This window comes from Camelina sativa, chromosome 3 (genome assembly GCF_030686135.1).
Source record: "Camelina sativa cultivar CO46 ecotype springtype chromosome 3, ASM3068613v1".
Classification (NCBI taxonomy): domain Eukaryota; kingdom Viridiplantae; phylum Streptophyta; class Magnoliopsida; order Brassicales; family Brassicaceae; genus Camelina; species Camelina sativa.
In genome coordinates this window covers 28,697,184-28,811,507 of record NC_141882.1, presented here as the reverse complement: position 1 = coordinate 28,811,507, position 114,324 = coordinate 28,697,184, and the positions used below count along the sequence as shown (strand labels likewise).

The 114,324-nt window shown below is 35.6% G+C and overlaps 17 protein-coding genes, 2 long non-coding RNA genes and 3 pseudogenes across 45 annotated transcripts; 14 read left to right on the top strand and 8 right to left on the bottom strand.

The window, feature by feature from the left end:
* Positions 1–1,404: 1,404 nt before the first annotated feature.
* On the bottom strand, positions 1,405–4,103 carry LOC147947813 (uncharacterized). Its single transcript, XM_087507461.1, has 6 exons — positions 3,553–4,103; positions 3,143–3,441; positions 2,916–3,040; positions 2,311–2,643; positions 2,104–2,130; positions 1,405–2,013 (listed from the first exon to the last, which is right to left on the bottom strand). The coding sequence occupies exons 1-6, from the start codon at positions 4,101–4,103 to the stop codon at positions 1,405–1,407; spliced, it is 1,944 nt and encodes a 647-aa protein (XP_087363587.1).
* A 4,928-nt stretch (positions 4,104–9,031) lies between these two features.
* LOC104778128 (jacalin-related lectin 9-like) lies at positions 9,032–10,927 on the top strand. Its single transcript, XM_010502494.3, has 4 exons — positions 9,032–9,152; positions 9,427–9,641; positions 9,834–10,262; positions 10,467–10,927. Exons 1-4 carry the CDS (start codon positions 9,107–9,109, stop codon positions 10,719–10,721), a joined length of 945 nt encoding a protein of 314 aa, XP_010500796.2. The 5' UTR covers positions 9,032–9,106; the 3' UTR covers positions 10,722–10,927.
* Positions 10,928–15,302: 4,375 nt separating this feature from the next.
* LOC104778126 (jacalin-related lectin 8) lies at positions 15,303–17,310 on the top strand. Its single transcript, XM_010502493.2, has 4 exons — positions 15,303–15,377; positions 15,751–15,965; positions 16,185–16,610; positions 16,793–17,310. Exons 1-4 carry the CDS (start codon positions 15,332–15,334, stop codon positions 17,048–17,050), a joined length of 945 nt encoding a protein of 314 aa, XP_010500795.1. The 5' UTR covers positions 15,303–15,331; the 3' UTR covers positions 17,051–17,310.
* Positions 17,311–28,722: 11,412 nt separating this feature from the next.
* Positions 28,723–29,352, top strand: LOC147947812 (uncharacterized). Its single transcript, XM_087507460.1, has one exon. It carries the CDS (start codon positions 28,723–28,725, stop codon positions 29,350–29,352), a length of 630 nt encoding a protein of 209 aa, XP_087363586.1.
* A 1,928-nt stretch (positions 29,353–31,280) lies between these two features.
* LOC104778125 (thiohydroximate-O-sulfate sulfur/sulfate-lyase (nitrile-forming) NSP2-like) lies at positions 31,281–39,018 on the top strand. The gene is made up of 8 exons (XM_087506998.1): positions 31,281–31,625; positions 31,715–32,176; positions 32,280–32,636; positions 34,387–34,493; positions 34,587–35,468; positions 35,619–35,888; positions 37,679–38,506; positions 38,684–39,018. Exons 3-8 carry the CDS (start codon positions 32,621–32,623, stop codon positions 38,792–38,794), a joined length of 2,214 nt encoding a protein of 737 aa, XP_087363124.1. The 5' UTR covers positions 31,281–31,625; positions 31,715–32,176; positions 32,280–32,620; the 3' UTR covers positions 38,795–39,018.
* LOC147947811 (myrosinase-binding protein 2-like) lies at positions 31,436–32,185 on the top strand. The gene is made up of 3 exons (XM_087507459.1): positions 31,436–31,501; positions 31,557–31,625; positions 31,715–32,185. The coding sequence occupies exons 1-3, from the start codon at positions 31,436–31,438 to the stop codon at positions 32,183–32,185; spliced, it is 606 nt and encodes a 201-aa protein (XP_087363585.1).
* A 1,837-nt stretch (positions 39,019–40,855) lies between the features above and the next one.
* Positions 40,856–49,469, top strand: LOC104779314 (myrosinase-binding protein 2-like; annotated as a pseudogene).
* A 1,098-nt stretch (positions 49,470–50,567) lies between these two features.
* On the top strand, positions 50,568–53,929 carry LOC104779313 (myrosinase-binding protein 1-like). The gene is made up of 6 exons (XM_087506999.1): positions 50,568–50,646; positions 51,103–51,323; positions 51,444–51,893; positions 51,995–52,408; positions 52,496–53,419; positions 53,506–53,929. Exons 3-6 carry the CDS (start codon positions 51,576–51,578, stop codon positions 53,773–53,775), a joined length of 1,926 nt encoding a protein of 641 aa, XP_087363125.1. The 5' UTR covers positions 50,568–50,646; positions 51,103–51,323; positions 51,444–51,575; the 3' UTR covers positions 53,776–53,929.
* Positions 53,930–54,280: 351 nt separating this feature from the next.
* LOC109124578 (putative mitochondrial-processing peptidase subunit alpha-1, mitochondrial) lies at positions 54,281–57,860 on the top strand. Its single transcript, XM_010502492.3, has 13 exons — positions 54,281–54,507; positions 54,849–55,094; positions 55,180–55,476; positions 55,567–55,734; positions 55,856–56,023; positions 56,110–56,187; positions 56,271–56,337; positions 56,465–56,562; positions 56,799–56,868; positions 56,968–57,038; positions 57,171–57,220; positions 57,331–57,443; positions 57,536–57,860. Exons 1-13 carry the CDS (start codon positions 54,469–54,471, stop codon positions 57,580–57,582), a joined length of 1,512 nt encoding a protein of 503 aa, XP_010500794.1. The 5' UTR covers positions 54,281–54,468; the 3' UTR covers positions 57,583–57,860.
* Positions 57,861–58,340: 480 nt separating this feature from the next.
* LOC104778122 (putative B3 domain-containing protein At1g51970 pseudogene) lies at positions 58,341–58,780 on the top strand (annotated as a pseudogene).
* A 751-nt stretch (positions 58,781–59,531) lies between these two features.
* LOC104778121 (pentatricopeptide repeat-containing protein At1g51965, mitochondrial) lies at positions 59,532–62,155 on the top strand. The gene is made up of 2 exons (XM_010502489.3): positions 59,532–60,494; positions 60,605–62,155. Exons 1-2 carry the CDS (start codon positions 59,736–59,738, stop codon positions 61,805–61,807), a joined length of 1,962 nt encoding a protein of 653 aa, XP_010500791.2. The 5' UTR covers positions 59,532–59,735; the 3' UTR covers positions 61,808–62,155.
* A 121-nt stretch (positions 62,156–62,276) lies between these two features.
* Positions 62,277–64,629, bottom strand: LOC104778120 (protein IQ-DOMAIN 27-like). 2 transcript variants are annotated; one of them, XM_087506995.1, is made up of 4 exons: positions 64,573–64,629; positions 63,395–63,810; positions 62,998–63,204; positions 62,277–62,910 (listed from the first exon to the last, which is right to left on the bottom strand). In XM_087506995.1, exons 2-4 carry the CDS (start codon positions 63,746–63,748, stop codon positions 62,629–62,631), a joined length of 843 nt encoding a protein of 280 aa, XP_087363121.1. In that variant the 5' UTR covers positions 63,749–63,810; positions 64,573–64,629; the 3' UTR covers positions 62,277–62,628. The 2 variants fall into 2 exon arrangements, with proteins under 2 accessions (XP_087363121.1, XP_087363120.1); XM_087506994.1 differs by lacking the exon at positions 64,573–64,629 and adding an exon at positions 63,956–64,063.
* Positions 64,630–65,402: 773 nt separating this feature from the next.
* On the top strand, positions 65,403–76,467 carry LOC147947809 (uncharacterized). Of its 22 annotated transcripts, none has more exons than XR_015594561.1 (10): positions 65,403–65,579; positions 65,881–66,140; positions 72,097–72,195; positions 72,285–72,315; positions 72,455–72,517; positions 72,617–72,694; positions 72,846–72,919; positions 73,226–73,287; positions 75,666–75,903; positions 76,045–76,467. It is a non-coding gene; the product is annotated as an uncharacterized LOC147947809 (long non-coding RNA). The 22 variants fall into 22 exon arrangements; XR_015594562.1 differs by having other exon boundaries at positions 76,036–76,467; XR_015594565.1 differs by having other exon boundaries at positions 75,666–75,975; positions 76,036–76,467.
* On the bottom strand, positions 66,505–71,990 carry LOC147947810 (uncharacterized; annotated as a pseudogene). The gene is made up of 6 exons (XR_015587497.1): positions 70,780–71,990; positions 69,735–70,696; positions 69,060–69,648; positions 68,373–69,003; positions 67,183–68,252; positions 66,505–67,085 (listed from the first exon to the last, which is right to left on the bottom strand). The product of XR_015587497.1 is annotated as an uncharacterized LOC147947810 (transcript).
* On the bottom strand, positions 73,691–75,574 carry LOC109130882 (replication protein A 70 kDa DNA-binding subunit B; the record flags this gene model as incomplete). Its single annotated transcript, XM_087496681.1, has 8 exons — positions 73,691–73,981; positions 74,079–74,291; positions 74,377–74,500; positions 74,577–74,770; positions 74,852–74,981; positions 75,055–75,139; positions 75,260–75,384; positions 75,468–75,574. Coding segments are annotated over 8 exons (1,269 nt in total), but the record flags the coding sequence as incomplete, so codon positions are not given.
* A 1,579-nt stretch (positions 76,468–78,046) lies between the features above and the next one.
* On the bottom strand, positions 78,047–80,570 carry LOC104778118 (auxin-responsive protein IAA18). Of its 2 annotated transcripts, XM_010502487.3 has the most exons (6): positions 80,003–80,313; positions 79,584–79,910; positions 79,003–79,292; positions 78,756–78,888; positions 78,480–78,547; positions 78,047–78,394 (listed from the first exon to the last, which is right to left on the bottom strand). In XM_010502487.3, the coding sequence occupies exons 2-6, from the start codon at positions 79,838–79,840 to the stop codon at positions 78,360–78,362; spliced, it is 783 nt and encodes a 260-aa protein (XP_010500789.1). In that variant the 5' UTR covers positions 79,841–79,910; positions 80,003–80,313; the 3' UTR covers positions 78,047–78,359. The 2 variants fall into 2 exon arrangements, with proteins under 2 accessions (XP_010500789.1, XP_087363122.1); XM_087506996.1 differs by having other exon boundaries at positions 79,584–80,570.
* A 3,352-nt stretch (positions 80,571–83,922) lies between these two features.
* LOC104778117 (lysM domain receptor-like kinase 3) lies at positions 83,923–87,356 on the top strand. 3 transcript variants are annotated; one of them, XM_010502485.3, is made up of 11 exons: positions 83,923–84,866; positions 84,954–85,040; positions 85,154–85,447; positions 85,537–85,682; positions 85,773–85,862; positions 85,956–86,061; positions 86,137–86,288; positions 86,375–86,472; positions 86,564–86,711; positions 86,809–86,916; positions 87,004–87,356. In XM_010502485.3, the coding sequence occupies exons 1-11, from the start codon at positions 84,296–84,298 to the stop codon at positions 87,166–87,168; spliced, it is 1,965 nt and encodes a 654-aa protein (XP_010500787.2). In that variant the 5' UTR covers positions 83,923–84,295; the 3' UTR covers positions 87,169–87,356. The 3 variants fall into 3 exon arrangements, 2 of the variants coding, with proteins under 2 accessions (XP_010500787.2, XP_087363119.1); XR_015594550.1 differs by having other exon boundaries at positions 83,957–84,866; positions 85,960–86,061; XM_087506993.1 differs by having other exon boundaries at positions 83,957–84,866; positions 85,162–85,447.
* Positions 87,357–88,176: 820 nt separating this feature from the next.
* Positions 88,177–88,581, top strand: LOC104778115 (RING-H2 finger protein ATL1-like). Its single transcript, XM_010502484.3, has one exon. The coding sequence runs from the start codon at positions 88,177–88,179 to the stop codon at positions 88,579–88,581; it is 405 nt and encodes a 134-aa protein (XP_010500786.1).
* Positions 88,582–88,678: 97 nt separating this feature from the next.
* LOC109132299 (uncharacterized) lies at positions 88,679–89,220 on the bottom strand. Its single transcript, XM_019243941.2, has 2 exons — positions 89,056–89,220; positions 88,679–88,948 (listed from the first exon to the last, which is right to left on the bottom strand). Exons 1-2 carry the CDS (start codon positions 89,216–89,218, stop codon positions 88,818–88,820), a joined length of 294 nt encoding a protein of 97 aa, XP_019099486.2. The 5' UTR covers positions 89,219–89,220; the 3' UTR covers positions 88,679–88,817.
* Positions 89,221–89,396: 176 nt separating this feature from the next.
* On the bottom strand, positions 89,397–89,910 carry LOC147947808 (uncharacterized). Its single transcript, XR_015594549.1, has 2 exons — positions 89,712–89,910; positions 89,397–89,634 (listed from the first exon to the last, which is right to left on the bottom strand). It is a non-coding gene; the product is annotated as an uncharacterized LOC147947808 (long non-coding RNA).
* Positions 89,911–90,185: 275 nt separating this feature from the next.
* LOC104778114 (uncharacterized) lies at positions 90,186–90,817 on the bottom strand. Its single transcript, XM_087506992.1, has 2 exons — positions 90,643–90,817; positions 90,186–90,549 (listed from the first exon to the last, which is right to left on the bottom strand). Exons 1-2 carry the CDS (start codon positions 90,746–90,748, stop codon positions 90,410–90,412), a joined length of 246 nt encoding a protein of 81 aa, XP_087363118.1. The 5' UTR covers positions 90,749–90,817; the 3' UTR covers positions 90,186–90,409.
* A 10,478-nt stretch (positions 90,818–101,295) lies between these two features.
* Positions 101,296–105,526, top strand: LOC104778113 (putative LRR receptor-like serine/threonine-protein kinase At1g51860). Its single transcript, XM_087496355.1, has 13 exons — positions 101,296–101,594; positions 101,683–102,220; positions 102,482–102,963; positions 103,129–103,273; positions 103,382–103,453; positions 103,536–103,607; positions 103,686–103,769; positions 103,868–104,001; positions 104,113–104,321; positions 104,402–104,528; positions 104,604–104,669; positions 104,757–104,946; positions 105,022–105,526. The coding sequence occupies exons 1-13, from the start codon at positions 101,504–101,506 to the stop codon at positions 105,428–105,430; spliced, it is 2,619 nt and encodes an 872-aa protein (XP_087352481.1). The 5' UTR covers positions 101,296–101,503; the 3' UTR covers positions 105,431–105,526.
* Positions 105,527–114,324: the final 8,798 nt, after the last annotated feature.

Genomic DNA, 114,324 nt, shown 5'->3' with positions numbered 1-114,324 from the left:
CGTCTCGACGATTAGTTGCATCACCCAAATTCCTTTTTGTATTTTATTTTTTAACTTAATGTATGCATACTGAATACCTATTTCTATTTTCTAGTTGTCAACTCTACATGAATAATGAATACCTATTTCTATTTCTATTGTCAACTCTATATGTCCATTACTTACCAATATCCATTAGAAGTCTATAAGTTAACTTCAATAATATGTTTACTAGGTTTTCGTTGTACGCTATGGCTTAGGGAATACTACAAGTAATTAATATTTTAATAACTAAGTAATGAGGACAAGACAAGTGTAAAAATAAACAGAGGCGACCAAAAAAAAAAGAAAAAAATGAACCGTTTTCGGTTCTCGTTCTCTTTCTCTCTCTTTCTATATTATTTTATTAATTTTTAATAAAAATTGAAAATAACACATTCCCCGATAAAGTTAATAAATCTGTCACATTTTATATTATTTTTTGTTGCTTCTCGGGTTCCCATCACAGAGTAGAGGGAGTATCAGCGGGATGGCAGGTAAAAAAGCACTTAGGTGGCATTTATTGAAACTTTGTAGATGTCTCGGCATTAGGTCCGACAGCAAAAAGATGAACCACTGTTTTAGTAAAAGAGATAATTACGAGTACATTTTCATTAATCCGTTTACATCATAGTAATAAAAAGATCCCACAATATTGATAGCAACCAATAATCATAGTTTAACAAAATTTAACTACGTGAGAACAAAAGTTCTACATGTCTATTGAACAACAAAATTCATTCGAAGTCTTTATGTTAACTTCATAAAGATGTCTAGTAGACTTTCGCGGTAAGCTATTATTTAGAGGAGATTACAAATAATTAATAATTTAATAACTAACTAATGAGGAACAAACAAGTGTACAAATAAACATACAATCTGTATTATTTTATCAATTTTTAATAAAATTGATTTTTGTTAAATGTAACACATTCCCCGAGAAAGTTTCTAAATTTGACACTTTGTTGGCATTGTTGAAACTGTATAGATGCATTGGCATTAATTGTGGACAAAAGGATGAACCACTGTTTTAGTATTGAGATGTTAGGTGAAAGACAAAGTGAAAATAGATAATTATGGATACAATAACACTAATTCGTTTACATAGAGTTAATAAGGAGGATCCGACAAAAAATATATGGATACCGCCCATCATCCTAGTTAATAAATAATATATCCAACCCACAAAATAACAAGATCCCCCAACAGAAACAAAACATCATCCTAATAAGTCATACATAAGACATAAAAATTAAATAAAGAAACAAGTTCTTAGTTAGTTTCGAATTGGGGGAGGATCATATAGCCCAAAATCGTCGGTGTAATTTGACTCATTTGGTCCACGACACTCAATCTCGTGAAATAAGTCACAAGCCAGCTTCTCCCTTATCCATGGGATGTTTGCGTCGCATAATGTAGAAGGAAACGGTAGTCGAGTGCATGACATTCTATGTACTTTAATGTGAAAACACCACAGTCACTTGGCTTCTTATTCAGAGGCACTGCCGTTGTGACTCCCTCGTGGGTGAACTTCTCGTACGGGTACATCGGTTTGTGGTCATGACTGGCTAACTCCCGCAACACATACGGAACCATCACAACTATCGGGTGAACTGCAGTCGTAAGCTCATCATCAAAAGAACAATTGGGAATGTTGTCCCAGATAACGATGTGTCTCATTGGAATCGATATCCACATAGCAACCCAATGCTGAGATTTAAAGTTTAATGACGCATACAACTCGTCCACTTCCAGACCCCACTGTGTGTTATACTGGGCATACGGTGGATACTCACCTGTGTGGTAACTGAAGGCACCGGCCGGCAGAAGTTTTCCAGAACCATCAGGATTCGGCTCAGATTTTTCAAAGTCAAAATACTTCGTCGTCCACATATGAGTGAACATAGCGTCTAGGAAGGCAATTCTATCCGATCTAAACCTCTCAGGATGTAATGTGTATTGATGTCTCAGTAGATTCAAACTCGCATCCATGTGCTGGATAATCACATGGGTTTTAAAACACAGTTAAATAGTATTGAAGACTGTCAACATAAACAAATACAAGAAGTTTATTAGTAGACTTACCGAATCTCTAAGCCACACTGTTCTTGTCTGCAGTTCGTACCACCAAAGACAACATCGGGATTTGTCTGGAACCTTGTTCTTGTACGTCGTGTGGATGAAGAATGGTTTGGAAACATATATGACCCAAGATTTTTGAAACGTAGAATTTTGAAACATAACATAAATGTAGTAGACTTACAGATCTTCCTTTAAGAAGTCAAGAAAAACCTTCTTCTTCTCCTTGTTTGCTTTATCAAAAGGATTGTATGATGACGTATTTGACTTACCACCCATGATAGTCTTGGCTGTGTTATCACCAACGAATGGGGAACAATGACTTGACGCCAATCTCTTAGCCCTTTCAGTCCTGTCCTGTGCCGCAAGCATAACAGCTTCAACCCGTGGTTGTTGCTTCTTAGCCCTGGCAGTGTAGTCAGCTGCTGTTGGGATTTCTGTGTGAAGGAACACAGGTGGGTCTGAATCAGTGTCAGATGAATCAGAGCTGCCCTCCTTTGTTACCTTCTTATCCGTATGGGTAACAGATGGAGAAAAGTTCAGTTTCTGCAAATTTTGATTTAAAAGTTACATGATCATTGATGTAAACAAATAAAATTAAATCTGCCATATCTGAGATATGTTTAAGAGTCTCGAATTTGACAAAACAAAGACAACATAAAGTTGAAGTCGACTTCACATAATGAAGTCTAACAAATACACTTGATTAGAAGTCTGAGAAGTTGACAACCTCTATAAGTCAATTTTTTCTTCCCCTTGTACCTGGTATTGTGTTTGTGAGGAATCGTAGTAGGAATTTTCAAGTGTTCAGAACTAACCATATCCGTGGTTTTTTTAGTGTTAGGCTCTTCCTCTTCAGCAGTAGCTTCAGGAGCATTTTGTTCCTTTGGGTTGGTATCGACAACTGACGCACCAGTTACATTTCCCTTCATTTTGGAAAGATCTGAAACCAGGCTTTCCACCTTCTTATTCAGCATGTCAAACTTCAAATCGCAACTTCTGAATCCGTCCTTCAACTCTTGAAGCAGAGCTGCTCCTCACATGCCGAGCTCATCTTTAATGGAATCCAAGATATTGATATCCAAGGTCGTTGAAGTATCTGGACAGTGCCTCTTTCCACTTGGTTCATCAAATGTACCAGCTCTCTTCTTATCCTCCACCTTCATCTTCGCATTGTTGGACGCATGAGTACCGTCCGTCTCCCACAAGCCTCTCCCCCACTTCCATCGACCAAAATCTCCAGTCAATGCTTTCATAATGTTATCAATTTTGTCATCTGCTTCATCCTCTTCCCAAACAGGGCTACTCATGCCACCAATAGGTCTTGAAGTGGTTGAAACGAGTCTACAGTTAATATAAAACAGTATAACTATTCAAATCCAACAGCAACATTAAACAAATTTAATATTGTAAATATATTGTTGTGCGTACCTGTCTTAGAATGCCCTCTTTGACATATTTTCGACCGCGTGAACCGCGGTAAGCAAGCAACGGTGGAGTAGGTTTATTAGGCAACGAATCGCCATATATTCCTTACTAAAATCCGGCATAGATTCATATACCCAAATCTGCAGAGGTTTGACAAATCCGTCTAATTGGTAACTCTTATTAATGTCCACCTTCTTCACATAATGGATGAGGTTCTTGAAAGCAACTCTTCCCCATGGATAATCATTAAATGCATCTATGTCCATGACTAGCCTAGCCATATTTAGACGGGTGGGCATTGAGGATTTTTTAGCTTCTATAAACCTAGCATAGATGGTTAGATAACCCAACCTAATACGATCAACTCTATCCCACTCGACAGCGTTCTTACATGCTGCGACGAGTTGATCAATACTCGGACCGATGTCTAAACTGACTCCAAGGTTCTCCCAAAAATCTTCCATCTCGTCTGTAACATCAACATGTGGTTGCTCCAAGGACTCGACATCTTCACAGTTAAGTCCAGTGATGGCTTCAAACTCATTCAAAGAAAATCTTAATGGGTTAGACCCAACCATACTTCATATCTCGTAATTTTTGTTGCAGACTAGCTGAAAGTTGAGCATATAGTGAACCAGTCTGGAAGTCAATTCGAATTTGAGATGGTTGAACTGTAAGAAGAGACCCAGTCGAAACTCTCGAATCTCATCCCATTCATCTTTTGCGAGAGCTTCGTACAGTTCATCAAACAGCTTCGTATCGTTGCTGTAATATCCGATGCTTTTACACAGCAACGGCTCCTCTCCTTTCGTGAAAAACCTCCGAGGAAAATTTAGATTGTTTGCCCCCTCCATTCTACAAAATAAGGCAAAATAAGATTAGGTTTGGCGGAGGATTGAGATAGAAGAAGACAAATACGATTAGTCTACAATTGAATTGAAAAGGAAGTCTAAAATCAATTTGAAAGAAGTTAACCTTCAGTTTAATCGAATATGAAACGGCGGCGAAGACGTTAAGATGAAGCGGCGGGGTTCGATAATACAGAGTTCGGCGAGATCTGGTACAAAAACATTAAGCGAAGTCAGCAAAAAGACAATCTGAAAGTTAGAGATTCAAGTTTAACACAAAAGTAATGGGAAAATCAACTATTAGTGATAAGCAAAATAGATAAGCGGAAGAGGAAAGTTGACAAGAAAATGAAGACGGAATTAGAAATAACAATATTGTTATCAAAGTTTTATAGGTTATATAAAATTATCATAATTATAATAATCCTGGTTTTATAAAACCAAAACCGTTTTACTCGAAAAAATATCGGAAAATTATTAAGAACCCGTTTAAAACCGGATCCCGTTTATCGGTAAATCAATTCCCGCTTATCGGTTTCTTAAACAAATATAATATTACCGCCAACTAACGTCAGATTAATTTATACCTTGTAATGATTATGTTTACGACTTCTCTGGCAGACTTCTCCATGGGGAACTAAACCGTCTGCAAGCCCATCAAATCAAATTAAAACATGTACTATCTAGTAGACTTCTCAGGAAGACTTCTTCCTGTAAAACTGAAATATACTTTAAACTGCAAATCTATCTAATCATACCAAATTAATACATCGTAGACTTCTCAAGGAGACTTCTTCCTGGGAAACTGAAATATACTTTAAACTGCAAATCTATCTAATCAACCAAATTAATACATTGTAGACTTCGATGAACCCGTTTCTATGGTATATGTTCACTTAACTATGATGAACCTGTTTCTATGCAAATCTATCTAATTAACCGAATTAATACATCGTTAACTTCGATGAAGTTCAATAGAAATTTTCTAATAATTACCCAACCGTGAATGTTAGAATTCTACACTTATAAGTTAAATAAAAGGAAGTGATATAAAGAAAGTATCTATTATTACCCAATCCGTGAACAGTCTCCAATTCCTCGTGGCTGTGATGATTTATATTGACCGTTCCAATGAAACTTAAAGATCAATATCACTTCGTTGGAACGGTCCGTGAACAGTCACCAAATTCTCTGTCCTGAGGATGAAGTACTATTTTTTAAGAGAAAAGAGATGAGAGAGGATGAATACTTTTTTTGTTGCAGTTTTAAAATAATCGCAAGACCCAGTATTTGGGTTATATATACGAGACGAAGCGGTTGCAATGAACAAATACATATAATTAATTAGTAAGACAAACCGTCGCATCGAAGAAAACCAATGTGCAGACTTCAAAGCCTGACTTCTTTACACAGATTAAGGAGTACACTTCATAATCTTAATTTTCCGACAATATGTAAACAGTTATCAGTCTACTGTATACGTCAACTGAATTGAAATCAACGAAGTCATCCAACTATTATAGAAACTGAAGCAAGTTCACAGATTACAGACATAAATACGCCATTCAAACAAACAGACACGATGAAAAAAGGTTCACAGATTTTAGAACTTAATTGAAAGATCTACGAAACCAAAGAGATTAATACCACAATGAGTATTATACCGGCGATTAAGACATTCTCGACCACCCCCCTTACACGACGAATTGACATACGTAATTCTTTCATTTGGTCTTTCACCTTGTCTAGCTCCTGCTGAACCCATAGCATTTCCTCAATTTCCAGGATAGCTGTAATAGAATCCCTTTGGTCAGCAAGTCCACCTCTTATTGCCTGAAGTTCTTGCATAATAGCCTCATCCCACCATTTCATAATATGGTCCTCTCCATCCTATACCATAGAAATAAATAAACCATAAGAATAATATATATACTCAAATAATAACAACAAATAAACCACCAGACAATCTAACAACCTCATGGTTATTGCATCAAATGAAAATTCTTCCAAGATTGTCGGCTGTGGTGGAACATTTCATAACGGTTTTCCTTCCGCAGAAACATTTGTCAGGAATTCCAACTATCAGGCCAAGAAAGTTTACTACTGGTGGACCTTCACTCCATACTTGCAAAGAACTAGAATATGGCTGAGTGTAGGTGTGTAACCCCATATCTGTGTGCAAAATGAGCAAAAAACGATGAGAACATATATATTTACGAATAAAAATAGCTACAGCATTACAAAAGCAAATCGTCGACGATAAACCAAGTAATACTTATCTGAGATGTTCTTGAGATTCGAAGAAGAGAAATGATGAGAATCTTAATTTCCGAGAACACAATATCGTAAATTTTTGAGAGAGAAATTTTGGAGAGAGAAATTTTGGAGAGAGAGATCACGTAAAAACTAGGTTTGACCTACAGAAAGAAGTATATATATATTTAAATTATCCGGTTAGGTTAAAAACAAGGAATAGGTACAAATTCGGTTAGGTTCAGCTAACGGTTTGGTTAAATTATTGGTATTAATATAATATTAATAGTTGATGACATAACAAAGTTAACCACGAATATTCTACAGAGAAGTCTACTTAAGCAAAACTCTAAATTATATAATATTAACCTAATCAGCCTTTCCTCCCTTAATTTGAATTGTTTATAGGTAAATTTATTTTATTCCATTGCTGAAAGTCTATGTGGTTATTATTTGGTCAATAGGTTTATCAAATTATTTTTTATAAAATTTTTAATTAAAATTTAAACTATAATTAAGGAGTAGACCTACTGTTATGTCTTCGCATATACTCAATTTGTAATCTATCTTAAATAAATCTATTACAGACTTCCTCCGGGTTACATCTGTCATTTCAGCTTGTGCTTTTTGTTTGGTCGTAAGGGAGTCAACTGTAATTTCAGTACCCTTAGTAATTATGTTTCTCAAATATCGAATATGGGATCTACTATTGCATTCAAGGGGAAATAAAAGTATACAAAATGCAACTATCCCAAAATTAATCCCTCTTGCGTAATAATTGACTCCAACAATTGTTTCAAATATTTAATGTTCTTTTGTCATTTTTATTTTGCTATTTACATAATTTTTTTCAATCTTTACATTAACTGTTCATTCGATACAAAGAATCAAGATTCTAACTAATAATAATAATAATAATAATAATAATAATAATAATAATAATAAATAATAATAATAAGAATAATAGTAATAATGATAATAATAATAATAAAAATAATTTTCTTTATATATTTTTTTTTTTGCAGCCTATACTTAGATCAGTAACAACTATTTTTTCTATCCTTAAACAAACAAACAAGACCTTAATATCAATCTTGACCTAAGAAACTTAAATCTTACAATGGAATATTCAACACATGAAGAAAGCGAGAAAAGTGAGCAACTAATTATATATATATATATATATTGTCAATTTGTACAAAAACAATATATATCATTACCAAAACAAAGAATATATATATATATATATATATATATATATATATATATATATTGTCAATTTGCACAAAAACATATACACTACCAAAAAAAAAGAATATATATATGTCAAAAGTCAAAATTCATGTTTCATTATATTCATTCACTAGATCCGAGTGTCAATTAGCTTAATACAAGTAGGTATTATATATCTCTTTCGTAAAGAAAAAAAAGATTCAGATATACGTTTTGGGGTGTAGGTAGGCGTATCTCGTGTGGGCATGTCCACATCACATTGTAAAACCCAATTATCACTGACACATAGTTCAGGTGAAAAAATACCCAAAAAAAAAATGAAAAAAAATTAACATATCTTCAACAAATATATGACATATCTTGACAAATATAGGTGTTTCACGATCACAGAAATTTCAACACTCTTTTCTCTAATACTCCCTCTCTTTTATATTTATCATTCTACACAATTTCACACTTATTTAAAAAAAACAATTAAATTTCTGTTTTTTGTTAATACATTATTTCATTTAATATAACTAATTAATAAGTTAAAAGTTAGGGATAAAACTGAAACTTTGATCTATAAAATTACATCGTAAATACAAAACGACAAATAATAAAAATAAAAAATTAAGTCTAAAATAACAAGTAAAAATAAACGGAGAGAGTATTCAAGTTAAGAACAGAGGCAAGAAAACATTTTTTTGTCAAACAGACAGGGAATATTTATGTAATCAGATGGACGTCCATGCAGCACACATTAACCTTAATATTAGAGATAAGTTGTTTAGCTCAAGTGGATAATCTAAATTCTTTCTTTTCTTTTTTCTGTCAAAGGTTATTTTCAATGATTCATTTCTAAAAAATTTCTTAGATTGTAACTTGTGAGCAATATTCTTTTCATTTAAACCATATTCATCTTGTTTCAATAATAATAAAAAAGCATGTTATGGTTGCATCATGTACTTCTTGAAGACTTACTCTGATGTCCAAACATTATATAATCCACGTTCTTTAAGATTAAATCTAGGAGTCTATTGGTTAGTCAACTTTCTTTAAGAAATAGTATACTTGATAAAATACTGAAAATGGTGAAAACTTGAGTATTGAGAAACACTAATATATGTATATATATATATATATATTGACTTAGAGGCCACTAGTTAAATATACTATAGTAATATGCATCTGTGAAAGAGCCAAAACCTGTATAAATAAGCATTCCGATCTTCAGCTTCTTCATCAATCACCATAGCACGGCGATCATGGTTATCATTTATATATTTCTATTCCTCTCCTCAGCCTTTTTAGGTAACTAAGCTTCCTAATGCACAGTTTTAAATCACAGCATTTATGTTTTTGTGGTATTAAAGAGAACAGAGTGCATATACACACGCCACTTTCATGGGTTTTGCATATATTAATTCTTATCTAATTACGTACATAAATTGTATATAGCACCAATTGTTAAGTTAGATAATAGCTACAACTTTCACTTTTAATTCGTTTGACGCTTTGCTAGAAAATAATGTTTTCAATATAAGTTAGTGACAAGATTGAAGGTTATTCAACTTTATATATGAAGATTCAAATGGATTTGCAACGGCCCAAAAGTTGGATGCAATTGGTGGGAAGGGAGGGAAGCTGTGGGATGACGGAGGCGACCATGACAATGTAGCAAAGGTTTATATACGAGGTGGTCTTGAAGGCATACAATACATCAAATTTGATTATGTCAAAAATGGACAATCTGTAGATGGATCAATCCATGGTGTTTTGGGTAATGGTTTCACACATATGGTATGTTTTAAAAATAAATATAGATTTTTATATATAATCTTTAATCTCTCAAAAGTTTTAATCTATCATTATAATTGCAATGGCCAGTGAAATCAAAGGTGAATTTTGTTGATATTTTAGATCCCCCATGGCACATATTTAACTTGTTGTCCCGGAAATCCTTATCAAAGTATAAACCATTTTTCTTGGCAGTTCGAGATTGATTACCAAAACAGTGAACATATTGTATCCGTGGACGGTTACTACGACAAAAATGGTGGGATGCAAGCACTTGAAATCAAAACCAACAAGAAAACTTCTGAAGTGATTGGATATCCAAAGGGTAATATAAAGTTTTCACTTGGTGCGGTAAGCGGCAAGATGATCACTGGTTTCCATGGATCCGCAGGGAAAGCCCTAAATTCCATCGGAGCATATTTTGCAAAAGTTCCTCCTACTAAGTCAGAACTCGTAGGTGGTTGGGGAGGCGAATATTGGGATGATGGTCCTAATTATGACGGTGTAAAAAAGGTGTCTGTTACTTTTATTAGCACTGTTATAAGGAGTATCGACACCGACTATGAAAAAGACGGACAGGTTGTGACAAGTCACCATGGGAACAAGGAGGGAGAAACACAGGAGGTCCTAAAATCTTAATAACTCTTAAACTTAGTATTCTTTGTCCATACGCATACTTTGAATTGCTAATTTTAATATGCCAAAACTTATTAACAAAATTAGTAGCCAAATGAGTCAAGCAGTCTTTATATATACATTAATTATTAGATTTGGATTATTTCTATTATTTTTTTCAGCGTATACTAACATTAGTTTTCTTTACTGCAGTTTGTGATAGACTATCCAAATGAATATTTGACATCAGTGGAGGGTACGCACAACTATATCCTATTCCCGGATCATTACGTTTTGGTCATTACGTCGTTAAGTTTCAAAACATCGAAAGGGAGAGTCTCTCCCACATATGGGGTTGTGTCGGGTACCAAATTTGTGTTGGAGAGTCAAGGTAATGCTATTGTCGGATTCCATGGGAGAGATGGTGGTGCTTTCGATGCTATCGGTGTTTATTTCTCTCCGGTATGATTCCTTCGTAATTCGGAATTGCAAAAGGTTATCAGAAGAACGTATATGGTTCACTTAAAAACTGTAAAAGGCTTATCATCCATTGTATCTTTAAATGTTTTACTTTTACTGTACTTGTTTCCGACCTTATTTATAAATCACATAGTGTCTTTAAGTTTGCAAATCTAATGTAATAAAACCAGGGATAATTATGCCCTATTTCAGTATTTCACATTGTATTTTTACGTATATGTAAAACAAAATTGTGCATGACTCTCCTTCTTTTTCTTTATGGCTAAGGTTGTTGTCTGTTTTGTGCATTTGTATGTTTATTTCTCAAGTTCAAACTCAATAAGTGAAACAATTGATAACACTTCCAAATGTTAAAAACTGGCAGACTTATACTCCCTCCGTCCTATTTCTAGAAAAAACATATATTTATTTCAAAAAGATGTTATTTTTAAATTATCAGTGCTCTTTTTAATAGTTATTGGTGATGAATTGTAAATTTCAAAAAAAAACAAAATAGCTTACTATTGGTTTAGAGTTATAAAAAATTAAAATTACAAAAAACAAGAAATTTATAATCAAGTTTTAATATGTTTTGTTAGTATGTGTGAAAAGTCTAAAAAATATAATCAAATAAGAACATAAGGAGTATAATTTAACAAGACAAAGGTAAATTCAGATTCATTATTAAAAATATATATATATTCTTATTTTAGCAGATAGTAATAGCCTTAATTTTTTTGTCAACCAAATAAGGTTTTTTAATTATTTCCATTCTCCAGATGTAGACTTTACAAAAACTATATTATTACATCTATCTCGTCAACTTTAATTTACGAGAAAGCTAGAAAGAAACTAAATTTTACAACGACATAACATTTTAAATACAATATCTAGTGTGCGAGCAAACACATACAACTTATTTAAGAAAATAATTTAAAGACAATAGATCAAAGAAAAGAGATTTCTTAATTGATCAAGATGAGCTCAACGATTACAAGAGAGTTCCCCCTGGCTTGGATAGCAAGTTAAAGTTATTTTTCTAAAGTTAACTTAAGCATATATTGGTTATTGAGTAGAGAAATTGTGTCATTTACTTGTTGGCCGGCCGAGCTCCCTAAAAAGAATCTTTTACCAAACAAAACGAAAAGTTACAATCAATCTGGAGTTACAAACTTCCATCTTATAACTCAACACATGAAGAAGGCGGGAAAATTGAGTAATTAATTTATCTATAATCCAAAGTAAAATTCATAAACCTTCGTAGAGTTCATTCACCAGATATGTGAATGTGATGGGATTAGTTAAATACAAGTAGGTTCACAGTATATCTTTCGTAGTTATGAATCAATCTTGAGCTAAGAAACTTCAAATCTTACAAATAATACTGAACACATGAAGAAGACGGAAAAAGTGAGTAAGTAATTAATCGTCTATAGTGCAAAGTCAAAACTCATGATCCTTTCCTATTCACATTCACATGCGAAATCTGTGATGGGCGGTTTGGCGGTTTTGGGATGAGACTTGTTATAAAATTGTGTGTGATTAACTGAGTTGGGCAGAGTTCATGAACATGACCCAACATTTAGGCTTAAGACATCAACACTTACAAGGGCATCATTAATGGGGTAACTTTTTTTTGTGTTCTTAGATTATATATATAGTGAAAATAATGTAAGATCAGTAGTTAAGATCATATATGGAAAAAATGGGGAAACTAATTTTGGTGTTTTTAGAATAAAAATATAGTGAAAATCATCTCAAACCATCTTTACAATGTTCTCCATATAGATCAAACATCTAAAGACTCTTAGACTTTCTAGAGGAGAGCTACAATTAACGTTCCTAAGAGCTTCGTACTAGAAGAAAAAGAGTTGAGTTTGGTACATTTGGTAAGCGCTCTCTTACACTTCTATCTACAAACAAATTAGCATTAACTTAGCAGTCAAGCTCTCTTACACTTTTTCTTCTTCCATTTAGTAAACGCTCTTTGCCTCTAGCCTGTCTCACCACCGTCCCAGGAGCCACTTTCACCACAACACTATCTCCTTTAGCTACACTCTGCATCTTCCCTCTCCCATGTTCCCCACGTCCCCCTCTGAAATGCACACTCTTACGAAACGGCAACAACGAATTCATAAGACCCATCAACCTCTACATACACATTCCCTCCTCTCCCTCCATCTCCACCAGAAGGTCCACCAAAAGGAACAAACTTTTCTCTCCTAAACGCCACCACACCGTTCCCTCCATCACCAGCTTTAACAAATAGTGTGTTCTATAAAGCTTTATCTCATCATGGATTAGGTAAGACAACAAAACTTTCATCAGGGGATCAAGCGGACAAACAAGAGTTAAAGTAGTGATAAACCAGCAATGTAATTACTCATTGATTAGAGATCAAACGAACAATATAACTAATCACAATAAAATTACACAAGTTAAAGCTTTATTCAGGGGATCCAACAAACACACCAAGACTCAAGTAATGAGATAAACCAGCAATGTCATTAATCATTTATTAAGTCAGAGATCAGTGTAAATCCCAAACAAATTGCACAAACAAAAGCAATAACTTCAAACTTTGGGTAGATCAAACAGATATGGAAGAGTATGATGAGCTCAACCAGCGAATCAATTACAGGACAAGGCTGCAAAATAAACAAAAATGAACAAACAAAACCCTCAATTCGTAAAGTTTATGCCGTCACATTCTTCAATATACGAACCCAAACAAGTAAAAATCAAAACTTTTAGGTTTTTAGCAACAAATTATGCAATTTATTTCAATCAATACGATCGAACCGAAGAGAGAAGACAAGTTGATAGAACACAGATCAGGGACAAAATCGAACCTTCGACGATTGGAAGAAGATACAAAGACACTGGAGGAGATTACTTAAGAAGATTTCGACAACGGCTCAGCTTGAATTTGTGAGATTTTCAATTGCCGGAAAACTGACCTTCGACGGCGAAGGGAAGAAATGAAAATTTTTCTTTCTTTCCAAAACATCTCCACCAATGACGTGAAGCCACGACACATGAGAACTAGGCTTGGATCAGTTCTCATTTAATATCAGAAAATTTGATCTAAGCCCACTATTCACTTTTTTATTGATTTTTTTGAGCTTAGAACACACCATGTGTTCCCCCGTTAATGATGGCCTAAGCTAAGAGAAGTGAGCTTTTTCCTATTGACCAAATTACATCCATGGTCCTTCTTATTTATATACCAGATCTGATATTGAACTAGATTAAATACAAGTAGGTTTAGTTTTAATTATATCTTTCGTAGTTAGGAATCGATTCAGATATAAGCTTTATCAAAAATTAATCCGTCTTGCGTAATAATTGACTCTATTAATTGTTCCAAATATTTAATGTTCTTTTGTCATTTTTATATTGCTATTTAGTATTTACATAATTTTCTCCATGATTAATTAATTAATTACTTAATTTGGACTAATAATAAATAAGTCAACTCTGAAGAGGTATGGAATGAGACGTTAGGCCATCTGCATTGGGGGAATACCTAAGGTGTTCTAAGTTTTTTTAAAATCAAAAATATAGAGAACAGTGGTTGAAGAACATGTTGTTGGTTCTTGATGTAGAACTGATTTTGGGTCAGTTCTTGGGTGACGTGGCAACTCGTGAATGGATACAATTTTTTGCAAAGGAGAAAACATTTATTTGTTTGGAGGAATTTTAGTATAAGTTTTTTAAGTTTGCAATTTAAATGTTATTTTTTAAAGTTTTTAAAATTGTAATATGTTTGTTTGTTTTTTTTATATATCTTTAATGTTTTTTTGTTTCATAAAAATTTGGTATTGTATTTTGAATTTTAGTTTAAGTTTTTTAAGTTTGCAATTTAAATGTTATTTTTTAAAGTTTTTAAAATTGTAATATGTTTAAGATTATTATATTATTAAATCTAATGATCTTAAACATGTTCTCCCAATAACCAATTTTTTAACAAAAGATTTAAACTAACGATCTTACATTATTTTTATAATATTTTTACTCTAATAACACCAAAAAATGTTCTCCGAATGCAGATGCCCTTAGGCACCGACCAAATAGATCTTGATCCAGATATCAAGATTTGTGAGAGATAGTATAAATAACAATTCTCCAATTTGCAAACTCATGCTAGGTCATCTAACTAATCCAGCTCAGCAGCAACAAACTAGAGCAACACTCTAATACAATCAAACTTCATGTGATAACGGAATGATGATCTAACTTTCTAGATCTCGATATATATTTCACGAGTCAACATATTAAAATTCATTTAATACAATACTGGTCAATGATAAAGTTCAATAACTAAATCAAAGTAATACTTCAGAGTCACATAACGTTTTTGAGTTACGATGGTTTTAGGTTAGATTTCAGTTCACACTGATTAAAAAAATCAAAACCATTGACGGTATTGTAAATACCTTGAAAAAGATGAAAGCTTGATAATTTAGGAAAATTATTTCTATAATGCCTCATGGGCCACTTGTCAGAGTTTTATATTTACACGCTAATATACAAATTAATGTGAAAAAAATGTATATATAAGCCTCTTCATCCCCAACTTATGGATTCATCAATCACTAATAGCATACATTTCGATCATGGTCATCATCTATCTTTTTCTCTTTGTCTCATCTGCCATTATAGGTAATTAATAAGATCTCTCTGTCTTCTTCTATCCATCCGTACGTATGAATGTTACACTAGAACATTAATGTTTTTTAGGTGAAAAAAGATCAGCCTATAAAGCTCCAAATAAATTTCTGTGATCGACTTGAATTTTTTTTTTCTTTTCTCTTTTTTTTGGCAACCTCAAATTTGTGTTTGATTTCCAAAGAACTTTAAACGAGACCGCGACAAGTGCTTCCTTCCTTTCTGAACACAGTTGATGATTTGATTCTAAAAAACTACGTACTTTAATTTCAGTTATTCATATATAGTCGTCCCAGCATATATAAAATAATAATGACTAGGAGATGATAAAACATAATAGATAGACTAATTCAATTATGTGTTAAAGGTTCAAATGGGTTCGCAATGGCCCAAAAGGTAGAAGCAATAGGTGGGAAGGGAGGGAAGTTGTGGGATGATGGAGCCAACCATGATAATGTTGCAAAAGTCTATATACGAGGTGATCATGAAGGAATTCAGTACATCAAAGTCGACTATGTCAAGGATGGACAATCTATTAATGGATCAGTCCATGGTGGTTCAGCCGATGGTTTCACACAGACGGTATGTTTCAATTCATATTTTCATGTCGGTATATTAAAGCTACGGAAGGAAAAAATTATTGCAACTACACTTTCAAAAACCAACTATAATATCCAGCATAAAATTATATTTATTTTACGACCAAAACTGCATCGTTATTAAAGGTTATTCTAGAAACCCTAATAATTATGTCATATGCGTAACTTTTGTCAAGTTTTGCATTTTTTCTTTTGTTTCCAGTTGGAGATTGAGCATCTCAAGTATGAGCAAATTGTATCTGTTGAGGGTTACTACAATGAAAAGACCGGTGTGATGCAAGCACTACAATTCAAAACAAACCTCAAGACTTCAGAATTTATTGGATATCAAAAGGGTACTAAGTTTTCACTAGGAGTCGAAGGAAAAGTCATCATTGGCTTCCATGGATCTGCGTGGCACAACCTACGCTCTATTGGAGCATATTTAAAGACTCCTCCTACCAAATCGGAACTCCAAGGTGGCATAACAGGAGGCGAATCTTGGGATGATGGTCCTAATTACGACGGCGTAAGGAAGGTGTATGTTACTTTTACTGAAACTCATATAAGGAGTATGGACATCGAATATGACCAAGATGGCCAAGTAGTAACACGTTATCACGGGATGAAGAATGGAGAGACACAAGAGGTAAATATCTCTATATCCCTAGACATTATTCGTCTATATACAATAACATGTATAATGTTTATCTGTTTTAAAATCAATAAATCATGAGTACTGTTTTTTGTGAAATGGTATATGGATTGAATTATAAGAAGCTATGTCATTTTTTTTTAAATGATTCCTAACAGTTTGTATATTTATTGTAGTTTGCTGTGGACTTTCCGAATGAGTATATGACATCTGTGGAGGGTACATACGACCACATCCACGAGGGTAACTACTTAGTACTTACGTCATTGACTTTCAAAACATCAAAAGGGAGAGTCTCTCAGACATTTGGATTGGTCATTGGTACCAAATTTGTGTTGGAGAGTAAAGATAATGTTATCATCGGGTTCCATGGAAGGGATGGTGGTTCTTTTGATGCTATTGGAGTTTATTTTTCTCCAATGATATCTTCGTAGAGTTCCAGGAACAAAAAAGAGAGATAAACTACATAGTAGCTCAAGCTAATCGCAGGGATGAATAAACGAACTTGTTGGCAACGAGAAGTAATGACAGCTCATTTTGCATTTTACTTTTCTTATCAATAATTTAAAAGGATGATCATATATGTTATTATGTTTCACACAAAATATGCATCACGAATAATCATAAATTTAATAAAATATGTTAATAATTATTCTTCACGTATTTATAAATATAAGATGTATTATTTTGATGATTTTGTTTTTAATTATACTTTTTGTAAATAGGATTTCCGTAAAAAAAATCGATGTTCATAACAAAAATCTTAAATAATTAGAATACCAAAAAAAAAAAAAAATCTTAATTTATTAGATTTAAGTAACAAAAAAAATCATACAAGCTATGCCTCTTTTTTTTTCGTTCTTAGGGCGATCAGAATGATAATTCTCTATTTTCCTTCAATGGTATATAGTTTGAAACAAGAGTGGGATAGGCGTCTCATCACGAAAGCAGTCGTCGTCAACAGCTTTCTCTTAGCGACATTTGTTTCTGGAATATCAATTGTTATTCTTCTGGTCTTCCAACCAATGGTGAATCATAAAACCCATTGTGAAAAAGCAATTTGTGATCGGTTCAGTTCATATTGCTTCCGACAACGAATTGGGATAGCTACAAGAATAGTGAAAGTGGAAGTTGCATCGATTATATACACTACATTATTAGTTATCTCGGTCATTATTTATTTCGGATTTTCATATTTCTTCTACTAATGGAAGACAACCCTTCCGAGAAATTACATGAGGAGATGACGAAGACTTTTCTGTTCTGGCTACATGATATTTCTTCTACTAATAGAGCAATCATGGGTGTTAACTACAACCACGAAAGATTTTTTTTTTTTTGTGCGGTAGATGGAGATTTTTTGTATTGTTTGCGATTGACAGATGAATCGTAGCTATATATTATTTCCAAATAAATTATTGAAGTGTCCTCAAGAAAATAATAGCCAAACATGAAAAATTAAGTAATACGGAAGACGGACGATGTAAAACTTATAATAAGTTTTACCATTAAAAAAAAGACATAACCTCTAATTTTTACATTTTTGTTTTTGGTTATTTCATTTTACTCAAATATTCATTGTAAATATTGTTCATGTACTAAAACAAGCTTCAACTAATAATAATCTAGGAAAAAGGAAACTTAAAAAAACAAATACAAATTATTTCAATAAGGTCAGCATAAGAAAGTAAACATATAGGGTATATATGGTCGATAGCGTGTGAACGTGTCAAGATGAATGGTTAAATTTGAAATGGTACATAGGTCACTGTCCCAATATCATTAGCTTTTCTCAAACATAAAGATTCTTTTTTATCAAAATACTAAATTAAACCGAGTTACAAAAGAGGCGTAGAACCTTTTTTGCCAAACCATCAACTTGAGAGTTCTATGGATGGGGGATGAAACTAAAGTTACAGAAGGTGAAATTCGAAGCTAAGAAGAGGACATTGAGAGCTTGGACTAGCTGTTGCGAGTCGGAAGCGAAAGATATGTTTGAGATGTTTGATTCGATTGCAACTCTTACCGCGGCAAGAGTTGCCAACGCTTCGGCCATCAAGGGTGAATTGACATGGATGTTGGAGGCTGTACCTCGGATCTTAACTTGTGCGTGTGAGTCTTTGATAATCCAGCCAAATCCTGTCGATCCAATATCTGACCACGAAGCGTCAGTGAAGCATCGAAAAGTCTCAGAGGGTTCCTAGGATCGAGAGGTAGATCTGGAGATTTGGGCCGGTGTCGATCGGAGGGGTTGGGAACTTTGCCATTCTTTGGCTATTGTCATTTCTAGGAGCAGGGTATCCTCTGCTGTGTGGCGTTTCTTGTTGAAGAGGAGGAGTTTGTTTCGGGTGGTCCAGATCGACCAGGAAATCCAGGGAGTCAGTGGACCTGCCCCTATACCTGTTGGGGGTAAGTATACCAATTAATTTGTTTGTTCAATACCCATTTGGATATTACTGATGCTTTCCGGTTGGAGTGCTCCAACTACAGGTATTAGGGACCATAGACGTTAAGACTCTTTGTTTAATGCGGGAAAACAGGAAGCGGGAAAACCAACTAAGGGCTCTTTGTTTGATGTGATCTACAATAGAGGAAATCAAATCCTTATTTTTCCTGCCAAAATGTTCTGGTAGGCCGAGATACTTTCCCTGTCCTCCTTCCCTCTGTATTTTGAGAACATTTTTGCGTTTAGCTTGGTTTCATGAGGAGTTTTAGTAGAGAAAGTGATAGAGGACTTCACCTGGTTTATCTTTTGGCCCGAAGCTGACTCATATTTGTGCAGGATTCATTGGAGTGTCAGACAGCTGTGCTGTTCAGATCGGATGAAGAACATAGTGTCGTCAGTAAAGAGTAGATGGTATACTTTGGGGCTCCCTTTCGCCACACGTAATCCTATCAGGTTTCCATTCTACTGAGCCTTTAAACACAGACCCGAGAGGACTTCACTACAGATAATGAAGAGATATAGCGAGAGTGGATCTCCTTGTCAGATTCCTCTCTGAGGATGGACTATCCCTTTGGCTTGACCGTTTAGTAAGGAGTAGGAAACAGTAGTTACGCATTGCATGATCCAACCGATCCAGGTGCTGTGAAAACCCATTCTCTCTAGTGTTGCTCTGATAAAATCCCATTCTAGCCTGTCATATCTGTTTTAACTGCCATAAAACATCTCTTCTTTGCCCTTGATGTTTTCAGGTAATGCAGGGCCTCATGTGTGATCAATACATTATCAGAGATGGCTCTTTGGGGGACAAAGGCAGATTGATTTTCATAGATACACGCATGTAGAACAGGTTGGAGTCTCTTTGCTAAGAGTTTTGAGATTATCTTGTAGTATACCGAACAGAGGGCGAACAGAGGGCAATAGGTCTATAGTCGGCTGTTTTTTTTAGTTGTAGTAACCTTTGGTATGAGTCTGACATGAGTATGATTGATCTTGGCAGGCAGGATGCCCGAGATGAAGAATGCTTGAACCTCCGCAATGATAGCATCTCCCACTGAGGGCCAATTAGACTGGAAGAAGCTAGCGGAAAAGCCATCCGGGCATGGGACTTTGTTGGGATGAATAGCAAAGCAAGCCTGTTGAATCTCCAGAGGTGTTGGCATGGAGATTAAGGTATCATTCATAGCAGAGGTGACACACGGAGTTAGTGCCTCCTGTACCACTGATAGCCTTTCACCCTCCTACTATGTAAACAGATCCTGGTAGTAGACTGTAATCCTTGTACTATTTCTTTTTCCTCATAGACTTTCTCTCCCCTGTTAGTCTCCAATACAGAAATATTGTTGATTGCTCTCCTGTTCTTTGTAGCTACATGGAAGTAGCCTGAGTTTTTATCACCTAGAGCCAGCCTAAGCTGTCTGCTACGCTGTTTCCAAAACTCTTCCTCTTGTTTGTACACTATGATGAGTTTCTGGTTTATGGAGTCAATGGTGGTTTGACAAGAGTTGTTATCGCACATGGCTTCTTCCAGCTGATCTTGAAGTGAGGATATTTCTTTTTGACTATTGAGGTATTGTTCTGTACTCCATTTTATGATAGCTAATCTACAAAGATGCATGCGACTGTCTATTGGGGCAGTTGGTTCTAGGTTCCACGCCTCTTGCACAATGTTTCTTATTTTCGGGTTGTCCTTGAATCGTCTATCATACCTGAATAGGCTTTTATCTTGACGCTTGACAGGGTCGAAAGAGGAGACTAGGGGTCGATGGTCTGAACTTTTGAATCAGAGATATTCACTCCTACCAGACGGGTAGGCCAGGATCCAGTCGCTCTTTGTTATTGCTCTATGTAATCGGCATCTGACAAGATGTGAGTATCGCTTTCCACGCCATGACAGAAAGTTTCCAGAATGTTTCAGGTCATATAGGTCGCATGAAGACATGAAGGTTCGAAGATCAGTGAAGGAGCTTTCAGATCTCACCGGGCCTCCTGCTTTTTCATCGTTACATATGATGTCATTGAAGTCACCAATTAGGAACCAAGGACAAGTTCTTGACGATACATAACTTTAGAGATCATTCCATGCCTGATATCTTTTAGACCTCTCCGATTCACCATACATGAAGGTAGCAAAGAATTCTCGCCCTATTGCTTTTATTTTTGTATCTATAAAATGATGGCTTGAAGTGATTATTTCTAGCTCAATATTTGATTTCCAGAATAAAGCAAGTCCACCTGCAGCTAGGGAGGCTGGGGGAATCAGGTGTTGGTGAGGGTAATCTAGCCATTGCAGCGTTTTTTGAACAGCGTCAGGTGAGTTTTTTGTTTCCATAAGAGACAGGATATCCGGGAAAATCTTTTTCCTAATTTTCCGGAGTCTTTGGACTGTTATGGAGTTCTCCAACCCACAACAGTTCCAGCTCACAACTCTTAAGGAAGAGGAGTTGGCAGATTCTGAAAATCCGCCTTTTTCTTTTTACTCGCAGGTATTAGGGCGACTCTGGGAGGATTTGAAGAGTTAGCTGATTGTCTACTTATGTTGCCTGGTCGGTGGTCTCTACTCTGACTTGTAATTGTGGTCGCCTTGGAGCTCTTCTTTTGGTTTGTCTTTGCTGGACCCGAATTGGAGGTATTAGTGGGAGTGGGGGGGGGGGGGGGGGGGGCTTACGAGGTGAGCCTTGTGTGATGTTTCTTTTTTGTGTTTTTACTCCTCGTAGTGGGTTACTGACTTTTCCTCCCTGTTTTTTTGAGGGAGGACGACCTCTGCCACGTTTACTAGTTTCTCTCGTAGGACGGTGATGCTTAGCTAGATATGTTGACAGGGGGGAGGCTTGTGTGATTGTCACTTGGCTTTCAGAGAGAGGTACCTCCGGGAAGGCAGAAGCTATTCGGTTTGACGCTAATATAGAGTTAGCGGATTCCACCATGATATTTTCAGAATCACTTTGAATGACTCTCACTCTCCTAGCAGCTCTTTCAACTGGATCTGGACAGGAAATGTATTGTATTTTGACTTCTTGGAGATCGCTCATGATTTGCTCTCTGTACTGTTGTTCATCTAGCCGTTGTGAGGTTCCTATCTGCTGGTTACATACTACCATATGCTAATCCCCTTGAGGAGGGGGAGTGACAGGATCACGATTTTTGAGATTTCTTTCTAGTGGAGGTCTTCTTGCTCTGGAAGAGACTGACGGTTCTCCGTTTAGGTCAGGAGATGATCTTTTTTTCCCTCGCCATTAAAGACTACGCCTTGGTGGGTTTGAGGCTCTTGGGAGGTAAGAATCTCTTGGTCTGTAAATTCGGGTATTGTGGTCTCTCTGGCTATAGGATAATGGTATTTGTCCTAACACTGTTCTGTCTTTATGATTCAAACCTTCAATGGATCTCTTCTTTGGGTAGGAACTGGATCGATGGGGATTAGGTCTTTCAGAGAACCTGAGGCTTTGACTTGGCGGTAGAAATTTGTCTTGGGGAGTGTAGTAGTTCCTAGAAACAGAGTGATGTTTTGTTGTGTCTGTATCATGTTTGTCCAGGAGATGATTGACCTGTCTGGATTTTTCCAGTGGTGGGCAGAGATTTTTATCATGTGTAAGGCGTAAGCAATGAGAGCAGTGGTTTTTGAGGTTTTTGTATTCTAGAAAGATTAGAGCTTCGCTACCATCTGCAAACTCAATAATTGTTTCTTTCGTGATAGGTTCTAGGCCATTCAAGAGAAGTTTAAGGAGGACAGAGGAGGGTGTGATATCCCAATCAAGAATCTCGCCTAGAGCTTCACCTATGGAGTGAACCATCTCTTTTTCCAGTAGTCCTTGGATCTCTAGCCAGAATGGGATTTGAGAAGGGAAGGAAGGTGAAATGACCGGCTCCCATCGTTGGATAATGACCATCCAGTGATCAAAGTGGTAAGGTCTATTAGCTAGGACTTGGTTGATATCTTCCTCCTACACAAAGGTAAACTGAAAAATACCGTGACCTAGATCTAATCCGTTTGCTTTTCCTTGTAGATTCCAGCGGTTAAGGAGGAAGGGGAAGATAGCCCACATTCTTTGGATCTTGGGGTTAGTAAGTCGTCCGATGAGGGTTAAGGAGTTTTCTTTTATTAGATCTGAAGTATCCAGTTCAGGAGCTCTGATTCTCTTCCGTGGTGGAGGAGAGTAATCTCGACGAACTTCCTTACCTTTTAGGTGTTGCGGAATGTGATTTGCCATGGTGGGGGTTCGATGAATGTGATGTTTGAGAGGATGTGTAGTCGTGGTGAAATAGAAGGCGGGAAGTAACGGGGTTGAAACTTTAGGTTGTGGACTGGTTTAAAAAGGTTTCGGTTTCTTGCTGCAACTGAGTTAATGCGATGGAGTAGAAGCAGTAAATGCAGCTTAGATGATCAAAACAAGGGTTAGAAGTCGATTGAGAAGGCAATCAGATCTCCAAATCTCGTTTGAAATTTGAAAACTTCTGTTATGGACCATCGGTTACAAGCGGGGGTCAAGTTTCATTGGTGGAGACACTACAAGAATATTGACTTTTGATAACATCGGAATAACGCTATCTAACGATACCATAGCGTTTTCACAAATATTGTATATGCGCCCATCATCGTAGATCAGATACTTAAAATAACGGTTTTCTATTATGCTATCATATCGTTGTCTATAATAACGTTTATTTGTCTGTAATTAAACACTATATAATAGCAATTTTGATCTGCTATTGTATATTTAATTATTCATAGATATAGACATCTGAATTTAAAATTTAAATTTTAGATTATAAAATTTAAATTTTAGATTATAAAATTTGTAATTTAATTTATAAAGCTAAAAATAATCAATAATATTGATTATAGTAATTTACAAAGACAACCATTTTTATCTAAATATTATTTACTCAATGTCGAACAAAAAAAAATAAAACTTAAAATTGAAATAGAAAACCACTAAGTCGTCATCGCCTTCAATTTTCTTCTCCATCTTTATTTTTTTTCTTTGCATCCAACTATCTCACCCAGTCTTGTTGTTGGCATCTTCAACCCCACAACCCATCTCATACCTTGATTTTCATATCTGAAACAGTCCAGATCTCCAAGAAAAAAAAACAGAGGACAAAATGAGAATAAAGAAGAAGATCTAATAGATTAAAGCTTGAATTGAGATAAATTGGAATAAACTTTAAGATCTGAATCAATTTTAAATCAAAGATGTACTACTAAACTATAGCAAAAGTTCAAAGAATAGTTCCATTTAAGCTAAACAGAAATTTGAAGCTAAAACCTGAACAAACGGAAAAACATCAATGAAAAAAACAACTTAATTTCGTAGAGAATCCAAGGCCAAGCTAGTATAAAGAATTAAACCCTAAGCTCTTATATGAGCTCACCTCAACTAGATTTGTCACTTTCTTCCCGATACGTTGTCTCAATCCTCACCATATCGTTTCTTCCTTCATCAGTCGTTGTCAAAGATTCCTCCCTTTCCACCGTCGAGAAGTCTCAGATCCAATGCTCCAGCAAAAAAGCTCTTATTCTTCTTTCCCAATTATCAATCTATGAGAACATCAATTCCTTCAAAGATCAAACCACAAAGACATCTTTAGACATCGTGGCTCAATTAAATCAAACTACAAAAAAAACCCAACACTAAAAATTCTCAAAATCATAAGATTTTTGAATGAAAAGAATAAATTGATGAACCCTAAAACTTCATAGAATCAACGAAACATCTCGGAGACGGGATGGTGGCGACGCCGACGAGGACGAAGGAGATCCCTTGAAAACTTCATAGAATCAACGAAACATCTCTGGTCACATCTTATTTGAATACTCCAACGGTAGAGATTGAGCGGCGACGAGATCTAGAACAGATCTAGGGGTTCATAATTTTTGGTGGAGAAGAGGAAGATGACTCAGTTAGGTTCGATGGAGTAGAGAGGAAGATTATTCATCTAGTTATGAATCTGGGTTAAGGGTTTTGATGAGTATCCATAGATGGACAGAAGTAGTAGAAATTAAAAAAGCTTGATAAGTGAAACAACGGAGAGAGAGTAAACGAAAGTGAGAGGGAGAATGAAATTTGGGTTTTTCGCATCGATCAAAGATAGCGTCTCACTTTTGACAAACGCTATAAAAAACTGAGGAGTATGTCAACCATAGCAAAACACCATCAAACACTATATTATAGTGCTATCAATACCTCAATTTCTTGTAGTGAGACTTAGTGGTTTGAGATCTGGTAAAAGACTTCCTCAAGCTCCGGAATGTGCCTGGGGGAGAGAATTTTCTTAGTCTTATCCACACTGACAGGTCCTTCTCAAACATAAGATTCTAACTACACAATTATCACCTTTTCCCCATAGTATATTCACTTTATTTTTTACATTCTTTATTCACAGTATAGTAATTGTTCATGTGTAATTTCAAGTTCTTTACCTAAATATATTTTAAAAAAACTTATTTATCTAATTAGCCCTCACAATATGGTTAACTTCCTAATAATTTTTTTTTTGATACAAAACTTCCTGACAATTGACAGACATATACCGACTAACATAATATCCATATATACAGTTTATTGTCAAACAAGTATATTGTCATAAAGAAAGTTTGATGGGATATTACGGTATGATTGATTCATGTCACATTTTGTTTGTTGGTATAACAAATTCATAGTTGCTTGGCTTTTTATTTCTTTGTTGCACAACGTGGAAAACATTTCTCTTGGGTTTGCCTAGCCCTCCTTCTGTTTTTGGCAAACTCATTCTGTTCTATGCAAATCAATGCATCCCTCTTTTATTTTCAGATGTATCCCACCAAAATCTAGCTATAATCCTGTTTACTTCTTCACAGATTTCTTTTGGTAATCTAAAAAGGTTCATAGAGAAAATTGACATAGCAAGGGCAATTGATTTGAAGAGTACCTCTTTTCCAGCCGGTGATAAAAAACGTTTGTTCCATCTTTGTGTTCGTTCTTTGACCCTCTCCACAATGTATTTAAACATCTCTGATTTCTTCTTGTTGAACTGCTCTGGGAGACCCAAATATTTGCCCCCTCCAGCATTATGAATACCCATATTGTTGCGGATTCTTCTTTTAACATCGGGATGTACTCTGCTCCCGAAAGTGATCGATGACTTGTTCAAATTAATGGCTTGCCCCGAGGTTCGTTCATATTTGGTGAAGATGTTTTTCAGAGTACTACAAGATTTCCCATTTGCCAAAGTAAAGAATAGAGAATCATCGGCAAAAAGCAGGTGCGTTATTGCTGGTCCTCCGTTGCTTATCTTGATTCCTTGAAACTTTCTTGAATTCGCAGCTTGGTTTACCATTTGGGATAGTACCTCTGCACATAAGATAAACAGATAGGATGAAAGAGGGTCACCTTGTCTTATTCCTATACTCGGTTGGATCATTCCATGTGGAGTGCCATTTATCAGAACAGAGTATTTAACAGAGGAGACGCAGGCCATGATCCATCGGATCCATTTCTGATCAAAACCCATGTGTTGCATCGTTTTTTCGAGGAAGAGCCACTCAAGTCTGTCATATGCTTTGGTGATGTATGTTTTAACTGCCATATATGGCTTCGATTGTCGCTTGCGAACTTTTAAGGCATGATGGACTTCATGGGCCAGTATGATGTTGTCTGTAATCATTCTTCCAGGGATGAATGCTGCCTGATTCTCTGAAACCACCTGATCCAAATACGACTTCAGTCTGTTTACTAGGATTTTAGAGATGATCTTGTAGCTGACATTGCAGAGTGCGATAGGACGGAACTCGGCCATAGTACTTGGACACTCTGTCTTTGGTATCAAAAAGATGTTGGTATGGTTGTGTAAACAGTTCAAGTTTTCCCCCTGGAAGAAACTTTTGACTTCGTTGATAATATCCTGTTTAATGTCTTCCCAAAACTGCTGATAAAAAATTCCTGTGAAACCGTCTAGACCTGGGGCACGATGTGGTCTGATACTGAAGATTGCATCTCTGATTTCATGCTCAGTGACTTCTTTTGTTAAATCATTGTTCATAGTTGTGGAGACTGTTTGCTGGAAATTCTGAAAATACATTCATAATCTGCTTCTGTAGTTTCTTGAGAGGTGTATAAGTTGTTGAAATAATGTATCGCAGTTTCACCAATCTGAGTTTCAGTCCGTCTTGTTTCTCCCATATGGTCTTGGATTGCATTAATCATGTTTCATGTTCGTCGGGCCTTTGCTTGATTGTGGAAGTAGGAAGTGTTCCTATCTCCCACTTGCAACCATGTATTACGACTCTTATTTTTCCAGTGGATTTCCTCTTCTGTGTAAGCTTGATTGAGTTCTCTTCGTAGACGCGTTCTCTCTTATAGGGGTAATCCCGTAGCAACTGCTTTATCCAGGGCATGTCGTTGTAAAGCTATTCGTTCCTCTCCATGTTCTCTGTTGAGACGTTTCCATTTAGATATTTCTTGTCTACAGTGGGTGATGCGTTGTTGCAAATTTCCATGGTTTGTTCCTTGCATTCTTCTCCAGCCATTTAAAACTGACTCTCTGAAACCGTGTTTGTGGTAGAGTCGTGAATCATAATAGACATAACCTCTGCATAGTTATGTTGACTCGGCAATAGTTGTTACCAGCGGCCTATGATATGATTCCTCAAACTCCAAGAAAGCCGTTTCTGAAGCTGGAAACTGAGTGTGCCATGAAGAAGTTGCCATACTTCGATCTAAGCAACAGACCACATAGTGATATCCACGTTGACCAGCCCAAGAGAATCTGTCTCCTACGGATTTCAAATCTGAAAGATCACACTGTCTAACCATTCTCCGCATGTCTTGAAAAGAAGCCTCAGGTCGTATACGACCCCCTCTTTTCTCGTCATTACCTAATAGTTCATTAAAATCTCCCATTATTAGCCAAGGTTGGCCTTGTCTAGTAATGGCTAGTCTTTCTAGTCTTTCCCATAGATCATTCCGGTAGACCGGGTTTGGGTGACCATACACAAAGGAAAAAAGAAACTTGTTCCATTACTAGATATTGTACAATCTACAAGATTTGGAGACTTAAAATGAACTACTAGATTAACATAATTTTTCCAACAAATAGCAAGACCCCCACTTAAACCATCTGGAGGAACTGTAATTGTGTGATGGAAACCTAACTCGTTGGCTTTTTCCAGAACCACTTCATCTTGCTGCTTTGTATCTAATAGGCAAATGATGTCCAGGAGATGCTTGCGAGGAATCTCCTTTAGGCGTCGAACTGTAGGGGCATTGCCTAACCCCTGACAGTTCCAGCAGGCTGTCCTCATGGTGGATGTGGTGGATTAGGGGCCACCGCGCCTCTAGTCAAGTCAGTAGTGGCTGAAGAGCCACTTCCCCCACCCTGTTAGGCTTTTGATACTTAGAACATTTTAACACTGCTCTCTTAAGCAAACAGACTTGGAGAATCCTTCATAAGCCTAATAGCCTAGTATCAAGGGTCTTAAAAGCTAGATATTTTGGGGATACAAATATCTTGAATGCAACAGACAAAGCAAAATCGTCCTATATTTGGAAATCCATCTTACATGGCAGAGATCTCCTTAAGAAAGGTCTTCGGTTTGTGATAGGAGATGGCAACTTAATAAATACATGGGTAGATCCTTGGTTACCTTCAAACCCCCCTAGAGCACCACGCCCCAAAACCTTAAATATGGAACCTATGACACTCGATCATCTACTAAATGAAGACAAATCGGGTTGGAACGAGGATCTAGTCAGAGAACTTGTACATGAGGAAGATGCAGATACAGTTTTGAACCTCAAAATCAGCAGATATGCAGAAGGAAACTTATTAGGATGGCACTACACGAAGACTGGCACACATACGGTAAAATCAGCATATTGGCTCTCAACCCATCTAACGGACCAGCTACCTCAGCCCCCACTAGGTGATCCTGAATTGAAAACCGAAGTTTGGAAATGCAACTTATCTCCAAAAATCAAACACTTCCTTTGGAGATTATTATCTGGAGCTTTATCAACGGGTGCAACAATGAGATACAGACATATCTCCCACTACTCCCTCTGTCGCTGCTGCTGTATGGAAGAAGAAACTACAGAACATCTATTCTTTGGTTGTGCTTTTGCTAAATCTGTCTGGAGAGGATCAGGCATACCAAACACCAATATATTTGATCCAATTATTCCAGTAAGCGACAAGATCCAAGAATTGCTCACAATGACGAAGATACATGATATGGAGGAAATCACCAAACAAGTTCCTTTTTGGACTTTATGGAGGATCTGGAAATGCAGAAACATTTTACTTTATCAACAATGACATATACCATGGTATATATGTATGAAACAAGCACAGAGAGATGCGAAGGAATGGCTTGATGCCATGGCTATTGTGAAGGATTTCCACTCGACTTAGACAAATTCCAATCCACAACCACAAACAAGGACGAGATGGTCAAAACCTATTCAAGGCTGGATCAAATGCAACTATGATAGCTCATTTCTAAACACCACAATCAAGGCACAATCGGGTTGGCTCTTCCGAGACACAAATGGCTACTATGACGGTTCAGGTCAAGCAGAAGGACAATGCACCAATTCGTCATTAGAAAGTGAACTCCAAGCAGCACTATACGCATTACAACATGATGCGACCAAAGGCTCCACAAAGATTCACATGGAAGGAGATAATAAAGAAGCCACAAAAATCCTACAAGGGAAGAGTCCACATTTTGCGACACACAATTGGATTCAGGATATCAAATTCTGGGTACAAAAGTTTGAGGACGTCAAATTCACCTGGACCTCAAGGAACAACAACAAATGTGCGGACATACTAGCAAAGTCACCTCGACCACCAAATACTGCTACCATTTATTATGATTTTGTTCCGAGATTCCTAAACTCTATATTGTTCCATGATTACATTTAAATATCAATAAATATTTAAGTGTTAAAAGAAAAAAACATTTCTCTTGCGTTTACACGGATGTAACCGTTTCGAGAATCACAACTCCTATCATAATCACAATACAGTAAACTTATTTTAGAAAAAAATGTTAACGTCAGAAGAATTTTGTGAAAAAATAACACTAAGAATACAAAAGTAGACATCAATTTCAATATATCCCAAAAAAGCAAAAAAAAAAACATAAACACATATGTAATCCTTTATTTTTTTAGAAAACGAAAGCAAGCAATTAATTTTAGGTTTTGTACCCCATGTTATCACGTTTTCCAAAAAAATTCTGCAATAAATCTTTTTTCGAGAAGGGTTAGTTATCTATCTTGAAATTCTTATGTTATAAATATCTTGGAATTTTTATGTTATAGATATATCTTTATACCATTTAAATTTCATATAGTTGGACATCTAAAATTTGTTAGAATAAAATTTTTACTTATAATTAAGTTTCTCGTACGAGTATCCTAGAAAGTGTTTGATCGTCATGGTATGAAGTAATAATTGTATAGTATTTTTGGTATCCTCAAAAAACCATCTTCCTTATCCTCTTCTACTTGCTTATTTATCTTCTTTTAACTTTGTGAACTAATCTAGCAATTCTCATTCAAATAAATAAATTCATCATTTATGTCTTCTACAATGTAAAAGTTTATTGTTGAGAATTTATGATGTTTTTCAAATAGTAGGTCAGATAGAGAGAGTATCTGAGTTTTTAGATTTTTTAAAACTTTTTTTGTATTCAGCTTAGTTCTATGTTTCTCTCATCGATTTAAGTTGAATATATTCATCAGTATTATTTATATCCTTATATTTAGAGTACTTCAGATTGGTTTAAATTTTCATTTTGTTGGAAATGTAACAGGTTTGGTCAAGGGTTTAAATAGAGGTCGTGAAATTGTGTTCAAAATATGTATTAAACTGGTTGATAGTTTGTTATTAAGCTATTTCTATCTTTTTTTAGCTTGTCTGTAAAATCTATATGTCGCGAAATAGTATATGATATTTTATTTTGTTCATAAGCTATTTCAATATCAGCCATTATTGAATTTGTTTCATCACTGTTGGCTTCAATTCTGAAAAGTGTAGCTTGGTAGTTGTCACGCTAATCGAATCATAACTAATAGGGCCATCAAAAACTTTTTAAAAAAAACATTTTATTTCAAACCTTCATAAAAAGAATCAATAATGCAATTATTAGGAAGTACAATAAATAATAAATTTGTAAAAACAAAAATTAAAGAGAAATGCCAATAAATAGGGAATACAACTCATACGTTTTCCACACTTGTGATAAGTACCAAAAAACTAAAGACAGAACTGTTTCCTTTGTTTTTCACTACCAAAAAACCATTCGGTTTGTTGTTTCTTGTTTCTTAGTGTGTTTTCGAAAAACGTTTGAATCTTTCAGGTTTTCTCGAAGGTTTAAAAGCTAGAAACAATGTCTGAAAAGGTGGGAGCGATAGGTGGTAACAAGGGAGGAGCACTCGATGATGGTGTTTTTGATGTAGTTAAAAAAAGTAATTGTTGGAAAAGATTTTCACACGGTAACATATATCAAGATTGAATACGAAAATGATGGAAAATTCAAAATCCGTGAACACAGGACAAACCGTGGGCAACTAGAAGAGGTAATGGAAAAATTCTTAAATCGGTTCTTATCAAACCCGTGAAAGCTAATAATAAGTTTTTTTTATTTATTATGGAAAATGAAATCCAGTTTTCATTAGATTATCCAAGTGAATATATCATAGCCGTTGGTGGAAGCTACGACAATATTTTCGTTTATGGATCAACATTGATCAAATCTTTACTCTTCAAAACCTCTTATGGAAGAATATCTCCGATACTTGGTCATACGACGTTATTAGGAAATCCAGCAGGGAAAGAATTCATTCTCGAAGGTAAAAATGGAGGAAAACTTCTTGGATTCCATGGACGTTCTGGTCAAGCTCTTGATGCTATTGGAGCAAACTTCACTGTTGTGGATTCGTCTCTTAAGACATTTAAACTTCAAGGTGGGAATGGAGGTTTTGCTTGGGACGATGGCGCTTTTGATGGTGTTAGAAAAGTTCTCATTGGACGAAATGGTAAGAATGTGGGTTATGTCAGGTTTGAGTATTCGAAAGGCCAAATAACGGTACCGCATGCTCATGGGAACAAACAAGAAGGTCCACAAGAGGTACCTTGATATAAAAGCTTTATGTAGTCTCGTACGTGTGTACTAAGATATTAGTATTATTGTTTAGTTTTGATTGGAGAAAAAAAAAACTATATGGTTGCAGTTTCTGGTGGATTATCCTAATAACATATTACATCAGTGGAAGGAACAATTGATGGTTACCTTACTTCACTTACGTTCAAGACATCTAAAGGAAGAACCTCCCCTGCTTTTGGGACTGTGGTCGGTAGCAAATTTGTGTTTGAGGAAACAGGTTTTAAACTTGTTGGGTTTTATGGTAGGTCTGGTAATGTTATTGATGCTCTTGGGGCACATTTTGCCCCTCTTCCAACCGCTCCCTCTCCTGTTCCAGTTCCTGCTCCCACTCCCATTGGAAGCACTGGCGGGACAGGATCTCACACAGGAGGAAGCAGATTGGACACATGTTCAGGTGGAACCCAAAAGATGGAAGCACAAGGAGGTAAGGGAGGCAACCAATGGGACGATGGATCATGATATCTTGTGTTTTTGTGTAATTTTAGAGCTTAATTCTTCATTGTTTTGTGCATATTCATGAGCATTTAGGTTGTTTAGGTTGCATTTTGCATCAAGTTTGTTATCTCAGATGACGGAGTAGAGATGTACAAGGAAAGTGTGCTTTGGAGCCAAATAAGTCAATAATTAGCAATATAATGGAAGACACACATTTGGATGCACACAAGATGATTGATGATTCGGAACCAGTTTGCAGTTCCTCAAAGATCGACTCGTATGAAGACCTTTCTTTGAGATTTAGCTCCAGAGTTCTTCATCTAAGTTATTGGAAATTGAGTAATCTTTGCAATGGAGGAGATTTCAGGCCAATCAGATGTGCGTGTAAAGAGTTATACCTGTCTGAGTGAACGTATATACAGCCAGAGTGAATACAGGAGCCACACACGGCCAAGAGCAGCGGCCAAACGGTGGCCGAGTGAAGACCAGCGGCCATCCCAATCGGTCAAGAGCTGGCTGATGGAGTTCAGTAAGAGGAAGATCGTTTACAGCAGCGGCCAAGCTCAATCGGTCAAGCCATGACCGTTGGAGCCACGCGACCTCATCAATCGGCCAAGCCATGGCCGATGGAGCTCAAGAAGAGAAAACACCGTTTACACCAGCGTCCACCACCATCGGCCAAAGTGTGCCCGGCCATCTCAATTGGTCAAAGCATGGTCGTGTGAGACCATCACCACACTTGTTTTAGTTTTGATCCGGGTTTGATCCGGTTTGAACTGGGTTGACCCGGCTCCCTTTTATTTTGCTATAAATACTCTAACCCTATTAAGGGGAGACTTATCTCTTATCTCTTATCTTTGGTTGATCTTTTGTTTATCTCTTGTTTAGCAGCCACTTAGGATTCTTAAGCTTATTTACTCTTGGTTTGTTGAATGATTGAGTACTTCTAAGTTTTTTTAATAGCAATTTCTCTTTCAAATCTCTTAATCTATAATCTCTTATTATGATTTCACAAAGATCAAACTCTTTCCTTTGTGTGATCATGATGATGAGTGAGTAGAACATTAGAACTTTGGGCTAGGTAGATTAGGGAGATATATGATTGATCTTTTATGTCTAGAGCCTTATTTATGTGTTTCCTATCTTGTTTATTGTTAATAATGCTGTAAAGCCTTGATCAAGCTTGAATCTAGACATTAGGATTTCCATTGCCCATAAGGTGTTTGATGAAATTCCTGAACCAAACTATTCAAAGGCTTTGCACTCCTAGCCAATGGAAATTGATGATTAGGGTGCTTAGTGGTATTAAGACTTGTTCTTAATGCATGCTAGCTTTGTGATTGCCTTTGGAAAAAGTTGATTATCACTTGATTAGCATAGGAATCTCTACTATGGAAATGGATTGATTTGCATTAGTGTTCTTAGCCATAGGATTGTTCTTGATTGTTGCCTGGACATCTAGGATTGATTAGCTATCTCCCAAGTCAATTACCTTGCCCAAGGTTCACTTGTTTAATCTTGATTTAAAGTTTGTTGTTAGTTGTGTTCTATTTCTTTTCTTTAATTTGTTTGCTAGTTAAGATTGTTACAACAAAACCAATTCCTGTTAAGAATAGATTAAGCAACTTTGTGTATTCTTAGTGAGTTGATTAATGTAGATTGTGGATTGATAATTTAATTGACTGAAATATACTACATCAGATCATATCACGACGATGTAACAAAGATATATGTTGCAGCTGGTGGTTTAGGAATCGAGAACATTAAGTTCGATTATGTTAAGAGCGGAGAGAGAAAGGAAGGAATTTTCTATGGTGTGAAATCTAGTAGAGCTGTCGTTTCTACGGTGTGTGTTACGTTTTTTTTCTCTCTCTTCAATGCTAATTGTTCGATTTCTCTTATTCGAGAAAATAACATTTTGATCTCGGTTATTTTACAGATCGAGATAGGTTGGTATGACTCTTCTAATATCATTCAAGGAGTCAAGTTCAAAACCAACAACAATACTTCTGTTTTCATTGGATATGAATTTTTTGGAGATGGTACACAATTTTCACTTCAAGTGAAAGATAAGAAGATCATCGGTTTCCATGGTTTTGTGGGCCCTCATCTCAATTCTCTTGGAGCATATTTAGCTCCAACCTCATCCTCTTCTTCCTCCTTGACTCCTACTCCCAACAAACTTGAAGCGCAAGGAGGAAATGGTGGAGAAACATTTGACGATGGTGCTTTCGATAATGTAAGAAAGGTTTATGTTGGTCAAGGCAATTCCGGTGTTGCTTATATCAAGTTTGAATACGAAACAAATGGCAAAATAGAAACGCGTGAGCACGGAAAAATAACATTGCTAGGAACAGAAGAGTTTGAGGTTGATTCGGATGACTACATCACATCGGTTGACTTTTACTATGAGAAAGTCTTTGGCACACCAACTGATATGATAACATCTCTTATTTTCAAATCATTCAAAGGCATTACCTCTCAGCCTTTTGGAATGGTTTCCGGAAACAAATTTGTACTCGAAGGAGGCAAAATCGTTGGGTTTCATGGACGAGCAAGCAATGGCATCCATTCTTTAGGAGCATATATATCTCCCTCGATGACATCTTCTACTCCGGCAACTCCTAAGTCCTTTAAACTTCCAGCACAAGGCGGAAACGGAGGAGTTTCTTGGGACGATGGTGTTCATGATAATGTGAGGAAGGTTTACGTAGGACAAGACGATTCTGGCGTGGCCTTTGTCAAGTTTGAATACAATAAAGGATCGGAGTTTCTCGCTGGAGATGGTCACGGGAAAAAGTCATTGCTCGGAACAGAGGAGGTAATTAAATACATAGTTGTTTTGTTACTCCATGATATTATTTGGATTTATTGTTTTTATAATAATAAAGTTTCTCTACGCAAAATGCATAGGCCTAGATTGTGAGTTTCTTACGAATTGAGAGTTTTTATGGTTTGCTGTATTTGGCAGTTTGTGATCGATCGAGATGATTACATTACATCTGTGATAGTTTACTACGAGAAACTCTTTGGCTTGGAGATAGAAATTATAACGGCTCTTATATTCAAGACATTCAAGGGAATAACCTCTCAGTCGTTTGGAATGACGTCAGGTGATTTCTTCTTGCTCGAAGGCGGAAAAATTACCGGCTTCCATGGAAGTTCGAGCGACGTTCTTCATTCTATCGGAGCTTATATGTCTCTTTCGCCTACTCCGATGTTGCGTGGCAAGTGGATCCAGGTATGTATGTAGTAGGGCTGAATATTTGGTTCTACTTATCGATTTGGTCTGCAAATTTTTACTCATTTTGGTTTTGGTATGCATTTGAAAAAAACAAAAATGATTTAAGAAAATATATTTAAACTAGATTTTAACCCGCGGTATTTTTATAGCTAAAATTTTTAAAGTTTAAGTTACATTTATTTTTTGTTAATATTGTTTGTTTCGTTTAGTGTTTAAGTTTGTAAAATTTTATTTTGATTATCAATTCTAGAATTTCACCCATAGTACAATTTTTTTTACATAATCGTAATAAATCAACTTAATTAGATATGTCTAATATTCTAAAATTGATGGTGTTAACAAAACAATAAAATGAAAATTTAACCCGTATTCAAGCGTGGGACTAATGCTATTTTTAAAATTTATACTAATGTTAATGTAAACCGTCTAACCTTATAATGTGTTCTGCAGTATAACCCCGTTTTATAACATGTGTAACATTTATAAGTTCACATATACATAATATTTTAACTTTAGTAATTTAAATTATATCAATCATTCTTTGAAATTTTTTAAATGATGTTAAAATATATTAAAAATGATAAACAAAGTGAAATATAGAAAATATTATTTTAGAAAAGATAATGTTACTGTCAAAAAGATAAGTGTTAGTCTTTCCCTTGGCCACCTTAGTTATTTTGTTGTCTTTTGAAAGAAAAAAAAATGCATAAGAATCTCATATAACTTGATTAGTATATACATGTATGTATTATAGAGCTCAAATGTCTTTCTCTTTCCCCTTAGAGATAACATGTTTTAAACAGTAACATGCTAACATGTTTTAAACAGTAACATGCTGTAAAAATAGTTAATAATATAAAAATGATAATAAAAGCGAAATTAAAAAAGTCTATCAAAAGTTGTTTATAAGTGGGTGATATTGAATTATATGTATCTAATATATCAACAAAATAATTAGTATCTAAATAATTTAGAACTCCAAGGTTTTTCAATAAAATGCTGTGAAAATGTTAGTATAGATTCATTTTAAGTATATATAGTTTTACTCAAAAAATATGGAATTTTAATAAAGTAATGTTATTTAGTATGATTGTTGTACGTTGAATTAGGTGGTTTGATATTGGTCAGTTTGTTCGCTACAAAAAAAGCTCAGATCATTTCCATGTGAACATTATTAATAGAAAAATATTTAGGTGAACTTTTGTGTTCGCCTCCTCATTTTCAACCAATCAGAATCTTCTATATATTATCTTATTTAAAAAATAAATCAAAATTATTTGTCGGTTTGGGTTTACAAATAAGGTGATTAGAGTTTAGATTTTATAATTAAAACGAAATTATATGTCGGTTTGGATTTACAAATGAAGCGGTTAGGGTTTAGATTTTACAATTAAAATGAAATTATATTTCGGTTTAGGTTTGCAAATGAGGTGGTTAGGATTTAGATTTTACAATTAGAACGAAATTATATGTCGGTTTCGGTTTACAAATGAGATGGTTAAGGTTTAGATTTTATAATTAGAATGAAATTATATGTCGGTTTGGGTTTACAAATGAGATATATAGGGTTTATATTTTACAATTAGTATAAAATTATATATCGGTTTGGATTTATAAAAGAGCGATTTAAGTTTTTAATTTTATAATAATGTGTACAGATTTTATTTTATTATTTTATAAGAAGGTGAATAAAGAGGTTCCTTCACCCATAGGGGTGAAGCCAAGTATTGTTCTTATAAATATGCTACTGTAAATTGTGTTTTAGCTATATGCATTATCATTGTTAGGTGGAGCAAAAGTCAAATGAACCTGGACCAAGATGCTCGCACGCTATAGCAATGGTTGGAGACAAAATGTACTCTTTTGGAGGAGAGTTAACGCCAAATTTCCACATCGATCAACATTTATACGTCTTCGATTTAAAGACTCACACATGGTCACTTGCTCCTCCTAATGACGACTTTCCTGACCTCCCTTGCTTAGGCGTTTGCATGGTGGCCATCGGCACTAACCTCTACGTCTTTGGTGGTGGTGATGGCCACCGTAATTACAGCGGTTTCTACTCTTACGACACAGTTAAAAGCGAGTGGAAACTCATAACTCACGTTGATAAAGGACCAGCACCCCGTAGCTTCCACGGAATGGCTACTGATAACAAGAATGTCTATGTCTTTGGTGGAGTGAGTACTACAGCACGGGTCAATACACTTCATGCTTATAGCATTGTTGATCAAAAATGGATTCAGCTTCCGAATCCTGGAGAGTTTTGCAAAGTGAGAGGAGGACCAAGGCTCGCAGTTGTGCACGGAAAGATTTGGGTTGTGTATGGATTTAACGGGGATGAACTGGATGATGTTCATTGCTATGACTCTGTTGAAGGTAAGTGGACTAAAGTGGAAACAATTGGTGAAAAGCCATGGGGGAGGAGCGTATTTTCGATAGCAGTTTTGGGGAAATATATTGTTATATCTGGAGGTGAGGTTGATATGGACCCAAAGGCTCATTTGGGACCGGGGAAATTGACCAGTGGGACTTTCGTGTTGAACACGGAAAATTTGACGTGGGAGAAGCTGGAAGAAGGTCAAAAACAAAACTTTATAAGGCACATATATCTGGTAACTGCTTCATTGAGCTTATCGGCACATATATCTCTGCATCATATTAGCATGCTTTTGTCTTCACAAGGCAATTAGCAATGATTCTGCGTGAAGCGCTTAACACCAAAACAAAACTTTGTATATCTAGTTTTTATGACTTTTGATTGCTAATAATAATCCGTTTGGTTTCTCCAGTGTTATTGTGGGAGAGAACTCAACCGTCTTTGGGAAAACGCACCAAGCAGTGACGGGGAAGATGATGAAAATAGGATTGAAAAGGGTGCTGCAGCTTTCAATTCCTCCTAGTTACCGGGAAGTGACCCCATGTATGTCTTTCTTCCTCGAGTCTCAAACCAATGACCCAAACCTTTCTGATGTTCAAAGTTAGGTTCCTTCACTATCCCTCCTTCCCTCATGTTTATGAAAACTTTTGTAATATTTGGGACTTGTACTCTTGGATTTTTTCCTGAACTTATGTTGGATGTAAAATTAAACTTATGTCTTTGTTTAATTTCATGTTTGTTTAATTTCATGTTTGTTGTGTTTTAGTTGTAGTTTTCATAATCAGTTTTGGTATTATAAAATCAAATAATTCATTTTAAAAAAAATGATAATTAAACAGTCGTCAAACAGTTACCTAAACGTACACAAAACATTAACCAAAACAGTCGCAAATGAGTAACCAGATCAATCGCTAAAGCGTTGCAATTCAGTCGCTAAATTTAGCGACTATTTGGCGAGGGAAAAACGACCATTATTATCAGTCGCCAATTAGTAGCTCCATTTCGACTGTTTAGCGACTGATTATTTTAGCGACGCCACTGTTTACCGACTACGCATGTCAGTCGCCAATCAGTCGTTACTAAGTATTTTGCGACTGAATAGTGACTGTTTTTGTAGTCGGCGATTCCATGTTTTCTTGTAGTGCACTTTTGATGGTGAAGAGTTTATTGAGCTACCGTGCAGTCTATTTGACTTTAAATTGATGATGATTTCTTAGCCAGAAGAGCTAAGAAATGCCTTATCGGATTTGAGGCAGCTTGAACAATGGCTGTGAAGCTCCTTCCAAAGGGGAACTATTGGGCCTGACCATTTTATAGTTTTTTTCCGAGGGACCATAACATTTTTTTACTTGCTCTTAGACCAACTTCGTTGAGGCTGATCTACATGTTGTAACTTGTAACTAGCTTGATAGACAAAAGGATCACCCCAAGAATACTATACTTCTGTTAATACGTACTGAAGTAGTTTTCTTTCAAAAGTAACCATTAGATGCGTTGCGTATTATTTTTCTTTAGTGTAACAAATTCATGGTTTCTTGGACTTATATTAATTAGTTAGACACCGTAGGAAGCATTTCCCTCACATTGAAAAAGAATGTAAACGTTTTTGAGAATTAAATTACTATCGTTGTCAAAAGAACATAAAGCGTTTGTATAGCTGGTTGTAGGCATGACCAAAATCAAACCGTAACCGTATTTCGGACCATAACCAGACCGTATCCAAACCCTAACCAAACCGTAACAGTATAAAATGGTTAAAAACCGTAACTGTTAACCGAATATGTGGTCAAATTATATTAACCATAACCGTTAATTAACTGTAACCGTATCAAAACAGTTGGTTAACCGCATAGTTAAACCGTAATTTGTTAACCGTTTTAAAAATGTAATAAAATATACTAATAATTATTTATTTAATATGAATTATATGATATATAGAAATATGAGTACGCTAAAATAACATATTTATTGTAAATAAATAATATCAATTATATTATATCATCAAATAATTTAACCGTATCATATTATTAAATACCGTAACCGTATATAACCGTAACCGCTTCAACCGGAACCGTATTTAACTGTAACCGTTTAACTGTTTAATAAACGGTTATGGTTAAGGTTAAACAAAATTTTTAACCGTAATCAGTGGTTGATAAACCGTAACCGTGGTCATGTCTAGCTGGTGGGGTTGGTTCTACTGTCACATTATATAAGAAAAAGATCACTATCCACCAATCTAACAAAGTTACTCTCATCCTTCATCGTACTCTCTTTACTCAGGTTACTATTTCTCTCTTCTTTTTGGTTTTACTTTCTCTTTCTTCTTGGAAATTTCTTGACTCTTGATCCACAAAACAGCATAATTTGATTATTTTATTCTTAAAATGTTTTGTTTTTCCTCTCTAACTAGTGAGTACTCTTGAGTATTACAATATTTCAAAGAACTTATAAACAAAAGGAAAATTGGCAAAGCAAAGATAGCATAGTGTGATACATCCTTCGTTTCGGAACATAAAAGTGATTTTTTGATATAAGTGAAAAACATAGTTTTTGTTGTTTCATTAGGAAGCAGATAGAAACAATGTCTGAAAAGGTGGGACCGATGGGTGGTAACAACGGAGAAGCATTCGACGATGGGATTTTCGATGGTGTTAAGAAAATAATTGTTGGAAAAGATATTCGCAATGTAAATTATATCAAGATCGAATACGAAAGGGACGGAAAATTCAAAATCTGTGAACACGGAACAAATCGCAGTCGATTACAAGAGGTAATGATATATCATAGCTTTCTTATTCAAAAGTCCGGTTCTTATCAATCATGTAAAAGCTAATAATCAATTTGTTTTTGATGAAAAATAAAATCTAGTTTTCAGTGGATTATCCGAGTGAATATATCATAGCCGTTGGTGGAGGCTACGATGATATTTTCGGTTATGGAGCAGCATTGATCAAATCGTTACTCTTCAAAACCTCTTACGGAAGAACATCTCCCATACTAGGTCATATGACGTTATTAGGAAATCCAGTTGGGAAAGAATTCATGCTGAAGGGTAAAAATGGAGGAAAACTCATTGGTTTTCATAGACGTGCTGGTGAAGCTCTTGATGCCATTGGACCTCACTTCTCTGTTGTGGATTCGTCTCTTAAGCACTTTAAACTTAAAGGTGGGAATGGAGGGTTTGCTTGGGACGATGGCGCTTTCGATGGTGTTAGAAAAGTGCTTGTTGGACGAAATGGTAAGAATGTGGGTTATGTCAGGTTTGAGTATGCCAAAGGCCAAAGAACCATACCGCATGCGCATGGGCATAGACAAGAAGCCCCACAAAAGGTATCTTTATATAATAGCTTTGTGTTCTAAGATATTAGTATTATTATTTTCGCTTTTGATTGGAGAAGTTTTTATATTTTGTGGCAGTTTGCGGTGGATTATCCTAATGAACATTTTTTTTTTTTTTTGAAAATATGTTAAATTAGATTCAAAAAAGAAAATACATTTTTACATCAGTGTTCAACAGAAATTAAACCTTGTTTGTTAAAAACAGAAACATCTGATTTGGTAGAAAAAACAGAGGAATTAAAAACGTGATGCTAGCCAAAAGCCCAGTCCGTCTTCATACCGGGCATCACCTGTAAGCTGGATCGCAAGCAGCTGGTTACGAATTTGTCTATCAATCCGTTGAATAAGTTGAGCTTGTGGGGTGGGAGGAGCTTCATGGCGACGGTCATTCTGTTCCCAACAAAGGGAATATACGCAGATCTGCAAAACGTAGCGGGCAAGAAACCTGGTAGTTCGATGGGGCCAAGTCGAAGAAGCAGCCTGAACAACAGTGTGCCAATCCGTGGAGTACCGAGTGGAATAAATACGAGTGGCTAAGTTGTGCCAAAGCCCAGTAGCAAATTCGCAAGAGAAAAAGAGATGGTCTCTCGTTTCAAGAGCGTTGTGACAGAGAACACAAGTGGGAGCCGCTCCAATGTTCCATTGCATCATTTGATCGCCTGTGGACAGTCTATTTTGCACTGCTAGCCAAACACAGAATGAAAATTTCGGAGTGGCATGTGTGAACCATACCCCTCTACTCCAGTCGACTACAGCAGAGGCGTGACGGAGGTTATTCCAGGTATCTCGGGCAGAAAAAAAAGCTTTGTACTCATCATTCTTCCCTTTCCATAAAACTTTATCCATCTCTGAGTTGCGGTTAAGCCATTGCGTATGCAACACGTCCTCTATGGAGTTGAGTTGGGCTGTGTGATGACGTCTCCGACGACGGTCCCAAGCCTCAGCAACGGTGGCATGTTGACCGATACCCATATCAATGATTCCCCTCGTACCAACTAGAGGCATAAGACGACCCAGACTAGACCAGTTATCAAACCAAATGAAGTCCTCCGGCCATCATTGACCTTAGTCCTAGTGAGAGGTTGCGCAACATCCCGAAACTTCAAGATTTTTTTCCACATCCACGAGCCCAGCTGCGTTGCCTCAACTGACCAGAGAGATGAATTCTTGAGAAGAGTTTGTTTCACCCATATAACCCACAGTGAATCCTCACAAGAGACAATACGCCAAATTAGCTTCAAACAGCTGACATCATTAGCTTCTTGCAGAGACCGAAAACCTAAACCCCCTTCAGTCTTTGGTTTACATACGTCCTCCCAAGAGACCTTACCTTTGTTTGTGTTAAGCTTTGGTCCAGACCAAAGATACGCTGAACAAATCTTCTCCACAGTTCGAATGCACTCTCGGGGTAGGCGGTAAGCAGCTAACCAGAAGTTACAAATACTCCAAAGAACAGAACTGATTAAGTTGAATCGACCGGCATACGAGAGGAAACATGCTGACCAGGATCCAATTCTTTGTTTGATATGCTCAATAAGGGGAAAGTAATCCGCTGCAGAGAGACGCTTAGTGACTAGAGGGAAATCTAAGTATCGAACCGGCAGTGTACCGACTGCAAAAGAGAATCGATCCATTATTACTTGTTGAATCTCGGGGGAGACTCCCGCAAGGTAAACTGTTGTTTTTTCCATACTTATACGCAGACAAGATCTCTTTGCAAACTTCTCAAAAACCTGGACTATTCCCTCTATGGAGCGAACACTACCATCAGAGAACACGAGCAGATCATCAGCAAAACTGAGATGGGTTAAGCCAATGATCTTGCAGCGTGGGTGATAGGCAAACTGTTGTGAGACTGCCGCTTGATCCAACATTTTTGATAAAACGTCCATAACAACAACAAACAAGTAGGGAGAGAGAGAGCATCCCTGCCGTAATCCACGTTTACTATTGAAAAAACCCGCGAGTTCTCCGTTTACTTAGACAGAGAAGGAAGGAGTGGTTATACAGAGCATGATCCATTTGACAAAAACAGGAGGAAACTCCATCGCCATCAGTGTGTTTTGCAAAAATCCCCATTGAACAGAGTCGAAGGCTTTTGAGATATCAATCTTAATAGCAAATCAATTAGATATTGTATCCTTGTGATAATCCTTGACCAATTTCGTAGCAAGTAAAACATTCTCAATTAGGAGTCTGTTCTTGACAAAAGCAGACTGATTCCCGACTATGAACTTTAGCAACACTGATTTCAACCGGTTTGTTATTATTTTCGAAATAACCTTGTACAAAACATTGCAGCAGGATATTGGCCTGTAATCCTTCATCTCTCTAGCCTTAGACTTCTTTGGAATCAATGCTAAAATTGTTTAATTGACTCCCTTGGGCAGGAAACCTTTGACAAAAAACGACTGAACTGCCAAAACAAACTCATGACCCACATAGTCCCAAGCTGCTTTATAAAACTCTGAAGTATACCCGTCCGGACCAGGTGATTTATCATTTGGCATTGCAAATAAAACCTTCTGAATCTCTTCTGCTGATACAGGTCGAGTCAAAAGAGTTTTTTCCTGTTCAGAGCAGCGATACAACATCAAACCTTGTAAGACATCGATTGAAACCTCCTCATAATCATCCGGCACCAACTGCAGGAACTCCCTAAAAAACCTCTCTGCTTCTAATTTAATGTCTTCCGGATCCTTACAGATAGAGCCGTCGGGTCTCTGAATCTCCCTGATAGAGTTCTTCGCCGCACGTTTAAGCACAGCCCTGTGTAATGTTTTGTTGTTCTTATCCTCAACCTGTAACCAGTGCAGCTTCGATCTCTGCTTAAGGTATTTCTCCTCCAAACTAGCCACACGCTCCCACCGCTCATAGGCTTTGTTCTCCGCATACATCGCTTGAGGCGAAGGGCACAAAAGTGTCAGCTCCTGCTTCTTACATAAATCCTCATAAGCCTCCTTTGATTTCTTAATCAAGTCACCCATTCTATTCCTAGCTAATTGCCGCAGTATGGGTTTCAATGCTTTCAACTTCTTAGAAAACCTATGTAGCGTGGATGTGGACATGTGCAAAGGTTCAGTTGTTTGCCAAGCTTCACGGACAAACGGTTTGAAGTCAGAGAGACTCTTGATAGCATTTACAAACTTAAAAGGTTTTCGAGGAGGACGTGTATTTCCCCCACCCGCCGTTAGTTCTAGCCGACACCTCATATGATCTGAGCAACCCCCTGCCTCGAAAGCACTATAGGATGTCGGAAAAGAGTGCAACCAACGAGCATTCACCATTACTCTGTCCAATTTCTTGGAGATGAGATCGGTCTCCCTCTTGTTACTCCAAGTAAACAAAGGGCCATGAGCTGCTAAATCGGAGAAAGAGCAATAGTTCACAATACTTTGAAAGTCCCTCATACCAGCCGTGACCACAGGCTGACCATCAAGATGAGAATGCTCCGACAAATCCAAAGTTTCATTAAAATCCCCCATTATCATCCACGGCCTGTTACCAATAAGCGGGCTATCTGCATGATCACGAAGCTCCGACCACAGCTCCCTCCTCTCTGTTGCCGTGTTATAACCATAGATAAAAGAACAAAAAAAATCCTCATCCTGATCAGGCAATTTGATTGAACAAGTTATCATCTGTGCACTTTTGTAAAACGGAGTGAGAAGGACATCAGGTCCCCACACTAGCCAAATTCGACCCTGACGATTGTGCTCGTAATTTGTTAAAACCGACCATTCATTAAAAACTTTCGATGCCACCAATGAGACCTTCCTCTCTCGTACTCGTGTTTCTATCAAACACCAATCTTCATCTTATTTCCCTCCACCCATTTCTTTATAATGGAATGTTTTTTTGATCTGTTTAAGCCACGGACATTCCAAAAGAAACCAGACATAATTAATGATGTTTTGAGTTCTTCATACCCGCTCCACGAGTAGAAGAAACAGTGACCGTTTTATGAGCTGTTTTAGAATCTCGGGGGAGATATGGTCGCATAGGGGGTTCTTTCGTCGATGTATCAGCCAGTGAGATTGAAGTCTCCACCACTGAACATCCTTGAGGAGCAAACTCCTTTGTAATCTCTACTGGAGGCGTCACAACCTCGTCTGAGATCACCACGTCCCCATCGTCCATGTCCTCATTTCCACTCAAAACAGAGTAGGAATTCGATAGTGTCGAAGCCTTAGCCGGAGAAGAGTTGGTTCCCTTACTAGGGCTACGACTCTTCTTCTGAGGGGTGCTCCAACCATCCGCATTCCCCGGTGAAGTCGCTACCAAACCCACAACAGCCGAAACATTAGTTTCCCTAGGTGTACATTCCCCTGCTACAACAGTTTGTGCTACCTCTAAAACCCTGTCCTCCTTCTCCAGGGTGTCCGATATGTCTTTCTCCACCAGAGCCGACAAACTACTCGCCGTAAGACAAGAGTCTCGTAAATGTCCCCATTTGTTACATCCAGTGCATCTTGGTGGAAGCCAAGGGTACGAATAGCGTATTACCGCATCCAACTCTCCATCTTCTTCACCTCGAATGACAAATTCACGTGGTAAATCCTTAGTGAGATCAGCTTCAACAAGGATTCGAGCTTCATCAAAACAGTCACATGCTTCAGTTTTTGGGTGGAAACGAACTGGCTTCCCCACACCACTTGCTAAGAACTCCAAGTATTGAACTATGGGAATGCAAGTATTGAACTAATGCAAGGTAAGTAATGAACAGGATACTAAATGAATGCAACAGAAATGCAACTAGGGTGAAACAGGACAAACACAAATCATAAACACAAGTTCTGGGTTGGAACTCGAGCAAGCACTCGATCGAGTGCTGATCGAGTGCAGGGTCGAGCTGGACAAATACGCAAAACAGAGCAACACAAGAAAAACAGAGCAATACCAAAACGAATCAAACAACAGGATTTAAGCTAAGAAATCAATAAACAAGGAAGGCCTTGAGGAGGGATTCATGGGCTGGACTATGATTGAGGTCATCTAACTTGGTCAACAAATCTCAAACAACTTGAGCTAATCTCTAGACATATATTTCTAAGACATGTCTAATCCACTCTCATGGCAAGAAACAATCAAACTCATGCATCTCTAGACTTGTTCTCACAAAGTAAAGAATCTACACAAGCAGGCATTAAGCAATATGTCAAAAATCAAACAAGACTTCTAATCTCTTAGCAAGCCTAATGATAGTCTCTAGATCTAGCCTTATCTATGCTCCTTAGACATTGGTGTGATGCTAAGAGGCTTGAAATCAAACCCTACCCTCTCAGATATAGGATCAACATTAAGAACATCTAGCCTAGAAGAGATCTACAACAATCAAGCTTGACCAAATCAAACAAACCACAAACACAGCCCAGCCTAACCCATCCTCAAGATCCTAAGCAACTACTCACAAGAACACATGATGAACATCAAAATCATAAACCCAGAAAATGATGAAACTTGCATTATTAGATAGATAAAGCAAAGATCTACAATATTGAAGAAGGAATCAAACACGAATTCTTAATATCTTGAAAGTTATGGAACCAACAAAATCCAAGAATTCTTTGTTTTTCTCCTTCAAGGAGGTACAAGATCTAAAAATAAAAGTGCAAAAGGAATAATTCCCAAAAAGGTAAAAACTAGGTTTTTGACTCTCTAAAAAGCTGGGCTCTTTTGGTGGCTGCAGGTACAAGCCCTTATATAGAAAATGTAGTGGAAGCCCTAAAAACGCTAAAAGACAAAATAGCCAGGCGGCTCGACCAACTCGACCTGGTGCTCGGTCGAGTGACCGGTCGAGTTGGCTCCTCTTGTGCTCCTCCCACTCGGTCGAGTCCCTCTCAGCACACGGTCGAGTGTCTGGTCGAGTGGGCAGTCGAGTTGGATTCCGGACCTTGGTTCTTCAGCCTTAGCTCTCTTGCTTTCTCTTTATGATTGCTTCACTTCTCCTCAGCATTGCTTCAATGCTCCTTAAGCTCCAAAATCACCTGTTTATGCATGAAAAGATGCAAATGCAATGCAACTAAACTCTAATGCAAGAACAGTCCTAAAGCTATGCAATAATTGTCAAAATGGATAGCAAAAGATGTGAATATATTAAGGGAAAACAGGGTAAAATATATGAACATCAAGGAGCTTTCTCATTGAGAAATTTCCCAATTAAGAGATCTTCCCATAGAGGCTTCGACCCCGTTAAAACCTCCTTAGGCACAATAACCCTCTCCTGCCCATCTACCTTCTCTACCACGAACTTCTGTTTCGTAAACACATGTTTTTTAGCCACCGTAAGAAACGACTTCTTATCCGGAGCGTCACCCTTCTTCACCAACCCTTCTGACCCAGTGACCTGCTTAGATCCCGCTTGCGGAAGCGGAACCTCGCTTGGCCCCCTCACATTATCATCAAGCCCCACCTCTACACGAACATCAGACCCACTTTCCGATCCGAGAGCAACCCCAGTGTCCTCCATAGAAGACCCGGACGACGGCATCCGTGGCCGTCACGAAAAAACCCTAAATCGCCTTTTGAATCTCCCTTGCCACGTCAGCAGAGAGAAAAAAAAATTTGTGTCGTGGTCCTCAAAAGGAAGACGTCAAAAGGAAGAACATCCCCTGCTTTTGGGACTGTGGTTGGTAGTAAATTTGTGTTTCAAGAAACAGGTTTTAAACTTGTTGGGATTTATGGTCGTTCTGGTAATGTGGTTGGGATTCTCTCGGTGCATATTTTGCCCCTCTTCCCGCTGGAGCTCCATCTCAGGTTCCCAAAAAGAGTGTGACCAAGATCAACATTTCATCTGGTAACGGGGGAATTGAGCAAATCAAGTTTGATACTGTCGAAAACGGAGAGACAAAGGAAGGAATTTTGCATGGTGTGAAGGCTACAAATATCATTTCCACGGTACGTTAGCATTTTTTTTTGTTACACTCGAGAAAGTTTTAGACGTATATGTATTACTTACATTTTGATCTAACTTTTCTCTGAAACCTTCAGATTGCCGTAAGCAATTATCCTGATGACTATCTCGTTTATGTCGAGAGTTGGTACGATTCTTCCAATGTCTTCCAAGGAATTAAGTTCAAAACCGACAAGAACACTTCTGAGTTCTTTGGTTATAAACTTTCTGAGGATGATGGTACACCGTTCTCTCTTCATGTCAAGGATAAGAAGATCATTGGCTTTGCTAGATTCGCTAATACGAATCTCAATTTTCCTGGAACTTACTTTGTACTTAACCATTCGGCCTTGACTCCTTCTACTATTAAGAAGCTACAAGCAAAAGGTGGTAATGGAGGTGCTTCCTGGGATGATGGTGTTTTCGATGGTGTTAGAAAGATACTTGTAGGTCAAGGAAACGATGGTGTAGCTTTTGTCACGTTTGAGTATAACAAAGGCACTCAAGCCATAATCGGTGATGGTTATGGGAAGAAAACATTACTTGGAACTGAGACGGTTCTTTAATTCTTCTCTCTATTCTCTTTCTAGTTTCTCCCAATAATTGATTTCTTGACCTAATTTTCCTCTTCTTGTTTTTTTTTATGTAGTTTGAGGTTGACTATCCAAGTGAGTACCTCACTTCGGTGGAAGGTTACTATGATAAAATCTTCGGAGTTGAAGCTGAAGTGGTAACCAGTCTGACGTTCAAGACTAACAAGAGAACGTCTCAGCCGTTTGGATTGACTGCTGGGGAACATTTCGAGCTTAAGGAGGAAGGTCACAAGATCGTTGGGTTCCATGGGAAAGCTAGTGATGTGGTTCATCAGATCGGAGTCCATGTCGAGCCCATTTTCACCAATTATAGGATTACGCTTTAGTTCCTTCATTTTCTTTGATGATTTTGTAAAATAAGGTCAGGTGACTCAGGTCCATGGGCCATGCTTATGAATTTGTGTGTGTGTCTTAGTGTCACTGCTTTATGGTAGCGATCATGTGATGTTCTGCTTTGATGTGTTGTAGTTTCTATTTACATCTTTTGCTTATAACTGACACACACAAAAATAGATTAGGTCAAGCCCATAACAATATATCACGTACTTTTAAGATCTTGATTAGTTTTTGTGTTTGTTTTTTAAAAAATTTAATACTTTTTAGTTTTCAGAAAATATTTTCTTAAAGTGTTTTGTTTGGATTTGTACATATAAATAATAAATAGAAAAGACGTGAAAATTTTAAAAGTCGTTGCTAATTATTTTTTTATAAAAAGTGTAAATTTGTGGAGAGATGATACATGAGTCCGGGTTGACTTTTTGGGTTAGATTTTTTCGGACTAAAATCTCATACCCCATTTTCATCAAAACAATTTTTCAAAAACTCCTCAGTGGTAACAAGACAATATTACCCTTAATGAAAGTTGCTAAAGGTTAAATATAATTAAACCAGCAAGTGTTCAACGAAAAACACAAAGAGCTCAGTGGTTGAGAGCTCCATGCGCACGCGCGCGCGCCCAGGGTTCGAATCCCACTATGTGGGGTATAACTAGGGTACAACTAGGGTACAACTAGGGTACAACTAGGGTACAACTAGGGCTAGGATGTTTGATTTTTATTTCAAAATTGTTAGAGGGGTAGTTTTCTTCCTTCATTAAAGAAGATGGTATTTTAGAATTAAAGTGGATGTATAGAAAAGAATTTTTGGGATAGGGATACAAGAGACTTAAATCCGATTTTTTCTACATTCTACATGTCGTAACTAGATTGATAGAAAAAAAAATTCACCCCAAGAAAACTATATTTTTGTTAATAAAGATAAGACTGATTTAGTGTTCTTTTAAAAGTAACCATTAGGTGCCTTGCTTATTATTTTTGTTATTTTCTTTAGTGTAACAAATGCATGGTTTCTTGGATTTATCTTTGTTAGTTAGACAACGTGGGAAGCACATCCCTCACATTTCAAACGATTGTAGCCGTTTTCGAGAATTATAACTATAAAGAGTTTGTATAGGTGGGGTTTCTACTTTCACATTTTCCCCTATTACTACCCACCAAGGCACCAACCTGACAAGTTACTCTCGTTCTTCATCGTACTCTCTTTACTCAGGTTACTATTTATCTCTTCTTTTTGGTTTTACTTTTGGATCTCTCTTTCTTTTGGATTTTTCTTAATTGACTTTTGATCCACAAAATGGCGTAGTTTTACTTAATTATTTTATGTGCTAAGATTCTTTGTTTTTCCTCTCTAACGAGTGAGTAAAGGCTAGATGTCAAAGAACTTCTATATAAACATATACTCTAATTATTTTTTTTTCAATGTTGCATTCTCTTTTTTTAAGTAAAAAATATTCGCCAAGCAAAGAAATCACTGATACATCCTTGGTTTTGGAACATATAAATGATTTTTTTTTTGTCACTTGGACAATTTTGTTGATATAAGTGAAAACATAGTCTGTACTGCTCCCACTCTTACTTTACGAAGAAACCATTTGGTTAGTAATTTCCTGTTTCTTACTGTGTTTTTGATTTTTTTTTTTTTTTTAAAAACGTTTGAATCTTTCAGGTTTTCTCTCAAGTTGAAAGATCGAAACAATGTCTCAAAAGGTCGGACCGGTAGGTGGTATCAAGGGAGTAGCATTCGACGATGGTGTCTTCGATGGTTTTAAGAAAATAACTGTTGGAAAAGATGTTGCGCGCTTTGTAACTTATATCAAGATCGAATATGAAAAGGACGGAAAAATCCAAATCCGTGAACACGGGAAAAACTGCGGTCGATTATAAGAGGTAATGAAAACATCATGACTTTGCTATTCTTAGATCGGTTCTTGTCAAACCCGTAAGAAGTATTGGGAGATCGATGCTGATGATTAGTTTTGTTTTTTTTTTGTGGGATATGAAATCCAGTTTTCAGTGGATTATCCGAGTGAATATATCATAGCCGTTGGTGGAAGGTACGATGAAAGGTACGCTTTCATCAAAACGTTAGTCTTCAAAACCTCTTATGGAAGAACGTCTCCGGTACTCGGTCATACGCCGATGTTTTCGTGTCTTTCACCCGGGAAAGAATTTAAGCTCGAGGGTAAAAATGGAAGAAAACTTGTTGGGTTCCATGGACGATCTAGTGAAGTTCTTGATTCCATTGGAGCTCACTTCTCTGTTGTGGATTCGTCTCTTAAGGACTTTAAACTTCAAGGTGGGAAAGGAGATTTTGCTTGGGACGATGGCTCTTTCGATGGTGTTAGAAAAGTGCTCGTCGGACGAAATGGTAAGAATGTGGGTTATGTCAGGTTTGAGTATGCCAAAGGCCAAAGAACCATACCGCATGTTCATGGGAATAGAAAAGAAGCTCCACAGGTACCTTGATATATAAGCTTTGTGTATTATCGTGTGTACTAAGATATTAGTATTATTATTCTTCGCTATTGATTTGAGAAAAAATGTATATTTGGTTGCAGTTTGTGGTGGATTATCCCAATGAACATATTACATCAGTGGAGGGTACAATCGATATTCAATCAGTGGAGGGAATAATCGATGCATACCTTACGTCCCTTACGTTTAAGACATCAAAAGGAAGAACCTCCCCTGCTTTTGGGACTGTGGTCGGTAGCGAATTTGTGTTCGAGGAAACAGGTTTTAAACTTGTTGGGTTTTATGGTCGGTCTGGTGATGTTATTAATGCTCTTGGTGCATATTTTGCACCTCTTCCTGCTCCAGCTCCGGCTCGGGTTCCTAAAAACAGTGTGACCAAGATCTACATATCATCTGGTAACGGAGGAATTGAGCAAATCAAGTTTGATACTGTCGAAGACGGAGAGACAAAGGAAGGAATTTTACATGGTGTGAAGGATAAAAATAACATTTCCACGGTTCGTTAGCATTTTTTTGTTGTTGTTACACTTTCGAAAGTTGTAGACATATTATTTTGAACTAAGTTTACTCTTAAGCTTCTTCAGGTTTCCATCAGGAATTATCCTGATGACTATCTCGTTTATATCGAGAGTTGGTACGATTCTTCCAATGTCTTCCAAGGAATTAAGTTTAAAACCGAAAAGAACACTTCTGAGTTCTTTGGTTATAAACTTTCTGAGTATGATGGTACACCATTCTCTCTTCGTGTTAAAGATAAGAAGATCACTAGATTTACTAGATTCGCTGACTCGAATCTCAATTCTCCCGGAACTTACTTTGTACTTAACCATTCGGCATTGGCTCCTCCCAACAAAGTGGAAGCACAAGGAGGAAATGGTGGAGCAACATTCGACGATGGTTCTTTTGATCATATAAGAAAGGTTTATGTTGGTCAAGGCGATTCCGGTGTAGCTTATGTCAAATTCGAATACGAAAAAGACGGGAAAAGAGAGACACGAGAGCATGGAAAAATGACATTGTTAGGAACAGAGGAGTTTGAGGTTGATCCTGATGATTACATCACATCAGTTGAAGTTTCTGTCGACAACGTCTTTGGTTTTAAGAGTGAAATCGTCACTTCTCTTGTCTTCAAAACCTTTAAGGGCAAAACCTCACAGCCTTTTGGAATGGTGACTGAGAAGATATTCGAAATTAAAGACGGTGAGGGAGGGAAACTTGCTGGTTTCCATGGCAAAGCTAGTGATGTTCTCTATGCTCTTGGCGGTTATTTCGTTCCAACAACAACTTCGACTACTCCATTGACTCCTTCTACTACTGCTAAGAAGCTACAAGCAAGAGGTGGTAATGGAGGAGCTTCCTGGGATGATGGTGTTTTCGATGGTGTTAAAAAGATACTTGTTGGTCAAGGAAACAATGGTGTAGCTTTTGTCACGTTTGAGTATAACAAAGGCTCTCAAGCAATCATCGGTGATGGTCACGGGAAGAAAACATTACTTGGAACTGAAACGGTTTTTTTCTTCTCTCTAATCGCTTTCTAGTTTCTCCCAATTATTGATTTCTTGACTTAACTGCCCTCTTTTTGTTGTTTTTGTAGTTTGAGCTTGATTATCCAAGTGAGTACATCACTTCGGTGGAAGGTTACTATGATAAAATCTTCGGAGTTGAAGCTGAAGTGGTGACCAGTCTAACGTTCAAGACTAACAAGCGAACGTCTCAGCCGTTTGGATTGACTGCTGGGGAACATTTCGAGCTTAAGGAGGAAGGTCACAAGATCGTTGGGTTCTATGGGAAAGCTAGTGATGTGGTTCATCAGATCGGAGTCCATGTCGTGCCCATTTTCACCAGTTACAGAATTACTCTTTAATTAGTTTCCTTTCTCTGATGATTCCGTTAATTAAATAAGGTCCATGGACCATGTCTAAGGATTTGTGTGTTTTAGTGGTAATGCTTCATGCCATCATGTGATGTTCTGGTTTTATGGTGTCTTGTTCATTTTAATAAATGATGTTTCTTTTCAATCATTTTAGATCTTGGTTAATTTAATTATGTTTGTTTACCATTTACAGCATTTTCAACTAAACGATGCATGTATTGTAATTTTGGTTGAATGAATTTTACATTCATTAAAAAAAACATCTCAATTATGCTTTCTTACACTTCTTAAGTATCTATCTCCACACATTTCTTTCCAATCAAGAAGTATCCACTGAATCATGCAAAGTTAAAAATAAAAATAACATGATTAGTATAATTAGAACTATATCATATCCAAACCAGTTTGGCTATCATAAAGTTTGGGCCAAGCCCATAACAACATTGGGTCAGGTTTCATTACATTTGACAGGCCGTTGTATGTTAGCAAAGATATCACCCGAGTACGATAGCACTTTAGCATCAACTAGATTCTAAACTAAACCAAATCATTAAACTAAAAAAACAAAAAAAGCCTCCATCCCGTCTCCTCTCTCCCTAATCATCAGCCTCGGCCTCTCTCTTTCGTCGACTCACTTCTCAATTCTTTTTGTTTCCGTCCGATTTTAGGGTTTTCTCAATCGCTATGTATCGCACGGCAGCTTCACGAGCCAAGGCTCTTAAGGTTCGTTCTTATACCTTTTTTCCTTTTATCTCTGTTCTTGGAAGATTCTATAGAACGAGTAAGAAACGATTTGGTCCGATTCAGTGATTTCGCATTACACTCTACCGAAAAATTCCTAGATCTGGATTCAGATTAGTCGCCTCACTACCGAAGATGATGGAACTGTGGTTAGTTTTTAGGTTTACAAATGATATTTTCTAGGTCAATCAATCCATTGATTTAGATTAATAGAGAAATGATTCATTGATTTGTTAATTAGGCATCATGAATTGTTTATTTGTGATCCTTTGTTGTTTATTGTTATGTGATGTGTTGTTGTATTCGTGTTATTTTTTTTATAGGGAGTCCTTACTCGTAGTTTGAGACCTGCACGTTATGCTAGTTCTAGTGCTGCTGCGGCGACAAGTTCGTCTACGCCAGGTTACTTGAGCTGGTTGGGTGGTGGATCCTCTTCTTCTCTTACGTCATTGGATATGCCACTACAAGGCGTATCTCTTCCTCCACCACTTGCTGACAAGGTCGAGCCAAGCAAACTTAAGATCACTACTCTTCCAAATGGTCTCAAAATAGCCTCAGAGATGTCTCCGGTAAATAATAAACTTATGTTAATGTCTTCTTAAAATATCTATGGAAATGCATGATGTGAACTGAACAAAGTTGTGTTTGGTGCAGAGTCCGGCAGCTTCGATTGGTTTATATGTTGATTGTGGTTCTATTTACGAGGCGCCTTATTTCCATGGAGCTACTCATTTGCTTGAAAGAATGGCTTTCAAGAGCACGTTGAACAGAACCCATTTTCGTCTTGTGAGGGAAATAGAGGCCATTGGAGGCAACACGTCTGCCTCTGCGTCTCGGGAGCAAATGAGTTATACTATTGATGCTCTTAAGACCTATGTCCCTGAAATGGTTGAAGTTCTTATTGACAGTGTGAGAAACCCTGCTTTCTTGGACTGGGAAGTGAATGAAGAGGTAAATCATTTTCTCCTTTTGTGCTATTCTGATAACTGTGTGAAAACTTTTATGTGACTTTTTGCCATATGTTGATGATCTTTTCCACAGCTACGGAAGATGAAGGTAGAGATAGCAGAACTTGCAAAGAATCCTATGGGTTTCCTGTTGGAGGCTATTCATTCTGCTGGTTACTCTGGTGCACTGGCAAGTCCTCTGTACGCACCGGAGTCTGCTTTAGATAGATTGAATGGAGAGCTCTTGGAAGAGTTTATGACTGTAAGAATGCATGAGCTTTTGAGAACCATCTACATCTCAATGCTTACAATTTACAATCGTTTACTTGAGTAGTGTCCTATTTATTTATTTATTTTTTACTCATTTGATTTGGGAATATCAGGAGAATTTCACTGCTGCACGGATGGTACTGGCAGCAAGTGGAGTAGAACATGAGGAACTATTAAAAGTTGCTGAGCCATTAGTTTCGGACCTACCTAATGTACCACGCCAAGTGGAGCCAAAATCTCAGTATGTCGGTGGAGATTTCCGCCAACATACTGGTGGAGAGGTATTCATGACAGAGTTCCCATCAGAAGCGTGTATGAGATGCCATATTTCACATTTCTAATTGAGCTTTTGTTGTTCCATTCTTAGGCTACACACTTTGCGGTTGCTTTTGAGGTGCCTGGCTGGAATAACGAGAAAGAAGCAGTCACCGCCACTGTTCTCCAGGTGCCATTGCGTTAAGTTTCACTTGTTTCGATCAAATTTTTACTGGTGAAGATGTAATATAATGTAAATCTGATTGCTATTAGATGCTTATGGGAGGAGGTGGCTCATTCTCTGCGGGAGGTCCTGGAAAAGGAATGCACTCTTGGCTCTGTAAGTCGAATCTTGTATTTTTTTCTTGAGCTTATTCTAATATTTTTATTGAACTAGTTCACGAAACATTCTCTCGCACTGCTAAACGATCAGTAATAGTGATAGAAATTCCTATGTTTGGTGACAGATCGCCGTGTTCTAAACGAATATCAGCAGGTTCAGTCATGCACTGCGTTCACTAGCATCTTTAACAACACTGGATTGTTTGGAATCTATGGTTGCTCGGTGAGTTCAGCAATCTTGATGTTGCTTACTATGTTTTTCCTTTCATCACTTATCTACCTTTCTCCATTAATGAGATGTATACAAAAGAAATTCCAGTTTTTGTGGTTATTATTTAAGCGTAAGGCATATCGGTTTTGTGGGTTTCTAGCTTTGTTCAATTTGTGTTAGCTGACAACTTCATTTCCGGATATATACTCTTATAAATAAAGTGATATGATTTACATCCCTGAGTGCAGAGCTCTGAGTTCGCAGCAACAGCAATTGAATTAGCAGCTAAAGAACTGAAAGATGTTGCAGGAGGACAAGGTTTGCATTTTTGTGTTTTCCAGTTTCACTTAATCTTACAAGTTGAAACCATTCTTATATATCTATGACACATTCTCCTCATGTTAATATGTTTGACAGTTAACCAGCAACATCTTGATCGTGCCAAGGCAGCCACAAAATCTGCAGTCCTGATGAATTTGGAATCTCGGGTATTCTTATCTCTCTCTCTCAGCCTCCACTTATATAAAACCGTTATGCTTAAGAAGCATGTTGCCAATTTGTTTAACTCGATTCAAACCATTAGATGTTATTAACTCGTTAAATCGGTTGTCCTTTGCCAGATGATTGAAGCAGAAGACATTGGTAGACAGATACTTACATACGGAGAGAGGTATGTACAGGCAAAATTTCCTTTATAAACCAGAAAAAGCTCACTCTAGCTTTCATAATAGCTTTCTTCTATCCCGACATCCGGATTTGTGTTTTTACAAAATCTTGCAGGAAACCAGTTGATCAATTCTTAAAGACAGTAGACCAACTAACATTGAAGGACATTGCAGACTTCACCAGCAAAGTTATTTCAAAGCCTTTGACAATGGGTGCCTTCGGAGATGGTAAAAACAAGTCTCAGTTTTTTCCTAATTTAGTCCTATGCTTTTTGCTTATAGATCTCGAGTCTTAATTTTTTTGTTTTTGTTTTTGGTAGTGTTGGCTGTTCCGAGCTACGACACCATCAGCAGCAAATTTCATTGAAGCAACAAAACAAACAAAAAACCAACCAAATCAACAATATTTTGGGACTTGTAAAATAAAGAAGATCTTTGGGAGAAGAAGAAGACCCAACCGATTAAAAATTTCTTTTAAAATTACAGTGTCGTGATTTGATTTAAATGGATTTTGTTTCCATCTACAGTTCAAAAAGGAGGGACTTTTTACTGTCCGTCACTCTCCAATTTTTCAAGAGTGTTTTGTATTCCAATAAATAATCTTTTACTTTACTACGTGTAATGCAAACAACTTGAGAGGTGTCATTTTTTTGTTTACAAAGGTGTCTCAGTTTTCATGCCATATGTTAACCGGAAGATGTTAGTTGCTTTAGCAGTTGAGATTTGATCAGGGAAAGACTTGTGGATGTATACAATGGTTTTTGCCAATTTTTAATTGTTTTCCATTCATTCAAGAAAGAGACAAGACGAGTAAAAGAAATGTAAAACTTCGATAAGAATCGTACGAAGGAATTTTTTTGGGTGAGAAAGATGGAATTGAATAATTTTAATTAAATGTAAATTTGTCATTCGTGTCAGAAAGTAAAAGACTGTAAACTTTGAGAGCAAAAGTTTAAAACACTTGTGGGAACTCCTTGTCCTTGAAAAGGAAAAGTTCTAAAAATCGTAAACAATAGAAAAAGAAAAGAAAAATGGAAAGTATTATTATGATCGAAAACTAAAATATATAAAACAGAATGTATTAAGGCTATACTTCTCAATCTCTACCACTCACAATTGAAAAAATATTCATATATACAAGGATGACTACAGAACTCAATTTGAAATTGGGTTTAGCTCCATATGATCCATGGGTTCTAAAGAAGAATTTAACCGAGACTGATCTCCATCACGGTGGTTCGCTTATTCTACCGAAGCAAGAATTTGAAGCAATACTTCGGGAGATAGGGCGTGGTTTGGTCGAGAGTTTAGGAAACGGTGTTGAAGTGAAACTACATATTATAGAGGAAGGTCATGAATCTGATGATTACACATTAACGCTGGTCAAGGGCAATGGCAGTTATATGTTGACAGGAGGATGGTACACTATTGCTAGAGCAAAAGGTTACAAACCAAACGATGAGATCGGACTTATGTGGGATAAGTGGTCTCGAAGATTCTTGTTTCACCATATTAAGTAGTCCTTCTCTTATCTTATTTATTTTTTTTTTTTTTCTATTTTCAAATATCACAGAGCTTTTACATATTTATTTAAGAGTTTTCAATTTTGATTACAGTATTTTAATTTTATGTGAGTTATATGAGTCTTTATGACAAATAAAAACAATACTATTATTTGTTTCTTTTAAATTTCAGTCTATTTATTGAAAGAAAAAAATCTCACTAAATCTTGAGACTTTATAAATAGGAAAAGTACAGTACTACAAAAATCGTAACAACAGAAAAAGGGGAAGAAAAATGGAAAAGCTAAGTTTGTTTGATTGAAAAACTATATATAACAGAGGTAGTAAGTTTTATTTCTCAATCTCACTATTATCGTCATTCAAAAGTGAAAATACAATATTCATATACAAGTTTTTAGCAAGGATGATGGCTCAAGAACTGGATTTGGAATTGGGTTTAGGTCAAGAAAATGATCGATGGGTTCTAAAGAAAAAACTAACAAAGACTGATCTTCGTTATGGTGGTTCGGTTATACTACCGAAACAAGAGTTTGAAGTTTTTGTACTTCCGCAGATGGAACGTGGTTTGGTCGAGAATTTGGAAAACGGTGTTCAAGTGAATGTTCATATTGTGGACGAAGGCCCTGAAGCTTATGATTACACACAAGTGCAATGACAGTTACATGCTGAGAGGAGGATAGTACAATATTTGCTAAAGCAAAAATGTTACAAACCTAATCAAAAGGAGAAAAGTCCCGCCACCTGGACCAGAGATTAGATTAGTTTTTAGGACTAAGAAACCTTTAGAATCACTGAGTTATCAAAAAAAAACGTTACAAACCAAACAATGAAATCAAAAAAACTTTTAAAACAATTACAACACTAAAAATAATCAAAAAAAACTATATGGAATCAATTTTAGGCCCATTCAAGCCCATTTAAATAAAAAAGATTGATCTTTACGTCTGAGTTTCCAAAACTCAAAGAGAGAGAACTCGTTTCCTTCTCCGCCGCAAAAATGAAGCTTCTTCGCCGCCGTTTCTTAAACTCCGTCGATACAATCACCAGAGCAAACCGCCGGCATTACGCCACCAAGTATGTCGCGAAAGTCACTTCATCATCACCATCAGGCCGGTCTCTTTCCGCCGAAGTTTCTCTCCCTAATCCTCTCCCCGCCGACGTGCATGGCTACCCTCTTCCTCGCCGTCATCTCATCTGCAGAGCCACCAATCTCATCACCGGAGCCACTAATCTCTCCGATGCTTTCTCTGACCTCTCTGATTACCTCTCTTCTCTCTCACTCTCACTCACTCCCGACGAAGCTTCAGAGATTCTCAAATCCCTAAACTCACCTCTCCTCGCCGTCGAGTTTTTCAAATTCGTCCCTTCTCTTTGCCCTAATTCTCAAAACGACCCTTTCCTTTACAACCGCATCATTTTGATCCTCTCTAGGTCAAATCTCCCAGACAGGTTCGATCGTGTTCGCTCGATTCTTGATTCCATGGTGAAATCTAACGTTTCTGGGAATATATCAACTGTGAATATCTTAATTGGTTTCTTCGGTGACACGGAAGATTTACAAATGTGTTTAAGATTGGTGAAGAAATGGGATTTAAAGATGAACTCTTTCACTTACAAGTGTCTCCTTCAAGCTTACTTGAGATCTCGTGATTCTTCTAAAGCTTTTGATGTGTATTGTGAGATTAGAAGAGGAGGGCATAAACTTGATATCTTCGCTTACAATATGTTGCTTGACGCTTTAGCTAAAGATGAAAAGGTACTTCCTTTTCAGAGCTCTGATTCACACAACTCTTTTAAGTAAAGTTTTGGTTTTTTTTTATTTATCAGTTTGAGTTTCATGTATAATTGTGTGCAGCCTTTTGTCAGATTGATCAGGCTTGTCAAGTTTTCGAAGATATGAAGAAGAGGCATTGTAGAAGAGATGAGTATTCGTACACGATTATGATCAGGACCATGGGGCGGGTTGGGAAGTGTGATGAAGCTGTTGGTTTATTCAATGAGATGATAACTGAAGGGCTTACGCTTAATGTTGTTGGTTATAATACTCTGATGCAAGTTCTAGCAAGAGGTAGAATGGTTGATAAGGCAATTCAGGTTTTCTCTAGGATGGTTGAAACGGGTTGCCGACCAAACGAGTATACTTATAGTTTGGTTTTGAATCTCTTAGTAGCTGAAGGTCAGCTTGTGAGGTTAGATGGAATTGTGGAGATGTCGAAAAGATATATGACTCAGGGGATATATTCTTATTTAGTTAGAACGTTGAGCAAGTTAGGGCATGTAAGTGAGGCTCACCGGCTATTTTGTGATATGTGGAGCTTCCCTGTGAAAGGAGAGAGAGATAGTTACATGTCGATGCTAGAGAGTTTGTGCGGTGCGGGTAAAACTGTTGAAGCTATAGAGATGTTGAGCAAGATTCATGAGAAAGGTGTAGTTACTGATACTATGATGTACAACACTGTGTTCTCTGCACTAGGAAAGCTAAAGCAAATATCTCATATACATGATCTCTTCGAGAAAATGAAAAAGGATGGTCCTTGTCCGGATATATTCACTTACAATATTCTTATCTCTAGTTTTGGTCGGGTAGGAGAAGTTGATCACGCTATTAACATCTTTGAAGAGCTTGAGAAGAGTGACTATAAACCCGACATTGTTTCTTATAACTCTTTGATCAATTGTCTGGGGAAAAATGGTGATGTTGATGAAGCCCATGTTAGATTCAAGGAGATGCAAGAAAAAGGATTAAACCCTGATGTGGTTACATACAGCACTCTGATGGAATGTTTTGGGAAAACAGAGAGAGTCGAAATGGCATATAGATTGTTCGAAGAGATGCTTGTTAAAGGATGTCAACCGAACATTGTGACGTACAACATTTTGCTTGATTGTCTAGAGAAGAACGGGAGAACCGCAGAAGCAGTTGATCTGTACACAAAGATGAAACAGCAAGGACTCACACCGGATTCAATTACTTACACTGTGCTTGAACGGTTGCAATCTGGCTCTCACGGAAAATCTCGTATCCGTAGGAAGAATCCAATAACTGGTTGGGTGGTCAGCCCGTTATAGTCAGTTAATTAGGGAAATGAGGTTTGAGTATGATCCTTAGCTGAAGAATGGAAATTGCAGATCAGCCCGTTATAGTCAGTTAATTAGCGAAATGAGGTTTGAGTATGATCCTTAGCTGAAGAATGGAAATTGCAGATTCTTGGAGTTTCGAATGCTGCTTTCTCTGTATTGCTCTGCTTGATGATCGGGTTAGTAGTATTATATAATCTGCGCTGGCAAGTTTGTGTCAGTACTAGAAATTTTGAATGTTTGAAGGTAATGTTATCAATGATTAATGAGGTCTTAAAAATTGTCTCAATGAGAAGAACTAAACTTTCTTGAAATTACTGGTTAAGGAAGGTTTCTCAATGTTTTCTTGTTCTTGAATTAGGTAGAATTAGAAGTTCAGAACACGATTACATGCCTAGCTAGCTTGATCGAATGTTTCAAATTTTGAAACCTAATTTGCTAAAACCGACAAAACAACAAATTGCCAAACTCACGAGGAAGAGAACGTTTTTAAAATAACGAGAAAGAAAATGTACAATAATAATAAGACTGAAAACAAAAGGAAAGGCAGATTATAGAAAAATAATGAGAAATTCGTCCATTGGAGTTCAATACGGATTATAGGAACAAGAATAGCGTGGCGGTTGCTGTTGCAGCATATTCACACCAGTAACGCTACTCTTAGAGGCCATAACTTCATCTAGCGACAACCTCTTCCTCTCAGTTCGCTGACGCGGCGCGCTGTGGGAACGCACCTTAGCCTTAAACGACTTTGTTTTCTCCATGTAGCCAGGAGTACTCAAACTGCCTCCATCGTCGCACAAAACGTTCCGTCAAACACTCTTACCAGAAGACTGCATTACATAGTAGCAATTATTAGCAGTGTGGTGGCGCGAGAATCTCGGCGTGTTCTGCGCCGAAGCAAACTTCAACTTCTCATCCGAGAAACTCAACTCCAAATCATTCTCTTTGTAAACAAAATCATCTTCATATTCAGACATTGCACCAACATTGTGCACTTGTTTGGACTTCGATCTCGAACTCGTTCTCCTCTTGTACGTATCATCAATCTCTACAATTTTCGGACTTCTCTCACCCGCTTCATCAAACTTTTCCTATAAACAGAAAACACACTTAATCCTTGTTTTTTTTCGGTTAAAGAACAAGAGAGCCAAATAAAAAAAATGAGATTAGTTCTTTACAAGTAGTGATTGTCGAGGTTGAAACATGTTGTTGCTGTCCTCTTTGTTGAGGCAGCGATTGATCCGTTTAGATCGCATAGCCGTTTGGACTCTAATTAGAGTTTGTATGCTCTGCAGCATCGCAGCAGCACGTTTCCTTACCAAGTATCCTCTCACTAGAGCTTGTAGCTTCACTATACCTTTCAAAGCTCTTAACGCTTTCCTCGCCTAACCATTACAAATAAAAATTGTTACTTAATCCATTTGCCAACATAGTATCATCTTTGGAGAAATAATCTCAAAATCTGACAAAATGTGTTCTGTAATCAAAAAAAAATTAACACTGGAACGTTACCCATATGTTGGCTTGATCAATGAAGAATTAGAAAAAAAAAGGTTTTGAAGATTGGGAAATTACCAAAGAGCCCCTGAAGACTTTTTGTATTTTGACCGCAGCCCACCGGTCCTTCTGGGTGATAATATCTCCCGCTCTTCCTTCACTGGTCTGTTTAACCATTGCCGCAGCCGCTTTGGCCGACGAAACCGCTACTTCTGCGGCTGAGGCCGTAGCAGTTGCAACCGCAATTGCGTTCTTGTTCTGTTCCTTCTCTGTATTCGTCTGATAAGTTGTCAACCAAACAGGGTCCTTCGAAGCATTGAAGTCGCCGGAATGATCGCCGCCTTTGACGGAGTCGCCGCCGGAAACGCTACTTCTTTCTGTACTCTTCTTTATACCAAACACGCCCTTGAACCATCTCGCTACTTTACCCATCTCGATATGGAAGAAAGAATCAAGAACGCTGATACTTTTTTTTTGGTAGTCTGTGATTGATTCTGAAAAAGAAAAATAATAAAATTAGCTAAGAACGACAAATTCACGAATACCCAAAATCATAACGTTTTGAATATAGAGAGGAGAAAACCAAATTTCATTGCATTTATTTTAAAATTTATTTACTTTCAAACTTGTTTTTATTACCAGTTTAAAAATTTTCAATTTTTTGTCTGTGGTTATTAAATTTTCTCATAAAAATCCAAAAGGTTTCACATGAATATAGCTAAAAGTAGAGTATTACTATGAACAAAATGGATGTATTTTAAAAGGTTCCTACACTGTAATCATGAGATAAACAGAAAATGAAACAGCAATGAACTGACAATACTTGTTATGACCAAAAAAAATGTAAGAAATTATCATGCTATTTGAATTTAAAAGTATATATATATTATATGCAATATTATAAAGTGATAATTTACGTGAATAGGATGATAGGAAATAAATATTTTATACGAATGTTTCATAATTCACAGAGAGTATAATTTGGTTAGTAAATACTAAATAATAAATAAAAAGATTGGGAAAAAAACTATTTGTTTTGAAGAAAAAAACAAAAGATTCAAAAATTATTTGATCTGACACATCCTCGTGAAAAGAGTGAGAAGACAAAAATGATTTCATACATAGACAGAAAAAAAAAATTGTTTCTGATTGAATTCGAGAAAACATCCATAACCTTCGTCTTGCGTTATAAAACTCGAAAAGAAAAAAAAAAGACGAAAATATAATGAAATCTGCAGAGAAAATGTAGAACTCGCCTTCAAATGACAAAAGTGGACTCTCTGCCTCCTACAAAGTTTGCGTCTCACACGAGTAAGAAAAACAATAATGCTTTCATGTTGTTTATATATATGGAACAAATGTGTTTACGATTCACCGAGTACCACATTTATATCGTAATTCCCATAATTATGTCACATTTCCCTCAATAACTCCATTTTTTCAAAACGCTGATTAAAAGATAAAGATTTGTTTCTTCTTAATGGCTAAAACATAATCAGTGTACTGATTGATCGGTTTAAATGGGGTAATTGAACGTTTTACGGATACTATTTTTTGAATTCTTTAGTACTTGCTCCTTTTTTTCTACAATCTTGTACAGTATATTCTTTTTTTATTCGTTAACTAGATCAGTACCCGCAGTACACCGCGGGACAAATTTTTATTTTATTTTCTTGTAAAATATAATCTTTTTAAACTTATAATATAATGTGTATCTAAGTATGTTGTCTATATATTTTTAAAATATATATATAATTCTGATAATGATATTGAATTATTAATATGTGTATAAGTGAATGATATGATGTTATTTTATGTATATAATGTAATTATATACACAATTTTTTGCCTAAATTCTGTCAAGCTAAAGACCATTTTTTAAAAAAACTTATGTTTAATTTGTAAGTTTAAACTTATGAATATTTTATAGACCCCAAAGAGATATTTAAAAATTATCTACCTAATATTAAGTGATTGTTCCTATGGTTTTGTTTGGGCCTTTGTTTTTTTTATTGGATCATAATTTTGTTGCTGGACTCTACTGGGCTTCCCATAATTTTTAAGAAAAAAAAAAGGTCCTAAAATTGAAATCAATAACGACGTTTAGTTTCTTCTTCCTTTCATAGAAAAAAAAACAAACTCATCAGATTCCAGATTTGATGTCCATAATTTCGCTAACCGATATCAAAAAAACATCGATCTGGGTTCTAATATTTTATCGATCTCTACTGCGAAGAAGATTGGGATTCTAGAAATGGAAGAGGTAAACTATCAGCTTTGATGGTAGTGTTATTTTGAATGCTCTGATGATCTAATCTTTCGTCCATGATTCTGTAATTAAGTCAGAAAATATGTATCAAGTCATATAAAATCGGGTTCTACTTGTTTAGATTTTGTTTTGTTAACAGACTTGATTTTATTGATATGAGGATCCGTTAAAGGTATAAATCATGATCTCCGATTATATTAGGAAGAACAAATTGTAAAACTAATTGAACCGATGAGATGTATAGGCTTGGTTTTGGTTTCAAAATCTGATTTTTTGATTGATTTCTGGGCAACAGGGATTTCAATCGGCAGGTCAAGGTATACCGCGGATCATTGATAATGGATGGTTGCCGCAACTCCAATTTATCATTTCATCTCGATGATCTGCTCCCACAAAGATAATAAATCTGTTTGTTATTTTAAACATATCCTATTTCCTTTTTTATAAAATTATAAATTAACGTGTACTTCTATTATGTGTAAGTCACAGACTCAATAAACTGCTGATATGTTGTCTACACACATGAAGCTCTTTTCACATAAGCAATGGAAAAAGGTCAGTATTATTTATTATTCAAAACTCGTCAAAATAATTGAATAGCAATGTGAATTATAAAATAATTGTCTGCAAAACATATAGTTCTTTAAATCACAATACTATAAACTATAGTTTTTGAGAAAAAGTAGTAAAGATTGTCTGTGATTTATTTGTTGAATTTTGAAAAACCATAATATAGTCTTGAGTTGGTTGATCTTCACACTCTTGCCTTTGACATTCGTCCTTTTACCTTAAGCTTCACTTATCTCGGTTAAAAAAAATACACCATGTAATAGTAAGAATAACTTTACAAAATTTTAAGTACAATTAACATATTTAACTTCAAACGTACCTTAAAGCAAAGAGGTCTAGTAGAATCTGATTAGTTTCCCAGATTTTGAAAAACTTCTTTAAAAACAACGTTAGTTGTTTTACTGTCAATATGTCCATCTTTCCCGACAATAAGAATTTTTAATCCCTTTTTCGAAGTAACTCTCGATAGAGCAACATAAAGTTGGCCATGAGAGAACACCGGTCTTGGCAAATAGAGTCCTAATTTCTCAAGAGATTGTCCCTGACTCTTGTTAATCGTCATAGCAAATGCCACAGATAAAGGAAACTGTCTTCTCTGCATTTTACATGGCAGTTTTGTGTCAGATGGTGTAAGCAGTGTCTTAGGAATCAAAATCTTATCACCTATTCTGTCTCCTGTAATAACCCATGCCTCTACAACATGGTTAGCCAGTTGTGTGATCTGGAGCCTAGTACCATTACATAACCCACCTTTAGGATCAATATTTCTTAGCAACATTACAGGACAACCAACCTTCAGACGTAGAGCATGGTTTGGCAACCCAGACAATTTGATGCTGTTCAAAAAATCGGTTGTAAGAACAGGATTAGATTGTGAATCTAAATCAGACGGATCAATACTATCCGCACTGAGATAGATCATTTCTTCACCTGTAAAAAAACATTTAAATGGTCTACCATATACTCTTGATTTATCTATATAAAAAAAACTTAAACAAAAGTAAATTAACGGTGAAAGATTGCTCACTTGTAAGCTTCTCTAGCATGTGCTGGTTTATTGTGTTCACATCCTCATTGGTTGGTGCTAATATGGCTCTTTTCTGAAAAAACTTTGGGTCATTATTAACAGCTAACAATTCTGGATCTCCGTAGATTTCTCTGCTTATAACTTCAATTGGATCATCTGCCTGTGTAATCAACAATTCTTCAGGGATATCTATTATTGCCTCACCATCATTAGGTTCTGCAATCTTACCATCACCAACATCTAAAAGCCAATCATCAAACTCTTTGATTTCCTTTGCCTCATTGATGCTTAGATTGTTGCTTAGCAAACGCCTGTTCTTAGTAAGCTTTAGAACCTTGCAGTGGTCCCATATATAAGAAGAATTTAAAGCTGACAACACTATTTCTGCTCTACCTGCACCATTAATAACCGGAAGCACCTGCCTAAAATCTCCTCCAAAAACTACAACTTTTCCTCCAAAAACCTGACGTTCCCAATAATATCACAGAAGCTTTTATCCATAGACTCAAAACAATACTTACTCATCATTGGTGCTTCATCCCAAATAATCAAAGATGCTTCTCTAATTAAGTCAGCTAGATCAGAATTAGGGTTGATATTACATAGGCTATACTCATCAGGATTCAGAGGAATTGCAAACCTTGAATGTGCAGTCCTACCACCATCTAATAACAACGAAGCAATTCCACTTGATGCAACATTAAGCACAATCTTACCTCTGGATCTAATTGCAGCTGATAGAGTCTTCCATATGAACGTTTTTCCAGTTCCTCCAAAACCGTAGACAAAGAAAACACCACCGAGATTATTAAACATTGCACCAGTGATCTCATCATATATAGCTCTTTGCTCAGTTGTTAGATGTTGTACCCAATTATCGTGTTTTTCTTGCTCAAACTGTCGGTTGTAATTCATCTCATCGACAATTAAACGGTTTGAAATATCAATAACTTCTCTAGTTGGTTGAGGGAAATTATCTATTTCAGCAAGCGATCTCCCATTACCCAACATTAGCTTCTTAATTTCTTGGAGAGTATAATTCCTCTTCTCAGCATCACTTAAAGTAAGGTCTGTTAGAAACAACACAAATTCGAGTTTAGTACCAGTGATTAGATGAAATATAAAAATGAAAAATAAAGAAGACCTCCTCTGAAAACAATAGGTTCATTTTAAACATTTCATTAACTTGCCTGGATTATTATACTCTTCTCGTTTATTGCTCTCAATATCTTCTGAAAGTAGATGCCAAGTCTGTTTCCACACATATTCCGGTCGTGATAGAGCATTATCAAGAAGCATCATACAAAAAAAATCACGCAAATAATCACCAAAACCCCAATAACTTGCACCCACCAAAATTTCAATATATATTTGGTCATCGTCTAGAATACCACGAGCAAAGCATGCCTCTTTGTATGTTTTATAGACGACTCTGTGATAGGACTCTGTGATATCATCAAAACATGTTGGACCTCTAACAATGTTTAATAGGACTCTCAAGAAATATAAAGCTTCTAGCTTCCTGGGTACATAATTGATCCTTCCTAATGCAAAACCTCTAACCCTCTTTTTAAACTGTTTGTTTTTCCCTTCCCAAGTAAAATAAGCAGGTATCTCTGCATATTTGAGGTTTCTAGCATAAGTGTCCGCTCCAGCACATCTTCTATATCATCATCTAAGTCAAAATAACATGGTTGCTCACCTTCTAGATGAAATGATAGCCTCTGAACTGATGTTGATCGATACTGGATAGGAAATTTAAAAATTCTCCATATAGCTTCAGAGGCTAAAACATACCTAAAAAAAAAAAACCATATATAAAATCAAGAATATATATTAACGTATGAGCAAAACCTTGTGAAAACAAATTCATAACTCACCTACAGTCAAAGAAATCTTTGATTTCATTCTTTTTTTTTTCATTTGAATTTAAGCCATCACCAGTTGAAGGTTTATCCTTGTTTGATGGCTCAACTACTACAACAACACGATCCGGTCCTTTGTTCACATACTTGAACAAATACTTGATAGAACCATTTTGATTACACAATTCCACATTAATATGGGCTTGATAACGCATCGATAACTTCTCATTATAAGGTACAACATATCTATTGTCACACCTAATACCATTTTTCTCAACATAACGTGTATCATCACGTCTCCTATATACAGGATAACCGTCGCTACTGACTTTAGTAATGTCTTCAAACGGTCTTGGAAAGCATTTAGAACACTTACCATCCACCATACATGGAGAATTGGTATTAGCTGCACCGCACGGTCCGTGTATCATGGTATCTTTGATAATATCATAAAGTTCCGGATTTTTTTCTTTATTTGGAATCTCAGCACAAATAATCTTGTCAATGTCATCTGCTGTTGGTAGTTTACTTTTGGCCTCCATAAACAGAAGAATGTGAGCATGTGGGAGTCCTCTTTTCTGAAATTTAATCGTATACATAGCTACAAAAGTTAAAAATTCACACAAAATTAATGAATAGTTATAAAATAAGACTATAAATAAATATAACGTAGAGGCTCAACCGTACCTGCTACTGTTTTCCCGAGCATATGCTTTACTGTCAGATCATTCATGAGTGACTCTAGCTTTATCTTGAAAACCCTAGCTATTATGTCTGGTCTATCTTCTGTAGTTAAGCCTCTTTTTTTTACATACCTTGTTATCTCCGGCCACTTAGGGTTACACGTAAAAGTTATGAACAAATCAGGGAAGCCATAATGCTTACAAATAGCCATCGCATCATAATATTGTTGCACCATATAGCGAGGTCCTCCAGTGAAAGAAGATAGAATATTGACTTGTTATAGAATATTGACTTGTTTACCTTGTTCATTCATTGATGTAGTTCCACTCTCCGCTGCTTTCTTAATTGAGTTGTAATTCTCACAACGCAGTTTAGACTGATTGAACTTAATGTAAGTCAACCTGTGTGATTCAACTGCGGAGAAGGAATCTACTAAAAACTGTTGAAATAATCTCCTTGACCGCAGAAGAGTATCACATTCATTTACCCTCTCTTGAATACGAAAATCAAACCACTGTCTCATACTGATACACTTTTTCTTGTTCTTGTTGTTTACTCCCGTGAAAGCAATCCCAAGCCTCCAACCATCTTCACCATAACACAAAATAAGAGGGTGTTGTAGTGCTAAATAGGAAGGGCGGATTTCGTTAATACGTTGAAGATGACCACTATTCTTGTCCTGGATAATTATATCACGTTGTGGCATTTCCTTACGAAAGTCACCTGGTATTATAGCTACAATTTCTGATGCTACAGGTGAGCTTAAAATACGTCCATCGATTCCTACTCTATCACTGAGTATCCGCATGTGAAATGCCTCTTCACTATTACTTGCAATCCTATCTCTAGCTGCACGAAAATGATTAACATAGGGATTCACATCATCTAACATCTTCATCAAGGCATCGATGATTTCTTTCTTGATTTTCCTTTTACCTCCTTCTGTAGAAATGTTTTTACCCTTGCTGCATGATAAGTTTTGTTGATACACGAATTAGAAAATTGAGAATATTCATAATTTTTAAAACTATATTGGTTAAACTGTTACCTTATAACAGTTGCTCTATTGTTGACTTCGTTTTCCGTATCAACAATATAAAGCTGGGAATACTTAGCATAATCACCAGGTTCAGGCGTAAGACTTCCTATCAAATGGTAGTTAACTCCATGTAATCGAAACATATTAGGTCCTTTACCCTTTGGAATAGATCGGTCTACTCTTCCACCAAGAGAAGTCATAGCAAACAACATATTATAAATACGACTATTCTCTCTGTAATTTCTGCTCAGCTGATCATCACCTGTAAGTAGTCTTCTTAATACTTCCGGTGATTGTTTCAAAAATGGTAGTTTCACTGTCCTTTGTCCACAACATAATGAAAAAATAGGATCCTTGCGAGTCCTTCGTTTGCCAAGACGTTTATCGAACCACATTAATGCACCACAATACTTACACTCATATGTAGGATCCCCATGATCTAGATATCCTGTTATACAAAAAATCTTAGCAATAGTAAATTACACAAAAATCAAACAATTAGAAAACTGTAATATATAAAGTTTTGATTTACCTAGTATTTGTGTAGATTTTTTCTTCTTTGCATTTTGTTTGGAGGGTGGCCTTCCTCTAGGTAACTTTGCTTTGAGAGGTGATTTTGTTTTAGGGGTGGCCTGTATTTCTTCAGCTATTGAGTGGTTCGAAACATCTTCATCCTCACTACTACTTTCATTGTAATATTGTTCCAGAGTTTCATCTTCATCCTCTATTCACGGTCCCTTTGTTAGTATATTAAAAAAAAAAGGATCCTCAATTTTAAGTATAACCAAGTAATCTAAAATATTAGTTACCGTCTAGTGTTTGGGAAAACAATGCAGCAGCAAATTCTTCGTCTAAGTTTCTTTTTAATGGCATATGCTCAGTAATTAGAGATGCATCTCTTAGCTGTTTCCTTGTTTTAGAACTTGTTCCTACATTGGATTGTCCTTTTTCACGCAAATTCAAATTTGTTATTCAAAATTATACAATAAGTACATATAAACTGTAAATCACAAAGAGTTTGCTGATGTTTTGTTCCATAAATGTGTCTTACCGTTTATTGTCTCAGACGACAATGCACCTGCTGCTTTTTTGTCTAAGTTATTTTTTTGTAATCCTTGATGATTACTATGAAATGGACCAAATTGGAAAGTCGTTGTATTTGAAATTGTACTAACTCCAGATCCTCCTTTTCCACAAAATCCATAGATAAGTTATTTGTTAGGTGTAAAGAAAAGAACCATGACTGCTAATGTTTTTGCGAATTGTAATGGACTTCTAGAATATATGGTATTGAGAAGTCCATTCTGGTCCTTGACGATATATTAGGGGCCATGTCTGTAAAACTGTGTGATGGTCTTGGGGACATGCCATCATTAGTAAGTCTGATTGAGGTCAGCTGAGAGCCTTCACATAAGAAAGGGAGAAGTAAGTTAAATAAAAGTACCATATAGAATCAGTCTTACAGTCTTTGTATAAGTCAAATATTTTTCTTAACAATTTATACTTACTTGAAGGTGTGTTTTGTCGGTTGCGTCCTATTGACTGGTATGTTGCATCAAAGAATAAAGTTCCTATAATAAAATAAAAGTAAGAGACGCAGGTTATACTGATAATAAAATACCATTAGAAAAGTAAGATTCAATGTGTTGCTATCGATTATCCTCACCAATATGACTATCTGTAGGTGTAGCAGCTTTGAGTTGGAGATTGGTAAGAGGTGTTTGGTTTTCTGCTTGACATCTGCTGGGTAAGTTGCTTATGTCTCTTAAGACGTTTCCAAAAACTTGATTTAGAGGACATGAATATGATTCATTCACTTGAGAAGTCTGACGGGTACAATTTGTAGGTGTGTGTAAACGCATCTTCTTTGTAGGTTGTGATACTTCTTTTTAGAGAGTAGTCAGAAATGGATTCTGCATAGTAGGTATTGTACAATGGTTATTCTCCTTTTGACTTTCATTATTTATGTTTATCCCTGATCTTTGACGTTTGGTTTTCCCTGGGTGAGAATTCTCATCTTCTAATTGTTCTGAAATCTTTGTTTTCTTCTTCATGTTTGATTATACTTTTTGCAGGATAGAAGAAATGATTAAAGATATACAGGGCAAACAATAGCAAGGCAACCAAAAAGCAATCCCGCAGAAAAAAGGTAAGAGTATATGTCGTGATTTTTACATTATTTTTTCAATCTTAATAGTAAATACGTATGTGATAATTCCTGATATTGACGATATATGGTAAGTATTGATTGGTAAACAATCAATTAAGATAGAAAATATATTATTGTTCTAAATTATATACATAAATATAGAAACTACTTAGAGTGGAAGTTAAAACTTATTGTACTCAATGGATTTAAATTTATGTTTTGTTTAGTATCATATAAAGTTGACCGATATATAATTATATCAATCGTGGCCAAAGCTAATCATAGGTTTTTTAAATACATTTTCAGACTATAAATTATATTACATCGGCGAGCTTTTGATAATTTCTCAAGGCGTCAGATTTATTCAGGTAAGTGAATTTATAATTATGTACTGTTAAACATAAGAAGTCATAGCAATTTTTAAACCAGGATTAAATAAAAAAAAATTCATTGACATAATGATATTGTTTGCTTCACGGCGAATATAAATTTATAGTTATTAAGTTTATTAAAAAATATTTACCAATTTAAATCTCGGTTTATTATAACATAATGGTTATAAAGTAAAAAGAAACTAAAAAACAATATAATTAATCGCCAATTATTTTATTATTCTAGAATAGAGAATTATAAAGTAACAAATCACGCAAGGTTCCAAGTTCAAATCCAGAAATAAATTGTAAATAAAACTCAACTAAATTCATAATTAAAAAGCATAAAGAAACGGCGATTGGTAAACGACTTAGAATCTCTGGTCTTCCTTTCACAGCACTACTTCTCAGTCTTGATGTGCACACCTCCAGTCTTATTTGGTTGGTTCTTTTTCCCATTAGATTTTCCGATACCTTTCCCCTCTCTTTGATTGACCTTGGAACCTTCAGAATCAATGATTCCTTCATTGTCCATGTTTTCATTTTCTTTGTCCAAATCTGAGGCTGCAAGACACAACTTCTTGGTTGTGGATGATTGCTCAGCGGACTCCACATTGAAGGATGATACACGCTTGGAAGATGGTGTATTAGTTTCAGCACCATCTTGACTGCTAGTAAGCATTAATTGCATCTATCAAATGGATAGAGAAAATAATATAGGTTAATTAGAGACTCAACAATTTAAGTTGAAAATGTAAACAAATTTTAGATTTAAACTTAAATAGGACCTGGTCACCGGATACAATAGATTCTAGATGTATTGTATCCTGAGATCCAAGCATGCTCTCCTCTCCCAACGTACCATCATTCAACAACACTTTTGCAACCTTGAAAGAGTCCTTACGATCATAAATGTTTGCCTTGTCAACACATACCACAAAGAGGTATGTCTTTCCAATGACATTGTTGATTGCGTCTGGCAAGTTGTCTGGGTCTGAAATCTATATTGCTCATAAGAAAATTAGTATGAAAAATCTTATATTTACAATACCATATTATAATTATAAACATAGTAGATCAAAATACCTCAGCTAGTGATCCATTTAAGAGAGTAGCAGCGCTTTGGGTGATGATTTTCTCAGCTGTACTGTCAAACAGCAAACACTTGGTCTCACCAGTATTATCCAGGACCTTAAAATATATCATGTACCTAAAAATGTTTTTTTCAGACTGTAAGACTTTATTTCTAACTAAAATTATTACTTGAAAAAACGTAAGAATCATACCTAGCATCAACAAAAGTTACAATGGATTTGCAGACATCACACCAAAACTTTTGTTTTGTTTCACTGGTCACTTTGTCATTGACGTTTGGATAGATATGAGTAACCTTTTTGTTACAATTTTTGCAACTAAAATAGTACCACGACCAATCTGTATCAATTGCATAGATGGTGCACAACAACCTTGCCTTACCAATCTGAAATAGTTAAACATTTAAATTGTTTTTATAATATTAAGTATTAGCAGTTATTGAATTGATCTTAGTAGTTATAGATACCTCGTCAGTAGTGAGTAGCTCTGATATGGTTTTCCTGGGAAACTGATCATAAAAATCATCTGTCAATGCTACAATCTGGTTATTTGGTACATTCTCTCGGAAGGTAAGAGCCAGACCATCGTTTGGAAGTCTGTATGAAAAGGGAAATTGTCAAAGTACTTTAATCATAATAAGGGGAAATTTTAAAAACTTCAAATTCTCACGTTTGAATAAATTCAGCAACTTCAGGATAGGGAGGGTTGATAAAAACTTGGGTAGCACTATAAGAATTAGACAAACTCACAACACCTGAAAACACATGATTTTTAACATTAGTAGTATCTTATCATATTACCATATATATAATTAAAATGACTCATTCCATTATACTTATACCATTATAACCAATTGATAAATAACAGAGCATACCTTTAAATTTTTTGACTTTCGAAAATCTGATCACACATATCACTGTTGGTCCATCAGCTTCCTGGCAAGCAGCAAAAACTTGTTGGGCAAGTGCACCCCATAGTGTGCAAGGTAGCCTTACATCACTGTATAAGAAGTGAGTTAATAAATAAAAGTTTTTGTAAACAAAGCCATAACTCAATCAATCAGTTTTTGCAACACAACTTACTTTTCATCTCTCAACTCGAAATCGAGCTTATGATTCGGCTTGTTATTAGTTTCCTTTTCCTCCAGTTCTCCTATGTTAACAACTTGGTCGATTGCATCTATGGTATAAAATTATAGTTTCATAAATAGTACAACAAACTTACGTGTAACTGATCATATACTTGTTAATAAAAATTTATACTTACCAACTAACATACAGGGATTAATCTCTTCATTCAAAATTGGCTCAAACTTAGCAAGACTCAAGTAGTTGGATGCAGATACATCTTCACAACGCGAGACAACCGTGCTAGTTTGAAAACTAATCTTGTACAAATGATTGGTTGGGCGAAACTGACCAGTTGCATGAGTAAGGCCGAAGGTTTCTACAAACTTCCACTCACCAACTCGAAGCTGAGGAGCAAACCGTGGAACTAAATCCTTCTTCACGCTTGCATGTATTTTAACATCCTGAGATATATATGAAACGTAGCAGGATTAGACATATACGAAAACGATTTCCTTTCAAAGTAATGATGTAAAGTAAATAACTTGTGTATCCGAAAGCACCATCTCTAATGTTTCTCCAGTTTGGACAGTGTATTGGCGCCATGAATGCAAGATCTTGACTTGGATCCTCCATGAAGATTTGTAAGGACGCAGATCTCGGAGAAGGGCAAATGAAGCTGCCATTGAATAGACGAAGAAGACTTTGTTGGTAAGGTATGCATTTTTGTTGTGGTAAGATGTGAGGTTAGTTCCTCATAATCTTCCATTATTTATATTGATGTGTAGAGTTTACTCTTAAAGGAAGAATTTAATGTAATTCTTGGTGACCAAGGAGAAGATCGGTGTCAAATTTAATGGAGGAATTATAGGAATAGTTCATTATGTTGATGTAATAAGGAAGGCTTTGAAAGGTTTCTTCCTTATTATGTCCATCGAATATTTTATATAGAGTCTTATAAAGGAACTAACAATAATGTAGAACTTGCCTCATTATTTTGATATGATTTTGGAAATCGACTGGGTCATAATTGGTAAGGTTTACCCCTTCGTTTGCGTAATACATATAGCAATCGTATATCATGCATTCAATCTGATAACTAATGGGGCATGTGAGTTAATTCATTTAGATGTAATAGGTTGTTAGACTTATAAGGTAAAGGGGAATATGTTCAAACAAAACTGGCCTTTTAAAAGTAGAAGGGCTTTTAACTAAGTTGATATATGGGTATGTGTAACAAAAGCCCATCAAATAAGTAGAACATATAACATTAAATGGCATTTATTGTGAGAACTTTCTATATTAGTATTTTTGAGCAAAAGTTGCTGCAAAAATACTAATATAGATGTGTAAGATACTAATATAGATGTGTAAGAGTAAATGATTTAGTGATATACTACAAACAAATTTATATAAATGAATAAATGAGTCAAAGTAAAGAGTATAGTTTCGACATTGACCAAAAGCATCTCAAATAATGGCAATGACTCTCAATTAAATGGATTACACATTTACAATACCTAAGTTTTATGTCCATGAGGACCATGACCAACTTGGGAAAATCCATCTTTTTAAAGATTTTGATCACTACATTACTCCATTTTTCCAAATGTAAATTTTTTTGCATAACATATTATTTTAGTTTTGTGAATGTAAAATGAAATCAGATTATATTTTTATCAAAGTAAATTCAATAATTAGATATATTTAATACCTAGTAAAAGAAAAGAAAAAAAACTTCAATGTCATGATGAGTATTGTTTTTTTAAATAAAATTATTTTTTGGAAACATGACTTCACTACTTGACCTTAAACAAGAATTTGAACTGTCTGGTAAACACAATCTAGTAGCTAAACACAATATTCAATTTGACAACATAAATTCGTATACCCTTTATGTTTTTGCATTGGACATCTTTTCCTTAGAATTTGAAGTGTTTCAACAGCATCATACCACTTTATCTTAGATTTAGAGTTTTCAGTTAGCACTGAAGTTTTTATTTATTTTATTTTGGGCTTAGTCGCTTAGTGCTTGAACTTAAACCAGAGTGCTAATCTTTTAGAATAAAGATAGAGTGGTCCTAAAATATTGAGGACAACAGAATTGGCCATGTAGACTACAAAAGAATATAGAAGACATAAACGAAAAAAGTAACTATTAAAAGTCTCATATTGCTGCTTTGAATAGTTTAGGCAAATTCTCTCAACGAAAAAGACTCTTCACAAATTCATTCAATTTAGTCTCTTTTGCAAGATTCCATAGCCACCACCAATGTACACATATATGAACAACTCTTCACCTTTTGTATTTCTGTCGCCCAAGTCTCCAAGACAAAGATGCTAACGATGTGATAAGAGTCATTGGTTTGAATATCTGTCCTAACAACTCATTTAAAGAAAAGTTGTTCAATGTTTTTAAAACCTATCACTCTCAAGAGTTCATTACAATATAGGCTTAAGTAGAGCTAATAAAAGCTAAAGAGCTTTTGGCAGAGAAAAAGATTGTTTTCTTTTGTTCCTTTTTTCCAAAAAAGATGCTTTGTTGCAGACAGACATATGGAGAGTTACAATACTTTAAAGTGTTAGATCAAGTGTGACAAATCATTACCAAAGCTTTTAAAACAAAAGAGATTAATGCCTACAGGGTTTTGTAAATTTACTCTCAAGACCCAACAAAATCATAATTTCATTGTTTGGCAGGACTGTTGTTTGGTCTTGAATTCCAACAGAACCTATCTATGATATCTCTCTCAAAAGCCAAAAGAAGATGTAACAAACCAGAATGTACATCGGATACTGGAATCAGAAACTTGTCAAGACCAAAAAACTCATCAAAGTTTAAAGGCAAAATGCAATTAATAATAACATCTCTCTACTTCTTTAAAAGCTGTAAAAGATCTTTTTTCTTCATCTTCTCATCTTCTCTTGCTTACCATTTCCATCTGCAAAAATTCAAAAATCATTTCTATAATTTCACATTAAGACTCATTAAAACAGGTAAAATGTGATTTTAAATCCAACACTTACATGTTAATGCTGAAGAAATCTCTGCGGTTCTAATCACACGCAGCCTCTTCACAGAAGACACAAACATTCTGACAATTTAAGAAAAAACTCAATTTTAGTGATCAGAAAAAGTCCACAAATTCTTTAATAGCTTTTACCAAACTAAGTTTGTAATTGAGCAAATTGTGATTAAGATATACTAATAAATACTATGTGACTAGGAATCTAATGCTTCTCCTTTTCATAGAGCAAAAAGCTGAATCAGATTCAGAAAAAGGAAAAAGAAAAGATTCTTACTGCCATGGGACATCTCCTACAAGCATCTTGTCTCCTTCATTGTCTTCATATGTAAGAGTATATTCTCCATTCCCATCTAATAGTCCAGTGATTGGTTTCTCATCTTCTATAGACGATGATAAGTCTCTTTGAGCTGATAACATATTATAAACAAAAAGAGTCATAAGAATCATCTTTTGTGTCTTTTATAAAAAACCTATCTTTTTCATAATCAAGAAAGAGAGAGTTCAAAGGTTTCAAATTTTACCAGCAAGAAGACCTCTGAAGAGCTTGTCGACTGTGAAAGATAACTGCTCATAGCTATCATGAGCACTGAGATCGACTTTACGACCAATGGGAACACCATACATGTTGATCTTCACGAACATACCTCCTTGTCTCTTTGGTTCCACTGTCTTAACATCATCGTTTTGGTTCTTGAGGGCGACACCATTGGAGGTTGTTAAGTCGCTTCCAAGCTTTGAAGAGCTTCCACTCGCTAAGTTCTTCCTGAAAGACCGAACCGGAGGCCATCCCACCACTGGACCAGGAGCAGTTCTTTAAACCACACAAAGTCACACCAAAACACAACTTGTCAGTAAAACAAGAACAATCTCAAGGTAACAAGGGCAGTTAAAAGGACTGAAACTTTCAGATGTGAAAAGGGTAAAAAAGAACAGAAAGGTTAAAACTTTTTTTATGTTCGAGATCCAAACTTAAGCAGACATGAACAAAGTCTTTGCAGATAGATGGGACCTTATTGGCTAATAATAAGTGAATATCTTCATGTCAAAAGGATACAAAACAGATAAAAACAAAAAAATAAGTAAGAGATGAAGTTTTAAAAACCTTTTATGGGATGTGGTTTTGGTGGAAGGAGAGAAGAGGATAGATTTGTCTTTAGGTTCTTTCTTGATGTGTCTTGTTAACGAAGAACCATGCTCGTCTTCACCACCACCAGGTGGTCCAAGCTTTAGCTCAAGCTTCTTATCCTCTGTGTTGAAAACAGAGTTACTGTCATCGTGAAACCATGGTCTTCTCTCTTGTGGAATCATCAAGTCAAGCAGCTTCGGAGCCATTTCACCGTTTCTATGACAACCCTTCATGTAGGTTTTTAAAAAGTTGACAGCTTGTTCACTCAAAACAGAGAGGGAGAGACGGAAATGGTGTGTGAGTCTGTGAGATGAGAAGCAAGAGAGGTGATTAAGTGAGTCTTTTATACAAATCAAAAAGCTTTTAACTTTTTTAAGGGGAAAAATTGTAAAAACTTTCTGGTGGGTTCTTCTCTTCTTCACTTCTTCTCTCTCACATACCCCTTTGACAAACTTTATGGAAAAGGAGAAGAAGTTGGGAATTAAAATAACAAAGGAGAGACAGTAGTGATATAACCAGTGGATAACAAAGGGATCAAATTGAAATTTACCAGAATTTAAGTAAAATTGGTGACCAAGCAAAACAGTAAAAACAAAAATGGTAAACGAAAAAGAATTTTATAGGTGTGAAACACACGCAATCTCTATTTCTATCTCTCTCTCTCTCTAGTGGAGGAAGCAAAGCGTGCTATTTTAGTTTTTTTCTTAAATCTTATTATTCCAACCTCATACTCATAGGCCTCCTTTTTAAAAAACTATTAGAGTACTCTTTCTTTATTAGTTTCAAATTTCAATGAGATTTTACATAGATGTGGATGAAAAAATGTATAAAGGAAATGTGAGAAATGTGAAAATGTTTTTCTATTATTATTATTTCTGTTTTCCTAATACTAGTAGTATCGTAAAAATACATAACTATTTGAAAAAGACTAAGTACCCTTTTTGAAAAATATATATAAAGGAAATAGAGAGTCATATTTGTAATAATAGGATATAGGAGAAAGTGAAAATTACAAGCCCCAGTTACTTCATTAAAAATATGGTTGCCATAAGAAGAAATGGAGGATTCTACGATCTTTCTCTGCTCTGTTAGGATCACACTCCTATCATCAGTCTGTCACCATAGGACAACATTACTTACACATATTCCAATGTTTTGGAAAAAGTTAAATTGAATTTGGACATTTTACACGAAACCCCTTTTCTCTCTCTCTCTCTCTTTCGTTTTGTCGCTTTTATTCCCAGTTATCATTTTACTACATACAATACAAGTATACAACCCTCAAACATTACCAATTTACCAACTTGATCATATTTAAACTCAAGTGATACGAGGAATATTTTGTTGGCTTGATCGAATTTAATAACCTTCAAGGAAAACATAATAAATGTTATAAAATAAAACTCTTTCTCTATCACTAGCTTATTCTCCTCCTATCTCTCAATAACGTTTCATTGTAAAAATCGCTTCTTCTTTTTTTTTGTTTATGTTCAGGTTTTTTTTTAATAATAGTATTAGCTAGGATCACTTTCTCGCTATTTGCCCACTATACGAAGGAGGATAACATATAAATTTAATAAATAAAACAATTGGTTAAAAGTTAAAACAAAGAACTATTGTGTTGCATTAATTAAGGACATATTTGACTTGGTTTTTTATAATGAACGAACCATGGGATATGGTCAGTTCTCCTCCCACGTTTGAGACCAAACCAACAAAAGAGAGTCGCTCATGGGGAGTTTTGGTCAAGTACGGAAGGGTTAATATGGAAATTTCAATAAACAAAGATTATCAATCAGAGAGGTCATTTCTTGTCTCCGTATTACCCAAACTCCTTCAGCGGCTTAATAATATTGCAGACAAAGACTGACCGACAACCTTAATCACGCTTCATTTTTTTTATGTCTCACTCATCTTTTAATTTTCTAAATCCATGGCTTATTACTAATAGTTTTCTTTGATATTTTAACTTAAACACATTTTGACAAGAAAATGTGTTAACCGTAGTATTTTGGGGAAAAAAAAAGCAAAACGCGGAAACAGTGTTTGGTAGATCGCGCGTTTTGATTATGGAAGCAACGTGGCAATAGAGAGTTGAGTAAGACAGAGACTAAAAGAGATATAGAGACCGAATCTCTGAGACTGACAGGTACTTGATCTCTCTATCTGGACGGTAGACAAAAGTTGTACAGTTCATTCCGATTTTGAGATCCCCCTGATAAGTTTTTAATCACAACCGTTGAAACTCAAAATCAACGGCTACGATTACTATCGTACATATACGAAAAAAAGGATATAGCCGACTCCAGAAAAGAAAGGAAGTGGTATGGAATAAAACAAATCGTGAAATTAATGTCAAATCTGAGAAAAAAGCAATAGTACGTAGTGGTAAAAAATCAATAAATGCTAGGACTCTTTCTTCATGGGTCCGTTCGTTTGATAAGGCTCCTCCACCTAATCAAAATTGAGTATATCTGATGAATTATCGAATGATTATTATTTTGTTCTGCACTTTACTATTTGTATCACCAAATCGATAATGTTTGTGTTGTCAAGTCTAATCTCATGATAAAAGCGTTATCTATTTTGTATGCTCAATTATTTGTATGCATTTTCATAGTGCAAAAGATTCGTTTCTATATATATCCAACGTGTGATAATTGTTTTTGTGCTGAGTGTTATTTTCTTTTTTTCCTTTGTGTGGAAGCTTCATGCATTATTTTTCACTGACGTCGCTTTTTGAATGCTTCAGTTGGCTGAAAATGTCAAATACTTTTATGATTTTACTAGAGCATTATAAAAATAGTTGCATTTACTAATTTCATGTAGCAAACTAAAGCATCTAGAAACAAATTAGACACTTTGCAATACTGTATGAAATATTACCAAACAATATATTTCATATGTATAATAACCATTCTAACTCTAAATGCAAAGTATTCAGTATTGATTAGATTCCATTTCTAGATAAGATCTAATTTAAGAAAAAAAAGTAGAAACTATACGTTGATAAATTGACGAAAAAAACAAAATTAGTTGATAAATTATATGTCCCCAAATAGCAAGTAAACTATGTCAAAACAAGACAAGTAAAACTATGTTTTAAAAATGTTTCGGCATCAATCATTCATATGATGGTCCATGGACTCACATGAAAATAAGATGGCCCAATTAGTAATCAAAGCCACACACTAAAGTTGAATCGTTTTAGACTTTTAGTTGTGGTCCAATCCACAAAATCCGCATATACATCACTGGCAAGACTAGTACAAGATGACGTATTGGTTTACGATAGCATCGAATTAAAACAATACCAATCGTAGTTAGAGCAATGAGGTTTAACTTCAATCAAAGATATTGTCTCAAATTTATAAACCGTACGTGCCTAGACAGCTAGACTACTTGAGAAGTCCTACGTAGAACATATGTGATTTTTACTCAACTCTGACTTTTGAATCTTCTTCTCTTGCGTCAATTTGACTAAAAATAATTTATGAAAAGAAGACAAAAACTGTGACTCCCTCTTTAGAAGAACTCAGCATCAAAGGTTCCCATAATGTGATCTGAGAGGTGTATGGTGGGACAGAACCAAACTGTCTTTTGTCAGTAACAGCTCATTGTTCTCTGTACCTTCTTTTTAACTCATCACTTGCTTAAACCTTTGAAAATTATAAACCTATTTTTCTTATATTTTTTTTTGCCTAAACTATCGTTTTCTCAAATCTTTTCGAGTATCATCACTTCCGATTTCCGAATCGATAAAGCACAAAATCTTCAAAACTTTTGCTTAATTAATCTATTTCTATATGTTGACCGTTTTTTCTACTAATCCATTTCTATATGTTTGTAGATATTAGTCATTTTCTACCTTGTAATTTATATAACCTTTTCCAGTTTTCCCCATGTTATCTGTTTTTTTCTTTCAACAAAGCAATGCATTTTACTGTATGTAATTAATGCTATTCAATGCAGTACTATTATTTTAAAAATTGAATTCTAGTTAAAATTTACAAATAATATTTACACTTTTATTTACGTAAAACAATATATAATAATAGTATTAATTTAGTATTGTGATAAACTTAAAAAAATTTCATCTTTGATTGATAAACATATTAAGTAAGAAACTTTAAAAAAAAATTTAAAAATAAAGTTGATCTTAAACGGATATACAATATTACCTTGAACCGACGCTGATCAGCCTCAAGTCCGGACAATAACAATAGTGTGACACATAAAGTGTATTAGGTATTTTAAACCAAACACCAAACCTAATTACATCTTAAATGTCTAATCACTTTTACAAAATTCCTTCATATAAAATTTGGGTTAGTATGATATGGTCGATCATTCACAAATATAATATAAAAATTGAAATTGACAAAGAACATGGTCTTATTTGGATATTTAATAAATTATTATTTTATTTTTTTGACATTTTCCCCTATCATCAATTAAGATTTTTTTTTTTCTTTTTCAGTCCGACAAGAGAGTGTGTGAGCTTCACTCCTTCCTTCCATGGCTGATTTCATCTCTTCTCTACTTGTTTCTCATCTCCCTTAACCAAACCAACCAAAACCCAAATCTCAATTCACTACTAAACTCAACAAATCAAGATTCTTTCTACCTTAATCCCTTAAAAAACCCTTCTTTCGATTCTGATTTTTAAAACTTAGGTTTCTTCTACAATGAATCTCACCTTCTTCATCTTCTTCTTGACTCTTTTACCAAATTTATCATACTCAAAGTCAATGAATTGCTCTGACACTACTCGTCTCTGTACTTCTTTCCTCGCTTTCAAACCAAACCAAAACCAATCTTTCTCCGTAATCCAAAGCATGTTCGATGTCTTACCAGCAGACATAACAGCAGACACCTCCGGAGGTTACATCTATGTTAAAAAGAACTGTTCTTGTCTCACCACGACTCATCAATACGCAACGAACACAACATTCACCATCAGGCAAAGCCTTGGTTACGTTTACAATGCTGTGGTCTCTGCTTACTCTGGTCTCGCGTTTCCACCGAATACGACTAGAGAAGCTCGTGCTGCGGCGGTGGTTTCTGTTCAGCTTCTTTGTGGTTGCTCTAGTGGACTCTGGAACTATCTTATGAGCTACGTTGCGGTGGATGGAGATAGTGTACAATCTCTCTCGAGCCGGTTTGGTGTTAGTATGGATCGGATTGAAGAAGTTAATGGGATGTTGAATCCTGATAATTTCACAGCTGGTGATCTCCTTTACATCCCACTTGATTCTGGTAAGGAAGTTTCGATTTTTAATGCCAAAGTTAGGGTTTTTAAGATGAACAAGTTAGTGATCTTGAGTTTTGTTGTTGTTGTTTAAGTACCTGGAGAGCCTTATGAGACAAAGAAGATAAATCCACCAGCTCCTTCCCCTGCGCCTTCATCAGCAATCAATGGCAATATCTCAGGTTTGGTTTCTGTGTTATCTTGTTTTTTGTCTGATCTGAATCTCAAGTTTCTATTTTTAGTGTCCTGAAACTTAAATTCAGATGTGTGTATGTGTGTTTCCAAATTTGGAAAGCTGACCAGGTGAATCACACTGAAAAGAGTGGTGGTCATGTGCCTTATATATGGATTGTTGGTGGTCTTGGAGTTGTGCTTGCTCTTCTTGTGGTGTGCATACTTGTATGTATCTGTTTGAGATCATCTAGTTGCAGTTCCAGTGATGAAGATGGCAATGGACACAGCTTCCAAATCCTTAGAAAATCTGGTTTCTTTTGCGGTTCTGGTCGGTATAACTGTTGCAGATCAGGGGATTTTAGACAAACCAATGGTGAAACTCAGAGTCATCATCAAGTTGTTGCTATTCCTAAAGGTCTGGTTTTTAGCTTCCATCTTCTGTGGTTTCTTTTTGAAAGAGTTTTTGTTGTTGTGTTTATTGGTTTTTCTCTTGTATGAATGTAGCTCTTGGTGACGGAATGTTTGAGATAGAGAAGCCTATGGTGTTTACTTATGAAGAAATTCGTGCGGCTACAGATGAGTTTTCGGATTCTAATCTTCTTGGTCATGGAAATTATGGTTCAGTATACTTTGGTCTACTTAGAGAACAGGTTTGTGCTTAAGTCACATCTTCATTTCCAAGTTTTGAGTTGTCGTAGTAGCTTTACTCGTTGTAATATTTGGTTAAACTTATCACACAGGAAGTTGCTGTCAAAAGGATGACTGCTACAAAAACTAAAGAGTTTGCAGCAGAGATGAAAGTGCTTTGCAGAGTTCATCATTCCAATCTGGTAATTCCCTTTGTGTAATGTGTGTAATCTTTATTATGCGTCTAAAGTGATTCGAGATTATGACTCTTGGGTTTGGTTTTGTTCTTGTCAAAGGTAGAATTGATTGGTTACGCTGCAACTGTTGACGAGCTTTTCGTAGTGTATGAGTATGTCCAAAAGGGAATGCTGAAAAACCATTTGCATGATCCTCAGAGCAAAGGTAAAGAGACTAACAATACCAACAAGAACTAACAAAAAGATGATGTTAATGATATAGTTCTTGATGTTCTTGAAGGCAATACCCCACTATCTTGGATAATGAGGAATCAGATTGCACTTGACGCAGCAAGAGGTTTGGAATATATTCATGAACATACTAAGACTCATTATGTCCATAGGGATATCAAAACAAGCAATATTTTGCTCGATGAAGCATTCAGGGCTAAGGTTTGAGTCTGAACTTATGAAATTTATTACGTGTTGTGATTTTAATAGAGGAGAGTGTAGTTGATCTTATATTTGCATGTGTCTAGATATCTGATTTTGGACTTGCAAAACTGGTTGAGAAAACTGGAGAGGGAGAAATTTCAGTTACTAAAGTTGTTGGTACATATGGTTATCTTGCACCAGAGTAAGCATTTGAAAAACCTGAAACTACATTGAGTTTTGATACAAGAACACCTTTGTGAATTCTCATCTGGAGAGTGTCTCTTCTTTTGCAGATATCTAAGTGATGGTCGTGCCACCACGAAAAGTGATGTTTATGCCTTTGGTGTTGTTCTTTTCGAGATTATATCTGGAAGAGAAGCTGTTATAAGAACGGAGGCAATGGGCAATAAGAATCCAGAAAGACGTCCATTGGCATCTATTGTAAGTTGTTGGAGTTTATACAGATTGAACCATTATGCTTCTTTGATGCAAAATTCATTTCCCAAAGCCCTTATTTGCTTTTCTTTTACAATTGCAGATGTTAGCAGCTCTTAAGAACTCACCAGACCCGATGAATATGTCGAGTTTGAAGGAGTTTGTTGACCCCAACATGATGGATTTATACCCGCACGACTGTTTGTTCAAGGTAAGCTAATAAACAAATGGTTAGTAGTTTGAAAAATGTAGTAACGATATGATTGTTTTTTCATTGTGAATGAATATTGGTGGACAGATTGCTATGTTGGCAAAGCAATGCGTGGATGATGATCCGATTCTAAGACCAAACATGAAGCAAGTGGTTATATCGCTCTCGCAGATACTCTTGTCTTCTATTGAATGGGAAGCAACTCTTGCTGGAAATAGCCAAGTCTTCAGTGGTCTTGTCCAAGGAAGATAAACACAATGAAACCTGAAAAACCCTTTTCGATTTTATCGATTATTCGTCATTGTCTAGAAGAAGCTTAGTTTATATCTAAACCAAAGATCGATCGCAGTCTAACTAAGTAGTTAGTTACAGAGACAAATCTCTATATGAGTATTCTTTTGGAGAATCAATGAAAGAGAGATGCATGAGTTTATATGCTTGATATATGTTGCAATCTTACAAACAAAACATCAAAACTTTACTTTATTTTTTCTTATACAACAAAACATCATCACTTTATTTACTTACAGTAGATTGATGCTGATACATGAAATGAAACAGAGCCGTATAATTTTACATATAAGTTTTGGACATAATCAGTATGTTGTTACACTCGGCTGCTTCTTCTTACCTAGTGTAAGACGCAGAAGATAAAACTATGGCTGCGATTAAAAGTATCTGCTTGATGCTGGTCCATGTGTTGTTATTATCAGCCATGGTGACTTTTGAAGATGCTAAATCAAAAGTTTTTAGTTTTGTGTTCATACAATGTTAATGTTAATCATATTTTTAATTCAACCAAATTATATTGCGTTTCAAACCTGAATGATTTGTCCTTTGATATTGTCAACAAAAAGTTATATATATCCTTGATTTTGTGTGTAGTAGATGATGTATTTAAACTCTTTCCGTGTGGAATTATATAAAACTCAGTGACGACTATATTAGTCTACAAATACATTTTGGCATTAATTAAAAAAGTTTTTGACCAAAAGTCGAGAAAAGTTGACTTTGGAAACCCTACTTCCAAAGTAAACGACGTCGTCGAGGGTTTCTCATTGGTTTGGGATGCAAGTATGTTGTTCTCTCGCCTCCAGTTTTTTACGCATGATTAGGAATCCGAAAAACAAAAGGAAGAGGAAAATAAAAACTCTAAATCCTGATAGGATAAATTCTAAATTCTTTTTATAAACTAAATATATCACGTTTTGATATTTTTCTTCTGGTAGGAACGAACGAGTAACGTAGTGTGACGAGAAGATGGACACTTCTGAAAAAATTCTCATAGTTTTCTTCATCATCTCGTTGATCGTCATCTGTTGTTGTAGCTGTTGCAGTGATGTAACTTCCACTCAAACGGGATTACCTCCTCCCGAGACAATCCACCAAAATCCACAGCCTGAACAAGATATTGAAACCGGACACAGGAAAGCCCTAGTGTACAAAGATATCAAAGAAGAGGAAGGAGGAGGAGGAGAAGAAGAAGGGGGTGGTAAACGTTTTTGTCCGATTTGTTTGGAAGAGTACGAGGATGATCATCAGATGAGGCGATTAAAAAAGTGTGGACATGTGTTTCACCTTTTGTGTATTGATTCTTGGCTTACACGGGAGCGAAGTTGTCCATGTTGTCGCCGTTCTGTTGATTTGATGAGTTTAGGTCTTTAGATTTCTAGGTTTATTTTTTTATTACTAAGTGTATATCGGCATATTTTTTGGTTAATGTACCAATTACTGTTGCATTAATCAAAGTTTTGGTCAATGGTTGAAAAATCAAACTCAAGTTGACTTTAAAGCTCATTATTAGAACATGGAAACAAAGAAACATTAACTGAAAAAGACTATATTTCTTATTCTTCTTTTTCTTTTGTACCGAGTCAACCTTTTTAATGTTATGTTTTGTTTCATGGAGATTGAGAGGGGTGATGAGTTTGAGTGACGATAGGGGATGCACAACATCTGCAGCAACTTCCTAGCGGAGCTGGCTCACAACACACACAAGCCGGGCAAATTGGTCTTCTCGGGCCAATAGGAGCTGATATGTAAATTACATTACCAAGAAAGATTGATTCATACATATCATTATACTAATCAATTGGAAACTATTTTAGTTATATAGATAGATTTGATTACTTGAATTACCTCGTGGGATACGAGTAGCATTATTGCTTTGGGACAAGGGAAGAAGAAGTAGCGAGAAGAGGACGAGCTTCAGAAAGATGAATTTTCTACTGTGAAACGCCATTGATGCTTTTGCTTGGTTATGCTTAGTGTTATTAGAGGATTGAGATTTGAGGTATATCATATTTATATGCGTTTTCAAAGATGACTTTCTCACTTTTCATTTTAAGATTCAAAGTCTCTCTTCGTGTGTTGAATGAAAAAGTCAAAGGTCCCTCAAACTTTGACCAATCCAATTTAATAATAACTCTCAACGAAACTAGAAGCCAAAACATGTATAACATAGTTCTGTGTCCCAATTAGAAAAAAACATCATATCATAATCAAAAAGTAGAATGGCTGAGTGACAAGAGAGTCATATATATATGAAGCCTAGTTCACATGTTAATAAGATATTACACAGATGATAAACTGCTAGACGAAATCAAAGTTGAAAATTTTAGGGTTTTTTTGGGCATCGACATGGGCAGCAAGAACCTGGTGGAGCTGGTGCACAACACACACACGAAGGACATATGCGCCTCAGCATACGCCTTTCAGCTGTACGGTAAAAAGTAAAAGATTCATGTAAGGAAAACCGTGAGGTATTTCTAATTCCAAAAGATTAGCTTACGTACCATCTAGATGCGCTCGAGTTGCTTGACATGGAAGGATTGGAGAGAGGACTAAAGCAAGTACAAGAAAAGAAAGGAGGATGATTGAGATTGATCGTTTGGTAGCCATGGCAGCTTTTCTGATAAAAAAAATGCTTAGGAACTTAATAAAATTTCAGATTGCAGTTTGAAACCATAGTAGGATGATGTTTATATATAGGTCAAGAAACAACAAATTACTCGTTGGATGATATCTATTGAAATTCAAAAAATTAGTTTTTGATATTTCCTTTTTCGTTGTCCACTAGTTTTTATTTGTCTTCTTTTCTTAAATCCACTAGTTATGGGATATTTATAGTTACCATTCTTACACCATAGATCCACTTTTACTTGTGAATTATACATTTTTAATTGGTGTATATATTATTTTCCAATTGATGCTTTGCTTTGTTCTGCAAAGTGTAACTAGAGAATTAAAGGATTTACGGGTATATCATATTTATATGCGTCTAAAGAAGACGACTAAACCACCCAGTATAATAGTAATAGTAGTACCATAAACGTTTCTAAGACAAAAGACATATGACGCACTCGGCACTTCTGTGTCCAAATCAGTGAAATACAGAGTTTAAGGTTTTGATTTGCTTATTTAATAGTACACGTATAACAGTTTACATATATCAAACACATACGCAGGCTAGGAGAAAGCAGAGTCGCATTCTTTAGGGATTGTTGGCGCATCGGCAAGGGCAGCAAGAACCTTTTGGAGCTGGTGCACAGCACGCACAAGCAGGGCAAAAGCGAATTGGCGGCGGTGGTGCTCTAATCAGCGGTGGTACTCTAATCAGCATACGTCCTTCAGCTATCACAATAACAAAAAGTTATATATAAATATAAATAAATTCACCATATAGGAAAATCGCGACGGGTTGTTAATTTAAGAAGGTTAGCTTACCATCGAGATGCACTCGAGCTGCTTGACATGGAAGTGTAGGAGAGAAGACCAAAGCAAGCACAAGAACAGAAAGGAGGATGATTGAGCTTGATCGCTTGGTTGCCATAACAACTTTTTGATTAAAAAAAATGCTTACAACTTAAAAAAAGATTTGAGATTACAGTTTGAAACCATGGTAGGTTGATGTTTTTATGGGCCAAGGAAAAACTTGGAGCAAGTTGGTCAAGAAGACTAACAAATAAATAATAGAGAGTTATGACTATTGACTATCCTTTGATATTTTCATATTTTAATCTGGTTTATCTTTTTGATTTCACACTATAAAACTTACGTTCCCCTATTTATGCAAGAGACATCGATATGCAATATACGTAATGAGTTGACAATTTGACATTATATATATATCTCTTGTCGATATGCAAGTCCAAAGAGACGAGCCTAGCTTGAAGAAGTTATAACTTTATTGATCATTGGATTGGAGACAGTTGTTACTAGTAAGTTTACAGTATTTTACTTTTTCGCTTCTCATTTTGTAGGAAACAAAGGATTTCCGAATTGCAACAAATCTCAATATATTCCCTATTGGCAATAATACACCTAAAAGGGAAAGGGAGGAAACTTACAAATTAAGCTACAAAAACAGAGGAGTTTGCTTTGTAGAATACTAGGGTTGGCTGCAAGATAATATAGTGTTGGGCAAACATATCAAAAAAATATGTGTTAAGAGTACGTACTGTTGACTACTGTTGTGACTTTGTGAAGGCTTAAGCTTAGGAGAAAACGCCGTTGCTATTCATGTGATATGTAGATACGGCCCATTATTTATTTTTGAACAAGAGACATCAAGCTCGGTGAATGTTCAGAGAGCTCGGGAATGCGAGGTGAAGAATCCTATTTATACTGTTCACTACTTTCGAAATAATGTATAGTAAAGTATACGATTTAGCTCTTGTTCTTGAGAATTTAGCCAACAAATACTATTTATATTTATGCGTTCCAATCCGGTATCTACCACATCTAAAATTACCATCACAACTAGGTCACACACGACTCTTATGATGGTATAAAAAACACTCAAAACACAGGGACTGATATACCATCGTAAGGGTCGTGATGACATTTATCTAAACAAAAAAATTATTACTATATTAGTATACATGTATATATTTTTTAGATGTTGGTCTTCATTTTATCATTTATCATTTCTTATTTTTGCAAAATCAGAAAAGTTCTTGGATTCTAGATGTTGGTTTTTGGATTTTATAATCTAAAAAGTACTAACATTAACAATCTTAAAACCCTCATATTTGAGTTTTTGAGTTTTTTTTTTCACTATTCCTTAACAAATTTTCTCAAAAAACGCCATCCGTATTATATATATTTTTATTACTACCAAGTGACAAGTGTTAATAGTTCAATTGGTTTAAAGGCTAGGCTTATAAAACATCTGCTTGCAGCCGCATATTTTATAACTATTTTTCGGTCCTAATTTAAAAAGAGTTATCTTTAGTCCAGTGGTAATAATATTCGTTGAAGAGAATGGGGACTCAGGTCATGACTTTAAATTTAGTTAAACATCTCACTGTTTTAGTTTTTCATATAAGCAGCCTCTTTTTTTCATTTGCTGGTGGCCCTCAAAAACTTAGAGACGGCTCTGTCTCTCATCCAAATTCTAAATGTGTCGCCGATTCGAGTGGGACTTTGGAGGTCTAATGTATATATTTTTTACTCGGAGTTATGTATTGGCCCAGAAGCTAATATCAATATTATGCGGTCATAGTGAAAGGCTCAATTAATTTTTAGAATCCTATCCAGGAAAACCCTAAATAAAAGATATATAAACCTACAATATTGTGTTGATTTGATTCATCTAAAAAAAAGATGTCATCTTATATTGTAACGGTCACCTTCTCGCCGTCAAAAACATTTCAGATTTGTTAATTCTAAATCTGATCCGGACATTCATAACAGATTAGAAGGTATCTCCACTTATATCAAATTTATAAACTTGTTAATCGATAGTTAGTTTTATATATATATATATATATATATATATATATATATATATATATAATAAATATCATAGTTGTTCTTCATATTATGTATTGTATTTTCTATTTCATTTGTAAAACTGAATTATGATGGGATTTATTTAGTCACTCATTTTCTATATATTAAAAGAAAAGCATTCTGGAAAAAAAGCTGACGTGTCGTCGCCAGAGAGATCTGTAGCCAATTTATTATTCACCCTTACTATTCAGTAAAATTACATAAACTTTTTTTTTTGTCAATTGCCACTGCTATTCAATTTATTTATATACACAATATTTTGCTTCTATAAATTCTAAAATTGGTAAATATTATTCAAAAATTGATTAATCTTACCCCTACATATTTTCAAAATTTAATTAATTTCACTATGTATTGTAATTTAATAATATAACTATATTATGAGATGTAAAATATATATATATATATATATATATATATATATTTAAAATCTTATTTTTCAGAAATATAAATAATATTACCTTTCTAATAATTTTATAAAGCTATAATGGTGAAAGAATCGAAGATCATTTGAAACTGGCTCAGTGTTTATTCTTTTGATAAAAACAATAACTATATTTGCCCAAAAGAACATATGGTCATCAATTGAAATGACATGAATATATACTTTAATTTGGATAACTATTGATATATCATGGTTTTTGTGGGTTTTAACCATGCTATAAGGAGTCTTTTTGAGTCTTATGATTTGTTTTCTAGGATGTTTTAGAGTCTTAACAAGTTTTCTAGGATTTTGGCACGGAAAGAGCAAAATGGAGCAATTTGAAAGATTTTGGAGCATTTAACCGGAGGAAATCAATTTGGAGTCTGATTATACGAAGAGCATCGACCCACACCACATGAGCATCGGTCGACACCCATGCAAGTCGAGACAAGTCTTCAAATTTGGAAGTTTTACAAAATTGCCCGAAGTTTTCCATAATTGCAAGATTAGTCCCTGACGTGTTTTAGGATATATATATATATAGTTTTTGGGTTTTGTAAACCCTGAAGTTTTATTCTAGCAAGTTTTATTTTTCTGCAATCCTGTGAGATTTTGAGAGCTTTTGGGAGAGAAATCTGAACTGCTTTGAGAGAAGAATTCTTGAACTTCCTCTTTACTCTTTTAATTTCAATTGCTTATTATTCAGAATTATGATTTGTTCTTCATTGAATATGTCTGAGTAGTTTGCTTGTTAGGTTCAGGGTTTTTCATAGGGATTTTATGAATTATTAGATCTGTTTATTAGGATTCTGTATCTTTCTAGATCTTCATCATAAGTTGTTCTTAATGCTAGATCTTTGATTAGCCATCTGGATTTACACCTTAGGAAAATAAATTGATATGAGAATATAATTGATTTTCCTGATAAAACTTTTTGATGAGCAAAATTACTTTCTGCAAAGAGATTTGATTTAGTAATTTTGTGAACAATCTAAACTTGTTTTCAAAGTTGATTTTTAACCTAGAATTTTACAAAGAAATTTGAATTTTCTGGTTTTAAATTTAGATAATATTTGCAGTGAGAACTGATTTATTTTACAAAAGAGTTTAGAGTTATAGATCTGATTTTTAATTGCTTGAATCCTAATTAATTTATTGATTTAATATTTTGTAATTTCCTGAGAAATTCTCTAGACCTAGCTTTTTGATCTTCTGAATTTACAACAATTTTATTTTAATATTTTGCATTGCTTTTCTTTATATAATTAACTTGTTTAGCGTAATCATAAAACTCTATAATTTATTGTGTAATCTAGAGTCTTTGTGGATTCGACCCCTAAGTACTACATTGATCTCTTGTTTGAGAGAGTAGCTCTAGGGTTTAATTTGAGCATATCAACTATGTAGTTAAACTAGTGGTGTCAAAATGGGTCAACCTTCATGGATTAACTCAACTCAATCCAACCCACCAACCCTAATGAGTTAACAAAATTTACCCTAATGAATTTATGAATAAAATGAGTTAGTGGATTAATTGGTTTAATGTACCATTAAATCCATCAATTCTTCTTTAATTGTATCAAATTAACTAAAACATGCTTAAACCGGTTAAGTATAACCAAAACCACTAAACCAATCAAATTTGTAAACCGATTAATACTTCGATTTTTTCCCAAAACAACAGCTTCATCATGATTTTTACATTCAGAAATCAAATTTGAATCAGAAGCCACCAGCTTTCTTCTCCAACCCTCTTGCTCTCAGGTTTATTTGTTCTTCGATCATCTTTTTCTTCTTCTTTTTTGAGTTTTGTTTTCTGGTTTTGAATTTTTGGATTTTATATTTCTGGGTTTTGATTTATGGGTTTTGATTTTTCTGGGTTGTATTTGATATCTTAGAAACAAATTGACTTTAGTTATTCTCTTGTAGCGATTCTCGTTGTTTGTGTATCTATGTGACTTTAGTTGTTCACTTCTTATAGTGTTATTACTTGTTTAAGCTATTTTGAGAATTTGTGTGGTTGGTTGAAGGTTAAAACTTTTTTCTCTCCCATGCACCAAGATCGAGGCAACCTTTTCGCAAAAAATTCTGAAGTCGGGAGATCTCTGTTATTTTCCTTCTCTGCTCCCATCCTTCTTGTTCTCCTTTTATTTTCCTGCGTTTTTTCCCATTTTTTTTTTAAAAAAGGACAGAGTTCTTTTTTTTTTTTATAGTTTAGCTAGAAGAGGAGATTATATGAAAAATTTAACCGATTCTTTCGTTTACTTGGGTCACTGGCCATCCGCCGGGAGTTTTGGATTTAATATCGATATTTTAGCAACAAATCCAATAAATCTAAGTAGTTTTGGATTTAATATCGATATTTTAGCAACAAATCCAATAAATCTAAGTGTAGTTTTCGGTGTATTGATCTTTTTTGGAAAGGGAGTGCGTGTGAGTTGTTCATTTCAAGAATAGGCTGGATTCATCCAGTGGCACTATAACTAGGAAAAAGTGCATAATCCCGCGAATTACTTATGAATAAAAAAAATCATATTTTAGAACCATAGCATTTCGTTATTCTTTGGTAAGTCCGCTTGTCTTTGATTCTCTATCAACCAAAAATTGGGACAATTAATTAACATGGTTAAAGTTAAACCGTTTGAAGTTCAGATGCAACATGGTACTCTTTCTACTATTAAAAAATGTAGTCTAATAAAAAAATGAATAAGAATTTCAAAAAGAATTGGTAGACTTTTTTTGATATAAAACACTCATGTCGATAAATTTTTTGAGTCTTTTGTTATAATGTAGAATTGATAACCTACGTATAAAGTAATAAGAATTATTTTGGCTACTTTTTAAAAGCTTGCAAAATCTAGATTCGGGTAGTTTCTATCGCAAAGTAAGAGGGTGGTCTCTGGCGATTTCAACCTGTCTCTACATAGTCCTAGGTTCTACGATAGCGGATCGATTGTCCATTGTGCTGTATAACTCAAAATCTGGATTCCTGTTCTCACCTGAAGATTTCTTCACCTTGGTTTTGTTGATGGCAGAGGAATACCCTTCTGAACCATCAGATGCGCCTTTCTGGGGGAAGATGTCGACGACGCACGACGAGTTTCTCTTCAAGGCTATGGTCTTACCGAACTCCTGGACCTCCGCACTATTTACTCACCACCAACAGAGCTTGGCTGGACTGTTTCTGTGTTCATCGGAGATGTTCCTATCACTGCAACATTCACCCACTCCGACCAACCGCCGCGCAACCTGTTCTCTGTGGCCACCAAATGTAAGCCCTAGTGTTTCCTTGATGGGCCTGATCCATGAAACCGACCCATTAGCATTTTATCAGCCTCAGCCCAACTTCCAAATATCCAGGTTAGCCTCTTCCTACTCTTTTAAAACTCCTAGCTCGTATCAAGGTTCACATCGCGAGTATGTCCTCTTAGGTAGAAGAATCCTCTCGAGGCATACACTGATTAGACTGCTAGGATGTTTCCATCAGATAGATAGAGCACTGGTTTATGCTCCTTATGTGGTAATCATTTCTTCTCCCTTGCTCCAAAGCTAATAGGCGATACAGCTTTGAACTATTATTGCCAGTTTGACTATGTCTTTGGTAGTTCCTTTGTCAATAGTCACCCTTTCTCAATATTAGCTAGCTATTCCAGCCACCACCTAAAGAACCTCACTCTTATTTGTAATGTCAACCCGTTTTCACTATCAACCACTTATTATCATTCGCCGGGAATTCTGAACTATCGTTTGTCCGTGTCACACCAACCACAAGCTTTGTGTGGAAGCCTTAATCTCCATAGCCAAGGCTTTTATGCGAGAGAGACTCTACCTGTTCTGCCACGGTTTTTCACCTATCTTTGGCTCATCCTCCTTTTAGCTTCATTGGTGATTTTCCTTGCTCCCAAGAATCTTAAGCTCCTTGTTATGGCCCTTGTACTACCTCAAGTAGCTATCTTCACGCCGGTGAGATGCTTAGCCATGACTACTCTTTCAACGTCCACTAGTCTTTGTTTGACAGGGACCATCTATCCTTCCACTGAGCTTCTCATGGAAGGCTTATCGACATACCTTGATCTCTCATGTGTTGTTTGCCCTCTAGCTAATGATTCAAAGATTTCTTGGATTGATGATCGATGTAACCTATTGATAACTCTCTAATTTACATGTTTTTAGCATCTTTTGTTGTCCATATTTTGCATTGTTTATACTCTTACCTTAGCATTTTTAGGTCATTAACTGTAGGAATTCACTATGAGGCCATTTAGGGTGTTGCATTCTTGCATTTGCATACTTTGGATGAAAATATGTGCTTTAGAGCCTAAAATGGGGAGAAACAAGGATAAATCCGAGCATATACCAGAAGGAGCCATCGAGCTGGAAGAACAGTCCGAACCCCAACACGATCGAGGAGGATCCAAGAGCAGGAAGAACAACCCGAGAGTCTACCCGAAGAGCAACCCGAGCACATCCTCGTTCACCCCATCGAGCAGACCCTCGGGCAGGACTGGCAAGCTAGGGTTAATAGGTTTCCATATATAAACCCCCCCTCTTCTTCCTCGCAAACGAGCACGCCGCATACCTAAAACCAGAGAGCGAGAGCTTCTGTGAGAGAACTGAGCGACTTAAAACACTTTTCCACTTTCGTTAGGATTTACTTTTACTTCTTTTTGTTATCATTTTAGATTTCTTCTTAAAACTCTTCTACTCTACTATATCTTTGATATAATGCAATTTTCTTTCATCTATGCTTTTATGTTTTCTGCAATGGGATCTGAGTAGTATAGCAAAGTTTCTAGGGATGGGATAGATGATTTTGTGTTCTTGATCGGTTAGGATGTCTTAGTTTGATTGTTAATGTTTTATAGATTCCCTTCTAGGTTGGTGTTCTTAATGCTGTCAACAAACCGAGAGGGTGAGATTAGATCTAAGGTGTTTTACCACCAAGTGGTGTAGATGAAATGCTTGAATCAACCAATGCTAGAGATTTACTCACTTAGCCTAAGAGATTAGATGAGTAAGGGGTTTATTGACAATAATGAATCGTTTCTTATTGCCTGCTTGGTCATGTTTCTCCAACGAGAGTTGGGTAGGGAAGTGATTAAGGTTGATTGTTTCTATCACGAGAGTGTTTTAACAAGATTTTAGAGATTCATTATCTAGGGAATATTTGCTTGAGGCATGTAAGACATCTGTATTGGTCAGGAACACTTATGATTCAATTACCCCATCCTTAGAAGCTTTCGTATTTTAATTGCTTGTATTTTTATTCATCACTCGACCCATTACCCGAACAGGTACATGATCACCTGCTTCGGGTAACACCTCGATTTGTTGATACATTCTTTGCTTACTCGATCACCCCACCCAATCCTGTACTTGAATGCTTGCATCGAGTGCTTAGGTCGTGTGGTTTCTTGTTTATATTCTTTCTTTACTTATTCTAGGATTGTTAGATCAAAAACCATCTTTTGCTTGCTTGACTTGCATTGTTCTGATTGCATCCTTCTTGTTAGCATAAACAACCATTTGGATTGATAAACCTTTGTACTACAACTGCATAGGGAATTGATACCCAGGGTGAAAAATCCTGTTATCACCTATCTTTTTATGTTTGGCATTGGGGAATGCCTTTGTATGCTTTTGTTTTAGTTTTTAGATCTTTGTATCCCTTTGTACTTGAACTCATGTGAATGAAAGCAAGTAATTTGACAAAAAAAAAAAAAAGCTATTTTGAGAATTTTTGTGAAAATTTTGGATTGTTAGAATCTAAGATTAATGGTAAGTTTTTGATGAATGATCTGACTTGTTCAAGAAATCATGTTAAGAAATTCATCGTTTAACATTACTGATAATGTAATTTGACTTTGTTTTCTTTTGTGTGTAAAACATCATTGATAATGTAATTTGTTGAGATAACCATTTAACCATTTAACTCATTAGATTAAATGAGTTCATAGGTTGATCTAGCACATTTAGATAAATGAATTAGGTCAACCTATGAACTCATTTAATCTAAACTCATTAGGTAATGAGTTGAACTGAGTTGAGTTAATCATTTTGACACCTCTAAGTTAAACATTATATATAAATATGTAGTTATAGTATTTTTACAGAAATCTTAAAATTTTAAAAATCCAGTCTAGTAAAAATGAAAACAAGTAATACTATTATACCAATAGCTGAGATATTTAGGGATCTAATGACCAATTAAAATTTATTAAATCCAGTGATATAATATCGTAACTAACACCAATTATATAAGGGATCTAATTACCAATTATAGTCTTTTCCCTCACGAAACAATTTTGTAATTTTATTTCTCTATCAATTACGGACACATATATTACTTAAAAAAAATAATAATATCCAAATTAATTGAATTCTCATTAATAAAATACCTTATGGTATCTCCTATATAAAATACTTTATATCCTATTTTATTATTTGCCCTTCTCTTACTATATTATTTACATTAAATTGTCATTTGTATAACTAAGGAATATTTCATTCAATAATTGAAATAAATCTATACTATTAATGGGGGAATACACTTAAGGATAAAAAAAAATCATATCAAATATCCATGTTGCCAAACTGACCCAATTTACATGTATTAAGAAAAAAAAGATTAAACAACAGATTTATTATATTTTAGGAAATCGCAAATTAGTTGTATAATAATCAGGTTATGAGAATTTTATGTGGGTATATTCATGTATGACAAAATACGGGACAAGAATTTTGGGAACAAGAATTTAAGCACAACATATACGGATATATTATTTACTCATTTGAATTACGAGGAATAGAGTTTTTTTGGGGTCAAAAGAAATTAAACATTGCAATCAGAAATATTAGACGGGTTTGATCGCTTGACAATTATATTTTTTAAAAAAAAATTATGCAAAAATAACTCCGCACGTACGTGCGAGTCTGAACCTAGTTAACATGTTATGCACAAACTTCTAGGTTCATTTTATACTTTTTTTTGTCGACCAAATATTAATTAAAATAAAACTCAAAGATTGGTTGTCCAAACCAGAGAGAAAGAATTTACAAAAGTTTTTTAAAAAAAAAGAGATCTTGAAGATCTAGCGAGACAATCAACCTTCAAATTAGACGCACATGGGATCCTAGAGCGAGTAAAAAGAGGGAAGAACTCCTTGAGCAAGGTAAAATCATCCAACAAGTTCAAAAAAACCAACCAATCTTCAGGAGTCTGCACCATCGTTATAAGGTCATCACAATCCTTATAATAATTTCTCATTAAAAATAAGGAAATAAAATTTGTATACCTTGTTATAAAATTAAAAACTTAAACAGTTTTTTTATAAACCCAAACCGATATATAATTTCATTCTAATTATAAAATTTAAACCCTAACCATCTTATTATAAACCCAAATCGACATACAATTTCATTTTAATTGTAAAATCTAAACACTAACCAGCTCATTTGTAAACCCAAACCGAAATATAATTTCATTTTAATTGTAAAATCCAAACTCTAATCATCTTATTTGAAACCAAAACCGACATATAATTTCGTTCTAATTGTAAAATCTAAACTCTAATCTCATTTGTAAATCTAAACCGATATATAATTTTGTTCTAATTGTAAAATCTAAACCCTAATCACCTTATTTTTAAACCTAAGCCGACCAATAATTTTGTTTTAATTGTAAAATCTAAAACCCTAGCCACCTCATTTGTAAACCCAAAATGACATATAACTTTGTTTTAATTGTAAAATTTAAACACTAATTCTCATTTATAAACCCAAACCGATATACAACCTCGTTTAATTGTAAAATCTAAACCAAAGCAAATCTTAAATAAAAGGATACAGAATTTGTTTCCTTAATTTATTTTGTTTTTTAATTTAATTTTAATTTATTTTTTAAATAAAATATTAGATGGGATATTCTGAAAAAGGAGGTAGTGAATAGAAAGGTGGATGAACTTAAGTATTTTTCATCATTTTCAATATTCAATTTACCTTCTAAAGTTATTCATTATAAACATCTGTCAACATTTGTAAGAAATATGCCATAAAGTAAAACATCAACTTACGGAAATTGAGATTTGTTTTCTTTATAAAATTTATAAAATAAGTACTAATTTTTAACAAAAGTTAAAAATGATTGGTTCACAGCCTATGTATTTTTTCTTAGTTTTTAATGGTTTAGGTTCCGATTGTTTTCTTTGACAGAGCACTTGATAACTTTCCCCCGTTACTTGTATACTTCCTTATATTATTATTTGATTTCTGCGAAAATCTTACAATCACCTTATTAATAAAAATATTGAAGATTTGCACCAAGTAAAATACTCCATTAGAGCCAAAAAGTAATCCAGGGAAAAAAAAATGAAGTCTATTATTAACTATGGGTATTCGCTCCTTTTGATAATTATAGCTTTTGCCTGTTTTCAATCAGTCGAAACTCGATCTCAATCAGGTTTGTACTCTATTCCATGAAAGCTTGATATGTTTTACGAAACCCTATTAAATATGTCATTTTAATTATCATATCTAATCATGAACAGGATTTATTAGCTTGGATTGTGGATTAGTCCCTAAGAACACAAGCTACACCGAGGAGATAACGAAAATAACATACATATCAGACGCCGATTATATCGACAGTGGATTGATCAGAATTATCAATGATTCATACAAGACAGTGTTACAGCAACACACTTGGACCTTAAGAAGCTTCCCTGAAGGTGTAAGAAACTGTTACAACTTCAATCTCAAAGCTAATCTCAAATATCTGATTAGAGGAACTTTTGTCTATGGGAATTATGATGGTTTGAATCAAATACCCATGTTTGATCTTTACATTGGTCCTAATAAATGGACTTCTGTTACATTGGACGGAGTAGCTAATGCTACGATCTTTGAGATGATCCATGTCTTACCACAAGACCGTCTTCAAGTTTGTCTTGTCAAAACAGACGAAACGACACCGTTTATATCGGCATTGGAACTTCGTCTGTTGGACAATAATACTTATGTTACTCAAAGTGGATCGTTGATGTCTTTCGCCAGAATTTTCTTTCCAAAGGCTGCATCGTTCCTAAGGTAAGAGAACATGAAGCTTAAAATGTTTCAAATGTTCAGTTCCAAATTTATGTGTGTGAATGTTCACTTACAATTTTATGGCTTTTCTATATAATCCAGTTATTTTCATATAGTATCTAATAAGTAAAATGAAAATGCAACGTTTGCTTTTCCTGTTTACTGTTTTCTTTGTCATGGAAACCTGTAACTAGTAATTGTTGCTTGTTCTTAATTATATGTTGATTTAACAACCTGGAGCCTTTTTTTTGTCTCTCACTTTAGGTATGACGAAGACTTGTATGACCGAGTTTGGGTTCCATTCAGCGAAACTGAAACGGTGTCGTTAAGCACCGATCTACTGGTTGATACAAGTACCAATTCCTACAATGTGCCTCAAAATGTGGCGAATTCCGCAATTACCCCTTCGAGAGCTACTCTTCCTCTCAACATATGGTGGAATCTCCAAAACACCAATGCACAAATATATATATACATGCATTTCGCAGAAATCCAGAATCTTAAATCTTACGAGACAAGAGAGTTCAACATTACTTATAATGGTGATCAGGTTTGGGAAAGTTACTTTAGACCTAACAATCTCAGCATTACAACAATCTTTAGCAAAACAGCATTGAGTTCTTCCGATGGGTTGTTCAATTTCACTTTTACAATGACCAAAAACTCTACTCGTCCTCCACTTATCAATGGCCTTGAGGTTTATACCGTTGTAGAAAATTTACTGCCCGGGACATACCAAGATGAAGGTAAATCATTTAAAACCCACATTTCTTTTAACCAATTTTTATCTGTCAATTTATTTAAAAATTTTAGGAAGTATTGTGCAAAAGTAAAAATTTGTTTCCACTCCATCTAATACCACATGCATGCTTTATTAATTGTTTATTCATTTTTTTCTCTTTGACTATCAGTTTCTGCTATGATGAACATCAAGAAAACATATGGATTGAGTAAAAAGATAAGTTGGCAAGGAGATCCATGTTCTCCTAAAATATATCGATGGGAAGGTGTGAATTGCAGTTATTTGGCCTCTGATCAACCTCTGATCACATCATTGTATGTTTTCTTTTCAATTCATTTATTTACATTTCATACGTTTTAACATTTTTGTCTTCTTCTAATTTAAGGGTTTCGCAAAAATTCTAATTACTTGCAACATTATAGGAACTTGACATCGAGTGGATTGACTAGTATCATACCACATGATATATCTAATCTCATACAATTAAGGGAACTGTAAGCATCTTGTAACTATACAACGCATATAAAAACTTTAACAATATGATATAATCGTCATATTTTTTTCCACAATGCACAGAGATCTATCAAATAATGATTTATCAGGAGGAATTCCAAATTTTCTAGCTGATATGGAGATGTTGAAACTAATGTGAGTTTATATTTATTAGAACTCATTGCTCATGCTGCTCTTGTTTTCTTGATTTAATTAGTCTTTTTCCTTTTGCAGAAACTTAAGAGGAAACCCGAAGCTGAATCTCACAGTTCCAGATTCTATTCAGAGAAGGATAACGAACAAATCTTTAACTCTACTGTAAGATGTTTTTTCAACTTTTTATTATTATTCGTCTCTAAGTCATGGAATGTAATCATACATAATCTCTTTTTTTTTTCCCCTCCCATTCACTGCAGTATAGATGAAATCCCGAGCGAAAAACTTGGTATAAAGTTTCTTTTGGTTGCTATCTTTGGATCAGTGGCTTGCGTTATCGCATTTCTAGCTATCTTTACCATATGTTTCATCTTAAGAAGGGAAAAACAGAGAGGTATAAATATCAGTAGGTCTTAACATTAATGGAAAACAAAACAGTTTTTTGTTGTTGTTGTTGTTGTAGTATTGATATTTATTATATTTCTCGTCTTTACCATTATAACAGCTCCAAGTAATGAGAACAGATCAATCGGAACAAAGGAGCGGAAATTTACGTATTCCGAGATACTAAAGATGACAAATAACTTTGAGAGAGTTCTTGGTAAAGGAGGATATGGAAGAGTGTATTATGGAAACTTGGATGGCACTCAAGTAGCTGTAAAAATGCTCTTTCATTCATCAGTTGATCAAGATTATAAACATTTCAAAGCTGAGGTAACATGTGAATCAGAGATAACTCCATTAATTAGTCTTTTGTTTTTTGAAATGGAAATTAATTTTCTAATCTTTTTTAGGTTGAACTACTTTTAAGAGTCCACCATAGAAATTTGGTGGGACTTGTGGGTTACTGTGATGATGGAGATAACTTGGCTTTGATTTACGAATACATGGCAAACGGAGACTTGAGGGAGAATTTGTCAGGTAAACACTTTAACTATAAGACGATACAATTTGGTGGATGGAGTTTGTAGTAAAAACGATCTAAATTCGGTATAGGAAACCGATGTGGACATGTTCTAACTTGGGAAAACAGAATGCAAATAGCAATGGAGGCAGCACAAGGTGATTAAATAACAAAAACTCTTGCTTATATTCTGATTTTATTGTTTTAAATGAAGTTGAAACAAAATTATAACAATTTGTTAACAGGATTGGAGTACCTACATAATGGAAGTAGACCACCTATGGTCCATAGAGATGTGAAACCTACTAACATTCTGTTGAATGAGGTTTTTCAAGCGAAACTAGCCGATTTTGGACTCTCTAGATCTTCTCCGGTTGATGGGGAATCTTCTGAATCAACAATCGTTGCAGGAACACCTGGTTACTTAGACCCTGAGTGAGTAAAATCAATCAATTATCTTACTCATAATAAAATATGAAATGTAATATCTATAGTTAATATTTTTATTAGGTACTATGGAACAAACTTGCTAAGTGAGAAGACTGATGTGTATAGCTTTGGGGTAGTTTTATTAGAAATCATCACAAATCAGCCTGTGATTGATTCAAACCGGGTGAAAGCGCATATTACAGAATGGGTTGGATTCATGCTCATGGAAGGGGACATAAGGAATATTATCGACCTGAAACTGATGGGAGAATTCGATACAAACGGTGTGTGGAAGGCGGTGGAGTTGGCTTTGGCTTGTGTAAACCCTACCTCAATCCGTAGACCAACAATGACACATGTTGTGATGGAGCTAAAAGAGTGTTTGGACTCTGAAATTGCCAGGAAACAAGGGAATCAAGAGATGTATTCAAACGATTATATTGAATTAAGCTTTTCTCCTACTTCTAGATTCTCACCTGGACCAAGGTGAATTGAGAATCATCCATTGAACCCAATGATGTCTTATTGAATTTGAAGTATTGTGAACTTAATGATCGTTTAAATAATCCATTGAAGTGTTAAGTTATCTGGAACTGAAAACACATTCATTATGAATCCAGCAAGTGGTTTCGTGGGTAACAAGAAACCAATATACTATACTTGTTTGATCTGCTTTGTTTTTGTTTAATTTATTTGTGTGTTTTTTTATTTTTAAGTTTATGTGGTCAGAGAGATTTCTCTCGGGAATTATGATAGGAAAACTTTTTTCTTAATTTAGTTTGGGAGATTTACTTATATGTTATACATTTTAGGTAATATTACCAGAATCTACAAAAAAAAAATTTATTACGAGAATATTTTGGGTATTTTCAAAATACCCAGCATGCCCTTGTTTTATATTACCGGAAAAATGTAATTACAAACATGTCATTGCCATGTCAGACGGCATGTTAGAAATCACTGACGTGTATTAAATAAGTCAGCCGTAACGCGTTATAGAGGTAATGACGGCTGAGTTATAGGTATGTTGCGGCTGATTTATGGAAAAAACATTTGAGTAAGAACGGGCGGCTGACTTAGAGCATAACTCAGCCAAACGTTACGACTGACTTATTAAAAATCTGGCTGAGTTATGCTCTAACTCAGCCGTCCTTACGACTGAAGTTTCACCCGATGGTTGAGTTGTCAAAATTTTGGCTGAGTTATCACTACGACATGGTTGAATTAACTTTTTCCGCGTGGCTGAGTTATGAAAAACAGCTGACTTATGAGATGTAGTTACGGCTGAGTTATGGTTAAAAACTATAACTCAGCCGTGATAGGCTGACTTATCATACAACTCGGCAATTTCATGGCTGACTTAGTAGCAAAAAATTAATTACTCTAATATTATTCAGTTACGACTGACTTATTAAACGATACGGCTGAGTTACATATTTTCAGTTGATGAAGCGGCTGAATTTGGCTGCCATTTTTTTTTGCTTTTTAATTACTGTAATGTTATTCATGTTGTGACTGAGTTATAATTTGTTTGATGGCTGAGTTTTATTTAGGCTGAGTTATAATTTGTTTGATGGCTGACTTGTCACGTCAGACACATCATCCATGTCAGCATTCCATGTCATCATCTTTCTTCTCTGGAAATACGAAACGTCGTTCTTTCGACTCTTGTTCTTACATGGTTTTTACCTTCTTCTTCACCTTGTTCTTATACTTCTTCTTCACCTTTTTCTCCACCTTGTTCTTCTACTTTTTCTTCACCTTGTTCTTCATTTTCTTTCATGGATTCAGTTCCAATACTAGTTGTTTCCGGCAATTGGGTAAAGAAACAAAGAGATGTATTTAACATTGACGATAGAGGGTGTACAGTTGTGCAGATATATGGAGGCACAACATACGACAAGCTTGTGAAACTTGTTCTTGAAGATTACGGATTGGATGTGTTTAGCCATGAGCTAAACGCATGCTTTCGATGTAAACAAGTTGGGCACAATGCGAAAACTTGTCTGATGCAGTATTATTGTAATACATTTGTTTTATTTTGTTCAATAATTCAGACGTCAAGCATTATAACTCAGCCGTCATATTAATCGCCGAGACCTTTCGTTTTTCCGTAAATACTGTAACTCAACCGTCAAGTAATATAAGTCAATTGTTTGGTTTCAGATTATTTTTTGTGATAACTCAGCTACAAAACATTATAACTCAGCCGTCATATGAATTGACTAGACCTTTCGTCTTCCCGTAAATACTATAACTCAGCCGTTAAGTTTTTTTTTTCAGGTTGTGACTTGGAGAATCGAAAATGAGGTGTATTTTAATTTGCTGATGTGTATTTTTATTTTATTTTTTATAATCAAAATCGAAAAACTAAACTCAAGGGGTAAATTGTAATTACACACAAGACAATAAACATTTGAGCAATTTTTAGAAGATTGTTAAATATGAGAAATAAACAAATTTTGGATAACAGTAATTCTTTCATTTAGTTTTTATTTTCTTAGAGATAATATTAGATTATCCTCCCATGTTGAATTATCCAATATAAGATTTATAAGAATGGATAAGTCATCACCGCCCATAATAAGGCTATCTAGTACATCAAATTATATATTTTCTGAAGGATGTATAATTTGGCTAAAACAAATCTACAATTTGGCCAAAACAAATCTATTTTGGCTAAACAAACAAATTATATTTATATTCTTCTCACATTATATATTTCCTGAAATCAAAAGAAAGATATATAATTGATCTAGTTAATTTACACAAAAGAAAGATGTATAATTTGGCTAAAACAAATCTAATTTTTTTTTCTTTTGTAATATAGTTGTAATTTTAATTACATTATCAATTCTAGTCCTAATCGGTGATGAAAGCCTAACTAAAAAAGGAGTACCGCCATGGCCACGTTCTTATTGCTTCTATAAATCCCCATCATCCTTCAGGTTGCTAGCTGCCACGTACAACACAAACTCAGATTCATCATTTTCGATTCATTGTTCTCTCGTCGAGGGCGAACAGCTTCCACATGCGAACAGTTGTTGCAACAGCTTCAATCTCGTCTCAAGCTACTCATCAGCAAAAAGCACGCATTATCAAGAGATCTACGTTCGGACATCGTTATCTTCATCCGATTCAATGACTTCATACATGCTCTCCGTCGAACCGAACAACTCGTCCTCGTCAAAAACTCGGTTATCGTATATGAATTGTTGCTTCGGTTCACTAAATTCATCATCCACCACATCCCCTACATTGCAAAGCACATGTTACATATACTATAATATTTTAATTTATTTCTCTCTTTACTTTAAATACAAAAACATGCACTAATATTATTCGATAATGAACATGCAGAAAATTGTCTAATGACAAGATTAACGAAGCAGTTTCGAGTTTTGTCTTTGCCTCCGCGAGTTGTGGACAAGAACTACGTGAACTGGTTAGCATTAAAGAGCTGTTTTCTCAACGTTATGGTCAAAGCTTTGTAACAAGTGCTTTTCAGCTCCGCCCTGGGAATCTTGTTAACCTCCAGGTTTCAACCCTTCTCAAACTTTTTTTTATTTATTTTATTTTTCTTTTGTCAGCATTAATTATAATAATTTGCAATTTTTTAACACACAGATGAAAGAAATTTTGTCTCTACCGTCCGATACCGAAGGTGCGAAGACACTATTGGATGAAATAGTTAAGCAGTATGATCACGGTTTAAAAGCATTGAGGAAATAAATATACACCTGACATTAGTATAAAGGTAATGTAATTTATCTTGTTGTTGGGCTAATAATTAAAGATGACTAGATATTGTTTTTTCTTGGAATCACAATTTTGTGTTTTTAGGTGGATAAAAAGGAAAAGAAGAAAGTAATGGATTTGGACTTGAATTGTTGTTCGGATAAGCAATCACCTGACGGAGTTTATAAATTCAGCCTCACGGATTTTGAAGAAGAGATAAGCAAGAAAGAGAGATCAATGGAGGATGATTATATAGAAGAGGCTCAAGTGGGAAAAGATGAAAGAGTATTCAGATTCAAAGAAAGCAGTGAAGAAAAAAGAAGATCATCATCATCATCATCTTTATCATCAATAAAAGAGCTTTGTGACATGGAGAGTATAACGTATTACAAGACGCAAAAAAGGACTCATCAAAGAAGAAGAAGGTCATCAAAGAAGGAAGGACAAGAGGATAGACAAAAGGCAGTAACGAATCAACAAGTTCATCATACTGATTACGACCAGATGAAAAATCAGATTAAGGCCGTGAAGGCAAAAGAAGAGGAAGAACTACAAAGACTAGTTCAACCAAAGCTTCCTGATAAAGACCAGATGGTAAATCAGATTAAGGCCGTGAAGGCAACATATGAAGAACAACGAAGATTAGCTACTCGACACGTTCATCCTAAGCTTCCTGATTATGACCAACTTGTAACATATTTTACAGACCTTAAAAAGCAACATTGCATGCATTGTTAACAATTACGTCATACTCGAATTGTCATGAGTTTGACTTGTTTTTGTAAAGATGTTCACATACTTGATATTTATATGATATACTTCTTTCTTTCTCGATTCAATTGTTTTTTTTTTTTTTGAGATTCTTAACCACGAACTATACTTTCCAACACTCAATATTTTTAATTCCGCAATATAATTATAGATTGTGATCCAAGAAAATAACTCCATCTATATATTTCTAAATATGTTTTATGCCACAATTACTGATTGGGTTGATTAAAATACCAAAAATTGCCCAAGAAACCCTGGTTTTTTTTTTTAGAGAACCCTAGTTTATTCAGGAATTAAGACCTAACATTTTTGGAAAATTAAAAATTCTCAAAATACCAAAAGTTTCCTTTGCTAATGTATCCAGTATCCACGTTCCAAAGTCGAATCACAAAGGCATTGTAGCATCAATGACCAATCAGTCATGTCCGTTCTTCTCGTGGCTATATCTGCTCCACCGCATGACACCGAGTGTGCTCCGCCGTGGGAGAGGAGACGAAGCAAATTTAGAAGATGCCCATTTGCTGTATATGGGCTTTTTAGTTTTAGTTATGGTTTGAGTCGAAGGTATACATATATCCTATCACGTAAGATGCATGCTTTGAATCTTGATAACAATATAACTACAATTATTTGATGTTTTGGGAATATTAATATAGGCAGCGACAACGAGGTCATCAATCCAGAATTACCTTAGTTGACTTGGCCATACTAACAAAATAATTTCGTGTCTGAATAAGTTTTTTTTTTTTTTTTAACATCTAACACTTTATTAGATAGTAAATGGGTAGTACAAGCTGTTAACCAACCAATTAGGTGGTACTATATATAATTCATACAAGGAATTAATAACACAAGCTTGTCGTGAGAGTTTATCTGCGGCAGTGTTTCTTTCTCGATTGATGTGGTCTAAAGACGAATCTGAAAGTTTTGCTATCCAGTGGCGAATATCTGATAATAAGGTGCCCAGGTCCAAGTGATCTCCACTGTTGTTGATGAGAGAGATCAGTACTTTATTGTCTCCTTCAAACCATACATGTCGCAATCCATGTGCCCATACAATTTGTAGAACATGTAAGAAACCTAGCGCCTCAGCTTGCAATGATGAGTGAGTCGGTTGTAGTTTCGCACAACCTGCCAATATTACCTTTCCATTGCTATCTCGGAGTATCTAGCCAGTATTTGTAAAAGATCGGTTTTGCCGGTAACCACTATTAAAGTTACATTTGGGTCTTCCCATATCCTCGTTGTTTGACCATTTCCGATTCTTACACTACTACAAGAAAACATGTATTTTGGGACTACATTTTATGACTATTTATTCAGTCGCAAAATACAGCGACGCTTTTGAGACTAATTTGCAACGACTCAACGCCTACCAAAAAATTAGAGAGAGAAACGTCAATTACTAACGACAAAAAATAAATGTCACAAAATGGTCTTACATAAGCGACTACATAAGGACTAATTTGCGTCGAAAATAAATTTGTCTCATAATTATCACATATTGCGACTGATTTGCAACTATATTATGACGATTTTTGTTTGTCACTCTTTTGTTACCAATTAGAGACCTGTTTTGCAACGATATTGTGACTGATATCTGAATACTTTGCGACTAACACCTGATTTAGCTACACTTTTAAGACTATTTAGCCACTCTCTATATTTTTTTTTTTTTTTGAAATTTCACATTTGTGATTTATTTACATGTTTAGGTTGAAGTTTATGATTTGTTTTGCTCACCTTATCAATAATAACTTTCTCAAAGTATTAAATTTCCATGAATATAAACTAAACATCCATAAGTTCAAAATTTATCTCAAGTGTTACATGTTCTTTTATATGAGTATTAATGTGTTGCAATGAAGAAAAATTCAAAACTAAGTGAAGTAAACATTGTTTTACTAAATCTTACTATTACATGTACTTTATACTACTAATATGAGTTCTCTTTAGTGATTTATATCAATGGTTTTGTTCATAATGTGTAGAATTCAAGATTTTTATTTTGTGACGTATATATGGTAGTCGTAAAATGGTCACATATTGTGATTGATTTGCCACTATATTATGACTATTTCTGTTTGTTACTCTGATTGCTACCAATTAGAGACCTGTTTCGTTAATAATTAGGTTAATTTACTCTGCGACTAATTTTCGACTCTTTTCGTTAATAACTAGGTAAACCAAAACGTCTTCTCTTTGTTTATTATTAGCCACTCTCGAATCTAGGGTTAACACTCTATCCTCTCTCAAAGGGCGATTTGCCGATTTCTCTCTCAAACTTTTCTCTTCTCATTCATCTGATTTCTCTGTTCATTCATCGATCTAATGGTTCTCAATGGTAGGAGATCTCGCGGTCGTGGAGGCAAGACTGCGTCGGTTGTAAGGACATAGAACGGTCAAAACGCCACCAGAGGTGTCAGTGCTCCCGAAACTTTTTCTCACTCGTCCAACCCATCGGCGGCACATTTTGGGACCAATTCGCATCAAAGTCATCCTTTGCAGTTTCCACCGAGGACACAGTCTGGGAACCATTCCGAGACCCAGTCGCATCAAAGCCCTCCTTCGCAGTTTCCGCCAAGGACATAGTCTAGGAACCATTCTGGGACCCATTTGCATCGAAGCCTTCCTTCACAGTCACCGACGAGGACATAGGCACGGTCTCCTACTCTTCCACCACCGGTTCCTGATCCAGAAGTTGTACCGCCACCAAACCCTAATGAGGAAGATGACGACGAAGGAGGAATCCCGCATCCTAATCCACCTCAACAAAATCACAATCCAAATGTTGACTACAATGATGTTTTGGATCGTTTGCTTGCTCTTCCAGGTCGCGAGCATCTACCAATGCTGTCTAAGCAACCTATTCCAAGAATCGAGACTTTATGGTATAAATTCTCTTAGTTATATCGGTTTGATATAAGTTGTTGTGATATAGGTTTGTTGTGATATAGGTTAGTCTTCTGGGACCATTCGGTTTTAGTCTGTGATATAAGTTGTTGTTGTTCTTGTTTTTTATAACAGGTTTAAACGACACAAAGGCTGTCTCGAGCGATTGCTGAAATCTTTAGGAGGAAGTTTGATGGGCCATACTACAGTTGGAAGGTGAATCCAATACCCATTCAAGAGAGATACTTCAGGACGTTTGCGGTAATGTTGACTCTTTCACAACATGTTATTGTTTACTCTTTGTATGAGTTAGAATTGTTGCTAACTTTAACTGTTTGTGTGATGTAGCGGAATTTTAGGTGGGATTCCGGGATTATCGACCTTGTTAAATAAGGTTTCTTGAAGATTGCCAAGAAGCGGATGAAAGGCATTGTCAGTCAACCAAAGAGGAAGGGTGTGCAACCATCATGGATTCATGATACATTATGGGCTGAGATGTGGGAATATTGGGACACCCCTGATGCTATTGAGAAGAGTGAGAATGCTTCACAGTGCATAAACTCTACTCGTGGAGGTCTTGGAGTGCACAAACAGTTAGCCGGTCAGAAATCATTTCTGCAAGTTCATCAGGAAATGGCAAGTCTTCGGTTTCCATCCAATTACGTAACTTCTGATTTTCTAATACTGCTTATGTGTATTTAATCTGTTTGACTATCATTGTAGGAGGAAGAGTTGGGACGTCCTGTATCACTTAGCGAAGTGTTTATGAAAACACATACTCAGGCTGATGGAAATTTTGTGGATCAAAAAGCGAAGCAGGTTGCTGAGACCTATGAGAAGACCATAAAAGAGAAATTGTCTGAAATGAATGAGGATGGTCTACATACTTCAGATAATTTCCTTGAACATTCAAGTCATCAAACTCTCAGCATTGGTCAAAAGAATGAGATCTTTCTTCAGGTAATTTTACTTAATGTTTTTTTATTTTCTTTTAATAAAGTTTGATTATTCTCTCTTAACTGAATGTTTACTGAATGTTATGTTTTGTTTCAATGTACTCAGACATATATCAAAGGCAACCCTTTTGGTCTTGGATCTCTTGTTGAGACACTTAACAAAAGAAAAAGGAAAGAGAGCTATGCGAGCCCATCAAATGTTCAGGATCTTCAAGATCAACTTTGACGCAAGATAGCTGAACACGAGGCTGAAAATGCATGCCGTGATGCGGAACATCGACAGTCTCAGGCTAGCTTCCAGAAGCTCCTCGCCTTCATGAATGAGAAAAATCCGGAGTTGGCCGAGTTTATGGCTTCTGCTCCTACTGACCATGAACCAGCCACAAAAGCCACGAGAGGAGGCACCACACAAGCCACGACAGCAGCCAATTCTCCTTTGTCTAACACTTCTTCAACCCAATGAACTTGATTTGTATTTCCTCTCATTTAGGATGATCTTTTGTGTTTAAACTCTTTTAGGATGATGTTATGGTATGATTAGGATGATATTATGGTATGATTAGGATGATGTTATGGTAAGATTAGGATGATATTATAGTATGATAATGATAATCTTTTGCTATGATTAGTATTTTTAATCATCATTTTCTTTTTAATTAATAGCGTTTTAAATTGGAAATTAACCAATATCAAACATGTGACACGCTCTGGGACAAATGAAGCCTGGGACTCAGAGATAACTAGTCCTAAGCATTTTTTTAGTCGCATCACCAAAATCTTTGAAATAATTTTGTAGTTCACTGTACAAAGATTTATGGGGCGATAGTCGGCTATACTCTTAGCATCAGTGGTATTAAGAATTAGACAGAGTTGAGTATGGTTTACCGTATGATCTAGTTCTCCAGATTCAAAAAAGTATTTAACCATCCTACAGAAATCGCCGCCAACCAGATCCCAAAATTCTTGGTAAATCCTGCTGTAAATCCATCAAATCCTGGAGCTCGTTCTGAACCTATGAGGAAAACTG

Bases quoted from the DNA above. Each gene is read 5' to 3' on its own strand.
- LOC104778125 (XM_087506998.1), top strand. The intron at 34,494-34,586 runs GTGTGTGTTACG...GTTATTTTACAG, and splicing joins GTAGAGCTGTCGTTTCTACG to ATCGAGATAGGTTGGTATGA. The intron at 35,889-37,678 runs GTATGTATGTAG...TATCATTGTTAG, and splicing joins TGCGTGGCAAGTGGATCCAG to GTGGAGCAAAAGTCAAATGA.
- LOC104778115 (XM_010502484.3), top strand. From the start codon at position 88,177: ATGGACACTTCTGAAAAAATTCTCATAGTTTTCTTCATCATCTCGTTG.
- LOC147947811 (XM_087507459.1), top strand. From the start codon at position 31,436: ATGTCTGAAAAGGTGGGAGCGATAGGTGGTAACAAGGGAGGAGCACTC. The intron at 31,502-31,556 runs GTAGTTAAAAAA...ACATATATCAAG, and splicing joins TCGATGATGGTGTTTTTGAT to ATTGAATACGAAAATGATGG. The intron at 31,626-31,714 runs GTAATGGAAAAA...AATGAAATCCAG, and splicing joins ACCGTGGGCAACTAGAAGAG to TTTTCATTAGATTATCCAAG.
- LOC147947813 (XM_087507461.1), bottom strand. From the start codon at position 4,103: ATGGTTGGGTCTAACCCATTAAGATTTTCTTTGAATGAGTTTGAAGCC. The intron at 2,131-2,310 runs GTTTTTCTTGAC...TACGAACTGCAG, and splicing joins CAAACAAGGAGAAGAAGAAG to ACAAGAACAGTGTGGCTTAG. The intron at 2,014-2,103 runs GTAAGTCTACTA...GTGATTATCCAG, and splicing joins CAGTGTGGCTTAGAGATTCG to CACATGGATGCGAGTTTGAA.
- LOC109132299 (XM_019243941.2), bottom strand. From the start codon at position 89,218: ATGATATACCTCAAATCTCAATCCTCTAATAACACTAAGCATAACCAA. The intron at 88,949-89,055 runs GTAATTCAAGTA...TTTACATATCAG, and splicing joins TGCTACTCGTATCCCACGAG to CTCCTATTGGCCCGAGAAGA.
- LOC104778126 (XM_010502493.2), top strand. From the start codon at position 15,332: ATGGTCATCATCTATCTTTTTCTCTTTGTCTCATCTGCCATTATAG. The intron at 15,966-16,184 runs GTATGTTTCAAT...TTTTGTTTCCAG, and splicing joins CCGATGGTTTCACACAGACG to TTGGAGATTGAGCATCTCAA. The intron at 16,611-16,792 runs GTAAATATCTCT...TATTTATTGTAG, and splicing joins AGAATGGAGAGACACAAGAG to TTTGCTGTGGACTTTCCGAA.
- LOC104778118 (XM_087506996.1), bottom strand. From the start codon at position 79,840: ATGAAGGGTTGTCATAGAAACGGTGAAATGGCTCCGAAGCTGCTTGAC. The intron at 79,293-79,583 runs GTTTTTAAAACT...TGTGGTTTAAAG, and splicing joins AAAACCACATCCCATAAAAG to AACTGCTCCTGGTCCAGTGG. The intron at 78,395-78,479 runs GTAAGTGTTGGA...GAATTTTTGCAG, and splicing joins GATTTCTTCAGCATTAACAT to ATGGAAATGGTAAGCAAGAG.
- LOC104778121 (XM_010502489.3), top strand. From the start codon at position 59,736: ATGAAGCTTCTTCGCCGCCGTTTCTTAAACTCCGTCGATACAATCACC. The intron at 60,495-60,604 runs GTACTTCCTTTT...GCCTTTTGTCAG, and splicing joins CTTTAGCTAAAGATGAAAAG to ATTGATCAGGCTTGTCAAGT.
- LOC104778114 (XM_087506992.1), bottom strand. From the start codon at position 90,748: ATGGCAACCAAGCGATCAAGCTCAATCATCCTCCTTTCTGTTCTTGTG. The intron at 90,550-90,642 runs GTAAGCTAACCT...TTATTGTGATAG, and splicing joins AGCTCGAGTGCATCTCGATG to CTGAAGGACGTATGCTGATT.
- LOC104778117 (XM_010502485.3), top strand. From the start codon at position 84,296: ATGAATCTCACCTTCTTCATCTTCTTCTTGACTCTTTTACCAAATTTA. The intron at 85,683-85,772 runs GTTTGTGCTTAA...CTTATCACACAG, and splicing joins TTGGTCTACTTAGAGAACAG to GAAGTTGCTGTCAAAAGGAT. The intron at 86,473-86,563 runs GTAAGCATTTGA...CTTCTTTTGCAG, and splicing joins TATGGTTATCTTGCACCAGA to ATATCTAAGTGATGGTCGTG.
- LOC104778113 (XM_087496355.1), top strand. From the start codon at position 101,504: ATGAAGTCTATTATTAACTATGGGTATTCGCTCCTTTTGATAATTATA. The intron at 102,964-103,128 runs GTAAATCATTTA...TTTGACTATCAG, and splicing joins CGGGACATACCAAGATGAAG to TTTCTGCTATGATGAACATC. The intron at 104,002-104,112 runs GTATAAATATCA...CCATTATAACAG, and splicing joins AAGAAGGGAAAAACAGAGAG to CTCCAAGTAATGAGAACAGA.
- LOC147947812 (XM_087507460.1), top strand. From the start codon at position 28,723: ATGGAACCTATGACACTCGATCATCTACTAAATGAAGACAAATCGGGT.
- LOC104778120 (XM_087506995.1), bottom strand. From the start codon at position 63,748: ATGGGTAAAGTAGCGAGATGGTTCAAGGGCGTGTTTGGTATAAAGAAG. The intron at 63,205-63,394 runs GTAATTTCCCAA...TGTAATGGTTAG, and splicing joins AAGTCTTCAGGGGCTCTTTG to GCGAGGAAAGCGTTAAGAGC. The intron at 62,911-62,997 runs GTAAAGAACTAA...TTCTGTTTATAG, and splicing joins AACCTCGACAATCACTACTT to GAAAAGTTTGATGAAGCGGG.
- LOC104778128 (XM_010502494.3), top strand. From the start codon at position 9,107: ATGGTTATCATTTATATATTTCTATTCCTCTCCTCAGCCTTTTTAG. The intron at 9,153-9,426 runs GTAACTAAGCTT...TTATATATGAAG, and splicing joins CCTCTCCTCAGCCTTTTTAG to ATTCAAATGGATTTGCAACG. The intron at 10,263-10,466 runs GTCCTAAAATCT...TCTTTACTGCAG, and splicing joins AGGAGGGAGAAACACAGGAG to TTTGTGATAGACTATCCAAA.
- LOC104779313 (XM_087506999.1), top strand. From the start codon at position 51,576: ATGTTTTCGTGTCTTTCACCCGGGAAAGAATTTAAGCTCGAGGGTAAA. The intron at 51,894-51,994 runs GTACCTTGATAT...ATTTGGTTGCAG, and splicing joins ATAGAAAAGAAGCTCCACAG to TTTGTGGTGGATTATCCCAA. The intron at 52,409-52,495 runs GTTCGTTAGCAT...AAGCTTCTTCAG, and splicing joins ATAAAAATAACATTTCCACG to GTTTCCATCAGGAATTATCC.
- LOC109124578 (XM_010502492.3), top strand. From the start codon at position 54,469: ATGTATCGCACGGCAGCTTCACGAGCCAAGGCTCTTAAG. The intron at 55,735-55,855 runs GTAAGAATGCAT...TGGGAATATCAG, and splicing joins TCTTGGAAGAGTTTATGACT to GAGAATTTCACTGCTGCACG. The intron at 56,869-56,967 runs GTTTGCATTTTT...TATGTTTGACAG, and splicing joins AGATGTTGCAGGAGGACAAG to TTAACCAGCAACATCTTGAT.